This window comes from Bombyx mandarina, chromosome 17 (assembly GCF_030267445.1).
Source record: "Bombyx mandarina strain Sakado chromosome 17, ASM3026744v2".
NCBI classification, from domain to species: Eukaryota; Metazoa; Arthropoda; class Insecta; order Lepidoptera; family Bombycidae; genus Bombyx; species Bombyx mandarina.
Window position 1 is genome coordinate 1,922,706 of NC_143223.1, and position 121,531 is coordinate 2,044,236.

General features: G+C 40.4%; 2 protein-coding genes across 2 annotated transcripts; both read right to left on the reverse strand.

Moving 5' to 3' along the window:
- Positions 1-5,965: 5,965 nt before the first annotated feature.
- LOC114241295 (guanylate cyclase 32E) lies at positions 5,966-86,566 on the reverse strand. Its single transcript, XM_089734191.1, has 17 exons — positions 86,353-86,566; positions 75,440-75,530; positions 74,271-74,355; positions 60,873-61,025; positions 60,365-60,502; positions 59,848-60,114; positions 59,439-59,570; positions 43,712-44,009; positions 20,317-20,508; positions 17,172-17,349; positions 14,393-14,533; positions 13,578-13,701; positions 12,484-12,552; positions 10,799-10,958; positions 10,017-10,219; positions 8,491-8,563; positions 5,966-6,629 (listed from the first exon to the last, which is right to left on the reverse strand). Exons 1-17 carry the CDS (start codon positions 86,513-86,515, stop codon positions 6,421-6,423), a joined length of 2,676 nt encoding a protein of 891 aa, XP_089590317.1. The 5' UTR covers positions 86,516-86,566; the 3' UTR covers positions 5,966-6,420.
- Positions 86,567-96,282: 9,716 nt separating this feature from the next.
- On the reverse strand, positions 96,283-121,101 carry LOC149501074 (guanylate cyclase 32E). The gene is made up of 5 exons (XM_089734193.1): positions 120,567-121,101; positions 119,020-119,165; positions 109,945-110,056; positions 108,524-108,718; positions 96,283-98,156 (listed from the first exon to the last, which is right to left on the reverse strand). Exons 1-5 carry the CDS (start codon positions 121,065-121,067, stop codon positions 98,019-98,021), a joined length of 1,092 nt encoding a protein of 363 aa, XP_089590319.1. The 5' UTR covers positions 121,068-121,101; the 3' UTR covers positions 96,283-98,018.
- Between the last annotated feature and the right edge of the window lie 430 nt (positions 121,102-121,531).

The window sequence follows — 121,531 nt, forward strand, 5'->3', positions numbered from 1 at the left end:
GATCGTTTGCCTACGTTTGCCGTTAGGGGCGCTGTTCCAACTGCATACAAAATTGGGCTAACTTTTACGCTATCGACAACGTTAAAAAACTCGCATTAAGTATAATACCTTATGCAGAGTTCACAATACGAAATTAGTGTCATGCATGTTGAACTCAGTTGCACGAAAGTAGTTTCGATATATGCGAAAGTAATTTCGTTAAAAAATTAGTGTTGCGAAATCCACAGTATCGCAGTAACCATGGCGCCTTCAGCATCAAAGCTATATTTTGCTATATTCAATGTAGCTAAAGAAATGCTTATATATATGCTTCTTTTACATATTGCATCTCCATGGCTTCCATAATTATTTTGTAGGCCGCATCTCGGGCATCCCTATTTTTATATTGTAGGTGTCTCGGGTCCCAGAGACACTCTTGTCGCTGATATTCATTAATGAATTGTATTTTTTTTCTGTACTCCATCGTTGCTTTGACATTTTCAAGGTTTGAAGCGCGTCCGAACTAACAATACACACGTCCGCACAGCGCAGACCCTTTCGCGACATTAGTTTCACGTCGCAACTACACTATGAAATTAGTTGCATGACACTAATTTCACCAAAAAATCGCGCAGGGCACGAAACTAAATTGCATGCATGAAATTAATGCATGCATTACGAAAGTATTAAATTACACGTGAAACTGTTGGTAAAACTAATGTCACGAAATTAATTTCATGCCACTAATTTCGTAATGTAAATTCACCTTTAGGCCCTTCGTACACAAGGCTACGCAAATCTTAGATACTCGACGATTTTAGTCTCCAAGCGACTACCGCCATAGAAATCCATTGAGGTTCGTACACGAGTCGCGTCGCCGATATTCGTCCCGCGACTCGCGTCGTGCCAATCGCGCGACCTGCCTGTCGAGATCTTCGCTACATAAGTCTCGGCGATTTCCAAGATAGCGGAGCAATTTTTTAATATTACATTTATTTCTGAGGTGGAAAAATATCCTTGTTTATATAATTATAAATTAAAGGAATACTCAAAAAAGGAAATAACAGAAAAAGCTTTTCGTAGTCGTAGGAAAGGCCGTTAATATAACAGATTGGTATATTTTTATAGTTTTAAAAATAGTCAGTACATAGTTTCGTAATGAAAAAACACTTTTAGGCAGTATATTCTTTTTATTAAGCTTTTGTTTTAGGTATTTACACGAATTTTGTGTACATTTTATTATGATAGTCGATGTTGTAAGCCGGATTGCCGACTCTGTTGTTGTGATCTAGGATCATTATCTAGCGTACCAGATATCCGTACCCACTATACCATAAACAATACAACAAGTAATATCTGATGTTAAATTAATGGTACAGTGACTAAATAGGCAACTCGCGTCTTGCGATTCATTGTCGTGTGTACGGACCGTGCGCTACTCGATGCTCGCGACTTGATACCAATGTCATTTACAACATTAGTATCGAAGATGTGCGTAGCCTTGTGTACGAAGGGCCTTAGTGTTCTCAAACAAACAAGAAACAGTTTTATTTCTATTGCCTTTATAAGCAGACGTACATACGGCCCACTTGTATTAGAGCAAAGCTAGGCACTATAGCCAAAGTTTGTTGTACAAGAAACACTGTTGTTAAAACAGATGAGAGAATATAATAGATAAAATGAATCTAAATATGGTTTAGTGATTTCTTACTAGTGGCAGGACCTCTTGTGAGTCCGCACGGGTATGTACCACCCTTTCTTTTTTTTTTTTTTTAGGTACCACCCTGCCTATTTCTGTCATGAAGCAGTAATGCGTTTCGGCTTATACTTGAGACCTTAGAACTTATATCTCAAGGTGGGTGGCGCATTTACGTTTAAATGTATATGGGCTCCAATAACCACTTACCAGGTGGGCTGTGAGCTCGTCCACACATCTAAGCAATAAAAAAAATTAAAAAACGCTGGCATAGCCCTCTAAGGCTACCAGCATAAGTGCGTAAAAAAAGGGAGAACTTAGCCTGAAAATTGATCTATAGGCTCATTGGTTTGGCGTACTTACCTACTTTTATAACAGGCCACTCACCTCACATTAACCCCTCTTGGAAACATAATAGTGAGTAGGCCTATTATTGGCAATTAGGTCTGAATAAGTCGAAGGGCTAAGTATGCAAATATACCTATTAGGGAAGTTGTTACGGCATCACTTAAGTTTGAACTGATCGATACCGTGCATAATAGCTGACATATTAATTATATTTATGTAAGATATTCCCCACCCCGTTGATAATATTTTATTACCCAGTCGAACAAAACAGATTGTTTTTGTAACATTTATTTTCACAACAATCAACATCAAACATCAATAAAATATTAAACTTACAACGATTTGGACACCAGTTAATTCGTAATACTAACATTTCTATAATTAGTAATTAAAGTTTTTTTTTTGGTAATTTCACATTTTAAGTACAAAATATTTTCTTTAACTTTCTTAATAATATCAAAACTACGAAGTTGGATTTTTTTAAATTACTTACAAAATATTTGATAATTAGGTACGTAAAAAGCCATTTAAAAAATTTAATACACAAATAATGGATCAATAGTGATGTAGAAACATTGTAAAATTTGTATATTTTCCTGTAATTATCAATTATCACACTCTTTTTTTTTCGCTAAACAGGGCTGTAGTGGAGATTGTGTTGCTGACTCATTGTAAAAGTTATGGCTTTTTATCTAAGACATAATTATGTTTACATGCACTTTTATAAGCCCTGATATAATATTTTTTTCTACTTTCTTATTATAATTAAAATTTATTAAGAGCAATCGTAAAAATAATGCTGAATAATAAATAGAGAACCGATTTACACAATGTGTGTGTACTCATATGAAATATTCAAGTAGTATTTTGTTTTAAAACTATGATTCTCTATGTAGGTAGGTGCCATAGAAAAATATATGGTAAAGTGTTTAAAGTTGGTAAAGGTAGCATACGAAATTGCAATTACAATACTAATTAGGTAACTTGAAAGTTTATTTTAATGGTACAACAACAATAGTAGTTATTTTAAAATATTGTCTTTTGAAAATACTACTTAACAAACCATTGTCGCATACAGAAGATACGTACCTATACAGAGATGAGAAGGATTGCCTACATTAGAATTAAAAGCGAACACTGAAATAGATTAGACGCGGACAAAAGAATAGTCTTAAACGTTGTGTTCTCGCTCCTTATCACGTTAGATAACGATCATTAATTTACTTTATTATATATCTAATACACTTAATATGTATTTAACAATGTTATAAATTCGTGTGCTTTGATTGGGCGAATCCAACAAGACGGCAAGGGCGGATCCAGCTTTGGCGCCAGGAGGGGGTCACATAGTCAAATTTAGATGCGTTTGTTCCCAAACGTTTGCCATTATACAAAGTTATTATATTAAATTAATTAAATATTGAAGGTATGTAGTTACATAAAATCTGTATGGTAACAAAATATATAAATAAAATCATTATATTCAATTAGTGGTCCACCTAAGTCCTGGAACCAGCTCAGGGGATGGTCATGACCCCCATGACCCCCCCCCCCTGGATCCGCCATTGCAAGACGGGCAATTATAATTTAAAATTACCTACTTCCCGCTAAAAGTGAATTTAGCAAAGCGTTCACTCTTTTTGCGCATAGATAATAATACACCTTTTAAGATTAATTTAAGATTTTTGTGTACCAACATATGGATGGTTGTTTTATTGTTTTATTTCCTACTAACTTAGTTATTTGTATCGTGCTATGAATCATAACATACTACTACTACTGAGCTGGCGCTATGACCCCGAAGTGGGTCTTGGCCTCCGACAATAAACTTTGCCATTCATCCCGGCGCTGCGCAACACCTTGCCAGTCCGACACTTGGAGCTCCCGTAAATTTCCTTCCACAGCGTCAGACCAGCGGTACTTGGGCCTCCCTACGGGGCGGCGTCCCTCCGGTACACCCGTGTACACCCGTTTCACAGCCCGATCCTGCTCCATACGTACAACATGTCCGAGCCATCCGAGCCTCCGTGCCTTCATCTCCCCCAGAATATTTGGCTCACCAAAAAGCCTCTCCACATCCTTATTTTTCCGGACGTGCCAAGAACCGTCTTCTTTCCGAACTGGTCCTAGTATTTTTATCAATACCTTTCGCTCCGTCACGAGAAGTTTTACCTCTTCTTTCTGTGTAAGCGTCCATGCTTCGCATCCATACAATAGGATCGGCCTGACTACAGTCTTGTATATCCGAATCTTGGTGCGCCTGCTTAGTAGCTTCGAAGAGAGAACAGCGTGTAGGGCTGCACTGCATCGTAGGGTATTTTGTATACGAATTTCTATTTCATCTTCCCTGTCATTGGTGTCTGTTACAGTGCAGCCAAGGTACCGGAATTTAGATGAATTTACATGCAAAGGGTATTTTAATCTTAAATTCTAAAACGGAATTTATTTATGGTTACTCGCATTTACTCATTTATCTTGAATATGATAATTTTGTGAATTTTCCATGAGTCCCTCCACAATAACTACGTTTTATTTCAAGTACTAAAAACATTATAAGGAAGTAAATAAATAATAATAATACGTTTCTTTATTCTTTACCTCGCCTAAGCTTGCCTAAAGGTATTGCATTTAATTTGTCTTCATTCTTGAGCTAGGATTCTAAGCCCACGTGTTGGAATTTGAACAGGCCTAATAAACAATTTCTTACGTAGGTAAATTAATCTGTTACATTTACGGTTAACCTGGGAACCGGTTATTATTAGGAGTAGGTATGTTAACAGGGAAACCACCTCTGAATTCGAAACACCCTTTTTAGCTACACAAAGAATCTGAAAACAATAATATTCATTTCAAAGTAATGTAAATACTTATACGCAATGTGAAAATAAGGGAGAAGGCACCCAGGCAATACCGTCTTTACCATAAGGGCACACGAGGCCCGTGCCCAGGGCCCCCATTCTCAGGGGGCCCCGAAAAACCGACAATTTCTCTCACACGTTTATTCTCAAAACATTTTTGTCGGGCACATTACACTTTTTTCACAAATCAGTAATCAGAAGGTATTTACAAGGCATATACTATGCCTATAATAGAAGATTTTGCTCAACAAAAATCTCGAAAGAAACCGTTATCGAAATCGTAACCAAAAAACCAGCAGCATTCTAATATCATATTAATGATATAATAATCATATCTAATGACATATTATATTCTATTTGATTACCTATAATAAATGGTCGTACTCAGTAAAAAAATGTTATTATAATTCGCTTTTTTTACTTTCCAAACGGGCCTCAAATTCTTGTGTGCCCAAGGGCCCCATCCTAGTTTAAGACGTCCCTGCACCTAGGCCAATATAAGCCTGTCTTCATTGCGGTAACAGTAAACAATTTTTAAATCGCAATTTATGTACTATGTTTTATAGTGTTATCAAACTTATTTGGAATTTGAATTAGAATTTTGAAATTTATATTGGAACTTGGAAAGTAAAATAACACAGTGAGCTGACCGAACCTCGGTTCACAGATTAGCACTTAATATTTATGAGCTCCGTCGCTCACGTATGTAGATTTTAAATAATAATATTAACAGTATAAAAACAAGAACCATCACCACGCATTTACACTTAAGTAGCATTTTTTTCTGACTCACTTTACACTCTTTTTTTTGCTTAGATAGGTGGACGAGCCCACAGCACACCTGGTTGTTAAGTAGTTACCGAAGCCCATAGACATCTATAACGTAAATGCCGCCACTCACGTTGAAATATAAGCTCTAAGGTCTCAAATATAGTTACAACGGCTGCCCCACCCTTAAAACCGAAACGCATTACTGCTTCACGGCAGAAACAGGCATGGTGGTTGTACCTACCCGCGCGGACTCACAAGAGGTCCAGTACTAGTTATAAGACATTTTAAAAGACAGACACACACATCTACTGGTGGTAGGACCACTTGTGAGTCCGCGCGGGTAGGTACCACCGCCCTGCCCATTTCTGCCGTGAAGCAGTAATGCGTTTCGGTTTGAAGGGTGGGGCAGCCGTTGTAACTATACTTGAGACCTTAGAACTTATATCTCAAGGGGGGTGGCGCGTCTACGTTGTAGATGTCTATGGGCTCCAGTAACCACATAACACCAGGTGGGCTGTAAGCACGTCCACCCATCTAAGCAATAAAAAAAAAACATATAACCTTCATTGACACACATTAAAGCAAAGCACCTTCATATTCGGTACAGTTAAAACGTTTGAAAGCGGCCAGCGTCCTAGCTCTCATCGCTACGTCATCACAAACATTAATCACAGACTCACAATGTCTCTTGTAAAAATCGTTGCCATCCGAAACCTTGGTCTCGTTAGAATCTACGTTGACGCTAATATTGTCGTTGTTGTCTAAGCGTTATTCGCGGAACGAGACGGCGGGGGCCGAGTGGCGGTCACGGGGGGACACGAAGCACGCGCAGGCTGGGGGACCGGGGGACGACACGGAGGAGAGCGGGCCCGCCGAGCTGCCACACGACAGCCGGGCTCGATCCCGGATACTGATCACGGAACGTGTCGGTCCCAGCCATGGCTCCGGGTCATCAGTGTACGGCTCTAGACCTGGTTCTGTCAAGAACAATGTTGCTAGAAATCATCTCAATTATAAAACAATAGAATACTTAGATATATAATAAATAGTATTTTTGGATACTATTTTTACAAGCTATATATAGCTTTCATTTTATTCCTAATTGTCGTTGCTTGCTTAAATAAGTATTGTTACGCCGGTAAAAGTAACGCTATCTGTCATCAAATAGCAGAAACGAATATAAAAAGAACACTCGAGGAGTGTAACGCCATCTATTATCAAATAGCGAAAATACATATAAAAACGACTAGTACTACCGGGAACGTTCTCGATAATTGTAGACATGTGTCGACTATAAAAGCGTTGCAGAGATGACATGGAGGCAACTAGTAATCGGATCTATACGAAGCGAAACGGTGAACGGATCACCTGAAGCGAAGCGGAAGGGGTGAATTGCTAATTGTGAACTATGCCTTAAGTGTTGATTTTTTTTTAATTCTAAGTGTTGAATATAGTTTTAAATTTTTATTTATCCCGAGCCCTAGCGCGTAAAAGTATCCCATCCCATATGTTTACCTCTATTTCTCAATTTTTGACACAACTATGCTTATAGTACCCGGTTATAAATATTGCAAATCCATATGCATGCATAAATAATCGTCTAACTTTCGGCTTACAAATACACAAATATACAATTTCAGTTTCATTACTGGTGGTAGGACCTCTTGTGAGCACGGGTAGGTACCACCACCCTACCTATTTCTGCCGTGAAGCAGTAATGCGTTTCGGTTTGAAGGGTGGGGCAGCCGTTGTAACTATACTTGAGATTTCAGAACTTATATCTCAAGGTGGATGGCGCATTTACGTTGTAGAGGTCTATGGGTTCCAGTAACCACTTAACACCAGGTGGGCTGTGAGCTCGTCCACACATAAAAAAAAAATTAATTAAACTTTGTTATTTCTTCATCGTACCGGTAAAAAATATAAATTAGAATAAGAAAATTCAAATAGGTACACCTAAAAGTCAGGTTAAATTAGCTTCTATTTATCCTAATGTGTTTCTAGACTTATTCAAATGTATATTTTGATTTCATTGGCAAAATGTAATCGCTTTAACAGAGAACACTTTACAAATTGACTGATTTGATATTTACTGAGTTGAACATTTTTTTTTTTCGTTGAGCCAATAAAAAATATGTAATATTAAATGTTCCAAATATAAATAATAATTGGAATGGAAAAGCCTCTTTATAAAACCTTTTATCAAGACCTTTTGAAAACGTTAGCGTACATATTATTACATTTATTTGTTTCATCAAATAATTTGTAATACAATAAAAATATGATATGAAAAAGGTATAATATATTTTTGTGTTTTTTTGCTGCTTAGATGGGTGGACGAGCCACGGCCCAGCTAGTGTTAAGTGGTTACCGGTAGTTGAAGTAGTTGACAACTTAAATACCGTCACCCGTCTTCAGAGATGAGTTCTAAAGTCTCCGTTTTTATAGAACAACGACTGTCTTAGATTTCAAACCGAAACGCATTGCTGCTTCACGGCAGAAATAGGCAGGGCGGTGGTACCTGCCCGCGCAAGGTCACAAGATGCCCCACCACCAGCCATTACGCAAATGAAAATTTTCGCGCGCTTGTTTTTTATTACACAATGTTATTCCTTCACCGTGGAAGTCAGTCGTGACCATTTGTTAAGTATGTATTTCATTACAAAAATTGGTACCCCTCTGCGGGATTCGAACACCGGCACACACGCATCGCTCGATACGAATGTAGCGTGCGTCTTATCTCCCAGGCCACGACGACTTCGTGTGACGACGAATTATTTCTATGAATTACAATTTCTAAAATACAATTTCAAAAAGAGAACTTAAGATTTTACTTACGAAATCTCAAATAATTCCTCCTCCTGTCGTGATCCTCCCCAATCAGCCACCACGTCTTCATCTCTCCTTTGTCCTAAAAGTATATTTTTTAATGAACCACCGTAGCTGGCCACTATCAGACGCGTCTTATAATCATTGACCAGTTGAGATCCAAACGCTTTCAAAACAAACTTTTACTGGTGGTACCACCCTGCCTAATTTTGCTGTGAAGCAGTAACGCATTTCGGTTTGAAGGGCGGGGCAGCCTTTGTAACTATACTGAGACCTTAGAACTTATATCTCAAGGTAGGTGGTGCATTTGCGTTGTAGATTTCTATGGTCTAAGTAACCACTTAAAACCAGGTGGGCTGTGAGCTCGTCCACACATCTAAGCAATAAAAATAAAAATATGTTATTAACTTGAGTTTTTTCATATGATTCTCGTGTCATTGTTATAATTTTTTCCGGAGTGTCCTTTGGCTTTGTTCGATCGCAACGCATTCAATTTATTGAGAGTAATTCCGAGAATTAACAAAAATATAATATTAGAATCAAACCATTTTTTTATTTATTTTTTATTGCTTAGATGGGTAGACGAGCTCACAGCCCACCTGGTGTTAAGTGGTTACTGCAGCCCATAGACATCCACAACGTAAATGCGCCACCCACCTTGAAATGTAAGTTCTAAGGTCTCAGTATAGTTACAACGTTACAATTTCCATTTCCATGCCACCATGAGCTTTCCATGTTATCATTATTTCAAACAGTTACAATCATCTGTATGTTCAAATATAAAATACTATAATATAATTAAGACAGACCATTAATTTAAGGACAAAACGAAACGAGTTGCACCGCAAGCTTTCACGAGTTGTTTTTAAGTTTTGGAATACTAACCGTTTGGAATAAACCATGTTTTGGAAAGTTAAATGTACTAAAGTGTACATTTAGTGTACACTAACCGTGAATGTTCATACTTCACTGTGGTTGGAGACGCACGGACACTTTTTGTAATAAATTCCTTGTTCGCCCTGTTCATAACGCATGCATAAGAAGCGTGTTTATAAATCGCAAGGCGAACACATTCGTTTGAAGTCAACAGTCTTTTCTTCTGACATTCTCTTCTGACATTTCTGACAATGTATTTGATAAAAAACCCTCACCATCGGAAAATCTAAAGAAAACCCGCGAAAGTCATTTAATTTCGAAATCCCCATTTTATTCATTCGTGATTTTATAGGTCTAAAATATTTATTTCTTATTTCACCACCTGAGTAAAATCTTCAGAAATCTCTTCACAGTAGAAGGTTATAAAATACTTTCCTAACTATCTTTAATATACTACTATGTACATGTGTAATATTAGGATTTCAAATCAACAACAAAGGTCATCAACTGCCAATATTTCAAGCTTTTGTGTGTGTTTTAAACCCATTTATATTATTACAAATTGTAAAGACCCGTATAACCAGTCCATTTTAACAACAACATCAATTACTCGATTAGCTTATACCAGGACTTACAAATCTCTTTCAGATTCTATATACCTTGACATCTATAACGCCACGTTCTCTGAAGTGGTATCCGCCGGCCTGCTTCAAGAGCAGATATGTATCGTTGCTGATGTGTATCCTTTCAGGTTCTCCGGTGGATTCCATTAGAGACGCCGTGTTTACTGTATCCCCGAAGAGGCAGTATCGAGGCATCTTGATTCCTACCACTCCGGCAGCGCACGGACCACTGTGAATACCTAAGACCGGAAAGATCATCGGCGTGACCCATAATTCCATGATTAGCAAACAAACACGTTTAATCTTCTGCTGGGCTTACATCAGTAGATATGTGATCGCCAGTTCGACCAGCCTTACAAGCTTCAATACTTTCTCATCCTCCTTCCATGGTACGAGTATATAGAGGAGTTATAAGACTTACTAATAGAGTTGACGTTAGGCAGGTGGCCAGTAATGGATGTCCACTCGTTAGGTTATCAGTTTAGGTAGGAAAAAAAAAAAATTATACAAAAACCAGTTTATTTAATTGTTTGTTACGCTTTCGCATTTTAAGAACTCCATCATTATGATCTCCTTCGATCTCCACTCAGGGGTCCACTAATTGACCTATGATAAGTTTCTTTGAGAAAAATCTATTTTTCAGAGATTTTATTTCTACTATTGAAAGGTCTATCTATATAGGACTATCATTATTAGATTCAACCTCATGTCTCAAGCTTTGACGTCGTGTTGTCTATAGGATCCGGATTCCACTTAACCCCATGAAACAATTCGCTTTGTCTTTCATATTTGTCAGTCATAGCATTTTTCGAACTAACCGATCCTGATATGAAGCCTTTCAGTTGGAATTCTCCTCATTCTTATTTTCGGGACAGCTTCCAGCACGTGTAATGCGAGCGAAGCCACTTCGGCGGCATGTCTCGAATAGCGTTCTGGTAGACCTCCCACCACCATGTATGCATCTCCTATTGTTTCCACCTGGCATGGAAGACAGAATTACGTCAAACACGCATGGCAGAGCCCCTTAAGGTGCGATACTTTAAGACAAGAATTTTGTTTGTATGAAAACTAGCAACATCTTGTAGCGGATACCCCTAAACTTATATGTTGTTAAAGTTGAGACATTTAATTATTGTACAACTAAACAAAGAAAATTAAAAAAAAAAATCATACAAGTCTTTATTTATTATAGACAAATTGATTAAATTTTATCAATTTGTGGCTTCTGAAGATTTACAAAATCCTTCATTAAAAATAAAATATAGGATAAGTAATATGTTACTGCCATCTAGTGGCCGACGCCCGTAAACATTTTTGTTGAGTGCTTGAGCTGCTTATCTATAATTAATTTATGTGTATTATCTATGACGCATTGTACTGTGCTCAGGAAACATCTTGAGCCAGATTATAAGCAAATACTACGTGCACTGGACACCACTATCAGTGGTATCGGGATATAGGCATGAACTTTTAAGCTTCATGACGGATGGCGAAGTGGTGAAGTTGAAATGACGGAGTCAACATAAAAAGCTCCCTTTACTCCTTAAAACACTCTCCGTGACAAAGAGAAATAGTCAAAATCCCATTGTAAGCTGGGTGGCGCATTTACGCTGTAAATGTCTATGGGCTCCAGTAACCACTTAACACCAGGTGAGCTGTGAGCTCGTCCACCCATCTAAGCAATAAAAATAAAAAAGTAAACGATGTTTGAGATTATAACCCACAGCAAATAAAGCGAATCCACATGATTCATTAGTTACAATACGAAAGGCTTATTGCGAATTAGTTCCAAGTGGATATACACATGTCGGAAATGTTTTCATATTGTTGTTATAAACTTTTAAGTGTGTAAACACGTGGAAATTATTTGAATAGACCGAAATCGATCGGGCACAGGAAAATTTCAAAAAGTAATAATTTGGTAATTAATCTATATTAAGTCACTAAGAACCTACGCAAATATTATAAAAGTTTTTGCGGGTACTAGAGATTCCTCATATTTAATTGGCTTTTCGAATTGTTAGGCAAATACTTCGTAAGAGCATCAAAATTGATATTAAACTAGAAGTCCCGCAGTAGTCGAAATTCGACTATAATTAATTAGAATTGTAAGTTTGTACACTATTATGATTGTATTTTCAAAGACTATTGTACTTCTATAATTACAAATTTCGTCATGACTACACTATAGAAAAATATTAATAAAGACAAACAATATTTAATCTATTCTCAATTTGACCACAGACGTCAAGAACAAAAGTTTGACAATAAGTAAATAGTATGCATGCTTGTGTGCGTCAAATACATGGTAGTGTGTGTAACGTTTTCTTTATTGATTTAATGTATCTTTTATGTATTATTTTAAAAAAATATTAGCATTTTACACTTCTTCGCTACATTCTATAAGTGTGAAAAATTTCATACTCCTCCGTCCGCGCAGTTTTCGTAAAAAGGTATACAAAGTTTTTGCTTCACGTATTATTAAATAGATTTATTAGCCTACCTTAAAAACATTGTAGAAGGATATTATTTCGTCACAGCACGTGTAGAGGTCGTTTAAAATCTCGACAATCTGTCAATGAAGAGAATATATGTACATAGCCATATATATATATATATATATATATATGTATATCCGATATATTGGTTAAAGCGACATTTTTGCAACTTTACAGGCGAGCCATTTAAAGTTTAAACATCGTAGTGTTTATGATAATAATAAATAAAACGGACATTTAATTACAAGGATAAATGTCATGTATTAAGCCAAAATTTGTTAATTAATTTATTAAAAAAAGTTAAGTAATTAAGTGAAATATCGCTAAAACTAAATAGCCTTTCACCACTCGATATATTTTAATGACCTTTATAAATTCTGAAATAAGTTCTTGTGTCTTCTACCACTTACTTATGTAAAGAGTTCTGTTTGCCTTCGACGACATTAAAAGAAGATAATTTATGGTTTGACGAAATAAAAAAACAAAATGGCGACATGACATTCAATGAACCCATACTAGAATTTTCTCGCGTATGTACCGGAAGGTTGTTTTGGTCTTAGATCGCAATATGATCCATCTATATATGTCACACGCAGAGTATGCTGCTTCGGCATCCGGTTTACGACTGATAGATCGCGTGACCACAGAAGCTGATTAAAAAATCTGTTGTCTGTAAAGTCGGTTTACTGACGATAGTTGAACGTGACAACGTCATAAGAAAATACTGATGGAATGGTTTCATTTTTCAAAAGAAAATTTTAATTTTATTTGTTTGATAGATATGTATGGAGATTTGTATGGACAATTGACACCCCATTCACTTTTCACTGAACTTCATACTTGACGAAAACATGTAAATGTATTATCGTATAGCAGTTGTCTACGCGGATGCATCGCTCACTCAAGTAGGAGAGAGACAGATGTCGAACGCTGCCGAACGCGGAGGCCGATTGTGGCTCTTTGTCGCTCGTTGCGCGCTCTCGCTTGCACTTCAAGCCTTAAATGGAACGCCTCAATAGGTCATGTTTTTTCGTGCGTGCAGCCGGCTCCATCGAATTATAAGACGTTGTCACGTCAAAAATTAATTGACAGTGATTACCTTCATCGGCGTGTTAGTGGCCGCCATTTTGGTGAAGCCGACGATATCGCTGAAGTAAATGGTGACGCATTTGTAACTCTCTGCCTTTACTCTTTCGCCGCGCTTCACAGCGTCCGCGATGGTCCTGTACTCGAATATGTTAATTAAGAGCTAGTATAGCCACTAATGGATGACTTTCGATACCTTAGCCTAAGGGCAAATGATCACCAAAACAATAATAATTTTTTTAAGGAATTTTATGACCTGGTAAGTAAGACGTTTAGGTCATGTCTTATTTTAATTTGTATTCTTATTTTTATGAAAAATGATAATATGGAGTGAAATGGTGCAATCGTGTCAAGCGATGAACCGGTGTTCGAATCCTTTTTCTAATGAAATACGTACTTAACAAATGTTCACAATTGACTTCCACGGTGAAGGAATAACATCGTGTAATAAGAATTAAACCCGCAAAATTATAATTTGCGTAATTACTGGTGGTCGGACGTCTTGTGAGTCCGTACGGGTAGGTACCACCACTCTGCCTATTTCTGCCATGAAGCAGTAATGCGTTTCGGTTTGAAGGGTGGTGCAGCCGTTGTAACTATACTGAGACCTAAGAACTTATATCTCAAGGTGGGTGGCAGTATTTACGTCGTAGATGTCTATGGGCTCCGGTAACCATTTAACACCAGGCGGGCTGTTAGTTCGTCCACCTACCAATGCAGAAAAAAAAACCACGTCACTCAAAATATTGATCGCAAGAAGTAGGTTGCAGGGATACTCTTTGAAATTAGGGCGCTATTTGTGGTCCTTTGCCTAGGTCAAGAATATACCTGGGTAGCATTCTGTTCAGCAAGTCATCGGTCTTCTTCTTCTCTTGCACGAGTTGTTCCGTGCGGGCCGCGACCAGAGTCTCCAAGTTCGAAGCGTACCTCTCCATCATGGCGAGCATGTTGTCGAATATGTTCGTTTTCCTACATGATATATACAGGGTGTTACAAAACTACCCGTAAAGTCGAAAGAAGGTTAAATAGGGCCTTATAGCGAGTCCATTCACGTTATTTAAGAATCATAGTAACGCTGTATCACATACCCAAAAAAATAAAAATATATTATTATTTTTACTGATGCGCAAACTCTATTTTAGTAAAATTAAAGAGTAAGCTACGCAGAATGTACCTACATTTTTACCTAATTCGCGGAACGACAAAATTTTTGACAATTACGACAAATACTTGAGTATAATCACATCCTTGTACTGAGGCCTTTCTGTTAAATAATCTGGTTCCCTGACATAACAGCTTACTAGGGTTGACAAAGTTTTTGTTTTTGATAATTAATTATATTTTTTACGGGGTATTTTGTAACACGTTGTATATAGTAAACTAAATTTCTAAAATTAAATCATATTTTTTTATTATACATAATAAAATGTAATAGCTCAAATTGACACATTAAGAAGTGTTTACATTATTTGAGACGAAATTAATATTAGTAGGCATTCACTGTATTTATTTTTTACGCGAGTGACTAAAAAGCCTTTAATGAATCGTTAACAACCTAATCGGTAAGTACTCCGTTCAAATCTCGTGGGCGGCACTTTTTTAAAGGCTTCGTCAAACAGAACGCGTACTTAGTTAGCGCTGCGTTTTAACGTCGCGCTCTTTTCATGTCACACAAATTGACTAAATGAGTCCAACGCTCCTTGACGCAACGCATTCGCCAAATCATAGTGCCTTTCGATAGCAGTCTGAAAATTTAAAAGTATTAAGATGTCGAGTGATTCAGATGTGGCATTGTATAAGCATGAGTATTTTCTAACTAATTCTATCAATTTTTTGGGCATTATCCAGTATTTTAATACACATTCACTCGGACGCTAAATGAAATTTGTAAAAAATTACAACGCCTGACGTCAAAGCGTCCTAACGCAACGACAGAGCGTTGCGTACTTATAGCGCTGGCGCTGTGTTTGACGGTATATTACCATAGTAGTACAACACATCTCGGCATCATAGCGCGCCGTCAGTTTAGCGTTCTGACGCGCGCTAAGTCCGCGTTCTGTTTGACGAAGCCTTAATATTGTAGTCATGACACGGATATTCCGTTCTGTATCCAGCGCACATTTAATATCCGGCCGAAACGGATATTTAAAAAAAAAGTGAATTTGTCACAAAAAGGAAACTTCGCTATTCCACTTCACAACTTAAACCGACAATTGTTTTTATTTCAAATCAATACTAATTTAGTAATTGTTACTCCTCTAGCGGCGCTGTTACTGCTGTTACAACGGTAAGAGTAACGCCATCTATCGCCGAATAGTCGAACGAATATCGAAAGTCTAAGTATAAGGATCTAGTAGCATCTAGAACGCTCGCGAAGTACAACGCCATCAATTGTCAGATAGCGGAAACACACAATACTCAACTTTTGTGGAATATCCTCGACGATTCTAGGGATTTCGTCTCGACTATAAAAGGGTTACAGAGATGGCACGCAGTCAGTTAGTAATCGGAACTATTCGAAGCGAAACAGCGAACGGATCAGATGAAGCGAAGCGGAAGAAGCGAATTGAGAATTTTAAGGTGTGAGTGTTTTAAGTGTTGTAAGTATTGAATACAGATTTAGTTGTACTTTGGTGGAATATTTATATATCCCGAACCCCAGCGCGTGTCACTGCAAATTGTTGTTTATGTAACCAAATCATCTACCTACATAAAAAGGCATAGTTCATTTCCTTCATAGACACGGTCAGCCTCAGAAAAGTATTAGGTACATTGTTTTTTTGTTTTTTTATTGCTTAGATGGGTGGACAAGCTCACAGCCCACCTGGTGTTAAGTGGTTACTGGAGCCCATGGACATCTACAACGTAAATGCGCCACCCACCTTAAGATATAAGTTCTAAGATCTCAGTATAGTTACAACGGCTGCCCCACCCTTCAAACCGAAACGCATTACTGCTTCACGGCAGAAATAGGCAGGGCGGTGGTACCTACCCGCGCGGACTCACAAGAGGTCCTACCACCAGTAATAAAAGTTTGTAAGAAACGGGGATAATTGAAATTTCGGATTCATGTTTTAATGCAGTACTCCCGTTATTATATCAACTAAATAATGACCGAGCTTTGCTCGTAATTTTTTTTTTTTTGATACATTGTGTTTTTTAGAAATTATATTTAAATACGACATTACATATTGTTTATTATTGATTATTACATATTGATAAAATGATGAAAGATGAATAATATTTTTCGATCTTACCGACAGAATAATAAAAAATATGAACTGATTATATAATATAAAGAAAAAATCAAAATTATCGATAAAGTTGAGTATTGAAAACACGAATAAAACAACATTTTCTGAAAATATATTAGATCGTAGCTAGATCGATTTATCGCCCCCGAATCCCCCGTGTACTAAATTTTATGAAAATCGTTGGAGCCGTTTCCGAGATTTAGATTATATAATAATATATATTTATATACAAGAATTGCTCCTTTAAAGATATAAGATTAGCTCTGGTAGCCGCACGACAGATTAACAGTTAACATGTCTACCAGCTACGTTCATAAAAGACTGGTATGGTACACTCACTTAAGTATACTCACATTCCAGCTTGCATGTCCTTCAAACGTAGTCTCACTAGCCTGAGATCTGGTCTTAGGTCGGGTCTCTCGCACCAGCAGGCTTTGAGTACGGCAAGCACCGACGGTCGTGTAGCGACTCCATTGAGGGGAGGCCTGAACAATACTCCTCCGATAGGATGTCGTACGCGCCCAATAATTTCTGTTAGGTTAAAAAAAAACAGTTAAAATACAAGAGGAAATTGAACAAGAAAAAAAATGTTTGCTCATTCTTGATTCCAAGATATTCCAATAGAATATGTATAAATTAAGGTTCAGTCTTTGATCAAAGGCCCTTAAGGAAAATGTTAATGTGTTAATAGCATTTTGCTTATGAAATAAAGTAATAAATGGTAGTTGATATGTTTTTTATATACTCTAACGTTATATAATAAGAGTGTAATAGAAAAAAAAACCACTTGGTCCGAATTGAAAACCTCGAAGTGAGTTGAAGTAAAGGCATTGAGGCAGCGGCTTGGCTCTGCCCCTGGAATTGCTGACGTCCATGAGCGACGGTGACCACTTATCATCAGGTGGGCCGTATGCTCGTCTGCCTACAAAGGCAATAAAAACAAAATTCAAATGTAAAAAGGCTTCATAGACACAGCCCATTGAGTTTCTTGCCGGATCTTTTCAGTGGATCGCGATTCCGATCCGGTGGTAGATTCTGCGAAGCATTACTCTTGCTAGGCTTAGTGTTGGCAAATCCACTCAGGTTGAGCCCGTGAATTCACCTCCCCATCTGGGTGTAGCTGGAACAGCTCCTTAGGCTACCAGCGAATAGGTACAGAACAAAAAAATATGAAAAGAAAATGTTTGAAAGACCCTTAAAGAAAAGCTCTTTGGCTTCGGCTTGCAAATTTCTATAACATTCTAAGGTAATATTTCGTCAGACAATGGAAGAGGAAATAAGGCACCCTCGTCTTAAAGACAAAATGCCTGTTATATCCTTGTAGCTGTCATTGAACAGAAAATAAATATTTGACAGTAACCTGAATCTCGCTATTGAAATTTTCTAGATGACTCTGCATATATAGATTTTGGGACCTCATGCATGACATTTCGCGCACAAATAAAGTCTCTCCGCGACCGTGCTGCGTATTTTTTTTATTTTTTTATTGCTTAGATGGATGGACGAGCTCACAGCCCACCTGGTGTTAAGTGGTTACTGGAGCCCATAGACATCTACAACGTAAATGCGCCACCCACCTCGAGATATAAGTTCTAAGGTCTCAGTATAGTTACAACGGCTACCCCACCTTTCGAACCGAAACGCATTACTGCTTCACGGCGGAAATAGGCGGGGTGGTGGTACCTACCCGTGCGGACTCACAAGAGGTCCTACCACCAGTGATTACGCAAATTATAATTTTGCGGGTTTGGTTTTTATTACACGATGTTATTCCTTCACCATGGAAGTCAATCGTAAACATTTGTTGAGTACGTATTTCATTAGAAAAATTGGTACCCGCCTGCGGGATTCGAACACCGGTGCATCCCTTCAACACGAATGCACCGGACGTCTTATTCTTTAGGCCACGACGACTCTCAATAAACTTACCCTTTGATTTGTAAGCGAAGTAAAATGTCCCTTCAGAGCAAGGTAACACTTTACAAAGCTTGCGTACGACCCGTCATGACATACGCGATTGTCGTGTTCGCTATCGCGCACCCACATAGAAACCCTCTAATCTCTCCCGTTTTTACAGGTCAGCCATTGGAGCCCCGTGATTCATGAGGAACGTCGACCTGCACGATAACCTGGGCCCTTGAATCGATCAGAAAACACCTAAAGTCATGGGTCTACCGAGCAATTTCATCTGCTCGATTGGAAATCTTACCCCGGTGGTAGAAGAATGGAAGAGACGAGAGCAAGAACCATTATGAAAAATGCCGAGTGGCTTATCGTTCAGATGACATATGTTGGGTTCTCGTTATAAATAAATTATCATAAAAAGATTAATGCATAGTATGCATTCGTATGTGTGTTTCCATGCAATCAATAAATGTAATGGGATAAACATTTACAATACTCAAAGAAATATGGGTAGGTGAAAATTATAAATATACTAGCTGACCCGGCAAACTTCGTAGTGCCTCAATCGATAAATAAAAGACCTAAACTTTTGTATAAAATAAACTTAAAACAATCAAAAGGAATCCGTCCGACGCGACGGGGGACACATCAAAGGGAAAACAAAATTGTTATTTTTATTTAATTCCGAGGATTTTCATATTTATCTACCTTATAAACCTTCTCTGGACTTCCACAAGTAATTCAAGACCAAAATTAGTCAAATCGGTCCAGCCTTCTCGAGTTTTAGCGAGACTAACGAACAGCAATTCATTTTTATATATATAGATAGAATAGATATAGATTGTTTAAAAATAACGGTCACACATTAAAATAAGTGGGAACTCGCACTGTTATCGAGGGGTACGACTATACCGGTGTTCAAATGCCACATACGATTACCAATTATTGTAATGAAATATCTAGTTATAACATTTTCACAAGGAACTCCCTCAATAAACTAATATCATAGTGGAACAAAATTTGTGTACTCGTTAATTGTAGGATTTATTGTGAGCCGGAACAGGTAGGTACAACCATATCCCATAGACACAATCCACTGAGTTTCTTGCCGGATCCTCTCAGTAAGTCACGATTTCGATCCGGTGGTAGATTTTTTTTATTTATTGCTTAGATGGGTGGACGAGCTCACAGCCCACCTGGTGTTAAGTGGTTACTGGAGCCCATAGACATCTACGACGTAAATGCGCCACATAGACATCTACGACGTAAATGCGCCACCCCCCTTGAGATATAAGTTCTAAGGTCTCAAGTATAGTTACAACGGCTGCCCCACCCTTCAAACCGAAACGCATTACTGCTTCACGGCAGAAATAAGCAGGGTGGTGGTACCTACCCGTGCGAACTCACAAGAGGTCCTACCACCAGATCCTGCAAAGGGTTGCTCTTGCTAGAGCCAGTATTAGCTAGTTATCTCAGGTTAATCCCCGTGAGCTCACTCACCAGTCACAGCGTAGCTGGAATAGCCCCTCAGGCTAATAGCGAATTGAAGGAAAAGAAAAACTACCATACTAGCTCCAAGCTTAGGAAACTCACCAGCGTTGGTAAGATCCGTATCTCCCCAGGGCCCTTTCCGACCAAGTATTTCGTACAAGATGATGCCGAAAGAGTAGACGTCTCCTTTCTGCGAGCCTCGCGGTGGTGGTGCTGGGTCCCGGAGAAGTTCTGGAGCTCTCCACAGCATCCGGCGTTCCATGAGCAATGCGTCTTCTTGGTCTATACAACCACCTTTTGGGAATTAATAATTTGAATTAAATTTGTAACCTACTAACATTTAGGCCCGTAATATCGATCGTAGCTTAGACTAAAAGCGAAGTTTAATATCAACTGAAGATCAACTCGTAATTAAAATGATAGTTAAACTGTCCTTCGGGGTTAAAACTATCTCAAAGTTTAAGCGGTCACGAGGGATTAAAGAATGAGATAGTGTTTAACCTGCTCTTTTCAAAATGGCCGTTCGAAATCAACAGGTGTTGTTTTGTGACAAACTCATTAAATAGAGATTACTGGTGGTTGGACGTCGGGCTTACGTCATAGATGTCTATGGGCTCCAGCAACCACTTAACACCAGGTGGACTGTGAGCTCGTCTACCAACCAAATCAATAAAAAAAAAAAGAAATTATCTCACTAAACTTGCTAAGAATTTTTGATTTAGAAAAATTCAGAGTGCCATGTTCCTTCAATCTACGGCTTTTTTTTTTCTTCCAAAAAACAATTCACCTGTCAAGTACAGTAAAATACTTTCAGCTTGAGACTTGATAAAATATTAAAAAGAACGAATGGAATCTTTCTCATAAGTCTGGCCATAAATACTGTTACAATTAAAAATAAACAAAATTAATAAATATTACATAATAATAAATATTACATTTGAATTTGGAATCTGTCATTTTTATATGATTGCTCATTGAGTTTTCTCATTTTGACGCCAATACATTGTACAATATTTTGCGATATTAAAATGGAGTGGGGTGATAAAGAGAACCGAATCTCTGTGATTACATTACACAAACTAGGTATGGAACCAAATGCAATTTTTAAAACTCTCCATACGCTTAGTATTAGTAAAATGTTTGTGTACCGGGCTATTAATAGGTGCAATGAGACTTCCTCTGTTTGTGACAGAAAAAGATCTGGCCGTCCACGTAGTGTTCGTACGTGGTCAAAGCAGCAAGGAAAAGAATTCGAAGAAATCCTGTCCGAAAGCAAAATATTTTATCCCGGGAGATGAAGATAGCACCTAGAACCATGTCGCGTATTTTAAAAGATGACTTAGGACTTGCAGCCTATACGAGACGTACTGGTCATTTCTTAACTGATAATTTAAAAGAGAATAGGGTGGTAAAATCGAAACAACTACTGAAGCGGTACGCAAAGGGAGGTCATAGAAAACTTTTGTTTACGGATGAGATTTTTTTTACAACTGAGCAACATTTTAATAAACAAAATGACCGTATTTATGCTCAAAGCTCTAAGGAAGCTTCCCAATCAGTCGACAGAGTGCAAAGTGGGCACTATCCGACTTCAGTGATGGTTTGGTGGGGTATTAGCTATGAAGGAGTGACTGAGCCATACTTTTGTGAAAAAGGTATCAAAACATCGGCACAAGTGTATCAAGATACCATTCTTGAGAAGGTAGTGAAGACCCTTAACAACACCACGTTCAATAATCAAGAATGGTCCTTCCAGCAAGACTCGGTTCCAGGTCATAAAGCTCGGTCTACGCAGTCTTGGTTGGAAACGAACGTTTCGGACTTCATCAGAGCTGAAGACTGGCCGTCGTTTAGTCCCGATCTTAATCCGCTGGATTATGATTTATGATCAGTTTTAGAGAGTACGGCTTGCTCTAAACGCCATGATAATTTGGAGTCCCTAAAACAATCCGTACGATTGGCAGTGAATAATTTTCCCATGGAAAGAGTGCGTGCTTTTATTGATAACTGGCCTCAACGTTTAAAGGACTGTATTGCAGCCAATGGAGACCACTTCGTATAAGCTTTTTATACTTTAAATTGTTTTATATTTAAGTATTAAACTAACACACTGTAAAAGTAATAAATGTTATTTGCAATAGATTTTTTTTCCTTTTTCTCAGTATTTATGGCAAGACTCTGATATCTGAAAAATAAATAAAAATCCATTCAGCAAGATTGTATATCCGCGAACGAAAAAAAAAAACACGCAATATGCCTGCTAGGTTATGTTGTATGAAATCTTCTATAATGATCTTTCTATTTTTATTACTTTAAAAATTGATTCTACTACTTTATTTAGGTTGTCCCACAAGGGCATATCAATCTTTGTAGAAAACTGTAGATACTATGCTATTGAATAATAGGACGAAAAAAGTTGCTAAGTTTCGGAATCAAGAAATCTTTATTCTTTATTGTACACACAGTTAATATTACAGTAATTGCGATAAGATATAAAAATGGCGAGCTTAACTCAACAATTGAGTTTTCTACCAGCTAACCGTTCTTAACGAAGGAAAGCTTTAAATGAGTGGGTAGAAGAATACAATCTAATCAATTTACAATTTACAATCTAAACAATAACAATAATAAAAATAAAAATAAAACACTAATACACAATATATCAGACTAGATATATACATACACACATAAATAACGTAAACATATACATACACGTACATATATAATGAAATACATAAAATAAATACATATAAGTAATACTAAATTGATAGATAGTGCTCCTTTAATGCCTTCCTGAATACTTCAAGTGAGGGACTTGCACGGATTGAGTAAGGAACTGAGTTCCACAGACGCACAGAGTGCACAGTGAACGAACCGCCGTAGCGGCTAGAGGAGTGAGGGGGAAAATTAAGGAGAAGGGATCTACTTGTACGATTATCTATATTATATATACTGCCAACTCTTGAATTATGTTTCACGTACGATAACGTTATAAAGCTGGCTACACATCAAAAGATGCGAATATTTTTTTTGCATAGATGTTTAGTCTAGACGGCCCAACATGCGTTAAGTGGTTACCGGAACCCATAGACACTTACAACGTAAATGCCACCACCTTGAGACGTGAGTTCCAAGTCTCAGTTTTTCAGTACAACGGCTGCCCCGCCCTTCAAAACGAAACTCATTACTGATCACGGCAGAAATAAGCAGAGTTTGTATGTATGTATGTATGTACAGTGTATGTACAGTCAAACCTGGATAAGCGAGAGTTCAAGGGAGCACAATCTCATTCTCGCTTATAGAGCTTTCTCACTAACCCGAGTTTCTTGCTAATGCTACCTATGAATTTCATTTCTCAATTTTCCGGATTCAAACGCATTCACTATTTTAAGTTTATCACTTAATGACAGTACTTTAATCTTCCGTTTTGACATGATGCAGAATAGAACTTTCCTTCGCAATTGATTAACGATAGACTGAGTAAGTCCGACAAACAGGACGGTACACAGGCAGTCCATTAGAAAAGAATGCGTTACAATAACAACGTTATTTAGTTCCACGAAATAGAATAGGTTCAATATTGACGAGAAAACAATACAAAAACAATGGTAGGAAGTTCCACGAAAGTTAAGAATGAGTCATAAAATAGCAGATGTTAAATTTGTAATTTGTTTTGTCATTTGTTCCTCCTAAATAATATAAATTAATAAAGCTCGACTGTCGCTTATAGAGGTATAGATAAGTAGCAGTCTCACTTACGGTCCATGAGGGAAAACGACTCTCTCTTACAAAGATTTCTGTTTCTCGCAAATAGAGGTTTTGTGACGGGTCCTAGCTATTACTCTCACTTATAGAGTTTTCTCACTTATCCAGTTATCACTTACCCAGGTTTGACTGTATTTATTTTAGTACTAATTTCCAAACGCACCTCCGCTGTTTGGACTTTATTTCGCGTGGGCCAAAACCCGTACTCACTAGTGTGATGAATGGTAGCATATATTCTTTCCCAGGGTACCCAAGTTTCAAATTTACTTTCGGATTAGTAACATAATTTGTTATGTAAATGCCATATTTAATTTTAACGTACATCTATATCTGTTCGCGCGACAGCGCGACGTTCGTAAATGTTCGGCTCAACTCGGGTGCCGTCGCCCGTACGCACCCGCACCTCTCATAACAGTGCGATATATGACGGCACGCGGATATACGTTCGTTCGATATTGAGTAAATTGTGCGCACGCGCCTTTCGTTATATATTAAGTAAAAGGTTGAGTGTGAACCGGTGAAAAGGTGTATGTGCCACCCATCGCAGAGAAACACCACTACGACCGTGATAGTGCCAGCATCAGCCTCCAAGTAAGTCCCGTTTTCCTACCTACCCTTTCGTGTCCGCTCATTCTCCGCAGAGTTCATTTGCTCCCTTTCAGCTCATCAGCTCACGTTTAAGGTGACGCTCACCTGCGTCACCATTTTCTGGTCCTTCGAGCTTTGAACCCTAAATCCTTTGGATACAATCCATTGCCCTCCATAGACCCACCCAAATTTCGATATACAAACGGCTCAAAAAAAAAAAAATGGCCCTTTTGTAGGTTTCAATCGGTTCCCGAGGGACCTGGGCGGGCCCCCCGGCGCGCACTCTGCGTGGCCGGGGGCTCCGTCTGTGGGGGAGTTTTGCTGGACTTCCACCGGGCGCGTCCGTAGGTGGCGGATAACGGGATCCTCTGGGAACAGTCCCACTCCCAGGGGTATCGTCCGGTCTTTTTCGTTGCAAGGATTTCTAGGTGTTAGGTAGGTAGGCTAGGTGTAGGAGTAGGGTAGCCTAGTTAGGCTTTGCAACGAAAGAGATCGGATGACGCGGACCAAAACCAGCAGGGGGAGTTTCGGGCTCTCCACGCCCTTCACTCGCTGAAGGGTGTTCCTCCTGGAGACGCTCGGGCTCCCTCTCTTGTCCCCTTTCTTCCCCCTTTTTTTTTTTTTTTTTTTTTTTTTTGTTTTTCTTCGGGTCACGTCCGACCTGTTTCGGACGTAACCCATGGGTGGTGGTGGGCCACTTTTGGCCTGCCCTTCGATGGAGAAGTGAGCCGGCGTTGCTTACGCATCTTCCGGCCGCTGGTCGCCATGTCCCCGGCTTCGGCTACAGGGGCACGCCCTCCAGAGGGGGGTACCGGTATACCGGCGTGGCTTCGTCGTTGCTGCTCTTTTGAGCGTCGGGCGGTGGTCTGCCGTGTTGCTCGTTGCACTCGGCGGGCCGCCGGCCAACCCGTAATCCTCACCGCGTGGGGGACGGGGGCCGCTGCCGCGAGGCACGGGGCCGCGAGGACGTAAACCTCTTTAAAAAAATGCCCCAATCCTAAGCTCTGGTGCCCGGCGATGGGATGAATGGCTGGAGGGAGTCCAGTCCCAAGGGTACCAACCAGACCCCAGGGGACCGACCCCTGGTTAATAAAAAAGGAAAAAATGTATAATGGCATCTGTTGAAAAGTTATTACCCCAGGAGGGTACCTCCCGCTCCGCGGGGGGAGAATCCCTCCGTGCGGTCGAGCGATCGGCCGCACGCTGCCCCACCGTTTCTGGGGGGGGCAAACACTGCCACGAGGATGGGGGCGACAATACGGGTCGCGTAAGGGACAGAGTCCCAACCGTAGTAATTGAGCGCTGCGAGAGCTTAATCTCGCTGTACTCGGTGCGGAGCTCCGCAAGGGGCGACGCGTCTAGTGGGCGGGAGACGCCAGCGCTGTTTGCCGATTGCGATCGGCAGCGGACTCGGCGGAAGCGGAAGTCGGCTCGTCGGCCGGCGTCCTCCGCTCCGTCCGATTCATCGGAAGGAGAGCCTGCCAGCGCCAAGTACATGGCGTTGGCGGAAGGGCCGGCGGCTGCTGCGGCGCCGCCCGCCACCGATTTTGAGAAGCCGTCGTCTTGCGGACTGGACGCTGCCTCCTCGGCGCAGTTCAGGGCCGCCTGCCGTGAGGCGAAAAACAAAAATAGGAAAATAGAAGAGGTTGAGCGCCTACAGCGATCCCTGACGGAGGTGGGTCCCTCTGACCCCCTCCGAGCTTGTAAAATAGTCGGGAAGATAGTCGCGACTATTGCGGCTAAATCTACTGGAGGCCTCAAGGGCTCAGAAGTGTCGGCCATGAAATCGGCGGCCGCCACACTCGAGGAACGGCTGCAGGACGTTGTGGACCGCACCACAACCACAGAGACGGCAGGCCTGCGGCAGGAAATAGCCCTGCAGCACGCCCGCCTTGAGCAACTGGCGGAGGAAAATGGCCGACTTCGGGCGGAGAACGGACAGTTCCGCGTCGACATGGCCGAGCTGCGAACAATGGTTGCCGATCTCATCGAGCGGCAACGCAGCTCGGCCCCTGTCCTTCCTCCGCCCGAAGCAGAAGGCCTCACTGAGGTCGAGGAGCTGAGGCGGCAGCTCCTCATACAGGAAGCACGCAGCTCCAGGGTGGAGCGTGCGAGGCCGCCCCTCGCCCATGAGGCGAAAGGCAGTGCGCCCGTGCCAGCGCCCCGGAAAACAGTGGCCGTCAGAACTTATGGCGGCCCTACAAAGGGCGCGACACCTGCGGCACGCCCGGTCGCCTCGGCTGCTGTTCCGGCCAAGCCTGGACCAACGGACCCGCGGAACCAACAAAATACGGGGGCACCAAAACCCGCCCCCTCAGGAGCACCAGTCACCGGCCAGCGGAAGACTAAGAAGAATGCTCCTGCCCCGTCCCAGCCTGCGAAGGCGGGGCCCGGCAGGAGCCGAAATAAGAAGAAGGGGGGCGTCAACGCCGCCAAACCGGCCCCGACCCCCCAGCCCCGCCCACTGCCCCCTGCCCCGGCCAATATGGAAGAGGCCTGGACGACGGTAGTGCGGCGTGGGCCTAGGAAAGTGGCGGCGCCTGCTGCGCCGCGTCCCAAGCCCGCCCCTGCGGCCACCGCTCCCCGCCAAGAGGGTCGAGCGGAGCCGAGGGGCCAAAAAGGAAGGAGAGGAGCACGCAGAAAGCCGCGCGCCCCGCGGTCGGCTGCAGTGGTATTGGAGCTGCTGCCGGCCGCCAAAGAAAAGGGCATCACATACCACGACGTGATGACCCAGGCGCGCGGCGGCGTAAATGTGGACGCCCTCGGCGTGGAGGGTGGCGTTAAGGTCCGGCAGACGGCCAACGGGGCTCGTCTTTTGGAGTGCCCCGGCGAAAACACGAACGCCGCGGCCGAAAAACTGGCGGCCCGGCTTCGAGAAATTCTGCCGGACCCCGAGATGGTGCGCATCGCGCGGCCCGTGAAGATGGGAGAAGTTAAAATCACGGGCCTCGACGAGTGTGCCACGAAGGAGGAGGTCGCCTCGGCCATCGCGTCGCAGGGCAACTGCGCCCTCGCCGACGTCAAAGTCGGGGAGCTCCGGGTAACCTACTCTGGTACCCGGACGGCGTGGGCGCGTTGCCCGATTGCAACGGCGACCCTCCTGGCCACCCCTCCACAGGGGCGGCCTTCCGACAGCCCAGGAAGGCTGCGCGTGGGCTGGGTAGTGGCCCACGTGCAGCTGCAGGATGCCAGGCCGTGGCGCTGTCTTCGGTGCTTCGGCACCGGCCACGGCCTCGCCAAGTGCCCCTCGACCGTGGACCGCAGCGGCTTGTGTTTCCGCTGCGGCCAACCGGGGCACAAGGCAGCCTCCTGCACCACAGCCGCGCCGCACTGCGTCTTGTGCGACGCGGCCAAAAGGAAGGCCGACCACCGGGCCGGGGGCCCGGCGTGTAAGTCCGCCCCCTCCTCTACCAAAACGAGGAGGGGCGGCAAGAAAAATAAAAAGAAGGAGAGGCCGGCTGCAATAAGGGCAGCCGGCGAGTCAGTTCCCGCCGCGGCACCAGACGAGCCGCAGGGCAGGACAGACGAGGGAGCGATGGACGTAGCCCCGTAATGGGTTGCGTCCATCGCTTCCTCCAGTGCAATTTGAACCACTCCGCCAGGGCACAGGATCTCCTCGTCCACACCATGGCGGAGTGGTCAATCGACGTCGCTGTCGCCGCGGAGCCGTACTTCGTCCCCACCGACCAGGACTGCTGGATGGGGGACGTCGACGGCTCCGTGGCCATCGTACTAAGACAGTCCGCGGCGTTACCCCCCTTGGATATGGTGGCCAGGGGACCCGGGTACGTCGCGGCTAGGATCGACGGGACCGTCGTGATCGGGGCGTACTTTTCTCCGAACAGGAGCCTCGCCGAGTTCGAGCGGTTTCTGGGCGGGCTCGAGGTGCTCTTGCACCGCTTCGGGTCCCGCCCTGTCATCGTCGCGGGGGACCTCAATGCCAAGTGTACGGCTTGGGGCTCCCCCCGCACGGATTCGCGAGGCGAGGCTCTTTCGGAGTGGGCGATCGCGACCGGCCTCTGTCTTCTAAACAGAGGTACGGTCGCGACTTGCGTGCGGTGGAACGGGGAATCTCACGTGGACGTGACGTTCGCGTCCCCGTCCGCCGTGCGCCGCACCCGCGGCTGGCGCGTACTCGAGGGGGCGGAGACGCTCTCGGACCACCGTTACGTCCGATTTGAGCTCTCCGCCTCCTCCTTGTCGTCGTCGTCAGCCGCGGGCGCCCGCGGTGAGGAGGAGCTCCCGCAAGGTGCGCCCCGTTCGTTCCCCAGGTGGGCCTTGAAACGAATGAACAAGGAGTTGCTGATGGAGGCGGCCGCTGTTGCTGCGTGGGCGCCAAAACCCGCGCGGCTCGCGGACGTGGATGCGGAGGTCGACTGGTTCCGGGGCACCATGGCAAACATCTGTGATGCCGCCATGCCCCGGGTCGGCCCCCGAGCACCACGTGGGGGTGCGTTCTGGTGGTCGCCCGAGATCGCAAGACTCCGCGAGGAGTGCGTGAGGGCGCGCCGCCGGAGCGCACGCCACCGCCGCCGCCGTCGTCGCGACGCTACGTTCGCGGAGACGGCGGCCCGGCTGCACGCTGACTGTCGTCAAAAGCAGACGGCGCTGCAGCTGGCCATCGGCGAGGCCAAGAAGCAGAGCATGAAGACTCTCCTGGAGTCGCTCGACGAAGATCCCTGGGGGCGCCCATACAAGATGGTTCGCAGGAAACTGCAGCCGTGGGCGCTCCCGGTGACCGAGCGGCTCCAGCCTCGGCAGCTGCGGGATATAGTCTCCGCGCTTTTCCCGCCGGCGGCGGGGGGGGACTTTGAGCCCCCCCAGATGGACGCCACGTGGGGCACGCCTCCGCGTCGCCCCAGCGTTCCCGCTGCCGAGGAGCCCCCTCCCCCTATCACGGGGGCGGAGATCCATGCGGCCGTGTCCAGAATGAGAGCGAAGGACGCGGCCCCCGGCCCTGACGGCGTTCACGGCCGGGTCTGGAGCTTGGCCTTCGAGGCCCTAGGGGACCGGCTCGGGGGGCTTTTCGAAGCGTGCCTCGAGTCGGGACGGTTCCCGTCGAAATGGAAGACGGGCAGACTGGTCCTTCTGCGGAAGGACGGGCGCCCCGCGGACTCACCCGCGGGCTATCGCCCCATCGTGTTGCTGGACGAAGCGGGCAAGATGCTCGAGAGGATCGTCGCGGCCCGCATCGTCCGGCACCTGACCGAGACGGGTCCCGATCTTTCGGCGGAGCAGTACGGCTTCAGAGAGGGCCGCTCGACTATCGACGCAATTCTGCGCGTGCGGGCCCTCTCCGATGAAGCCGTATCCCGGGGCGGGGTGGCGATGGCGTTATCCTTAGATGTAAGGAACGCCTTCAACACCCTGCCCTGGTCGGTGATCGCGGGGGCGCTGGAGTATCACGGCGTCCCCGCATACCTCCGCCGACTGATCGGCTCCTACCTCGAGGGCAGGTCGATCCAGTGCATCGGACACGGTGGGGCGATGCTCCGCTTCCCCGTCGAGCGCGGTGTTCCACAGGGGTCTGTCCTGGGCCCCCTGCTGTGGAACATCGGCTACGACTGGGTCCTGCGGGGCGTCATTCGGGGTCCCCTCCCCGGGCTGAGCGTAATATGTTACGCCGACGACACGTTGGTCGTGGCTCCGGGGAGGGACTACCGGGAGTCTGCCCGTCTGGCGTGCGCAGGCGTGGCACACGTCGTCACTAGGATCCGACGGTTGGGGCTCGAGGTGGCGCTCGATAAAACCCAGGCCCTGCTTTTTCACGGGCCGGGACGAGCGCCGCCTCTGGGTGCCCACCTCGTGATCGGAGGCGTCCGCGTCGGGGTCGGGGTGACCGGTCTTCGGTACCTCGGCCTCGAACTGGACGGTCGGTGGAGCTTCCGCGCTCACTTTGAAAAATTGGGCCCTCGACTGATGGCGGCGGCAGGCTCTTTGAACCGGCTGCTTCCAAACGTCGGGGGTCCCGATCAGGTGGCGCGCCGCCTCTACATGGGGGTGGTGCGGTCGATGGCACTATACGGCGCGCCCGTATGGTGCCACGCCCTGACCCGCGAGAACGTCGCCGCGCTGCGACGTCCGCAGCGCGCGATCGCGGTCAGGGCGATCCGAGGATACCGCACCGTCTCCTTCGAGGCGGCGTGCTTGCTCGCCGGGGCGCCACCCTGGGACCTGGAGGCGGAGGCGCTCGCTGCCGATTACAGGTGGCGTAGCGACCTCCGATCTAGGGGGGAAGGGCGCCCCGGCGAAGGTGTAGTTCGAGCGCGGAGGCTCCAATCTCGGCGGTCCGTGCTGGAGGCGTGGTCTCGCCGCTTGGCGGACCCGTCGGCCGGCCTCCGTACCGTCGAGGCGGTCCGCCCGGTTCTCGCGGACTGGGTGGGCCGCGACCGCGGATGCCTCACCTTCCGGCTGACGCAAATGCTTACCGGCCACGGATGTTTCGGCCGGTACTTGCATAAGATAGCCGGAAGGGAACCGACGGCGCAGTGCCACCACTGCGCGGACCGCGACGAGGATGACACAGCGGAACACACGCTGGCGCGTTGCTCTGGATTCGACGAGCAACGCGCCGCCCTCGTCGCGGTCATTGGAGAGGACCTCTCGCTGCCGCGCGTCGTGGCTACGATGCTCGGCAGCGACGCGTCCTGGAAGGCGATGCTCGACTTCTGCGAGTCCACCATCTCGCAGAAGGAGGCGGCGGAGCGAGAGAGGGAGAGCTCTTCCCTTTCCGCACCGATCCGTCGCCGTCGAGCCGGGGGCCGGAGGCGGGAATACGCCCGCACGTCCCGGCCCCTGTAGGTGGCGGCCTCCCCCCGGTGAAGGTCAAGGGGCGACCTGAGGGGGTGAGGCCGCGCGGCGCGCTACCAGCACTCTAGCGCGCTGCCGTGGAGTGAATAGAGCGACCGGTCGACGGTGTATCGCGTCCCGACCCGGCAGGCTGGTTCTGGTCCAGCGGGGTATTCCGGGACACCAGCGGCACCGTCTGGGCGGCCCGACGGGCTGCCGTACCGAGACGGCCGACGTTTCAGAGCCTTCGATTCGCCTCGAAGGCTCCGTCGGCTGGGCGTCCTTGGGGTGAGCCGCGCCGTCTGGTTGTAGTGTTGACCGCGGTAGCCCCCCTACCTCATCCGGGTTCTGACCTCGGAGGGGATCGGACGTCGGGTGTAAGAGTGCAGAGGAGTCGTTTAGTGGGTGGGCTCTAAAATCCTTGGGCCCGCGGTCTGCTCACAACACCATGCAGATCGTTGAGTCTCACATACCCCGCGCGCCCCTTTTGCGCGGGGACCTCGTAGGAGGTTCGGCCCTCTACCCGAAAAAAAAAAAAAAAAAAAAAAAAAAGGTTTCAATCGGTTATAATCAGCCCATTATTTAACTCTAAAACTTATTTACTATAATAATATCTTCATTTCGTTGTTTATAATAATTACTAACACGGCAAAAGTATATAAATTGTCTGCCCATTATACAATCACTTCATTCCATTTTACCCACAACAATAAAAAGTTATTAAAAGTTAAAACGACGAACGTAAACAAGTAGGGACTTAACGTCTTGGCTCATCGAATGAATGTTATACCTATATAAATATATTCCTAATCATTAGACCTCATTAGTACATTAGTTTGATTTTTAAAAGTGTGGAACATTGATGATTTTTTTTTCATTTGTTGTCAAAGCGTATCGTGATTTGTGTCATTTCATTATACTTTAACTTTTATCGTAATTACATACTTGTAGGTACTTACAATTCCTACAATATTTAGGTGCTTGCGCGCCACAGTACAGTTTACAACAGTAAATCAACTGTAACTTTGATTTTTGCCATAGTTCGGTGTAGAACAGTAGGTCAAAAGGTTTTTGAAAAAAAAAAATTGTTTTCATTCACATTATCATTACACAGGGTAGGTTCAGTATACAGGGTGCCCATTTTGCTTTTTTTATTATAATTTTTTTTTTTTTTTTTGGAACACACTTTTTTTTTCTTGTCTTTTTTCTCTTCGCCTTTGTTTAGTTAAGTCCATATATTGTTATCAATGCCGTCGAAATCTCAGGCAGCTATTTTTCGAGAAGCATCAAAATTCATAACATTATTAAAGGAAATTGCCTTGTCCATACTGGCTGGGGACAGAACAAAATATGACATGGCCGATTTGTCTGCTCGCTTGCCTAGATTGGATACCAATAAATCTAAACTAGAAGATGTATATTATGAGATCCTCGATGACGAGGATCTCTCAGAGGAGCAGGAAAAAATGTACACAAAAAATTATGAGACCTCGATTGCTGACTACCATGACATCTTAGTAGCATGGGAAAAAATAAACTCGAAGTCTGCTTCCTCACCCAGCTCTCAACCCTCAACTTCTAGTACGCTGACGACTGTTCTGCCTAAAATTGCCCTCCCCAAGTTCAGCTCAAAGGTCGAAGATTGGCCTTTATTTATTACAATTTTTAAAAGTCTCACGGATGATATGCTCACTCTCTCAGATTCTGTCAAACTCCATTATTTGTTTTCATGCCTATCGGGCGAAGCGCTTGGTATGATGTCTCATCTCAAAATTACTAATGAGAATTTCTCCGTTGCCTTGGACATTTTAACCAGGCGCTACGAGAATCGCCGCGTGCTGATTGATAGGTTTGTGGACATCATAATGAGCCTCCCAAATATACATTCACGCTCTAATATCCGCACACTCTTTTTGACACCTTTGATTTCCGCGCAATCAGCCCTTAGTAATCTAGATCTGCCCATGAAAGACTGCGATTATATCTTTGTCTCGATAGTGGTGCGAAAACTCAAAGGTGAGCTCCGCACTCTCTTCGAACGTAGACATGGGTCGCGTCAGTCTTTACCCACTTTAAAAAAATTAATCTCTTTTTTAGAAGAACACGCGCGCTGTAATGAGACCGAATGGTCTAATACAACATACTCCCAATACAATCAACCTTCTCAAAAGTCTGGATTTTCTCGTAGGCAGTCTCCCACCTCTCAGCCCCTTCAAGTTTCACGACAAACACAATATCAACAGCGTCGGCCCTTTACCCCAAATAATTCCCGCCCAGAGTATCTACCCCGAACTACTGCCCCACCATGGCAAATTAACTCAGCTCATCCTACTCAGCTCTCCCAAAATAATAACTTATATTGTCCATATTGCAATACAAAAGGGCACAAACTAATTACGTGTACTCGCTACAATGATCAGTCAATACAGGGTAGATGGGACTTTATTAGAGCCCGCGAGCGTTGTCAACGCTGTCTAGGACCGCACTATGAAAACGAGTGCAAAACCACGGGTGTGTGTAAGGAATGTGGAAGTGCTAATCATCACACCTCACTTCACCGCCATGGCGCATCATCTCCAACACAGTCTTCTGCACATCTCCTTCCCCTGAATTTACGGGAGCAGCCTAGGCAGCGCCCTACTCATTGTCCTCAGGCACGCTCGTCACATGCGACCTCGCATATGCCGAGCTCATCGCACACATCACAAGTGGCTTCACCACACTTGCCCTGGTTGTATAAAGAGGCAGATAGGCCAGTCTCACCCCAAGAGTATCAAACTCATGGTTCTTCGCTACATCAATCGCGATCACCACGCCGGAACCAATGACTATCTACCATCACAGAACACGACCAGGAAGAGAAATACGCTCAGCTCATGCACACCCATACAACACACACTCGTCCCACGGTATCAACACAAACCATAACTTCAGCACAACATGAAAACCACAACCCTAATACACCCATTTTATTGCCTACTGTCACCTTAGAAATAGCAGATGTTCATGGTCAATTTCAAAGAACACGAGCCTTATTGGATTGTGGCAGTATGGTAACATTAATTACTCAGCGCATGGCTCGAACTTTACAACTACCACTAAAGAATACTTCATTACAAATTTCGGGAGTGGGAAATCAGCACACACAGTACTCCAAGGCATCAATAAAAATTGTATGTCGACCCACTCATAGCGAAACACCTACGATAACGGCTACAGCTCATATTTTAAAACATGTTACCGGTTATCTGCCTTTAGGGAAGGTACAGGATATATCACATATGGTAGACCAGTCAACGATCCCCTTAGCTGATCAAGGATACCATACACCAGCTCCAATTGATCTGTTGTTAGGCTCGGATATCCTCGGACAGGTTTTAGATGGGACTAAAGTCTCATTGGGGCCCGGCAGGCCAATAGCCTTCGGCACGATATTTTATTTTGCATTGTTAGGACCCATACATGATTTGTATACTGCTCCTGTAAGCAAAACTGAATCGGCTCACATTGTCAGCGCACAACCAGAACTCGAGGTATCTACCCATGACATTCGCAAGAGCCTTGAGAAGTTCTGGGATTCAGAAGAGCCCCAACTTCATGTTGAAACTACCCCTTTGCAAGATCAGTGTGAAGAAATATTCCGCACTACCACTAGTCGTAAACCCTCAGGTCAATATACGGTAACTTTACCCTTTTTACATAATATGCCCGAGCTAGGTAGTACCCATGCCATAGCATTGCGCAGGTTTCTTAATCTTGAAAAGAAGTTACAAGCTGACCCATATTTCCGTGTGAAATACATTGACTTCATGGCAGATTATCAGAAGCTGGGTCACATGTCCCCATGCCACCCGATTACTTTTGCTCATAAAACTCACTTTTATATCCCTCATCATGGTATCTTCAAGTCGGGATCAGACAAGCTACGCACTGTTTTTGATGGTAGCTGTAAAAGCTCAAATGGTGTCAGCTTAAATGACTGTTTACACACTGGTCCAGCCCTTCAACAGGACATTGTCGATATTATCTTGTCGTTTAGAACTCATCCCGTAGTTTTCAGCACTGACATTTGTATGATGTTCAGAAACATACTCATACATCCCGATCAGAGGCGTTACCAGCTCATTCTCTGGCGCTCTTCGCCAGATCAGCCCCTGCTTACATATGCCTTAAACACTGTTACATACGGGTTACGATCAAGCCCATATCATGCTATACGCACTTTAATCCAATTAGCGGATGATGAAGGTCATTGCTATCCTGCAGCTGCTCAAGTGCTGCGCAATATTCGTCGATGATATTCTCACTGGTCACGATTCTGTAGTAAAGGCTCAAGCTCTCCAAAACGACTTGATTAACTTACTAGCCTTAGGTGGTTTTCAGCTCAGTAAATGGACCTCAAACTGCCCTCAGCTTCTCGAAAGATTTCCCGATGATCAGTGTGACATGCCCAAGAACTTTGACATTAGCCCAGACTCCAACTCCATAAAAGTATTAGGTATACAGTGGATTCCTCAATCGGATGAGTTAACTTATCGTATTTCTCTCCCCTCAATAAAACAAATTACCAAACGCTCAATCCTCAGCACAGTCGCCTCTCTTTATGACCCTAACGGTTGGGTTACTCCTGTTATCTTCCGCGCAAAGCTTCTCCTACAGAAGCTGTGGCTTCTAAAGTTAGAATGGGACGAACACACCCCTGTTGAAGTGCAGACAGAATGGAACCGCATATCACAAGATCTGCCCCAATTGTCAAGCCTTCGTTTGCCTCGCCGTATTTGTACAAACAAACTTAAGTCTATTTACACGCTTCACGGGTTCGCAGACGCCTCAGAGGCAGGTTTTGCTGCCGTTATTTATCTCCATGAACTCGATGAGCACAGATGTGTCAACGTATACCTCGTAATTGCTAAATCACGAGTCGCACCCGTTAAAATTCGTCTTACCATCCCCAAGATGGAGTTATCTGCTGCAAGTCTCTTAACACAGCTTATGATACGTGTCTCGACTCAATTGTTGTCCCATATTACCATAAAGCAACACATATGCTGGTCAGACAGTACCATTGTCCTAGCATGGCTAAACACACCTCCTCATAGACTTCAGGTCTTTGAAGCTAACAGGGTTGCCAAGATAACATCCAATCCAATCACCTCCACATGGAAACATGTTCCTACAAACCTGAACCCTGCAGACTGTGCGAGCAGGGGAATGTCTGCCCAGTCACTATCAGCTCATGATCTTTGGTGGTCTCCTAGCTGGCTGAAGGAGCCTCCTGACACCTGGCCCAAAATGCCTCCTGCTCTAGGCCACCATGCATTACCAGGTCTGAAGCCCAAGAAAGTACCAGCTTTTGGAAGTCGTCGTGGCCTAACGGATAAGACGTCCGGTGCATTCGTGTTGAAGCGATGCACCGGTGTTCGAATCCCGCAGGCGGGTACCAATTTTTCTAATGAAATACGTACTCAACAAATGTTCACGATTGACTTCCACGGTGAAGGAATAACATCGTGTAATAAAAATGAAACCCGCAAGATTATAATTTGCGTAATTACTGGTGGTAGGACCTCTAGTGAGTCCGCACGGGTAGGTACCACCGTCCCGCCTATTTCTGCCGTGAAGCAGTAATGCGTTTCGGTTTGAAGGGTGGGGCAGCCGTTGTGACTATACTGAGACCTTAGAACTATATCTCAAGGTGTGTGGCGCATTTACGTTGTAAATATCTATGGGCTCCAGTAACCACTTAACATCAGGTGGGCTGTGAGCTCGTCCACAAAGTTAGGCAATAAAAAAAAAAAAAAAAAAATATAGCATTTCCTGACCTCGACCTTGACTTGCTTACTCGATTCAGTTCTCTCGACAAGCTCGTTGGAGTGACAGCTTGCATAAAACGCTTTATTTTCAATTGCAGACACAACTCAACTGATAGGCGCTCTGGTCCCTTGACAGTTGGAGAACGTAGAGATGCTCTGTTATTCTGGGTTCGCTCTGTTCAACACAATGAGTTTGCGGAAGATATTTACCGTCTTCAGGCAGGCAAGATTTGTACCGTTCGACTTCAGCGTCTTTCACCCTTGATGAAAGATGATCTCTTGAGAGTTGGTGGTCGCCTCACTCATGCGCCAATAAGATACGATGCTCAGCATCCTCTCGTTCTGCCCAGCTCTAACCCACTAGTTGATCTCATCATAGACCACTATCACAGAATAAACTGTCATCCTGGGGCTGACACATTACACGCTATCCTCCGTCAGCAGTTCTGGATACTCTCAGCACGTCGTGTCATCAGGCATCGCGTGTACAAATGCATTAGATGTTTCCGATATCGCGCTCAGGCCAGAGCTCCGTTGATGACTGATTTGCCCGCAGACAGGGTCACACCCCGGCCAGTATTTAGTCAGGTCTCTACAGATTTTGCTGGCCCGTTTCTCATTAAATCTAGTACTTTACGTAACGCCAAACTCATGAAGGCATACTTCTGTGTCTTTGTTTGCTTATCTACCAAGGCGGTTCATTTGGAACTCGTTTCCTCACTCAGCACTGCAGCGTTTCTTATCCGTTCTGACTGTGGCACAAATTATGTAGGAGCTAAGAATCATCTCATTGAGGTACAAGATTTTCTCGCGCAAAATAATGACACAATCACGCATAGGCTCGCTAATCAGCACATAACTTGGCTGCTCCAACCGCCCACGGGACCCTGGTTCGGGGGCCTTCACGAAATTGCGGTCAAGAGCACTAAGAAGCTACTTTATCATGTTATAGGTGAACAGCACCTCACGTTTGAAGAATTTTCCACACTTTTAACTCGAGTCGAGGCAGTACTTAATTCCAGACCTCTCTGCCCACTTTCGTCAGATCCCTCCGATTTTGAGCCACTAACAGCTGGCCACTTTCTTATTGGCCGTCCACTCACCGCTCTCCCTGAGCCATCTTTTGATGATAGGCCATTATCAGCTCTTAAGCGTTTTCAGCTCATCCAAGCTCTCTCTCAGCGTTTTTGGACTCTGTGGACCAAATCCTACCTCCATACCCTCCAAACCCGCTCCAAATGGCTTTCCACATCCTCCCCTCCTCAAGTTGGAGAGCTCGTCCTCATCAAAGAGGACAATCAGCCCCCGCTGCAGTGGAAACTTGGAAGGATTATCCGCACGTTACCCGGCAAGGATGGAGTGATCAGAGTCGTGGATCTGGACACGAAGCATGGAAGTCTGCGGAGACCTGTGTTCAAGTTAGCCAGGTTGCCGCTGGATTCAACACATGAAGAAGTTCAGCCCCGGCCGCCCCAGGATGTTCGCGCGACAGCGCGACGTTCGTAAATGTTCGGCTCAACTCGGGTGCCATCGCCCGTACGCACCCGCACCTCTCATAACAGTGCGATATATGACGGCACGCGGATATACGTTCGTTCGATATTGAGTAAATTGTGCGCGCGCGCCTTTCGTTATATATTAAGTAAAAGGTTGAGTGTGAACCGGTGAAAAGGTGTATGTGCCACCCATCGCAGAGAAACACCACTACGACCGTGATAGTGCCAGCATCAGCCTCCAAGTAAGTCCCGTTTTCCTACCTACCCTTTCGTGTCCGCTCATTCTCCGCAGAGTTCATTTGCTCCCTTTCAACTCATCAGCTCACGTTTAAGGTGACGCTCACCTGCGTCACCAATATCTATACTAATATATAAATCTACAGTGGTTTTTACGGATGTTCCGTTATAACTACTGAACCAAGCATCCGATTGACTTGAAACTTGGTATCCATGTAGAAATACATGTACTTAATGGATAGGCTAATATTTATATGAGTGTTGGACTCCCTAATAATAATAACAATAAATAATAATGTTAATTTTAAATGCTCAGCGAAGCGGGCGAGTACGGCTAGTATATTTATGTGTACATAAAACCGTAAATTCCCGAAATCTTCAAATATCAATAACATTTTCGCAAGATCCGTTTTGAAACAAAGCATAATAATATTGCTCTTAATTAATCTATCTCTAATAAATTCGTTAAGCTCCGGAAATGTTTGCAAACGGAAAACAGACAAATTCAACAATCTCTAAGTTATTATATGACTGTTTTTATTTTTGGAACGAAGTTCCTTACGGCAGGCTTGGAGGAGATAGGGATTTTGCTGCGCGACCGAACTGAAAAAATGTGATAGTAAAAACCGTAAGAAAAAGTCCGTGGAATAAGGCCTTGTTTTCCGCACAGCGATATTTCACCGCGCGATTTTTTTCTCGTAATTCTTTATTTTTTATTTTTTATATGGAACTTCGTTCCTATCCGGTGTCCCACGACACCACATATCTTTTTTTTATTACTTTTTCTTAAACTGAAAAAATGAAATCTCTACTTTATATACGTTTGTTTGTACATCAATAAACATCAAATGTATTTACGAAATCGGGAAAAAAGGTTTTTTGTTTCTTCTGAGAAAAAAGTTACAGTAAAATCTTTTTGGTCGTCCTGTTTGTAACTGGCTGGTCTTAATATTAAATATGTGACAGTTTCATATTATGAAGCAAAGACGATTTTTCTCACCATTTTTATATCTTCTGCTTACTATAAAGTGGCACATAACAAAGAAAGTGAATACATTTTCAAGTTTTATTACAAAAAAAGCGAAAAATGCGACACAAGATGCGAAAATAAAATGTGACGAAAGACTTCACTAAACTAACAGTAAAAGTAGCACAAAGGTTCAAGCGAATTTTCTTGTCAAATATGGAGCTCGCTCTGGTCGAAAAAGCAGATGTCAATTTTAAAAAAGTGCAGCCAGATTGGTATTTTACTAAGCTTTTATTAGCTTCAGACGTACTATGTATGTTTGTAACGGTATGTTTGTAATCTTTGAACATGATTTTGAACCCCTTTAGAACGTCGGGTTAACTCGAAATTTGGCATACTTAATATGGAGCGATGACAATTCAATATTTTAAAAAATATTGAAAAAATTTATTGAATAATTGAAAAATAAATAATAGTTTAAAAAAACTAACAAAAAACGCTTTTATAGAAAATGCAACTAAAAAATTGAAAATAAATTTTAATAAATTTGAATTAAAAATAGTGTAAGAAAAAATGATTGTATTGTAAAAAAGCGTGGTGTGCTTTTCAGGATATTATCAAAATAACCCTTCTACTCATATCTGTTCATAAAATATTTATAACTGCTGATACCATGCACCCCTATTAAAATTTATTTTCTATGTTTTAGTTGCATTTTCTCTAAAACGCGTATTTTGTTAGTTTTTTTAAACTATTTTTTATAGGTAGCTACGACATAGCTGAAGAGCTAGAAATTGATCACAAAACAGTTTTGACCGATTTGAAAGTCTGTATATACATTTGGCTCGATATTTGTGTGTTTTTTATTATTTTTATTGCATAGATGGGTGAACGAGCTCACAGCCCACCTGGTGTTAAGTGATTACCGTAACCAATAGACATCTACAACGTAAATGCCGCCACCCACTTTGAGATATGAGTTCTAAGCTCTCAATTTTTACAGTACAGTTTTGAAGTCGTCATGGCCTAAAGGATGAGACGCCGAGAGTAAGTGTTCGAATCTCGCAGTCGGGTACTCATTTTTCTAATGAAATAAGTCCTCGACAAAAGTTCACGATTCCACGGTGAAGGAATAACATCATGTAATAAAAATCACACCCGCAATATTTAACATTTACATAATTACTGGTGGTAGGATCTCTTGTGATTCCGGACGGGTAGGTAACACCGTCCTGCCTATTTCTGCCGTGAATCAGTAATGCATTTCGGTTTGAAGGGTGGTGCCACTGTTGTACTGTAAAAACGGTCACGCGAGCTCGCTGAAAGAAATTTATACTCGTTTGCTATTCTCTATTGAAATGTAACGAAACCAAACCATTGTCGGAATGGATATCAAAGGTGCTGAAAAGTGGACAAGGTATGTACCCACGATAAGAGCGCACGAAAAAGATCTTGATCGAAGTGCCGTCAACTTCACAGACTATAGCGCAATCCAGATCGTTTCGCAATAAGGTGTCGCTTTGTTTATGGTGGGACCGCAAGGTCGTTCATAATTAGCGCTTCATCATCATCATCTCAGCCTTCCATTATCCACTGCTGAACCTCTCCAATTGATCTCCAGTTAATTAATAAGCGTTTACCTGAGAGGAAATCCTCGTATCGGATCTAGCTCTACTGCTAACAACTTATGAAACACAAGCTAGAAATGAAAACAAAAATACAGCCGGAATTTATCAACAAAAAGGGTGTTTTTTTTATCACAATAACGCCAGACTATAGTTGTACACCTTTAACCACTCAGCAAATATATTTTTTTTTATTTTTTTATTGCTTAGCTGTGTGGACGAGCTCACAGCCCACCTGATGTTAAGTGGTTACTGGAGCCCATAGACATCTACAACGTAAATGCGCCACACACCTTGAGATATAGTTCTAAGGTCTCAGTATAGTCACAACGGCTGCCCCACCCTTCAAACCGAAACGCATTACTGCTTCACGGCAGAAATAGGCGGAGCGGTGGTACCTACCCGTGCGGACTCACAAGAGGTCCTACCACCAGTAATTACGCAAATTATAATTTTGCGGGTTTCATTTTTATTACACGATGTTATTCCTTCACCGTGGAAGTCAATCGTGAACATTTGTTGAGTACGTATTTCATTAGAAAAATTGGTACCCGCCTGCGGGATTCGAACACCGGTGCATCGCTTCAACACGAATGCACCGGACGTCTTATCCGTTAGGCCACGACGACCACTTGAGAGAGAGAGATAATAATATAACCCTGACTCCACCCTGTACGTACCGTGTAGACTTTCACTGTTTCGGTCATTTATGGATTTTGGGTAGCATTAATTGTTAGCTTAACATCAAGAGGGGACTGTCAAAACTACTTATCACTGTTTTCTTTTCATCAGAAGTCCCAATATAACAATAGAATTATATTATTCTCCATTAAAAAAAAAAAAACAACAAGTTATCCAACAAAATGGCACAAACATTTAAACATATTATTATGTATCATAATCAAATGTACATAGACTATAGTAAAGTACCACCAAATTTGTAACAAATACGAAAAATCCGTTTCCCTCGAAACATGTTCAATCTATATCTATACTAATATTATAAAGAGGAAAGATTTGTTTGTTTGTTTGTTTCGAATAGGCTCCGAAACTACTGGACCGATTTGAAAAATTCTTTTTCCATTAGAAGCCGACATTGTCCCTGATGATCATAGGCTACTTTTTTTTATTTTTTTTTTATTTTTTTTTTGTTTTCATGTGTGTTTTAATGTTTCCGAAGCGAAGCGAGGGCGGGTCGCTAGTATTTTCTTAATTACAAAATTAAAGTAACGAATGAACTATTCTTCTCTGGTATTTGCGGCAGACATAGCTCCTTTGCCACTTAAGCAGAGCGGCGGGATTCGGAACATATCTAACCACTGAAGCGATAAAGAAGGGATTTTTTTATTGCCCTTGTAGGCAGACGAGCATACGGCCCACCTGATGGTGAGTGGTTACCGTCGCCCATGGACTTCAGCAATGCCAGGGGCAGAGCCAAGCCGCTGCCTACTAGATCTAGATGAGAAGCATTATCCTTTATATGGGCTAGCTCGGTGGTGCTATAGTTAGCGCCCTTGACTGTTGCGCCGAGGGACATGGGTTTGATTCCCACATCGGACATATATTCGTGTGATAAACAGGTTTGTTTGTTCTTTGACTGGGTGTTTATTTTTTATAGGGTCGCGCGAACTTTGACAGCTTATAGCGACCATCTTGGTAAAGCTAACTGTAAAATTTGGCACGAAAATTTGGCATTTAGTTGTGACATTTCACCATGGAACGCTACACGCGCGTCGGCCTTTATTTCTGCAAAGATACGTAAGAAATCGCGCTCACTCTCAAGGGCAACAGATATCGGACGATGATAACCAACTTTTTGTGGCCCAGGATAGATGGTATGGATCTTACGAACATGTGGTCCAACAGGACGGCGCCACTTGCCATACAACACGGGAACCATTAAATTTATTGGATGAGAAATTCGAAGGCTTCGTTATCTCGCGTGGTGCCGACATCAACTGGCCACAGAGATCGTGTGGCTTAACGTAACCGGTCAACTACTTTCTGTGGGGCTACGTGAAATCTCTATCTATATAGTCTATGCAGGCAAACCGCTCTCTACCGCAGGGAACTCCGTTCAAACAAGATATGAACATATTCTGTATCCCACTGCTAATGTCTCTAAACGACAGTGACCTTTCACCGCCAGATGAGCTCTTCATTAGCGCTCAAAGTGAGCAAAAAAACAAGAGTGATAAACTAATAAAATGAACTTACTTTTTAATACATGGAGTCCATAATCAGCGATTTGCAGCACCCATCGGCTGTCCACCAAGCAATTGCTGGACGTCAGGTTCCCGTGTGATATCAGAGGCGAGTCGTGCAAGTACATGAGGCCTCGGAGTAAGTCCGCTACAAGACTGGCAACGAACATGTCGTCCAAGCGCAGATCTCGGTCGGCCAGGACCCTCGACAAAGACCCCCTTGAACAGTACGCTGAGACGATGCAGGAGGAACCAGCTTCGACGCAGACCCCGACGAAGGCAACCAAGTTTTCGTGACGGAGCTCGCGTATCTGTTCAAAAAAGTTATGTACCGACTATCTGTAGGCTTAGTGCGAGTTTCAAAAATCGAATCGAATGACTCGCATCGAGTGTACGCTCTTCACCGTGAAACGTGCGGAGCTCTGTAGGCTTAGTGCGAGTTTCAAAAATCGAATCGAATGACTCGCATCGAGTGTACGCTCTTCACCGTGAAACGTGCGGAGCTCTGTAGGCTTAGTGCGAGTTTCAAAAATCGAATCGAATGACTCGCATCGAGTGTACGCTCTTCACCGTGAAACTTGCGGAGCTCTGTGTGCTTAGTGCGAGTTTTGTAACGTTCTCACTAGCGAGCCAGTTTGCTCAAATTTGTATGCAATTGGAACAGCGCGGCGTCGTCCCGAGACGGGCGAGACTTGTGACGTCAGCGCTAGGCCGACCGGTCGCGCGTCATACGATTTCAAAATGGAAGGGAAAAGCTTCCGAACTCCGTCATTTATGAAGATAATTGAAAAAAAAAACACTAGGATTTATTGCAGTCTTAGTGTGATATTTAAAAAAGAAAACTGAAAAAATTGAAACTTCCTTATTGTAAAATATAACAGCAACAGAGAGCAATAGGAGTGCAGATAAGAGATTACAATATCGATTACATATTCGATATTTTAAAAATGTTAAATTAAAATCAAATATGTACCAAGCAATTTATTTACGTAGGTATTACATCTTATTATATATGATTATTTATTGGTTTTCAAGATATTATATAGTTTATATTTTATATTATATGGTTTATAAGATATTATAGACAATATTCTTCTTTCATTTAAATGAATTTTATTGGCTTTATTACCTACCAACATAATTTTAAAGATCATTAATAACTAATGACCTTTGAAAATAAATTTAGCATCTTGGCCTAATCAACTGGCCAGTATCACAAATAACGGCGTATTCTTTTGGCATTAAAATTATCTATTATTTTAGAAACATCGATTTAGTATCATCGCTATCATTCGGGGTCGCCGTTCCCAACTGTCGAGAGAAATCTAGTAGAACCAGCATAAACATAATTGAGTTAGTGACATTATGCATTTTTTTTTTTTTTCCTACCTAAGCTGATAGCCTTGAGAGGCTATGTCAGCGTAACCCTAACTTTAGTAGGTGAGCTCACGGGGCTCAAACCTGACGATGTTGCTAACACGAACCCTAGCAAGAGCCGTGCTTCGCAGAATCTACCACCGGATCGGAAACGCGACCCACTGAGAAGATCCGGCGAGAAACTCAGTGGGCTGTGTCTGAGAGTTAATTTACTCGTCGAGCCCTTCGTCGCAAGCGACGGGTTCGACGAGAACGGTGACCGGTGCTTGAAGTACCTAAAAGCACCGTTAGTGGATCGGGAGGATCCGAGATGACGTGTTTTGGGCGACGTCGACTGCTTTCCATTCTGTCCGCAGGATCGGGAATGATTATGCATTAGACTCTAGACTCTAGTGCATACCTAATGACACTGCCCAGTGTACACTGAATGTTAATAAACTATAGTTTAACCTATTATACCTGTTATTTAGGCTTTCCAGGCCCTATTAATTTAATTAGCCCGTAAATGTACCTATCTAGATTGGAAAGCCCTGATTTAGTTGTTTTCATTGTCAAATCATCTATATCAATATATAATTAAATTCAATAATCCAAAATATTGACAACGCTAACAACTTGCAAGCATCTTTTTAAACTATATTATTTAAGAAGCAGTTTCTTGAATAAATTAATATTGTTTTCTTTAGAATTATCCGTTTAAAAATGCAACAATATACGTATTGTTTATAGGTATGTATTTTAAAATAATAAAATTGGTAAAGATAGGTAGCAATTATTTATTTACCTTCAGTAATACATCTTATCTATAACTTACCATTTTCTTCAAAAAACACGACCGTCACGCTCACAACAGGCAATCAAACTAAGGCAAACTAACAGTACAAAAGAATTTTATGTGTGTTATCTAAGCACTTCAAATTATTAAACAAGATATTGTTATTTCAGATAATAATATGTACTTTAAAACTAAACTTATATAAATTTTGTTATCAAGTGTTTAATTTTTTGCAATTATTAAATTTAATAGAAAGTTCCTTTTCTAGTAATAGTATAAAGTGATAGAGTAAAGTACTTTTATAAACATAGAAAGTGAAAATATTTTTGAATAACAGAATGGGAGCTATTTATGATACCAAAATCACACTTTTTAACCGACTTCAAAAGAGGAGGTTATCAATTCGACTACTATTTTTTATCTATGTATGTTCACAGATTTCTCAAGAATGCCTGAACCGATTCAAATAATTCTTTTTTCTTTTTTTTGTTCTTAAGAGTAGATTTCTTAAATGGTCCTGTAATCATTAAGATATGATGATGGGATCCTGGAGAAATCCACAAAATCTATAATTTTCAAAGCCCATCTTGAAGTAATTTGGGTGTTTCTTGTTATTCTTCTTATTCTGTGCCGCTGCGCACCGGCCGGCCGGCGCACAGTGGGTCGATATTGTGATTTTAGTGACTTAGGGACCAACTTTGTTTTTTTATAATTTTTTTTATGTAGAGCTCGTTAATCTCAATAATAATTGTTTTGGGCAAAAATTACAAAAACTTTATAGTTTGGTCAGAAAAATGTGTTTTGTGATTTTTTTGTATGGAGCGGGTCACATTAAATTAAATTCCTGCTAAGTACCGCGAGGTCCCGCTTTGAAACTTTATTTTCCTTATACCTTGTCTAGTCTACTATCATTTGATGCTATGAACATGTGCATAAAGTTGCAACTCTGCCAAATAAATGGATCGAAAAAAATTAATAAATACATAGAATAAAAACCTTTATATTTTTTTTCGTAAGTGCTTTTAAGTTAAATTTGATATGGATTAGTAAGTAAAAGCACGTAATGATACCCATAATTACATAATACCTAACAACAATACATTTAGTAGGTCTCTAATTAAGCAATATCTCTAATTATTAAGATAGTTAACATTATTTAATGAGGATAATTAGTTAAGTAGCCATTACTGGGTAGTAGAAAATATAGTAAACATTTGTTTGTCTCTGGAAGTATAAAGTGACCATGTTTATTATATACTAACTAGTGTTCGCTTATTCGTACTACTACTAACATCTCGTGATTGTCGTTGTGATCTTGCTGTTTCCGTTATAATTGATAATTTTGTTAACAATTTAGGATTATTTATGATTTTAAGAGAGCAACTACAGTCGCTGTTTGATAATAAAAAACTCTTTCAATTCCTACAAAATCAAATAAACGTGACCGAAGAGAAAAATGTTGAGCTCCAAAAATTCAGTACGCAATTTTGTTCAAATATAAGTGCAATATGGAAACGAAGTAGTCGCATGTTAGCACAGTTTATAAGAAAAAAATGTGATTGGTTAGAATGTGCAATAAACTGGCCCGAAGGAATGATACCTGAAGCTATCAACACTGCACATGAAAGGCTCGAGATTTCTAATACTGAAGATGTTGAAAATGTACCACCCTCAAATGTACTACAGAAGCCTCGACATCTATTTTTGCACCTCGAAAACCTTTTGAAGAATTGGGATCCAGGCAAAAACGAAGACGCATTGAACAAATTTACCAATCGCTTTCGTTATCCCCGGATGAAATGAAAGCTACTACAATTACTAGTTTGAGAAACACTAGAAATTAAGATGTAGGAGAAATAATGAACCACTTGTCAAATCACCCCGAAGATCTAGAAAAAGTTAATGAGTATTTAATTACAAGTAAAGTGAAAAGTAGTACATATTCTCCCGATAAGGCAATATTAGTTTCACTTAAATTAAGTGGCAGTATATAAACCTAAGAGAAGCAGCAAGTGAAAATGGGTCTGATTTATACCCTTCTTAATATAAAATTAAGCAAGAAAAGACCAAATGTTATCCAGGGAAAGACGAGGTAATTATTACTGAAGAAGGAGCTGCTATTAAAATGCAAGCATTACTAAACTTGGCACTATATAGGCTTTTAGATGTGATTACTTCGGATTTGGACTCTGCAAGAGAGCTACTGCTTATAAGCAAATAGGCTTTGATAGAGCCCCAGGTCAAAGTAATTATAAACAAAAAACTGAAACAGAGTTTGATGATTCATCTATTTTCATGGTCAGTCTAGTTCCTATAAGGCTTCAGAAATTTGATGGAACAATTGTTTGGGAAAACGACCTCATCAACTTTTTATTGCCGTCCAATAATGTTTAAATTTACAAAAGAAACGCATCAACAGTGACAATTATAAAAGCTAGCATAACAGAAGAAATAGAAAGATTTCAGCCATCAAAAATCAAACAAGTTGAAGTTAAGCATCAATTGCACATGATGATGATGGACGGCAAAATAACCTCATATTTTTCAGAAACATTTTCTGCTGTCTGTGATATTTGCAAAGCAAAATCGTCTGAGTTTTTTGGAGTGACTTGCTTATCAAAGAGAAAATAATGAAGAAATATTCCAGTATGGAATGCCATCTTTACATGCTTGGATAAGATGCATGGAGTGCTTACTTCATATCGGTAAATATAATTTTATTACTTCACAATTTTTTCATCGTATGTAGTTTCCTGTGAGATTATTTTTTATATGACACTTTTTTGTTTGCGTCTTATCGTTTGGACTTCAAGAAATGGGGTTGCAAGGGGGGATGACAAAGAAAAAATATCAATCAGAAAGAGCGCTATACAGCAAGCGTTTAAAAAGGAATGCGGTTTACTTAACTAACTTTACTGGTAGAGTTAACATTTTCTTTTACATTTTGACATTCAACAAGTGTGTTTTTGATGACATCCAAGTTGAAATAAATGATTTTGAATTTGAATTTGAATTTGACTTATAGATGTTGTCAAGCAAGGAGTAGGAACAACCAATGATGGCAATACTGCCAGAAGATTTTTCAGGGATGCAGAAGAAACAGTCCGTATAACAGGAATACGTAAAGATTTAATAGAGAGGCTTCACGTGATTCTTCACTCTGTTGCATCTGGAGAGCGCGTTTCCAATATTTCGGATTTTTTTAGATATACTGCAGAATTGTATGTTAATGTATATCCCTGGTATTATATATGCCTTCCAGTATCCATAAATTGTTGGCACATGGCAGTGATATATAATAATGAAGAACTTTGGTGCCATTCGTATAGGTAAACTCTCGGAAGAGGCAGCGGAAGCTCGCAATAAAGATTTTCGGAAATATACAGAGAGATGTTATTCAAGAATGAGAAGTAGAACGTCGACTAATGAGGATATTTTACACAATCTTCTTTCGTCTTCTGACCCAAAGATCGAAAGGTGAAACAAAATATATAATATTTAGAGAGATTGCATAATTAGAGACCTACTAAATGTATTGTTGTTAGGTATTATGTAATTATGGGTATCATTACGTGCTTTTACTTACTAATCCATATCAAATTTAACTTAAAAGCACTTACGAAAAAAAATATAAAGGTTTTTATTCTATGTATTTATTAATTTTTTTCGATCCATTTATTTGGCAGAGTTGCAACTTTATGCACATGTTCATAGCATCAAATGATAGTAGACTAGACAAGGTATAAGGAAAATAAAGTTTCAAAGCGGGACCTTGCGGTACTTAGCAGGAATTTAATTTAATGTGACCCGCTCCATACAAAAAAATCACAAAACACATTTTTCTGACCAAACTATAAAGTTTTTGTAATTTTTGCCCAAAACAATTATTATTGAGATTAACGAGCTCTATCTATCTACATAAAAAAAATTATAAAAAAACAAAGTTGGTCCCTAAGTCATTAAAATCATAGAATCGACCCACTGTGCAGCGCCCCTAGCGGCAAACGTACTCGGTGTTATTTTGTGAGTGCGAGTTCATATTAACGTTGTGATCTCGTAACCGAGTAATTTTACCGAAATGAGTACTACGAATGACATTTGTGCGAGTGCGTGTTACAAATTAGTGGATTTTAACGTTTCGATCGAGTATTTCTTTAGTAGTTTTATTTTTCCAACTAGAGAGGCAAAAATATCATGCCATAGAGCCTAATCTTTTTTTATGAAAAATGATAATATGGAGTGAAATGGATTTGATTAATTTGAAGCATTAATCAATTGGCATGGAATGAAATGAAATGAGATCAGATAATATGGGATAAAATATAATCTCTGCAAAATGCTGATTATATACTGAGATTTTTTTCAGTGGACCTTTTCGAAGACTTCGAGAAGCTACGTCCAGCGGTTTTGTTTAATTTTTTTAAATTTTCGCACTTTCACAGATACTAAGCAGTTAATAAACCCACGTTACTTTGTTATTGCACAGATGGGTGGACGAGCTCCCGGCCCACCTAATCTTAAGTGGTTACCGGAGCCCATAGACATCTACAACGCAAATGCCGCCTCCCACCTTGAGATATTAGTTCTAAGGTCTCAGTATAGTTACAACGGTTGTCCCACCCTTCAAACCGAAACGCATTACTGCTTCACGGCAAAAATAGGCAGGGTGGTGATACCTACCCGTGCGGACTCACAAGACGTCCTACCACCAGTAATTACAAAAATTAATTTTGCGGGTTTGATTTTTATTACATGATGCTATTCCTTTACAGTGAAAGTCAATCGTAAACATTTGATAAGTACGTATTTCATTAGAAAAATTGATACCCGCCGGCGGGATTAGAACACCGGTGCATTGCAAGATACGAATACACCGGACGCCTTAACCTTTAGGCCAGGACGGTCTCAAAATTACACTTATACACGAAGAAATATTAAATACGCATTAACTAAGAAACATTAAATAGACAAAATAAAACAATTCACACAATTTAGCTCCTCGCGGTCCCTCCAAAATATCTTTTCATCTTTTTTTCCTAGTTGTTCAATTGTAAATGAATAAATCAAAATAAAATCGAGTTTACGTTCTATACGGTGAAAAATGAAGAATTGTGAGTGTGAGTTGAGATATGCTACTCGCTTCGCAGGGCGTTTATTCACCGAGAGCAGCAATAATATTATTTCTCGTATATTGGTAGCACGTGATGTTTTGGCATTAGACCGTCTAAATGAAATACAACGCATTTTAACAGCATTTTAATGGGAACCAACTACTTTCAAAATTATTCGGGTAATGTCACGTGTTCAATACTATTTTGTACCTTTAGAATTAAAGTGGCTCAACCCAAAATTCTTAGTTTCTGGTAAACTTCAATATTTTAATACAATAATTGTATTTTTTTAGTTTTTCGGTTTAAACACTTTAAGGCATGCCATTTTATTTGAAAAAGACAGAAAGAGTACTTTGTCCTTTTCTAGACTAAAAGAGACTGTTTAATTTTATAAGCTGATAGAATAATATAGAAAAGAATAATAGGATACCCTCTAATCGTCACATTGGAAAAAGGTATGGCTTTATCATTTTATCATTTAAATTATTTTTTATTGCACTTATAAAACTAATTTAATTTACAATATGTAACTACATATATCTATAACTAATCCGTACTTGTCAAAATCCTCATAAATTGTCAATATTCTTAATAAAATTCCTATTAATAATATACAAGTGCAAATGTTGAGCTGCTTGCCAGAAATGATATAATAGTGTTTTGTTTTTTTGTTGTTTCCTTGTAGGCTGCCTGTAATAATCTAAATCTGTGTGAAAGGCAATAAATTATTTTATTATTATCTACTAATGGTAGTCCAGTGGTCGAAATTTGACCATAATTTATTTAAATTTTAAGTTTGAACATTATTATAGTTCTATTGTCACCTTTCTATTATCATCATTTCTATAATAATCATTGCTCTATGTCGCCAAGGTTACATTATAGAAAAATAATATTAAAGACAAAAAATATTAATCTATTCTCAATTTGACCACAGATTGATAAATCAATAAACAAAAAAAAGTATAAATGCATGTGTGTGTGTGTGTGTCAAATACATGGTAATGTGTGTAAGGTTTTTTTATTCATTTAGTTTATGTTTTTATTGTTTATGCACAATTAAAAAAAAAAAATTAGCAATCTGCACTACTTCTCTATATTCTCTATGAGTGTGGGAAATTTCATACTTCTCCGTCCGCGCAATTTTCGTAAAAAGGAGTCCAACATTTTTGCTGCACGTATTACCTACTTAAAATGTAGGTTCTTAATAATAATACATAAGTGTTTTGAAATATAAAACTAATCTTAAATTTTTTAGTTATACCACTTCCATTCTAAGGGTGCAATTTCGTAAACAAACTTTGCCGTAATGGCGTAACCTTTAAAATACACGAAAACTGCCCAGCATAAACATATTTTTTTAGTAACTTTAATAGAAGTATTAGAATTAGAAGTTTATTATAGAATTTATTTAATTGTAATTACATATTTAGACATACTTAACATAATTAATCTTGGAATAGGTAATTATTGCAGCTTTTTTTAATTAAAGAAATTATGTTTTACATAGGTTTAATCTTTTACCCGTTGAACGTTTATAAAATGATTGTATTTACGGTAATAGTGTTGATGATCTTCATTAGGTGGCCCAAATATACTAAAATTATTACGAGCATCCATCCTTATTTATAAATGTGTACAGAAGCAAAATTATTATTACATTGTTCAAATGTCTATATAATTTATAAATATAAATCTGTACGTATGTACCTGTAAATATGTATATTGCGCGCGTGTGTGTGTGTGTGTGCGCGTGTGTATGTGCGTGTGTGTATATATTTCTATAATAGATAGATACACAGTGTGCAATTCATTTCGAAATTATTCTTGCCCATCTAATGGTTGTCTGGAAGAGATCACTCTTAGCGATAAGACCAAGAAAAAATGTTTCACAATATTTATTCATTTTGTGTACAATAAAGAATACTCTTTCACTGGTGGTAGGACCTCTTGGGAGTCCACACGGGTAGGTACCACCACCCCGCCTATTTCCGCCGTGAAGCAATAGTGCGTTTCGGTTCGAAGGGTGGGGTAGCCGTTGTAACTATACTGAGACCTTAGAACTTATATCTCGAGGTGGGTGGCGCATTTACGTTGTAGATGTCTATGGGCTCCAGTAACCACTTAACATCAGGTGGGCTGTGAGCTCGTCCATCCATCTAAGCAATAAAAAAAAAACAACTCTATCTCGCTCTCTCTCTCTCATCAAACAACTCTTTAAAAAAAAGCAATGATTTAATAAGAATTAAATGAAAAAGCAAAGAATTAATATGTATTTACAACTAGCTAGACGTCTATAAAATTTTCTAACCGAAAAAATATATGTGTATAAACCATTAGAATAGATAAAACCTTAAAAAACAACATTATTATTAAAAACGAAAGAAAAAATCTTGATATTGTATTGATTTCACGGCAAAATTTTTAGTGACTACTTAACTTGCTTGAAAGTGAAGAAATACTCTCAAAATCCATTAATTTGCAACTCGCACTCGCACATACAATAATCGAGAGCCTCACTTCGGTAAAGCTATTCGATACATGAGACAGGAACATAAACAAACCTTCTCTCTCCCACAAAATGAGATTCATAAGCTTACCACTAGGTGGCACTGATACAAACTCACACAAATTAAACATAACATTAACATCGACTGAGTAATTAAAAAAACTCGTACTAAGCACAGGTACATTACCCATTACCCGACTAATTATAAATATCGTTAGAAAGCTTGGCATTTCAATTAAACGCCTTAAAAAAAACCTTGCGTGCTACCAATATAAAAGAAAAAAATATCGCTTCTCAAGATGAATAAACGTCCTGCAAATCGAGTAACTCGCACTCAGAGCTCCGCACGTTTCACGGTGAAGAGCGTACACTCGATGCGAGTCATTCGATTCGCATCGAGCACTAAGCCTACTGTAGGCTTAGTGCGAGTTTCAAAAATCGTGCGGAGCTCTGAGTGCGAGTTACTCGATTTGCAGGACGTTTATTCATCTTGAGAAGCGATATTTTTTTCTTTTATATTGGTAGCACGCAAGGTTTTTTTTAAGGCGTTTAATTGAAATGCCAAGCTTTCTAACGATATAATATATAATTAGTCGGGTAATGGGTAATGTACCTGTGCTTAGTGCGAGTTTTTTTAATTACTCAGTCGATGTTAATGTTATGTTTAATTTGTGTGAGGTTGTATCAGTGCCACCTAGTGGTAAGCTTATGAATCTCATTTTGTGGGAGAGAGAAGGTTTGTTTATGTTGCTGTCTCATGTATCGAATAGCTTTACCGAAGTGAGCCTCTCGATTATTGTATGTGCGAGTGCGAGTTGCAAATTAATGGATTTTGAGAGTATTTCTTCACTTTCAAGCAAGTTAAGTAGTCACTAAAAAATTTGCCGTGAAACCAATACAATATCAAGATTTTTTTCTTTCCTTTTTAATAATAATGTTGTTTTTTAAGGTTTTATCTATTCTAATGGTTTATACACATATATTTTTTCGGTTAGTAAATTTTATAGACGTCTAGCTAGTTGTAAATACATATTAATTCTTTGCTTTTTCATTTAATTCTTATTAAATCATTGCTTTTTTTAGAGAGTTGTTTGATGAGAGAGAGAGAGAGTGAGATAGAGTATTCTTTATTGTAGGTACACAAAATGAATAAATATTGCAAAAAATAAAAAAGAGTACAATTCTTGGTCTTATCGCTAAGAGTGATCTCTTCCAGACAACCATTAGATGGGCAAGAATAATTTCGAAATGAATTGCACACTGTGTACCTATCTATTGAAATATATATGAAATATACACACACAAACACACGCGCACATACACACACACGCACGCACACACACACACACACACACATATTTACACTACATACGTACAGATATGTATTTATAAATTATATAGAAATTTGAACAATGTAATAATAATTTTGCTTCTTTACACATTTATAAATAAGGATGGATGCTCGTAATAATTTAAGTATATTTGGGCCACCTAATGAAGATCATCAACACTATTACCGTAAATACAATCATTTTATAAACGTTCAACGGGTAAATGATTAATTAAACCTATAATATAAAACATAATTTCTTTAATTAAAAAAAAGCTGAAATAATTACCTATTCCAAGATTAATTATGTTAAGTACCTATGTCTAAATATGTAATTACAATTAAATAAATTCTATAATAAACTTCTAATTCTAATATTTCTATTAAAGTTACTAAAAAATTATGTTTATGCTGGGCAGTTGTCGTGTATTTTAAAGGTTACGCCATTACGGCAAAGTTTGTTTACGAAATAGCACCCTTAGAATGGAAGTGGTATAACTAAAAAATTTAAGATTAGTTTTATATTTCAAAACACTTATGTATTATTATTAAGAACCTACATTTTAAATAATACGTGAAGCAAAAATGTTGTACCCCTTTTTACGAAAATTGCGCGGACGGAGAAGTATGAAATTTCCCACACTTATAGAAAATATAGAGAAGTAGCGCAGATTGCTAATATCTTTTTTTTAATTGTGCATAAACAATAAAATAATAAACTAAATCAATAAAAAAACTTTACACACAATACCATATATTTGACACACACACACACACATGCATTTATACTTTTTTTGTTTATTGATTTATCAATCTGTGGTCAAATTGAGAATAGATTAATATTTTTTGTCTTTAATATTATTTTTCTATAATGTAGCCTTAGTGACATAGAGCAATGATTATTATAGAAATGATGATAATAGAAATGTGACAATAGAACTATAATAATGTTCAAACTTAAAATTTAAATAAATTATGGTCTAATTTCGACCACTGGACTACCATTAGTAGATAATAATAAAATCATTTATTGCCTTTCACACAGATTTAGATTATTACAGGCAGCCTACAAGGAAACAACAAAAAAACAAAGCACTATTGTATAATTTCTGGCAAGCAGCTCAACCTTTTCACTTGTATATTATTAATAGGAATTTTATTAAGAATATTGACAATTTATGAGGATTTTGACAAGTACGGATTAGTATAGATATAGTTACATATTATTATTGTAAATTAAATTAGTTTTATAAGTGCAATAAAAAATAATTTAAATGATAAAATGATAAAGCCATACCTTTTTCCAATGTGACGATTAGATGGTATCCTATTATTCTATTCTATATTATTCTATCAGCTTATAAAATTAAACAGTCTCTTTTAGTCTAGAAAAGGACAAAGTACTCTTTCTGCCTTTTTCAAATAAAATGGCATGTCTTAAAGTGTTTAAACCGAAAAACTAAAAAAATACAATTATTGTATTACAATATTGAAGTTTACCAGAAAATAAGAATTTTGGGTTGAGCCACTTTAATTCTAAAGGTACAAAATAGTATTGAACACGTGACATTACCCGAATAATTTTGAAAGTAGTTGGTTCCCATTAAAATACTGTTAAAATGCATTGTATTTCATTTAGACGGTCTAATGCCAAAACACCACGTGCTACCAATATACGAGAAATAATATTATTGCTGCTCTCGGTGAATAAACGCCCTGCGAATCGAGTAGCATATCTCAACTCACACTCACAATTCTTCATTTTTCACCGTATAGAACGTAAACTCGATTTGATTTTGATTTATTTATTTACAATTGAACAACTAGGAAAAAAAGATGAAAAGACATTTTGGAGGGACCGCGAGGAGCTAAATTGTGTGAATTGTTTTATTTTGTCTATTTAATGTTTCTTAGTTAATGCGTATTTAATATTTCTTTGTGTATAAGTGTAATTTTGAGATCGTCCTGGCCTAAAGGTTAAGGCGTCCGGTGTATTCGTAACTTGCGATGCACCGGTGTTCTAATCCCGCCGGCGGGTATCAATTTTTCTAATGAAATACGTACTTATCAAATTTTTACGATTGACTTTCACTGTAAAGGAATAGCATCATGTAATAAAAATCAAAACCGCAAAATTAATTTGCGTAATTACTGGTGGTAGGACGTCTTGTGAGTCCGCATGGGTAGGTATCACCACCCTGCCTATTTTTGCCGTGAAGCAGTAATGCGTTTCGGTTTGAAGGGTGGGACAACCGTTGTAACTATACTGAGACCTTAGACTTTTTTTTTAATTTTTTTTTTTACTTACATAACACCGGCCGACAAATGAAAATTTTTTGAAAGTTGTTTGTATTTGAGCCACAAATATCACCAATTTATACTATTTTAAACACAAAAACACCTACATATTTGCCCTATCACATCAGATTTTTTTATAAGAAGGAAAAAGCATTTTTTTTCAAAATTTAACGAAAAAATCAATAATCATATTACAAAAACATATATTTGAACATTTACAAAGAAAACAATGAGTCTAAACAATGCTGCAGGACTATTTAGAGTGACATCTTTTACGTTTCGTGACAAAATTACGTCTGGGTGTAGTTTTTTTGTGAGTTTTTTTGTGAGTATCTTCAGTAATATCACGTGTCAGTGACCAGCAGTAATCAGCCATCATATTCACATTCCATCGACCTTGGTACCTTGTCTCCATAGTTTTTATGTCCTGATGAAACTTTTCTCCCTGCTCTTTACTGTAATCAACCAAGATTATCAGGAAAAAAGTCCACATGTGAATCTAGAAAGTGGAGTTTTATGCTCATATTACACCCCAATTTTTGATACTTATCCAATAAGTTTGCAACCTTATTTTTATAGTCGGGATGTTTATTATTTCCTAGAAAATTGTTGACAACATCTCTGAACGCCAGCCAAGCATCTGATTCAGTGTTATTCATTGTGGCATAAAATTTTTCATCAGCCATCAAAGATCTGATTTGCGGTCCATCGAACACTCCTTTAATTTTTGCATCAGATAATCTTGGAATTTTTTACACAGGTATTCAAAACTAGCATTGTTTTTATCCAATGCTTTAACAAACTGTTTCATCATACCGAGTTTGATATGAAGCGGAGGTAGTAAAATTTTTTCAGGACTAATAATTTTTTTTTGTATAACGTTTTTTGTTTCTACTTTGAGATTTTTACGAGGATTCCATTATTTTTTAACGTAGTGCTTGTCTCGTGCTATACTGTCCCACACGCACAAGAAGCATGGAAATTTTGTATATAAGTAAAAAAATATTAAAAAAAATATATAAGTACGTAACGTAAGTTTTTTTAAAAAATAAACACACTAATTTCAGTAAAAAGTTTATGAACAAAGTAACTGTAGAGGTTTATTTGCATGTAACCTGTTTCGAATGGGTGTGTCGTTGTTGCAACTAATATATTTCCTCACGAGAGGTCGCACGATTCGAGAAAAGAGCGCCAAAATCTAAAATTTAATTTGTTTTAATCAAAAAATTTAAAATAGCCAATGTCTTAATTTTTTTTAAAACCTGATGTGATACGATAAAATGAGGTATAATTTCGTGATCAGCACTACCAAATTAGTGGAAAAAAGTAATCAGAACTTGAACAAGGAAAATGATGTCGGCCGGTGTAATATATGGATGCTATGCAATAAAAAAATAACATTGGTTTATTAACTGTTTAGTATCTGTGAAAGTTCAAAAATGTAAAAAAATTAAACAAAACCGCTGGACGTAGCTTCGCGAAGTCTTCGAAAAAGTCCACTGAAAAAATCTCAGTAAATAATCAGCATTTTACTGTGATTATATTTTATCCCATATTATCTGATCTCATTTCATTTCATTCCATGCTAATTGATTAATGTTTCAAATTAATCAAATCCATTTCAATCCGTATTATCATTTTTCATAAAAAAAGATTAGGCTCTATGGCATGATACTTTTGCCTCTCTAGTTGGAAAAATAGAATTACTAGAGAAATACTCGATCGAAACGTTAAAATCCACTAATTTGTAACACGCACTCGCACAAATGTCATTCGTGGTACTCATTTCGGTAAAATTAATCGGTTACGAGATCACAACGTTAATATGAACTCGCACTCACAAAATAACACCGGGTACGTTTGCCGCTAGGGGCGCTGTTCCAATTGCATACAAATTTGAGCAAACTGGCTCGCAAAAAAACTCGCACTATGCACACTGTTCAGTGTGCTTAGTGCGAGTTTTGTTGAAGTTGGAACATTTGCCTATTTCATAGAAAGGTAAATATTTAGGATTGTATGTAGTTTTTAATGCTGTATCATAAAAAAACAAAAACATTTTTTTTTATGAAAAAAAAATTCTGCCTGCCTATTTCTGCCGTGAAGCAGTAATGCGCTTCGGTTTGAAGGGTGGGGTAGCCGTTGTAACTATACTGAGAACTTAGAACTTATATCTCAAGGTCGGTGGCGCATGTGCGTTGTAGATGTCTATGGACTCCAGTAAGCACTTAAAAACAGGTGGGCTGTGAGCTCGTCCGACCATCTAATCAATAAAAAAAAACAAGCACTTCACTCTTGGTATCGAGTTTAGAAACTTCCTCTATCATAACTTGTTTGTGTTACCTGTTGCAACTCCTTCTTGATGGCTCTTGTGACGTCTATACTCTTTCTCTGCAGTCGTTTGACGGCAACGATGTTGGCGCGATACACAGCTATCGTTGTGTGAGACCGTCCTGCTTCCACTCCTTGATGAGACTAGAGGAAACCGGACAATGATAGCTTGCCTAATACTTCCCCATATAACATTATATGATAATAGCATGGCCAGTACATACAAGTTAGCCGACTTACTTTGCTGCGACATTTGCATGGATTTTGGTTACCACCTAACACCAAATAGGCCGACAGTGAAACTGCCCAATTTTTTTGGGCAGAGGGCCAAACCTTGTACGAGGTGTCCACGCCTACGGGACACGCGGGGTATGTGGTACTTGACGATCTGCAGTTTTTAAGTCAACTAAGCAATACAAACCTTGGCAATGTGTCCATTCTGTGTTGAAATAAACGTTAAATCTTTGGCCTCAATCCTCCACAGCACCGATGCGAGCTTCTGCTCGTATCTGTAATGTCGTATAAGCAGAGCCGCTGCGAGGAGTGCTGCACAAGCTGCAGCGCTGGCAGCTGTGATGAATACCGGGTCGTGGGGTAGAGAGCACTTCTTGCCGTCGAAGCCACAGGGGGGCTCGGCGAGTGGGGGGCTGCCTCCTATCCAGACTATGTTCGACGCTCCAACTAGTTCCTAAAAAATAAAATCACGATGCGAATGCCACCGTCGTCAGATATGAGATCCAAGTGAAGTTTCGCAGTAGAAATAGGCAAGACGGCGGTACCGAGCCGTGCGAGCCTACAGATTTGCGGGTTTTCGTGAAATTGTGTTAAGGACGTATTTCATATTGGTACCTGCTCGAAAAATTTGAGAAGAATCGCATCGCTCGACACGAATGCACCAGGTGTCTTGTCGTTTAGGCCACGACGACAATTGTACTTACGGGTAATACGTCAGTACTGTTCACATATCTGAACGTGGCAACGGGCTGCGCGCTCCAGCCCGCGAGAGCAGTGGAATCCTCCACAAGACCGATGACGGTATAATTCCCTTCTGCATCGCCGGCGGAGTCCATGCTAACCTTTAAGATAACCAATTTTCTTGCTGTCAATATTCTCACGGTCCTAAAGCATTGGGTGGCGACAGAAGCTAATTGATTTTACAAGGTCAATATCATTATTTACCGGTCTAAAAGTCTGTCACAATCTCAATTACATCATATAATGGCTGTGCCGTTATCCAAACTCTTCACATAAAAACCGGCAGAATGTTGGTACTGAGTCATGTGAACTCGCAATACTTCCTACCGTAAATGGCAAATGCTGTATGTTAAAAGCACTTGGAGAATGTTGCTGCCCACTATCCGGTAAATTTTTCTGTTGCCCCGTTCGTCACCCATGGGAACAGATAGCGATGATATTCTACAAGCTATTACTTTTCCATGTACTCACATCAAACCCCTGCACTGAACGATAAGTGGTAGGTCGCAGTAACTTCATGATGGTAGCTCCGTCAGTGTGGGATAGGCCTGCCCTCATAGCTGCTGTGGTGGCGCGTGCCCATAGCGTGACCGCATCGTATAGATGGGCCGCCTCTATAGGAACCTGTTAAAATAAATAATTTAAGTTACGAGACGAGAGTTTTTTTTTTCTTATTGCTTAGATGGGTGGACGATCTCACAGCCCACCTGGTGTTAAGTGGTCACTGGAGCCCATCCACAACGTAAATGCGCCACCCATCTTGAGATATAAGTTCTAAGGTCTCAAGTATAGTTACAACGGCAGCCCCACCCTTCAAGCCGAAACGCATTATTGCTTCACGGCAGAAATAGGCAGGGTGGTGGTACCCACCCGCGCGGACTCACAAGAGGTCCTACCACCAGTAATCAGATCTCCACTTTTCCCTACTTTCTGATAATGTACAACTCTTGAGCTCTGAGATCTGCAAATCTTTGTTCTTTTAAAGGATGGATAAGCTGGTAAAGAATCGAATTGCGATTCAGCTTTGGCATCAAGTGTATATAATTCACGCTGTGAAGAAAATCTTCTCCGATGTAAGCTGTGTAAGTAAGCAATTATAGCCTACTCGTGAGTTAGCTAGGTAATAAAAATAACATGACTGAGTTTACGTGGTTGTTTAATGTCAAAACGTTTAAGTTTCACCTCCAACGATAAATTATTTAAATACACTAGTAATTTTTTTTTTATTGCTTAGATGGGTGGACGAGCTCACAGCCCACCTGGTGTTAAGTGGTTACTGGAGCCCATAGACATCCACAACGTAAATGCGCCACCCACCTCGAGATATCAGTTCTAAGATCTCAGTATAGTTACAACGGCTGCCCTACCCTTCAGACCGAAACGCATTACTGCTTCACGGCAGAAATAGGCAGGGCGGTGGTGCCTACCCGCGCGGACTCACAAGAGGTCCTACCACCACCATTACCACGATTTCCAGTTGATATGAGTTCGGAAATACCTATATTTTCTCAGTTGATAACCTGCAGCCGTCGCCCCATTATCAAGCGAATAGAATCCTGCTTTTAGTTTAGTAAAAAACAATACGCTCTCAAAGTGTCCGGAAAAAAACTGTTGGTACGTAAGGGTCCGTTCACACAGACCGCTCGGAGAGCGTGGGCCCTCTCTTTAATACGCTTTTATTAGCTTCAGACGTATGTATGTTAGTATGTAACGGAAACTTTGACTATGATTTTAACCCCCTACAAAACGTCGGATTAACTCGAAATTTTGTATACTTATTAAGGACCGATGACAATTAAATATTGAAAAAAATATTGAAAAACTTAAAATTCAACTAAAAAATGAAAAATAAATTATAGTTAAAAAAAAATAACAAATTAATAAAACTTATTTTCTATTTTTTAGTTGGATTTTGTATAAAAGCGCATTCTGTTAGTTTTTTTAAACTATATTTATTTCTTCTCACATAGGCCGGCCGGAAGAGATCTGAAAGTCGATCGGCTACGCGAGCGAGAAAGAGCGCGCAATCGGTGCCGCTTGGCTCCTCATAATATTTCACACGCAGCGCGTTCAAGCATTATTAATGACAAAAAAAGTGCACACGCATAAACAAACTTTACTTTTTATTATTTATTGCTTAGATGGATGGACGAGCTCACAGCCCACCTGGTGTTAAGTGGTTACTGGAGCCCATAGACATCTACAACGTAGATGCGCCACCCACTTTAAGATATATAAAATCTCAGTATAGTTACAACGGCTGCCCCACCCTTCACACCGAAACGCATTACTGCTTCACGGCAGAAACAGGCAGGGCGGTGGTACCCACCCGCGCGGACTCACAAGAGGTCCTACCACCAGTTATGATATTACTACACTGACTCAAAACTCTGTTTCCAACGTGATAAAAATCTGCTCTTCTCTCCGAGCCGGTCGGTGTGAACGGACCCTAAGTGTATACTGTCGGGGTGGGTCATCAATTTCTAGTGGTATAGTACCCATAAAACCCATTAGACAGAGGGTAGATAGATTTATCTGCTACAAGCATCCTGCTTAAAGTTTTCAGTCGACCCGTTCACGACGCTTGCAACAGCGAGACCTTTTTTAAATTTGAAAATCGAAATGAGATCCATTTAAATACCTGCCGCGGAGTTAAAATTTTTTTTATACACAATTAAATCTAATTTTACAGTTTAATCTCGCTTATTTCATTGTAAGAATTTTATTTCTAGCGTTTCGTATACTTATCAGTATTTGGGTGTGTGCGGAGTCGCTCGTAAAATTATTTTTAAAGAATTCTATTATACGAATCCCGAAAGATCGACTGAAATACTAATTGCATACATTATTTTCCATTAGTAATACTTCAACAAGAAAGTTGAAACCAAATAAAAATTTAGATTGATACCTAGAACCTTTCTTCTTTTCTTATAGATAAATAAACGTAAAACAAGGTGAGAAATGGATTGAAGAGCCACAAAGTTTACTCCGGTGTTTACGCAATGTTTTCTTTTTTATAAATTCGGTTGGAAGCTAAGGAATGCGATGAAGAAAATGAATTTTGAATGTATTCTCTGATAAAATTCTTCAAATTTATTTTGATATTAGTGAAACCCGGTCACCTTCTACTCACAATAGACATTGTTAAATACACATAGCACCGGTCGTTAATTGTATGAAAACATCGTATGTTTTGTATTTATTTATTAAAAGCGCCAACTCTGCCTTTGAAGTTACTATGACAAAGCCCGCCTTATAGTGGAAATTGGTTCTCGGAGGCCATACAAAACACAACGTCATTGTCGCCATCTTGAGAACCAAGGCTTTGAATAACATGTAATAAAACACATTATGTACATGTATTGATCATATTATTTTTAATGCGATAGTTTGATTAAATGTTAACTTTACTAATTGTGTTAATTGCTTGCGTACCAAATTAAAGTTAGTTGCTGTTCCATCGAAATATAATTTCGCCAATCTATTTACAAATTCAATAAATGTATATGTCGCACCGTTAGTGGAAGAAAGACGCAAGTGCAATTAGTTGCTTCAAAAAATATTTTATTTCACTATTTGTTAAAGGGGATTATGAGACATACTCAACAAAACTGAAAAATATATTCCAAAAAAATGATGGAGATATCGCAAATTTAGCGAAATTCTATGTTTTTTTTAATGATTCGCGCTTATTAATTTACGTGATTATTAATTACGTAAATTAATTACGTTAATTTACGTGTTGTGACGGTAGCCATCATACTATACAAGATATTTGACAAATGACTGAATCTCGCTCATGACATTTTCAAGATAAGCTTGCATATATACAAGTTCCGAACAACAACATTCGGACCTTCCACACGGATTTCCTCCCGTATTAGGAGGAGGAATCTCACACCCCCGATTACTCTCTTTAGTCAATCCATACCCTGGGCCAGGAAGGTCAAGTACCTGGGCGTTACCCTGGATGCATCGATTTATTTATTTATTTATTTATTTATTTATTTAATTAGTCTACTTACAAATTAACAGTATAAACCAAAACATTTGTAAGGTATTAATAATTAGCTTAAGTAATTCCTGACAACAAAAATAAATCGCTGCAAACCATCATGGAATATATCCATTTCCGGAGCATAAGCTAGCAAGCCATTGAGTAGCGAGACAGCACGATGCGTCGGGGAGTTAGCGGTGTGCTGCGTACGCGCGTGCGTAGTACTAAGAAGCTGCCGCTGGCGACGCACCCCTCCACACATACATCCGCGCATGTAGCCATCAGGCACATATAACGACACTGATTCCAGTGCAGTGGAGTTATCAATTTTGTTATGCAATAGCTGATAATAATGCACCACAAGAGTCATCTTCCGTCTGAGCTCAAGAGTATCTAATCCGACCATACCAGTCACATAAAGTGATGGATACAAGAACGGATAGTATCCATACATTTTCTTGAATAGGAACCTGCAAAATTTTTTATGTAGTTTTTCCAGCATTAGCTTTTGAACTGCTTCGCGAGGATCCCACACGAGTGCGTTATATTCAAGACTACTTCGCAAATAGGCATCGTACAGCATAACAATCACACGATGGCCTACAAAGTCGTGCGTCTGACGAATTATGAACCCGAGCAGACCACTACCCCTTTTACATATATTTTGTATGTGATCTTTAAACGTTAGCTTGGAATCGAAAATAACTCCCAGGTCACGTATAACTGCCACATGATTCAAAATGACTCCAGATAAATGGTATGGAAACAACACGGGCGACCGTGACCGGCTGTAAGCAACGACCTTGCATTTATTAGTATTAAAATGCAAGCGGTTACGCTCTCCCCATTCTGCAACCCGAGTAATGTCGCGTTGCAAAGCATGGCGCTCAGCATCACACCCGACCCCAACGTACAGCTTAAGATCGTCAGCAAACATAAGACACTTGGTCCTCTCACTGAGAATAGAAGATAGATCATTTATCATGATTAAAAACTGAGTGGGACCAAGGTTACTACCCTGACTGACCCCTGATCTTGTAAAATAAGTTTTAGATTTGAAACCCGCTAACTCAACACGCTGAGACCTATCAGAGAGATAAGAAGAAAATAATTTGAGGAGTTTTGGGGTAAATCCGAATGAAGCAAATTTCATCAACAATACGTCATTATCGACACGGTCGAAGGCTTTTTCAAAATCTAAGTATACAGCGTCGACTTGTTTCCCTGCATCCATTTCAGCAGCAACATAGTTGACGAAATTAATATGGTTAGTTGTCGTAGATCTACCAGCTCGAAAACCATGTTGACTGTCAGTCAATTGGTTCCGGATCTGCGCACTAACATGTTTATTAATAATGGACTCAAATATCTTTGCAAATACTGATAATACTGCGATGGGTCGATAGTTTTTCACATCTGTGCGGTCACCACCCTTGAAGACCGGAGTTACTCTAGTGTGCTTCCACGTAGATGGATATGTGGACATTTGGAGTGAGAGATTATAAATATGTAGTAGTGGTACACTAAGCACACTTATACAATCCTTAGCCAAAAAGGAAGGGATACGATCTGGACCTGATGGGAGAACGGCTTAATGCGCTTCACAGCACAGCGCAGGTCGCAATTATCTACAGTCAATAAAGCTACTCGAGCACTGGAACAAAACTGTGATGTTATTGCTGCACTATGCTGGGCCTCATTTGGATCTAATTTGGGTTCATCGGCTAAGAAAACTGAACTGAAGTAAGTTGCAAATGCATCTGCCGCGTATTGTCCTTCCACAGGTTTTCCCAAGTAATCATAATATTTATTACAATTATGCCTACTTTGTCGCTTATCTTTAATAAACTTCCAAAATATTTTTGGATTATCACCGATGTCTCTCTCTATACTCAACAAATATTTTTTATACGCTGTCTCCATCAGATATTTTATTCTACTCCTATAATATTTAAACAATTCTAAATTTACTTCTTTTCCCTCAGCTTTGTACCTTTTGTGGTTAAAATGTTTGAATCTTAAGTTTTGTATTATTTCGGAAGTAAACCAAGTTGGGTATTTATTGGTTTGATTTGTTACTATACAACGTTTGGTCGGCACACAGTAGTCGATTATAGAGTATAATTTGTTATAAAATGTATTAAGAGCGATGTTGACATCCGTCTCAGAAACAATGTCACTCCAATCAATCTCAGCAAAAGATGCATATAGTACATTAATATCAGCTTTACGAAAATTCCATTGGAAGCCGCGATCCAGTACGTAGGCTGGATCGGATGATAGAGGGAGGGAGGGCATGCCGGCGCCGACACAGCTCCGCCTGCTAGGCCATCGCACGGATACTTCAAGCGTCGGATGATAGCAGTCCTCCGGCACGAGAGCACCGATTCCCCTCACAACACAGACACGCTCTCTGTGTAGTCCACTCAAAACGAAATCCAAGATACCTCCATGATGATTTGGAATAGTATTAAATTGCGTTAATTTACAAAAATTTAAGAAATATTCGAATTGCTCGCGTACATAGGTAGACACAGAATTTAAATTGAAATCACCAATAACAACTACTTCCACCGGTGCAAGTTTACAAATAGCATTTTCGATGGTTTGTAACACATGTATATACTCCATATTATTATAATTAGGCGGTAAGTATACTACACAACAGAGAAACTTAATATTTTTATAAGTTATTAATACAAATAAAACCTCCTGCGCCGCCGTGAGACCATCAATATTAGTAATACGGCGTGAGGAGAAAGTGTCGCGAACAGCGAGCAAGACGCCACCCGCGCCTGCATCGTTAGCACGATCCTGTCGATAGACAGTATATCCCCTAGGGAACAGCTCTCCATCATATACCGAACTAACAAGAAATGTCTCGATGACATTCCGCCCACATATAAAATCAGTCCGTGACCGTGCCGCGTTTATTCTCGGTAGACTCTACCCCATGATCTGTAAGCGGAGTAAAATGTCCCTTCGGAACAAGGTGACACTTTACAAAACTTGCATAAGGCCCGTCATGACTTACGCGAGTGTGGTGTTCGCTCACGCGGCCCGCACACACATAGACACCCTTCAATCTCTACAATCCCGCTTTTGCAGGTTAGCCGTCGGAGCTCCGTGGTTCGTGAGGAACGTTGACCTACACGACGACCTGGGCCTCGAATCTATACAGAAATACATGAAGTCAGCGTCGGAACGGTACTTCGATAAGGCTATGCGTCATGATAATCGCCTTATCGTAGCCGCCGCTGACTACTCCCCGAATCCTGATCATGCAGGAGCCAGTCACCGTCGACGCCCTAGACACGTCCTTACGGATCCCTCAGATCCAATAACCTTTGCACTAGACGCCTTCAGCTCTAGGAGCAGGCTTAGGGACCTCGGTAACCGTACTCGTCGAACTCGACAAAGAGTTCGCCGTGCAACCTAACCCATGAATCAGCTCGCTGAGTTTCTCGCCGGATCTTCTCAGCGGGTCGCGATTCCGATCCGGTAGTAGATTCATTCGCGAAGCAGCTACTCTTGAGTTGTTAGGTCTCCTTCGGAGGCGCTCGGGTAGCTGTTAGCAAATCCCACCCCTCCTGGCTGAGCCTTTGCTCGCCCACCTGTCCTGGTGAAACTGGAAAGGCCTCCGGGCCACCAGTAATCCTCCAATAACAAAAAAAAAAAAAAACATTCGTACCGTCGGTCTACCGAGCAATATCACCCGCTCGGTGGAGGATCTTCCCTTTGTCGTATATCTATCTACATTTGTTAAATTTGATCATTTCTGAAATGTTCCCTATCAATAAAAGCTTATTATTATAATATTACTTATACGCCATTTAATTAAATATACGTGCAGAAACTTCGATCAATAATAGCAGCGTTTTGACGTCTTAGTGTTGGCTATGATTGGACCATACTAATTTGAAATAAGACCACAAATTTATTTGTGGTCTTATTTTTCGGGCCGTTTTTGAAGCGCTAATCGCGAATCTAGTAGTATTATTGATCGAAGTGCAGAAATGAACTTTCACACTTTTGTCACGATATTTGATAAAGATGTAAGTGCGCAAGTTCAGTTACGTGTCTTTTGAATGTACGCGATGTTTTGCGAATCATTCATAGGTAATATTAATTTTGTTGCTTATATGGTTGGACATGCTCACAGCCCACCTGGTGTTAAGTGGTTACTGGAAACCATAGACATCTACAACGTAAATGCCTCACCCACCTTGAGATATAATTTCTAAGGTCTCAGTATAGTTACAACAGCTGCTTCGCCCTTCAAACCGAAACGCATTATTGCTTCACGGCAGAATTAGGCAGTGTGGCGGTACCTACCTGACGGACTCACAAGAGGTCCAACCACTAGTAAAAAAAGCTGGCTTATAAGCTGGTTTCTTATACGTAAATTTTATATGAAAATACCTTATTTTATACTCTATATTTTAAAAATATTTCGTAACGTAATTATAATTAAAAACAAAAATATTAGCATACAAGTTGTAAAAAACCACACTACTTACTTATTGCAAAATTTGATTTAAACAACGATTTGTATAACAAATTCTATTGCTTGTTTTTAAATATATCGCGCGCGAGAGGGGTACATGAGCAGAGCTGAACAGTTCTCATTAGCATGCCGCTACCCTGTTAACTATCATTTTCCTGAACGCGACGTCTTGCCATGCACGTTATTTTGTTTGTGTACCATTTTTAAATATTCTTTGGCGAAGTTGAATACGATACTGCTGTAGACTGTACTGCAGAAGTAAAATTATGGATATTAATGAAAGAAAACGTAAGCCACTTGTTATCGATTCAGAGCTGCTGAAAAATAAGAGAGTCAGGAGCATGCTTGACATGTCAGTGAGTTTTAATAAAGACTAGAGGTCCTGCATTAGTCGAAATTCGACTATAATCAATTGGAATTGTAATTTTGTACACTATTATATTTGTATTATATATATATATTAAATAGGCAGGGTGGTGGTACCTACCCGTGCGGACTCACAAGAGGTCCTACCACCAGTAATTACGCAAATTATAATTTTGCGTGTTTCATTTTTATTACACGATGTTACTCCTTCACCGTGGAAATCAATCGTGAACATTTGTTGAGTACGTATTTCATTAGAAAAATTGGTACCCGCCTGTGGGATTCGAACACCGGTGCATCGCTCAACACGAATGCACCGGACGTCTTATTAGTTAGGTCACGACGACTTCAAAAATTCATCGCATCGCAGTTTACAGATATGTTACAGATGTATGTTAGGTAAATAAAATTGTGTTGGCAAGAAATACGTAAGTAAAATTACGAATCCGAACACCGTAGCAACAAAGTGGTTACTTTACTTATAATATTATAATAATATATATTTATTTGATTGTTATACTATATGATATATTATCATAACGAGGATTAAAGACGTAACTAATTTCAAATTATTATCCATGATGCCTCTTAAGAACATTTTCATGTATGATTTAACATTTCTTAACAAAACTGTTTTTTACGCTCCTGTAAAGTTCGAGTTATCCCCTTGCGTCCTTCTACGAATAGTGCTATATATGTACACCATTATTTTATAACTAGTACAAAAATTTTAAGGACATATTAGGGAAGACATTATTATCATATATGTGACGGAAAAATCTCATAATACCTTTAAATAGCAAAGTTATTATCATTTGTTTATTGTAAAATACTCACTGAAATCATGGACATATTACTTTACAATCCATTCATTAGTTCATTGAACTTCATTGATGGTATTCCATCCTACTCATTCGCATTCGTACTGTCGCACTTGTGACGTAGATGGCCTTAGACAATAAAATGAAACAAAAGAACATGTGATGTAGTTACCTACTTTATTTAATTTTTTAAATTCTAACCTCTCCTCCATATTCATCCGGGCTTAGGACCGGCAAAATTACCTTTTTACAATTAATTAAATACGTATGTGATTAGAAAACAATAAACAAATATTACAATAAAATAAGGTATGCTGCACTAAAAGAAAAGAGAAATTTTGGCATATTTATGAAGTTAGAACCAGGTGCTATTTACAATAATTATTTACATAAATATTATTTACTAAACTTACAAGTATTTCAATTGTCCTTCGAAATGTCCGCCACTATAATTATTGTTAATACACAGACGGGCTCGTTTCATTAAATTGTTTTTAACGAGAAAAGTACGCTTCTCTGTCTTTTCACTTCGTGAATAGCGTCCAGTATGCGCTGTTTTAATCATTCGAGCCTAATTCGCTCGCTTCTGTGCACACGTCTCTTAATTTCACTCCACAAAAAGAAGTCCATGGGCGTTAATTCTTGAGATTTCCTGTAGTGATATGGATGTAATCCAGCCTTATTAATAATCTTCCAGGCACAGGACTGGCTGATGTTAAACCGTCGATCAGAGTCATTTGTACTCCGCCGGGGATCCTCTTCAAATTTTTTTTTCAGATTTTGTGACAACGCCGGTCTTCCTCGTTCTTGACGTACGTAGGTGACCGTGCGTGGAATGAACCGTGATCTAGTAAACGCTGGTAAGCATTTACCACGGTTCGCACATTTGGCTGTCGAGCGTTTGGGTGTCTTCCATGTACATACGTACAGCTGCACTCACGTTTTCTCCACTCAAAAAGTACGCACGAAGCATAGCTACATACTCCCGTGATGTGAACTGATAAGCCATCGCGTCAGGGAAAACTTAAACAAACGACTGTTGCAACGAAAAAAAGCATGCGCACACTTCCGATAACAATTTAGCACTGTTTTTTGTCGTTGTTGCGTCGGGGCGCGCCGCGGGCGCAGAGGGACAAGGTGTGGTTGGTGGGCTTCGAGCTGAGTTTCCCGGAATTTATCAATGGAGCAGCGCCCCGTAGGTACCCAAACCCCGCCACACGTACCTACTATCGGTCATTGATCGGTGGGGTGGCTTAGGGGTCTCCCTCGATATCACCAATGCGTTTAACACCCTGCCCTGGTCCGTGATAAGGGGGGGCGCTGGAACGACACGGAGTGCCCCCATATCTTCGCCGGCTGGTGGGTTCCTACTTGGAGGACAGATCGGTCATGTGTACCGGACACGGTGGGATCCTGCACCGGTTCCCGGTCGTGCGCGGTGTTCCACAGGGGTCGGTGCAGTCTGCAGTCCCTGGCCGTGGGGGTGGCGAAGCTGCTGCAACGGCCGCAACGTACCATCGCGGTCAGTGTCATCCGTGGTTATCGCACCATCTCCTTTGAGGCAGCGTGTGTACGCCGCCTTGGGTTCTGGAAGCGGAGGCGTTCGCCGCTGACTATCAGTGGCGGACTGACCTTCGTGCCCGGGGCGTGGCGCGTCCCAGCTCCAGTGTGGTCAGAGCGCGGAGACCCAATCTCGGCGGTCCGTGCTGGAGTCATGGTCCAGACGGCTGGCTGATCCTTCAGCTGGTCGTAGGATCGTCGAGGCGATTCGCCCGATTCTTGTGGATTGGGTGAATCGTGACAGAGGACGCCTCACTTTCCGGCTCACGCATGTGCTCACTGGCCATAGTTGTTTCGGTGAGTTCCTGCACCGGATCACAGCTGACCCGACGGCAGAGTGCTACCATTGTGGTTGCGACTTGGGCATGGCAGAGCATATGCTCGTCGCCTGCTCCGTATGGGTGGGGGTACCGTTGAGGTGTGGCGCCGTGTCCTCGTCGCAAAAATAGGAAACGACTTGTCGTTGCCGAGTGTTGTGGCATCGATGCTCGGCGACGACGAGTCGTGGAAGGCGATGCTCGACTTCTGCGAGTGCACCATCTCGCAGAAGGATGCGGCGGGGCGCGTGAGAGATGTACAATCCCGCCGCCGTCAAGCGGGGGCCAGGGAGGCGGATCTCACCCAAGCCCTGACCTTCTAAGGGTTTCAGGTCCCCCTCACATGTCGGTCTGGGGACCGGCGAGGGGGGCCTAAGAAGAAGACGTGCAAGATGCTCTGCACGCGTTTTACGCAAGAGCATTCGGGTGATGGAAGGCCGGCTATCCTGAACCCACGCTGGTTCTGGCCCAGCAGGTTATTCCGTAGGATAGCTCACTTAACCGGCGCCAGCTAGGCGGGCTTCGGATAGTCTGCCAACCGAGAGGGCTGGTGGTCGTGGCGCCGACGACCGCCCGTCCGGCGTCCCGAGGGGGAGGGGGAGAGATGTGCTGTGCACTAAACGCTTCACTTTCCCCCCTTTGCCTTTTCATGAGTTCTGTCTCATGCGAGGTTTGGACGTTGGTTGTTGAGCGACAGGAGGTTTTAGTCAGTTCGACTCCGACATGCGCCGCCCTCCATCCCCAGCAGAGGGCGGAAGTCCGGCGATTTCCTCCTGACCAAAAAAAAAAAAGGGATGAGGTATCGACTATAAAAGCGTTGTAGAGATGGCACGCCGTCAGTCAGTAATCGGAACTACTCAAAGTGAAACAGCGAACGAATCACCTGAAGCGAAGCGGAACAAGCGAATTGAGAGTATTTTTGTTGAGTGTTTGTGAAGTGTCTAAGTGTTTTAAGTGTTGAATACAGTTTTAAGTTGTACTTTGGTGAAATTTTATTTATCCCGAACCTCAGCGCATAACATTATTTTTTTGTTAATTATACCAATTTCAGTTCAATATTCATAGACAGGACATAAAAAAGGATAACTTCTGTCAAGCTAGCTAGTATACAATAAAATTTACAGCGAGTTGATTTCAATACGTCACTGAAAATAATATCTCACATCACAAGCATTGTCAAGATAAACGAATCAAATAAATGACAAATAGCTACCTAAACGATAAGAATATTTATGTTTTTTTTTAAATTATACGTTTGTATCTACATATATATATATATATATAAAAGTCGACGTGTGTATGTTCCGTATAGACTCAAAAAGGGCCGGACGACTTTCGATGAAATTGACAGGAAATCTTTATATTGACCTAGCGTGTGATCTTGTAAAGCTTGGTAGCGATTGGGCCAAAGGGAAATAAAAGATTGGCCAACAAAGAATACCGGATTCGCCAGTAGTAAATGTAATTTGGTTCATCCGATTTCGTAACACATTCTAGCTGTAGAAAGCGGTGCCTGATGTTTGCCTCCTCCTCTCTGAGTCGCGTTCCTCATGTCCGAGGGTCGTGATCATCTCCTCCCGTCATCCTTCTCTGGATGATGTCTCGCCATATTCCTCTGTTCTCGGCAGTGTGTATGACATCGTAGACTGCGTATCCTTGATGTTTGCCTACAACGCTACAAAAATCCTACACACTTTATTCTGCAATTACCGGTGCAGAACCATAGGCGTTCTTTCCAATAACGAGGGACAATGGCGACAATTTAGCTCAGGAGCCATTTTCTGGGCACGCGGCATTAAATAGAGACATTATCTGTGAGGCAAACAGTTATGCTTAAGCAATAGTCTCTTAGTAAGAACTAAAATGGTTTTACCTTCACTCTTAACAAAATATGTCTCTATCATATGCTGTAATTACTAAATTTCTTATTAAAAATTATCCCTATGGATTAGTATCTTAAGCACTTCGCTGCCATAATACGCCCTATCACATAATTACGTGGCATTACGGATCCGATTATTAGATATTACATAACAATTTTTCCTTTTCAAATTGTCGGAATCGATTCGTGATGTATTAAGGAAGTACTTTCCTATAAAAACAGGTAGCTCCCTGCGGGATTCGAATGGCGGCAAAGTCACTTCGTTCTACCCGAGTGAGCCGGGAATTTTATCCTTTAGGTCACGAAAACTCTAAACTTTGTTACAAATAGGCGGGTGCTATCATCGTTCCCACCCTGAAGCGATAGTTACATCTCAGTTAACCATTTAATAGACATAAAAATGTTAATTTGTAACTTACCGAGGCATCTTCGAAGATCTTGTGGTAGTTCGGAACGCAGAATGGTGGCGCGGCCGAGAGCTCCCTGATCATTTGACAAAGGATCCTAGGAATAGGGAATTAAAAATGAAAATTAACGAACTCATAGCTCACCCTGCTTTTTTCCTACCTATTCACCGGTAGCCTAAGTGGCTATTTCAGCTACGCTGGATGGGTAGGTTAGCTCTTTTTTTTTTTGCTTAGGTGGGTGGACGAGCTCACAGCCCATCTGGTGTTAAGTGGTTACTGGAGTCCATAGACATCTACAACGTAAATGCGCCACTCACCTTGAGATATAAGTTCTAAGGTCTCAGTATAGTTACAACGGCTACCCCACCCTTCGAACCGAAACGCATTACTGCTTCACGGCAGAAATAGGCAGGGCGGTGGTACCTACCCGCGCGGACTCACAAGAGGTTCTACCACCAGTGAAAAACAGCAGCAACAGGTGGGGCAGCTGTTATAATACAATTGATACTTGGACTTCACGTCTCAAGACTTCGGTAATAACGTTGTGATGTCTATACGCTCCGGTAAACACTTAATTACCAGACAGACCGTAAGATCATCCACCATTCCAAGGAATAGAAGAAAACACGTTTCATCCTGATCGTTAGCGTTTTGTTCCAAACTGAATATTGTTTTCTTTCGGATGAGCAATGTCCCGTTAAATCGTAATTAATTAATTCGAGTATTTCCATATTTTACGTTCAGATTCAATATTTTAAGTACCTAATTAATTTGGACATTGTCTTTATATATATAAAGACAATTTCTCAATTCTCATTTTCGAGCTAACGAAAATAAGCTTATTGTTATTCAAAGCTACGTTGCGTCTGAATATAGAATTAATTCTAGCCTAAAAAACGGTCGGAGACCTGTTATTTAATACAAATGAGAATTTCGCATACGCTCTGAAGACGTTGGCTTGGCGACGTACGCTCAAGAAATAAGAAACTCACTGATTCGTGTTAATCAACCTCATTTCTATTCACGGTTGGTCTTTGTCTTTAGGAGGCTCATAGAAACGCCTACACACTTTTCGACGTTTGTAGACAAATTAATTATAATGCTTGCTCGGTCTAGACGAGACAGTACATTGTACAATATCCCCGTACTCAGTCAATGTAATTTACAATATAGGTACTTACTCGTAATGAGGATTCGTTGGGAACGAAGGCGTGAGTCTCAGGACAGACCTGAACGCAGTTATGTCGTTGGTGCGGTTTTTTCCGAGATGATCTGTCAATATTAAAAAAAAGGGTGCGTGTATTTATGTACGCGCGTAAGAAGTTAAACTTTATTTTTATTAAATTTATTTCTTTTTTTTTATTTAAATTTTAATCAATTTGAAAAAATCGATTAAACAACATCCTCAAACACGCATATTGGACATCCCTTTTCTTGACATCGTATAAATTCGGTAATTCTCGGTACGGTTCGGAGAGTTCACCTGCGGCTATATTCAGACTCGCCAAGTTACGTTGGTCGTATTGTAATGAGCGATTTAGTGGGCAACTTCATTCTGTTAATTTTGCGTCACGGTGCGCGCGCATCATAAAATTTCACTCTCATCAATTTTTCATAACGCGCCTAAAGAAGCATAACTTCAAAAAAATCCAAGCGGCCCTTTATAATAATAATAATAATATTAAGCCCCCGAAGTTCCAACCATACGTCCGAATCGACCATCAGATTCACGTGGGGGGCGGACACGTGACATGAAACTACTGGCACGGCTAACATGGCTCTGGCAACCCATTAAATATGGAGACGCGCTTAAAAAGTAAACGTGTAGGGCCGCTACCCGGGGGTGATCGCCGGGGCGCACCTGGAGCTGACGCTGGGTGTGGCAGTATACGAACCGTCAGCGGAGAGGAGCTGAATAGGCGGGCTCCCTCCGGGTCACTCGAAAATGCTACAGCCAACCTGAATTCCGACCAACAAACTTAACCTATAGCCACACCTGCCTTAGATGTTGCGCAGGGGGTGAATACCCTTTTACCTGCGTCCACTAAGGCTGGTAAACCACGTGTACGTATGAGATGGACAGAAGATGTAAACATATTCATCATGCGTACCTACTATCGCGTCACCAAATTAGAAACAGATATGACCACATATAGGAAATTACTACATGAACATTCTTTAAGACAGTACCCCCACGTTATGGTTTCAGAACAACGAGTTTCAGACCAAAGGCGAGTTATTATTAGAAATAGAATGCTTACCAATGAAAAATTAGAACAAATAAAAGAAGAAGTTAGGCTAGAACTAGAACAAGTAGATATCTCCCTACAAACACAGCCATCACTTGCCGAGCTGCAAATAATTAACAGTACAGACCAAACTCCGCGACAAACAGTGGTAACAAGTACACAATCACCCTACAACTACCTAAATGCAACCGAAATACAAACACCATTTTGTACTCACGTATCAACGCAAACTGAAACTACTATACTATTAATGGAGACTGAAATAGAAACTTTACAGACTTCAGTCCTCCCAGATTCATCCACGGAAAAATTCAAAGAAAATTTACAAACAGCTATAATAGAATTTGCGGGTTTAGACCCTACACTCAGACCTCGACTCCCTAAGCTAAAATATAGTTTGCGTCTTGCCAAATTAACTCAGTTTTTTAATAATACCTTACTGCCTGAGTTTTTCACTGATGAATCACAATTAACCGATATTCATACACTTATATTATTATATTGTAGTGCCCTAGTAATAACACGAGAGCTTGGATATAACACCGAACCACAACCCAAACCCCAACGCATTAATAAAAAGCCAGCTTGGCAAGATAGACTGGAAAGAGATATAACGCAACTTAGATCCAATATCGGTAGACTAACACAATATTTAAATAATAATAGATAAAAAAGATAGTAGATACGGTGAACAAAACTATAACTAACAATAGGATACACACCGGTCATGACAATAACAATAAAAGACCCGAAGACGCTCTGGACACACTAAAACAAAAGTTAGCACTAAAATCGCACAGACTAGCTAGATATAAAAAAGCACTTCAACGAAAAAACGACAATAAACTGTACCATACCAACGAAAAAATATTTTATAGAAACCTGAATACAAATAAAGAAAACCTGACAAATAGTAACATAGAAACTCCAGCAATACATGATTTGGAAGAATTCTGGGCAGGTATTTGGGAGACAGAAGTACACCACAACGAGGAAGCACCATAGATAACCGAGGAAGAAAGAAAATGGGAAGGCATAGATGAAATGCAATTCAAAGACATAACGGAATCTGATATAAGATTCGTCACAAGCAGGTTACATAACTGGAAATCACCAGGAATAGATAGGATTCACAATTACTGGTACAAAAAGTTTTACCAGCATTATTCACGGATAACAAAGCACACCCTCATTCATAGCTAAAGGTATAACATACATGCTACCTAAAGGCAAATACACATCACAACCATCACAATATAGACCCATAACTTGCTTACCTACAATATACAAAATTCTCACATCAGCTATAGCCCAAAAACTTACCACTCACATAGAACAGCACGGTATTCTCGCTGAGGAACAAAAGGGGTGTAGAAGAGACAATATGTGATGTAAGGAGCAACTTATTATCGACTCTGTAATTCATAGACACGCAGCTACCAATAAAAGAAATTTACACTGTACATATATAGATTACAAAAAAGCTTTTGATAGTATTCCACATTCCTGGTTACTATACATTCTAAAAATATACAAAATTAACCCTGTTATAATAGACTTTCTCAAAAACATAATGCCTCTCTGGAAAACGACACTTCACCTAAACACAATCACTAGTAGAGAAATAGTAATAAAAAAGGGTATATATCAAGGTGACTCCCTGAGTCCTCTGTGGTTTTGTCTCGCCCTAAACCCTATATCACAGATATTGCAGAATTGCAAGGCCGGATATAGATTAAAGCATGATAGCACTGAAACTTGTATATCACATTTAATTTACATGGATGACATAAAGCTATATTCAAAAACAGCAAAAGAAATGAAATCACTAATAGACGCTACGGCTAATTTTAGCAGAAACATCGGTATGCAATTTGGTTTAGATAAATGCAAAACTATTCATATAGCAAAAGGAAAGATCCAGCCAGGCAATTACACAGTAAGTCGAGATGAAATAATTACAGCTATGGAACCGAATGAGTTGTATAAATACTTAGGATACCAGCAATCAAAAAGAATAGACCATAATAAATTGAAAAGCTCTTTAAGGGATGAGTATAAGCATAGGGTACATATTTTAAGTAAAAGTAACTTAGCTGCCAAAAACTTAATAAAAGCAATAAATACATATGCGATACCTATATTAACCTACTCCTTTGGGATCATAAAATGGACTAAAACAGATATCAATAATATACAAATAGCAACAAGAACTATACTTACTAAACATAATTGCCTACATCCAAAATCTGCCATAGAAAGAGTGACAATCAAAAGACAGGATGGAGGAAGGGGCCTTATCGACATATTTACCCTATGGACCACACAAATATCTAAATTAAGATCATTTTTCAAGAAAGATATTTATATGGCCTTGATGGAATATCGCAACACACCTATAGATTCAGAAATTAACATGTCTCCTAATGAGTTACTCTTAGGAAGACAAACAGTAACTTTGTTACCTACGAGATCTTCTTTGCCAAGTAAAAATAAATTATAGAAAGTTAGGAATAGTTTGCAGAAAAAACAAATTAAATACAAATATTATCATGATAGGAGAAATAATCAAAAAGGAATTGAGTTTACAGAGGGTCAAAATGTGTTTATAAGGGATAGTAAAAATAAAAATATTAGAGGGAAAATAATACAAAAAAAAAACATAGAGCATACAATATTCTAACAGAGCAAGGACAAGTGATTAAAAGAAATAGATACAATATTTACAAAGGCTCTTCTAATAGACAAAGAGACTATAACAGTGGTGATATAGAAGATTCAATTGATAGTAGTGGCATTCGCAGTGACAATGACAATATTGAAAGTGACAATGACAATATACAGTCTAATGACACTACTAGCAATAGGAAGTCAGTAACTTTGGAAAATGTAAATACTGACTTAAGGCAAACAAGACTTAAGTAAAACAACCAAGTTGGCTAAAGGGTTACGTCTTATTGTCTATACTTATGCGTTTCATTACAGTTGTCTTATTAACCTTTTATTAAATAATTAAATACAATTATTACATTGGTCTTACTCTTTTTTAATCAACGTGATATACATTATGCTTAAATTAAGTATTTTTTATCAATAGTATTCTTTTATTACTAAATAGACTATAACGTTGACTCTATTTGGATGTGATTACTTATTTTTTGGTAAATTACTAACCCAAAAATTTAAATACTAATCATTATATAGCATTTAATTACAAAGAAAAGAAAAAAACATTTATTAAAATGAAAAAAATCTTAAAAATCACAACTTCAGAGATCAAAATAATAACAATAAAATAACTAAAATTATAAAAAAAACCCTACTGCACAATTATTCATTACCAGCATCAGTAACATTACGTCCATGAGTTAAACTTCTGAAAAATTTATGATGTTTCGTGGGTATTATTGAGGAATTGCAAAAACTAATAAGATTGTTATATTTATCATTACTGATTGGAATTAGACCTACATAAGTTTTCTCTAAGGCTGGAGTTCAGACAATTCTTTGTTTAAATTAAACATCCGACTGATACTGAGGTCACCCCCCAAGTCAGATAAATACAGCCATTTGGACGCTGCTCTATAATGCGACTCTATTGGTATAAATGATTTAACGTGGGTGCAAGCCCACATTACCATTTCATCGTCAAGAATCCGATTATGATTTTTATGTTTCCCCCTCATGTCTTCTTCAATCAAAGTGCTTCCGTCATACTTATCCCAAGCTGTCCGAACTAACATTTCACTAATCGAATATGTACTTCAAAACATGATTTTACAATCCTCTATTATTGATGACTCTTTTGGCAAAAATACTTGTTAGTGAATTGACGGTTATACTTTAAAGCTCTTTGAATACCCCTTTTGCTGTTTAGTAGTATAATTCACAACATGCAACCATTGTTTCTCACAATCACCTAATTCTCACAACTTATCAAAAATGCACCCTGTCTTTCTTCAAGGGTCAACATAGTGTAACATTTATTTTTACACGCGCAAGGCCTACCCATAGTTTTTGAAGGAACAAAAAAGCCCTTTTTTGAAGGAGTATTATTTCCCAGAATTTTTAGCGCTTTCTAGTAACTTCTTTCCAATCATCGTAATTTCGGACACGTTTTACCTCTACATCGAATACGAGGCACTGGAGGACACGACTGGCATGAGGACACAACTGTGTTGATTGAAGGACAGTTGCTATAGTCCGCATCATCATGAGTGGAACAAAAAAATCGTTACAGACTTCACCATAGCTTTTTACTGGTAATGGCAATCGGTTAATCGGTTGTGGGAAAGGTGATAGATCTGATATCAAGGTAGAGATATTTAAAGGGCTTAAAGCTGCGCTTATATTTAGGGATACGGCATGTTGATTTTGTGACGAGAGTAAATCGAGAGTTTTTTTGATAAAGTGATTTTCTCTAAGAAAACAAGTAGAGGATGGTATGTTTGGGTTCCTATTTTCATCTGTAATACTTTCGTTTGGTGTACATCGTCTGCAAAGACATTCTCATAAACGTCGTTCATTTTTGCTATTGCGTGGCGTGCTCCCGGAGGTAATGGTGAATGGCATTCTGAAAACATATACGTATGTAAAATATAAATTCTTAATATCACAAGTCAACGTTTACGCCTAAGGTGATTGGTTTTACATCCATAGGTTGATTCAGAACAAAAAGATTCGGAAGTACAGAAATAAAACAATTTACTTCTTTTTATATGAGTCGTCTATTATCAAAGGTGGCAATCTGTGCATTTGGACAAAAAAATGTTATTGATATGGCAATACAGATTGATTTGAATATCAATCGTCTCCTTCAAAGAATACGGTTCAAAACCTGCATTAAATAAAGGTTAATAGTTAACCTGTTATTTATCTAAGATGTCGTTCCGAAGAGTTTTGTGACTGCCAATGGAATACAAAGTCAATAATTCGTTTTTCGGATTTACCAATCATTGTCCAAAAGTCAGATTGCCGGCTTTGATAATAGTCGACTCATATATACAGGTAAAATATTACTCACATAGGATTATTTTTTTATAGAAAAATATATTAAGTATATACAAATAATCATTTTTTTAAGTAGAAGAAAGCTGGATCTGAATTTAGTGCAAAGAACAAAGTGGGATGGTCAGATACGACTATTAGATAAAAAAAACATGTTCATTGAATAACGTCGGTTGTGATCACCCGTCACTATTATGTCCATAGAAAAATGTAGTATAGTTACATATAATTTTAAAATTCAATTTTTTTTTAAATATAATGCAAACTTAACAGAATAATGTATAATCCGATAGCCAACATTATTTTTATGTAAATAATTTTTTTAAATGATTTATAGTTTTCCGTAGAAAACCGACAGACAGTTAGAACCGATACTATAATCATTTACTTTAGAAAATATGGTTTTAATACAAAAATTAAATAATACCAAATGTTAATACATAATTGATTAACCTACCTGGAGTCCCTGGTATACAGTCCCCTCATCAGTGCACTCTTCATGAGTAAAATTCGTAATTTGTGCATTTTTGCTTCTTTCTTCCACCAGTTTTAACAAAGCTTTGATCGTCCTGGTTTCATTGTGACACACCTTTTAAGACGGTACGTAAGAAAGCTAGGTACGTAGTAATTAATAAACAGGTATATGAGGTAATCTAGTGTAAATGCTTAAGAAAAATTGAATCTGAAGACAACGCGTGGGCAGCTTCGAGGAACAAAAGCGGTAGGCAGCTGCTTGGCTCTGCCCCTGGCATTGCTGAAGTCCATGGGCGACGGTAACCACTCACCATCAGGTGGGCCGTATGCTCGTCTGCCTACAAGGGCAATAAAAAAAATATACAAAAAATGTCGGTTACGTGGATACGTCGGGAGTAGGAGGACCGGGCGCGCGTCGTACAGAGACGATTAAGCACAAGCGTCATTTTACTATGAGCGTCTATCAAATCCGTCATTTTACCGACTGCTTAATTTGAAATCTAAAATACATGTAATTTTTTTTTAATGTAGCAATAATATTTAGACAATGTAGTATCCAAATATGGTTAAAAGTGGATTTTGGATTTTTTTCAAATCCGACATTATTCTACGATCATGACGAAACAATAGCAGAAAAAATACACAAATATGCAGACCTTAGGGATGAAGTTTTAAGAATCTGGAAAGAACAAAAGGTATACATTGTCCCTCTAGTATTGTCCACAACTGGTTTTATTCCAAAACATATACATCATGGTTTGAAGCTCCTTGACCTAAAACCTAACACCTACATACTTCTTCAAAAAGCTGCTATATTAAACACGTGCAGAATCGTACGAAAGTTTCTGCAAATGGAATATGATCAACCACATAATGTAATAGTTAGCCAACCCCAAGAAACCGTGACATTTACTTGACCGAGTTCGTAAATGTCACTAAAGTATTACCAGCATAAACTGAGAAAATAAAAATTTAAAATAATAATAATAATAATAATAGCCTTTTTATTCCTAAACATAGGGTTACAAGAGGTCCCTAAGTTCGGTGTGCCTTTTGGCATAGGCCTAATCCCATTCCTTCCAATGAGTCCTGTCTCTTGCTACTCTCAGCCAGAATGGTCCCGCTGTCTATTTCGTCATCTTCCCATCTCCTGACTTGACGACCCCTACTTCGTTTGCCATCTCTTGGTTGTCAGAGGGTGACTTGCTTGCTCCATTTGGTAATGGGGTGGCGTACTATATGTCCAGCCTATCTCCATTTTTGGACGTCTTTTACAGTAGTCTTTTAAAGCGGTCTTTTACAGTAGACTTATTGGTGTAAGATTAACAGCCTCTGTAACTATTGAGACTAAGGCCTCGTGTTTTGGGTGGACGACAACATCGACGTACTGTGTAATATTTTTAATCCGGCAACGATTTAAAGCCTATACGTCTAGCACGAAAATCTATCGAATTCGTAATGTAAATGTATTGAGTCCTTAATAAAAAACCGTATCATTACATTAGACGGTAGTACTCGATAGCCAGTCTTCGAGATTTACCTTACTGTTAAAACAATTTTCGTGCTCTCAATTATACTTAGTCTGGCCATAAATACTGTTACAATTTATAAAACAAAATATTACATTTGAATTTGGAATCTGTCATTTTTATATGATTGCTCATTGAGTTTTTTTCATTTTGGCGCCAATACATTGTACAATATTTTGCGATATTAAAATGGAGTGGCGTGATAAAGAGAACCGAATCACTGTGATTGCATTACACAAAGTAAGTATGGAGCCAAATGCAATTTTTAAAACTCTCCATACGCTTAGTATTAGTAAAATGTTTGTGTACCAGGTGCAATGAGACCTCCTCTGTTTGTGACAGAAAAAGATCTGGTCGTCCACGTAGTGTTCGTACGAAAAAGGTGGTCAAAGCAGTAAGGGAAAGAATTCGAAGAAAAATACTGTCCGAAAGCAAAAGATTTTATCTCGGGAGATGAAGATAGCACCTAGAACCATGTCGCGTATTTTATTTCTTAACTGATAATTTAAAAGAGAATAGGGTGGTAAAATCGAAACAGCTACTGAAGCGGTACGCAAAGGGAGGTCATAGAAAAGTTTTGTTCACAGATGAGAATTTTTTTACAATTGAGCAACATTTTAACAAACAAAATGACCGTATTTATGCTCAAAGCTCTAAGGAAGCTTCCCAATTAGTCGACAGAGAGCAACGTGGGCACTATTCGACTTCAGTGATGGTTTAGTGGGGTATTAGCTATGAAGTTGTGACTGAGCCATGCTTTTGTGAAAAAGGTATCAAAACAGCGGCACAAGTGTATCAAGATGCCATTCTTGAGAAGGTAGTTAACCCCTTAACATCAACATGTTCAATAATCAAGAATGGTCCTTCCAGCAAGGCTCGGTGCCAGGTCATAAAGCTCGGTCTACGCAGTCTTGGTTGGAAACGAACGTTTCGGACTTCATCAGAGCTGAAGACTAGCCGTCGTCTAGTCTCGATCTTAATCCGCTGGATTATGATTTATGGTCAGTTTTAGAAAGTACAGCTTTCTCTAAACGCCATGACAATTTGGAGTTCCCAAAACAATCCGTACGATTGGCAGTGGAAAATTTTCCCATGGAAAGAGTGCGTGCTTCTATTGATAGCTGGCCTCAACGTTTAAAGGACTGTATTGCAGCCAATGGAGACCACTTCGAATAGGCTTTTTATACTTTAAATTGTTTTATATTTATGTATTAAACTAACACACTGTGAAAGTAATAAATGTTACTTGCAATAGAATTTTTTTTCCTTTGTCTCAGTATTTATGGCCAGACTAGTTTTGAGAACGTGACGATTTGATTGCGAAACGAAAGTTAGTAAATTCATTCGTTCTGCTAAAAATTATTTTTGCAGACTAGGCAGGGGCGTTGTTTACATCCAATACATTTTTTTGTCGCCATTCGTGCTCGCCCCTCAGGTGGGCCGCGAATTTTCTCACCCCTCTATACAATAAACTTCATTACTGGTGGTAGGACCTCTTGAGAGTCCGCGCGGGTAGGTACCTACTAACACCCTGCCTGCTTATTTCTGCCGTGAAGCAGTAATGCGTTTCGGTTTGAAGGACGGGGCAGCCGTTGTAACTATACCTGAGACCTTAGAACTTATGTCTCAAGGTGGGTGGCGCATTTACGTTGTAGATGTTTATGGGCTCCAGTAACCACTTAATACCAGGTGGGCTGTGAGCTCGTCCACCCATAAATAATAATAATAATTTAATGATAATAGCAGTGAGTGGGTACAATCCACGAAGGCACCATCACAATCTTGTTTATTTTTGCTGCATACAATAACGTGTTCAAATCGAACCTAATGTTTTATTATGGCCCGGAGGCTTTTCCAGTTTCATCAGGACAGGTGGGCAAGTAAAGTCTCAGGCAGGAGGAGGCTAACCTAATGTCTCAGTGGACGCCGACAATAACAGTGAACGCTACGTAACGAATATGTACTTAATCGTAGCAACTTTAAGATTCAATATCGCGCACATTTTCACACTTCTGTCGTTTCGTTCGTGACCACTGCAGTTGGGTTATATTATATTCAAAATATCGGATATTGTAGAATGCATATCGTAAAAGCGGGCTTTAGGCGGGTAAGAACAAAATTAATATTATTATATACGTGACTTTGGAAAATTTTAATTAGACTCTCAATATATCTAAATGAAGATTGATTGTGTGAATAATGACATGGCATTATCCTACCAACGCGACCTCAACTTATTATACTGTCATTATCTATCAGAAAAGATGGAATATGGATGATAAAATGAAAGGATTCAATAAACCTTACATGCATCTAAAGTATGGCTAAGGGTGCGTTGGATTGCGAAAGATGAAGAGAACTCATTTCGTGGACAATTAATCAGCCGGGTAACTACTTAAATATCTTCGGAGTATGATATCATGTATATCATATGTAATCTATGAAAACCATCTGAGAGTATTCCGAAAAAGGAACATTTACAAGCATGTATAACTGTTAAGGGCAGTACCAAACTGAAGCTTGCCGCTGAGGGCTCTTGTTGATAAAATAGCAAATTTAAAAAACATGCATATTGTGGCGTACCTTAGTTTCGCCATGTGTTTCCGCTATTTGATAACAGATGGCGTTCTACTTCTCGAGCATTCTCGATTTTACTAGTCTTTTTGTTATTCATTTCTGCTATTCGACGATAGATGGCGTTGCTCTGACCGGCGTAACGATACAATAAAGACTTCAACCTCGTGTTATGGTAAGACAGTATTCGGGATCTATTATTGGCTTCAAGGAGGCCTATGTTAAGCAGTGGACGTCCATGAACTGAATATTTATATATACCAGCATAAGTCACGGCTGCGGTGTTAGGGTCATAGATCTCATCGTCGACAGCGACAACTGCATAGTTTCCTGTAGCGAGCAATCCCCGTTTCTCCAGCACGTTTACGAAGTCGACAAGCGCTATGTGTTCGCCCAGGAACACGTATACTGTAACAAAAAACATTATAGTACTTTTCGATTCGATTCGTTAAAAGATCAAAACTAGTATTGCGTTCAACCATCCGTGACTACGTAAACTGCAAATCCGATATAGCAGTAAAATATTCGGGTATGTGGGTCTTGATGGTCTGCTGATGTTGGGCACGGACCGCGAGCCCATGGATGTTTTAGGGCCCACCAAATCCACCAAACGGTTTACCCGACGTCCGATCTTCGCCCCAGGTTAAAACTCGGGTAGAGGGGGTTCCCGCGGTCAAAACTAACCAAACTCGTGGTGCCATAAGAGGACGCCCGGCTGACGGTTCGTCGAGGCGATCATCGACGACCAACGACGCCGGCCTCCGCAGCACGGCAGTCCACCGGGTTGCTCTTCCACAGTACACCGACCGCAGCCGCCGCCGAGGCATTTCATCATCTTGGTGTCAGCGCGCTAAGTGACGGTAGCGTGCGGTGCAGCCTAGATCTCCTCAGATCGCTCCGTGACCATCACTGGGAGGAGACTACCTTCTCACAGGGGTCGAAGCTAGATGAACGTCCTCCTCCGACCTCCTGCTCGGCAGTGACGGCAAGGAGCCGAGAGAAAACAAGAGCTCTCTCTGTTCCGTTTCCCCATCTCCTTCGGAGAGATGATGGACTCGCGGAAGTCGAGAATCGTCCGCCATGGCTCGTCGCTGCTGAGCATCGTAGCCACGACGGTCGGCAGCGATAGGTCGGGTCCTACCTCCGCGACAAGGACGTGGTACTGTTTCGCAAAAGTGGGGCAATATGCGAGCGCACGCTCCGCCGTATCCTCGACGCGAGAACTGCTGTGGTGGCACTCTGGCGTCGGCTCCCTCCGGGGGACGTATCCCGTGAACAGCTATATTGCCCGGAAGGTGAGACTTCCTCGGTCGAACATAAAATTATCTACCACAAGTACCTAAGACCATACATCACAAAGTGGCTGACGGTATTGATGCTACGATGTCTATTGGTCCATTCACCTATGGGGTGGGTGAACCTATGGGGGTACATTGAACACCGAATGGTTGATCGATAGCAGCGAAGAAGTTTTGGACATCTTCATATACGAACTGTCCATTCTGCAGAATTCTGACTGCTACTCCATAAATAACCTTTCATTTGCGATCAAAGACATAATATTGTAACTTTAAAGATACTGGTTTCTAGTGATTTGAATACAACACATAAATTCTAGAAATCTGTATTCAAATTACAATACGTGGTCTGGGCACCATTCCCAGATGGCACATGCTCTGTGCCACCACGCGCGTCGCAGGTTGCGGATAGCGAAACGGCTTCCAGATATGGATGCTAGCTGCCATGTGCAGTCGCGGACAATTGAGCGGTCCATTTCGAGGGGCACCGGGATTTCTCGTGGCGGGGAAGTCTCTATAAAGCGGTGCAAAACCCAATGACATTTGGACGTCAGTGGCGAGTAGGAGCCGCCACTCTAATCAAAGCTCGGACCCGGGGAGACCATCCTCGAAAGCCTTGGTTGGCTGTTGGTCTAGGAGACGGTACTCCGAATAACAAACCAAGTGCTGCCTTGTACATAGGTGTTGGCTCACCAAAGGCTAGGTCGTCTGCCCGATTGTAGGCATAAATAAAATTAAATATGGAAGCAAGATTTAAGAACAAACTACCCCAAGAGGGTTCCAGCTCTTGTATCAAGGCTGGGGAATCCCTCTCTGAGCAGAGCCCAGTGCGAAACTCAGGCTGCCCCACGGATTCTGGGGGGGGCAAAATTTTGCAATCCCATGAAGATAGGAACAATACGAAAATTTTATCACAACAAATATTCCATAAAGGAATGTTTAATAATAAACCACAACCTACGTCAACTAATAAACAGACAGAAGACTGGAACGACGAACTTAGAAGCAAAAGACTACGGTCTAGTCCGGACAATCATGGAGTTTTAAAGCAAAAAAAACTTGATACATATTGGCTCTCAAATCCATTTTCTACATCAAACAGATTTGCTAATCTTGAGGTTGATAGCCCCGGCGAACCCACGGATAAAACCGATACTGTGGTGAAGTTACCTAAACCACCCCCAATATTTGTAGACAGAGTGAGCAATATAAAGCCTCTCATAACACTTTTAAACAATGTTGGAGATGATAGTTATGAACTTAAAGTGTTACCAAACGAACGTGTTAAAATTCAACCAAAAGCTCCTGATACTTACATAAAAATAGTCAAAGAACTTGAGAACAAAAAAACTGAATTTTATACATACAAACCAAAGGAAGACAGAAACTTCAAAGTGATGCTAAAAAATATGCATCCATCTACTGATCCAGAGGACATAAAAGAAGCTCTGTCGCACCTTGAGCATGAATGTACAAATATCTGGAATGTTAAACGCAGGATCACCAAGGAACCTTTACCTATGTTTACGGTGGAACTCAAACAGAAAGAAAATAACAAATCTATCTACGACATAAAATCCCTCCTTCACTGCAGAGTAATATTTGAGCCTCCAAGACCTAAACGAGAAATACCACAGTGTGGAAATTGCCAACAATATGGTCACACTAAAACCTATTGTAGAAGGAGTCCAAAATGCATAAAATGTGCAGGAGACCACCTATCAGCCAAATGTAGTCGGAAAACTAGATCTTTTTTTTTTTTTTTTTTATTGCCTTTGTAGGCAGACTGGCATACGGCCCACCTGATGGTGAGTGGTTACCGTCGCCCATGAACTTCAGCAATGCCAGGGGCAGAGCCAAGCCGCTGCCTACCGCTTAATACTCTCCACAAGCCTCGTTTGAAGAAGGACATGTCATAGCGCTCGGGAAACACCGTGGAGGGGAGCTCATTCCATAGCCGGATGGTACGTGGCAAAAAAGATCTCTGGAAACGCACTGTGGATGATCGCAGTGGCTCCAGGTAGTATGGATGAACTCTACTCCGGTGGCGGGCGGTGCGATGGTAAAAACGAGATGCTGGTATCATCTCGAACAATTCCTCAGAGCACTCCCCATGGAACATACGGTACAAAATACAGAGGGAACCGAAGTCCCTCCGCAGGCCCAGAGGCTCCAAACGATCCGAGAGAATGGGATTATCGACAATCCGAGCGGCCCTCCTCTGTATGGAGTCAAATGGAAGAAGCTGGTATCTGATGATGTTAAATGCGTTCTTTGTGGTGGAAATCATCCTGCAAATTACAAGGGATGTAGCATCTATAGGGAGTTAGAGAAAATCAGGTTTCCATCACAATATGAAAAGAAAAAGACACAGATTGCATACAAAATGTCTAAACAACAATCTAATCCCCAACTCAGCCAGCGAAACCCTACATATAGTGAAGTGTTAGCTGGCTACCCAATAACAGCTCACTTATCAGAAAATATGCCTACATCTAATAATAATAATAATTATAATCATAATACAATCAATCATAATACAAATGGAAATAATAAATATAATGAAACCTACAATAATAGTAATGACATACGGGAGTTAATGGATATGATGAAACAGATAATGACACAGCTAACAACAATGACTAATCTAATTATATCTCTAACAACAAAACTTATACCAAGTTCGATTCTATCAAAATAGTTTTATGGAACGCCAATGGCCTGTCACAACACACCTTAGAGGTTAAAAAATACATTGAAGTAAACAAAATAGATATATTTCTGATCTCAGAAACACACTTCACCAAGATGAGTTACTTCAATATATCAAATTATAATGTGTATCACACAATGCACCCAGATGGCTCCGCCCACGGAGGAAGTGCAATTATAATCAGAAGTAACATCAAGCACTATGAAGGATTTCATTACTGTACTGATATAATCCAAGCAACAAACATCGTTTTTCAAGACTGGGTGGGACCCATCACCATATCGGCACTTTACAGCCCTCCAAAACATGATATTAAGAATGAAGATTATGAAAAGTTTTTTAATTCCTTAGGACATAGATTTATGGCTGGTGGAGATTATAATGCTAAGCATACAAGCTGGGGGTCTCGAACTGTGACAACGAAGGGAAGACAGTTACTTTCTTGCATTGAACGACTAAGATTAAATGTTTGTTCAACTGGCGAGCCAACATATTGGCCGAGTGACAAAAGGAAGGTACCAGACTTGTTAGATTTTTATATCACAAAAGGCATCAATAATGCATGTATAGAGTGTACATCCAGTTTTGATCTCTCATCTGATCACTCCCCAGTCATAATAACGCTCAGTCGAAATATAGCCAGGAAAATGAAAACATGTAGACTGCATTCTTGCAGGACCGATTGGGATTACTTTCGTGTATTGGTATCTGGCTCTTTGGACATCAATCTACCTCTAAAAACAGAGGATGACATTGCGGATAGTGTTGAACATTTTAACTTTGTTGTACAACATTCTGCTTGGCAGGCGACACCCGCCCCACCAATTGTAAAACCATCGCAATGTTCTCTTTCAACCAAAACGTTGTTATCAGAAAAAAGGCGATTAAGAAAACGATGGCAAACTACGAGGCATCCTGATGACAAAAAAAAATTTAATTACAGTATTACAAAATTGAAAATACATTTGGCTCGTGAGAGAAACGAAAAAACAAATACATATATGCAAGAGCTGGATGCCACATCGAAAACAGACTATTCGCTATGGAAGGCTACCAAATACCTTAAACGTCCTATAAACCACCAACCTCCTCTACGGAAATCTGATGGAATTTGGGCCACTAGCGATCTAGACAAAGCTAAGGCCTTTGCTGAACACCTGGATAATGTATTTACACCAAATGCGATGGATAATTCGGCTATGCCTCACAATGAATCGGAATTGAATGAGCATGTTATTGAGGTTCCTTTCAAAAAAATTAGTAAATCCGAAACAAGATCTGTCATAAAGAATCTTGACCCTAATAAATCACCAGGATATCATCTAATAACAGCAACTATTTTAAAAGAGTTACCTCAAGAGGGAATTACTTTCTTGACCCAATTATACAATGCTATTTTCAGACTTAAGTTTGTGCCTCACTTATGGAAGGTAGCTCAAATTAAGATGATACCTAAACCTGGAAAAAGTGGCGAGGACGTGAAATCTTATCGTCCTATCAGTTTGCTCCCTGTACCGTCCAAGGTCATGGAGATTCTGTTTCTCGCAAGATTGAATCCTATTATTGAAACGAAAAAACTAATCCCAGATCATCAGTTTGGCTTTAGACGGAAACATAGTACAATCGAACAAATTCACAGACTTGTTGAATATATTAATAGAGCTTTTGAGGGAAAAAAATACTGCACGGCTGCCTTCCTAGATATATCCCAGGCCTTCGATCGAGTTTGGCATGAAAGACTTTTACTCAAAATTAAAAAGAAGATCCCTTCCAACTTCTATTTTTTCATTGAATCTTATTTGAGTAGCCGATATTATTTTGTTAAACACGGCGATGAAATATCGCCTCTCCATTCAATTAATGACGGTGTTCCCCAAGGCAGTGTCATTGGCCCCACTTTATATCTATTGTATACAGCTGATTTGCCCGAAACTGATGGTACGATAATGGGAACTTTTGCTGATGACACGGCAATAATGACCATGGACGAGGATCCAAACGAAGCTTCTTATAAACTACAGAACAGCCTTAATAATATCAACACTTGGCTAAAAAAATGGCGCATCAAAGTGAATGAATCTAAGTCTGTACAGGTTACTTTCACCACTCGAAGACAAACTTGTCCTGCAGTCACCTTGAATAATATAGAGATCCCGCAATCTGAAAATGCAAAGTACTTAGGGATATACCTGGATAGGAGACTGACTTGGAGAAAACATATATTCACCAAGCGTGTTGCGGTGGGTCAGCAAATACGTAAATTGTATTGGCTTCTTAATAGAAAGTCTCAACTGTCAGTTGAAAACAAGCTATTACTATACAAATCTGTTATTAAACCCATCTGGTCATATGGCATCCAATTGTGGGGTACTACGTCAAACTCAAATATTGAAATCCTTCAAAGATTTCAATCAAAAACGCTCAGGATGATAGTGAACGCACCATGGTATGTTACAAATGAAAGAATCCATTATGATCTTGCCATGAGAAAAGTCAAACATGAAGTAATCCATCGAGCTAAAGCATATTGTGTAAGATTGGAAGCCCATCCGAATAACCTTGCTAAGCATTTAATGGACAACCTAATGACTACAAGAAGACTCAGAAGAAGAGTGCCTCAAGATCTACTAGATCTACTGTAGATTAAGTAGATTAATTGATATGGACATGTCAATGGACATTGTGCATGCACCGCCGAAATTATTTTTATCAAAACTACGGTTGAATGTCTTACGACTGCTTACTGTATAGATTAAACTAAAAAAAAAAAAGTTAAAAAAAAAAAAAAAAAAAAAATTTACAATAAATCGAATGATTTATCCACTTCGTCTATAAACTATTTACGCACGACCTAGTGAGTTAACGACATGAAAAGACGTTAATTTACATTCAAAATACTACGTACATAAAATGTGTAATGTAAACATAATGTATAATCTAATATCATAATAATGTGTGCAAATTTACAAAAGACACTTTATCACTTAACTATGGATACTGACAATCATAATATTTCTTTATCAGTATCAATCATCTAGTGTAGTTTGAAGCTTGTTTGTTTTGAACAAAGGTTTTTTGTAAACAAATAAAGCCGCGCCTGCTACGTCCGCGTGGAATATCTAAAGCTTTTTTCATTTAAAAGCAACGTTTTAAAGCTTTTACGATTCGTACTTTTTATGTCGGTTTTTGGGAAGCAACGATCAAGAATTAATACGAACGCGAATATTAGCTTTAAGTCTATCGGCGTTCCGTGAATTTCAAGCGATGAATATAGGTGACACAATAAGGTGACACTCTCGAACACTTGCACACATCCAGTCATGACTTTTCAAGGATATCTTCACTCACGCGGCCTACACACACACACACACACAAAGACCCTTCAGATCATACAATCACGTTTTTTCTGGATAGTCGTCAGAGCACCGCGGTATATGAAGAATGTAGATCTGTACGACGAGCTACAAATAGAATTGATTAGTAAACATCTGAAGACAGCGTCAGAAGGCTCCTTCCAAAAAACATTACAGTACAATAACCCTATTATTCATTACTGGCGGTAGGACCTCTTGTGAGTCCGCACGGGTAGGTACCACCCTGCCTATTCCTGCCGCGAAGCGGTAATGCGTTTCGGTTTGAAAGACGGGGCAGCCGTTGTAACTATACTGGGACCTTAGAACTTATGTCTCAAGGTTGGTGGCGGCATATACGTTCTAGATATCTATGCCGGTATTGCTATTGCTCCGGTAACCGCTTAATACCAAGTGGATCGAGACAACCGAACAGCCAACAGTCGCGGTCACCCTAAGCACGTCATTTCAGACCCCCGATCCACTCCCGGTGCTCTCGCAGGATCTTCTCAGTGAGTCGCAATTTCGATCCGGTGCTAGATCCAGCGAAGCACTGCTCTTGCTGGGGCAGATATTTGCAAAGTCTCTCAGACTGAGCCCCGTAAGCTCGTCCACACGCTCGCTGAAGCTACCATAACCCATCGAAGTAACCGGCAGTGGGTAGGTACAAAAGAAAAGTATCGGTAATCGATTTTGAGTCAGAAATGAGCGCTACAGCTTGCGATGTTAGTGACATTTCAATTGGCTTCACGGCGAGAGGCGACAGCGGCATTTGCACATTCCAATATAAAGGAATTGCTTTGAAATTTAACTGTAAGTGAGGCATCGAAACATTCCTCTAGAACAGCGACAAAGTTCGCCCGACGTTTCATACAATCGCATAGTTACGATGAGTTCCTTTCGTAAAGTTCAGGGAATTTTTTAAGTAAATTTGCATTTGTATGTGACTAAAAAGGATTATTAAGCAAGTAGTTGCTACGAATACCGTGGACTGCCATGAGAACTAACGAGTTCATTATAAGGGAGCTAAAATCCGAAAAAGGTTCTCTACCATCTGCTGGGAACGTGTTATGAGCTTCTTCGGACACATCATGCGGTCTCCCAGACATGAATTAGAGAAACTCATAATTGCGGTTCGCATAGAGGGCAAGCGCGCCGTGGGCAGAACACCGAACAGATGGTCAGATCTAGTAAGAGAAGCACTTGGTGGTAGTCTGTACCATGCGGCTTATGCCACCCATGATCGAACGCAGTGGAGGAACGTCACATGTGGTCGCGATCCTCAGCAGTGAGGGAACGATATAGTAGAGATAGAAGCAAGTAGTAGTAATAAAACACCAGATGCCCTGTAATATAAAAAGCAATCCGTATACCCTGGGCCGCTAAGAGAACAAACATAATATATATGTCGGATGCTTAATATAATTTCACTGATGACAACAACGCAAGAAACAAGATTTGAAAGCGATGTCCAATAAAGAGAGTTATTAAATAAAGAGTTAAGGATAAGGCCTAGGACGCACTACGGTTATTTTCCCTAGAGCGGTTAACCGTTATAACCGCAAAACCGCTCAAAACGCACACTAATTCGTGTTCGTTAGTCTCACTATTACGCTATATTGGGTCTTTCAATTTAAAAGCAAAAACAACAATAAAAATAAAATCTAAACCTAAATCTATCTTCTATATATATAAAAATGAATTTCTGTTCGTTAGTCTCTCTAAAACTCGAGAGCGGCTGGACCGATTTGGCTAATTTTGCCCTTGAATTATTTGTGGAAGTCCAGAGAAGGTTTAAAAGGTAGATAAATCCATGAAAATGTTCGGAATTAAATAAAAATAACACTTTTGTTTTTCCTTTGATGTGTCTCCCGTCGGACGGATTCCTTTGGTTTGTTTTAAGTTTATTTTATACAAAAGTCTTTTATTTATCGATTGAGGCACTACGAAGTCTGCCGGGTCAGCTAGTAATTATATATATATATATATTGTTATTTTTTTATTGCGTAGATGGGTAGACGATCTCACAGCCCACCTTGTGCTAAGTGGTTCCTGGAGCCAATAGACATCTATAGAACGGCTGCCCCACCCTTCAAACCGAAACGCATTACTGCTTCACGACAGAAATAGGCAGGGTGGTGGTGCAGACTCACAAGAGGTCCTATCACCAGTAATAAACCGCAAAACCGCACGCAATTTTCACAGTTCGAAGATGGACTATAAAATGTCTTTTATTGCAGTATGTATTGTTTTCTGGTACTATGCAATAGAATATTTCGCAAATGTTGGGCCCATCCACTTACTAACCGTAGTTTTGAGAAAGGTTTCTTTCATAATAAATATCAAATTTTAAGAAAACAGCCAGAGAATTTTTTTCATTTACTATCGGATGTCAGGCACCAACTTCGATAAAATTTTGCTCGATGTGCGTCCATAAGTACATCATCTTTATGGATACGAAATTACGCAACTGTATTTCACATTTCAAAAAAAGCGCCCGCTGCTACGCATAGTGCGCGTACACTCATCTGGTTCTATGGATTAAAAATGTTACTGCAGTCTTTTTCGCGATAATTTTGTAACATTTCGCGGTTTTAAAATTAAGCGCGGGAAAAAACCGCAAGTGCGGCCGCTTATACTCGTTTTCCTATTTCATAAACTCACACGGTTTTAAACTACTGCGTTTTAACCGTAGTGCGGCCTAAGCCTAAGATTAGAAATTATTTGAAAGATGAAAAAAGGCTTCTCTGTTCTAATTTAGTGCCTCGATCTTACATATAAAAGGTTTTTATTAAGAGCGCTCGAGCTTAAGAATAAAATAAAAAATCTGTTTAAGTGATAGTGACACAATTTTTATTTTATTTTATAGAGTATAAAAGGGAATAATATTTCAGCCACATAGCTGCCGCAACTCCGCTGTAGGTGGTGTATTCTGGTGGAACATTTTGTATGACATCTTCGCATAAATGTGGCTCAATTTCACGAAAAGTACGAGTTATGTTGACCTTCAGAGCGGCAATAGACTGTAGTTTGTCTCTATAGACAAGAGATTTCACGTAGCTTGAGAGAAAGTAGTCCGGTGTTAAGTCTCACGATCTCGGTGGCCAGTTGATGTCGCCACCGCGCGAGATGACTAAGCTTTCCTATTTCTCATCCAATAAATTGAATTTTCCCATGCCGTATGGCAAGTGGCGCCGTCCTGTTGGAACCACATGTTTGTGTGATCCATACCATCTATTCTAGGCCACAAGAAGTTTGTTATCATCGTCCGATATCGGTCGCCATCGACAGTGAGCGCGGTTCCTTGCGCATCTTCGAAGAAATAAGGACTGATGATACCACCGGACCAAAATCCACACCAAGCAGTGAGTTTTTCAAAATGGATTTTCGTCGCTCTAATTTCGGCAATTTTGTTTGTTAACAAATCCACGGAACCAGAAATAAGCCTCATCACCGAAGATGATTTTTTTCTAAACCAAGCTCAGCGCCAAATGCTCTAAATCCCGCTTTCGCGGAGCAGCGCCGCGTCCTCGTTGTAAAAATAATACCGGACTTGTCGCTACGGTGCTTGGCAGCGACGAGTCCTGGCAGGCGATGCTCGACTTCTGTGGGTCCACCATCTCGCAGAAGGAGATGGCCGAAGGGGAGAGGGAGAGCTCTTCTTCCCTTTCCGCGCCGTGTCGCAGCCGCAGAGTCGGGGGTCGGAGGACGGCGTTCGTCCAGCTCCGGCCCCTGGGAGGTAGTAGTCTCCTCCCGGTGATGGTCACGGGGCGACCTGAGGGGTTCAAGGCTGCGCCGCACGCTAACATCGCTCTAGCGTGCTGACACTAGGAGGATAGGACGAGGTGTCGTCGGCAGCGGTACGCGATGCGATTCGCATTGCCGTCTTTGCTGTCGTCGCCGAACATACTGTGGAAGAGCAAAACCCGGTCGGCGGCGTACCGCGTTCCGACCCGGCAAGCTAGTTCTGACCCGGACCGCGCCTATCCGTCGCCGCCGAGCCGGAGGCCAGAGAAGGGCTTTTGCCCGACTCCAGCCCTTGTAGGAGGTGACCTTACCCCGGTGAAGGCCATGAGGTGATCTGAGGGGGTGAGATCGCGCGGCGTGCTCTGCGTTCTATCGCGCTGCATGGCAGCACTTCCACGGAACTGTTGCGTAAGTGCGACTGGCTGGCGGTGTATAGCGTTCCGACCTGGCAGGCTGGTTCTGGTTCAGCGGGGTATTCCGGAACACCAGCGGCACCGCCTGTCAAGCTGCCGTACCAAGACGACCGATGTAAAGTCGTTGACTATCGCCTCGATAACCCGTCGGTCGGGCGTCCTAGAGGTGGCGCCGCGAATCTGGTTGTAGTGTTGACCGCGGGAACCTCCTTACTCTGACCGAGTTCTGACGCCGGGCGGAGATCGAAAGTCAGATGCACGAGAGTCGTTTAGTGCGGTAGGGCCTTAAAAAAATAATTGGGCCACATACCCCGCGCGCCCCTATGCGCGGGGACCACGTAGGAGGGTCGGGCCCGGCGCGAAAAAGAAAAGGATCTCTGGGCTAGCGTTGGGCAGACTGATATCCTTAAACAAAACACCATATACCTCTTGTTTGTGAGAAGGTTTCGTCAACGATCTTCTCCATTTTAGAGATATGCCGTGGTATGTAGTCGGCAATGCGACGTTCTTCCGTCACCGTGAGACTGTTAGCTCGAGCCAGTTCCTGCAACAAAAACTTCCTTAGTTTTAAAATTCGTGAAAATTGTAACATTATACCTACGGGTGACACATTTTTGACTGTTCGTACTTCAGACTGGACTTTTTTCTACTCGCTACCTCTTCTTTCCTTTAATTATTAGAGTTAAATAATTACGATATTTTTGTAACAATCTGTGGTGGCCTAAGGCATAAAACGTCTGGTGCACTCGTGTCGATCGATGCCACTATCACAGTGGTTCAATCCGTTATTAAATACATCTGTTTAAAAAAGTTAACGACGCAAGATACTCATTGCGATTTGGAGGCAACATTAGCAGAGTCCGCTCCGCCGTATTCCGCTGTCTCAATTTCGAGTAGGGAGAACGAACACGGATGATGAACATAGTTGCTGCCATCCATAGACGTCAGTCACCCAAGAAAATGTTGCAAAACTCCAGAAAATTGTATTGAGCGATCGAAGAGTTACCATCCGATACTGAATACAAGAAACGGGCATTTCATATGGAAGTATTCAATCCACTTGAAACAATCTTCGAATAGGAGAAAAGTCTCCGCAAGATGGGTGTGCCGAGAATGTTAACGACAGTCAGAAACAAAATCGACTTGACATTTCGAAGATATTGTTGGACAAGTTTCAAGAAGATTCTGAAAACTTTTTGTCTCGTTTCGTAATAATGGACGAAACATGGGTCCATCATTTTGATCCCGAGACAAAACAGAAATTTTTCACAATGGAAACGGCCATCATCACCGACCCCGAAGAAGTTTCGTGTCGTGGCATCGGCTGGCAAGGTTGTGGTCTCAATATTTTGGGACTTAGAAGGGATTTTGTTGATTGATTACCTGGAGCGTGGAACCATTATTACAGGCCAATATTACGCAGCTTTAATTTCCAAGTTGAGGAATGCCATCAAAAAGAAAAGGAGAGGGAAACTTCGAAAGGGCGTGCTGTTTCATCACGACAATGCACCCGCCCACAGTTCGGCAATTGCAATGGCTGCCATTCAGCAAGCAAGCTGGCTTCGAATTGGTTGACCACCCCCCTTATTCACCAGATCTGGCGCCTAGCGATTTTTATCTATTCCACAAATTGAAAGAATACTTAAGGGGAAACAGGTACGAAGACGAGAACGAGGTGATGGATGCCGTGGAGAGCTTTTTGCAGGACCAAGACAAAACTTTTTTATTGAAAGGAATTGAAGCCTTGGAAAAGCGCTGGACTCGGTGTGTAGAGAGACTCGGAGACTATGTAGAAAAATAAATTATTAAGTTATCAATAGTCATTCTATCTCATTCTCACTACTTTTTGATCCTCCTAATAACGCCATCTATTTATAATATCACAAAAAGTTTACACATCTATAAATCCTCTTTTGATGAGGCTGCACAATAATATAGTATAATCTGTGACAAGACTAAAATTAGCGCCAAAAAAAAATGACTTTTTGGCGGGAACGCGAGGAGTGAAGTTGTGTGATTTGTTTTATTTTGTCTATTTAGTGTTTCTTCAGGTTTAAATGTGTAATAATGGTGGTTTATTAACTGTTTAATATCTGTGAAAGTGCACAAATGTGGGAAAATGAAACAAAGCTGCTGGACGTAACATCTCGGGTTCCTCGAAAAAGTCCACTGAAAAAATCTCAGTAAATGACCACCATTTTACTGCGATTATATTTCATCTCATATCATTTCATTTCATTAAATTTCATCCCAGTTGATTAATGTCTCAAATTAATCATCTTCATTTCATTTCACTCCATATTATCATTTTTCATAAAATTAAGAATATAAAGTAAAATAAGACATGACTTAAAGGTCTTAGTTACCAGGTCATAAAATCTCTTAAAAAAAAAAAAGCGCCAAAAATTTTAGAAGTGAACAAATTTAAGTAGGTACGGTACTTACAAAACCCGTTGTAGAAAATTAATTAATTTACAAATAATTAATCTAGAATGTTCGAAAGCGAACTACAAAATCGTCTTCCGCATTGTGCTTCGCCTCGGTCTCACGGAATTGTTAAGCGATTGAAAAGGACGACCGTCGCCAGTAACGGAAGCCTGCGACCTACGAGAAAAGACTGGACAAGTTAGTAATGCATATAACAATATCTTTTTATCGATCATCATACAATTCTCCTAATTTATAAATACCGCATACAGTCCACTCAAAACTGAACGACGAGATTACAGGTTCGTGTAAGCAAATATGAAGCTAATAAATATTATTGAGATTTTTTTTAATGTCTTTTTTTTATTGCTTAGATGGGTGGACGAGCTCGCAGCCCACCTGGTGTTAAGTGGTTACTGGAGCCCATAAACATCTACGACGTAAATGCGCCACCCACCTTGAGATATAAGTTCTAAGTTCTCAGTATAGTTACAACGGCTGCCCCACCCTTCAAACTGGAACGCCTTACTGCTTCACAGCAGAAATAGGCGGGGCGGTGGTACCTACCCGCGCGGACTCACAAGAGGTCCTACCACCAGTAAAAAGCAGCAGATTTCGACTTCATGTTGCTAGTGGGCCGTGAGCTATTTACACGTCATTTCCGTGATTCGGGATCCTCCCAATCCATTAACGGTGCTTTTAGGTACTAACCACAAGCACCGGTCACCGTCCTCGTCCAACCCGTCGCTTGCGAAGAAGGGCTCGACGAGTAAATCTGAGATCTTAGAACTGAGATCTTAGAACTTATATCTCAAGGTGGGTGACGCTTTACGTTGTAGATGTCTATGGGCTCCAGTAACCACTTAACACCAGGTGGGCTGTGAACTCGTTCGCCCATCTAAGCAATAAAAAAAACCCATAGACACAGCCCACTCACTGAGTTTCTCACCGGATCTTCTCAGTGAGTCGCGTTTCCGATCCCGTGGTCTGCGAAGCACTGCTCTTGCTAGGGTCAGTGTTAGCAGCACTCCGGTTTGAGCCCCGTGAGCTCACCTACACGGCAAGGAGAAGCTGAAATAGCCTCTCAAGGCTATCAGCATAGGTAGGAAAGAAGAGCCATTTTTAATCGCGAAAGTGTAAATAAATATAAAATTAAGTCAAACAAACAAAAATTGTACCTAGCTGCTCGATCGCACTGTCAAAGCTTTTTGAATCATTCGAATTTGATGCGACCGGCTAAAATACTTATTTATTATTACATCTGTCCGTGACCGCGGTAACCTAAGTTATCAGGAAGATATGTTCGCTGAACCGGAAACGGGATTTCCTGTAAAAGCCATTAAATTTGTTTTTTCTTATAAGTATTAAGTAAATAATATTATATTTAGGTAATTTATCAACACGATTTTTTTAAATCTATTTACAATTGATTTTCACCTTTGGTTATTATAATAATAATCGTAAAAAAAAAACATTCATTGACAATAATTATAATTCACTAGCTGACCGGGCATACTTCGTAGTGCTTCAATCGATAAATAAAAGACCTAAACTTTTGTGTAAAATAAACTTAAAACAAAGAAAACGAATCCGTCCGACGGGGTACACATCAAAGGAAAAACAAAATTGTTATTTTTATTTAATTCCGACCATTTTCATATTTATCTACCTTTTAAACCTTCTCTGGACTTCCACAAATAATTCCAGACCAAAATTAGCCAAATCGGTCCAGCCGCTCTCGAGTTTTAGAGAGACTAACGAACAGAAATTCATTTTTATATATATAGAAGATAGATTTAGGTTTAGATTTTATTTTTATTGTTGTTTTTGCTTTTAAATTGAAAGACCCAATATAGCGTAATAGTGTATAGCCGAACCAGTTTCAGTACAAAATCGCTTGATTACATAGCCTAATTAGTACTACAGCGCCACGAGTGCTCAAACAACATCAAAAGCCTCTGTTTACCGAGTGTAATAATAACATTTACTCTGTTATATGTTTACCGCCTTTCGAATGCATTGAATATCATCATCAATCATAAGTTATTGAGAGCTGGTCTAAACGCTCTTGTTTGTGTAAACAAAAGTTTCATTATGCGCTTTTTATTAAACGATAGATCATGCTTAGAACCGGCACTTTAATAGATACCACAAGTTGAATGCTTGTTTTGAAACAAGGTCGAAATCACAATAGCACTGTTGTTGTTTTTACACTACAGTAAAAGCACTTTATTGTGGCACGAAATTGGTTACCGAAGTCCAAAAGCATTACAACGTCAATGTCGTCATTTATTTAACAGACATGAGACAGAACAACGGCTGGCCAACCCTTCAAATCGAAACGCATTATTACTGCTTCAAGGCAGAAATAGACAGGGCGGTGGTACTTTATCCATGCGGACTCACAAGACGTCCTACCACCAGTAATTATGCAAATTATAAATAAGCGATTTGATTTTTGTTACACGGTTTTATTCCTTCACCGTAGAAGAACCGTAGAACATTTGTTAAGTACGTATTTCATTGGAAAAATCAGTACCTGCCCGTGGGATTCGAACACCGATGCATCGCCATACATACGAATAGACCGGACGTCTTATCCTTTAGACCACGACGACTATAATTTATGATCATAAAACAATCTACTGGTATTCAACGCTTCATCGTCCCCAAAACGCTCTTCTGTGTGATATATTTTGATATTGATATTTTAGAAGTCGTCGTGGCCTAAACGATAAGACGTCCTGTGCATTCGTATCTAGCGATGCAATGGTGTTCGAATCCCGCAGGCGGGAATAAATATTTCTAATGAAATACGTACTTAACAAACTATGCTCAATATTAATTTCTACGGTGAAGGCATAAAATCGTGTAATAACAATCAAACCGCAAATTTCTAATTTGCATAATTACTAGTGGTAGGACGTCTTATGAGTCCGCACGGGTAGGTACCACCATCCTCCATCGTGAACATTTTTAAGTGCAACAAATGTTCACGATTGACTTCCACGGTGAAGGAATAACACCGCTTAATAAAAATCAAACCCGCAAAAATTATAATTTGCGTAATTTGCGTAATTACTGGTGGTAGCAACTACACGGGTAGGTACCACCGCCCTACTTATTTCCGCCGTGAAGCAGTAATGCGTTTCGGTTCGAAGGGTGGGGTAGCCGTTGTAACTACATATACTGAGACCGTAGAACTTATATCTCGAGGTGGGTGGCGCATTTACGTTGTAGATGTCTATGGGCTCCAGTAACCACTTAACACCAGGTGGGCTGTGAGCTCGTCCATCCATCTAAGCAATAAAAAAAAAAGACCATTTATTATTTAACTTACTTTAATCACAGATTTCTCTAAGATTACATTATAGACAAACAATATTACCACTCAATTTGACCACTGGCTTTAAATAATAACAAAATTTAGACAATAAACGAAGAGTATACCTAGTCAAGTCATAAATTCTGTCACATGTTTAATGTAAAATAATTGAAACAAGTTTATTCATTATGTAACCATTCATATACCAAAATGAACTTAACAAAACATAGATTCTTATGACACTAAAGATTATTCAAAATTACCTCCGTGATTTTGAATACAGGCCTTCAATCTGCGCGGCCAGTCGTCTATCGCAGCACGAACGAGGTCCATGTCAATATCGGCGGCTGCCTTAATCAAGGATGTCTTGAGTGACTCCAAATTGGGATGAGGCTTTAAGCACGCCTTTTCCTCCAAGTGTTGCCATATCTTGTAATCTAACGGATTCAAATCTGGACTGGAGGAAGGCCAGTCTTCGTGCCGGATGAAGTCGATTTCACGCGCCGCCAGCCAGTCTTGTGTGCTCTTCGCTCTATGCGCTGGCGCCGAATCTTGTTGGAATACCCAGTACCTGTTATTGAACATGGTATGAGAAACAGGTTCCACAAGGTTTGTCAGGGTTGTATTTTGATACACAACTGCATTCATTTTTACACCTTTCTCACAAAAATGTACCTCTGTTAAGCCCCAATAAGAAACTCCCAACCATACCATGAGCGAGGATGGAAAATGACCTCGTTGGACACGCGGAATACGGTTGCTCGCTTCTTCACTACTGTGTGCGTACACCTTATCATTTTGTTTGTTGTAGCTCTCTTCTACGGTAAAAATTTTTTCATCCGAAAAAAGAATTTCCCGGTATTTTTTTCCCGCGTACCGCTTCAACAAAGCGCGGCATCTCTTCAGTCTCAGGTCCATTAGACGAGCATTCAAACGATGTCCTGTTTTTCTTCGATATGCCCGAAGCCCTAAATCTTCATTTAACACCCTTTTCACCGTGGTTCTGCTTAACCCCATCTGAAGGGCCAACAGTTTCTGCTTACGTTTGGGATTTCTTTGAATTCGCGCCTTCACAGCTTTTATCACTGCTGGAGTCCTAACAGACCGAGGGCGACCACTTCTTGACCTGTCATCTACACTAGAGTCTTCATTGTATCGTTTGATGGTACGATAAACGAATCTTTTGGTTATATTCAAATTTTTCAGTATGTTAAAAATTTGAATTGGCGCGTAACTGCAACGATGCAACGCAATAACTGCAACACGGTCTTCTTTAAGCGTCCACTCCATATTTAAAAATGAGTAAAATTCTAAAAGTATACATTTTTATTTTCATGAACAATTCGAAATTCGAATTCAATAAACTTTTTTGTGGCCAGCATTCTAAAAGAAAAGTTTTTACTGTGTGACAATACTTATGACCTGACTAGGTATATTGTGCGTACACACGCACAATATACACACACGTGTGTCAAATATATGGTAGTGTTTTTCATGTTTCTTTTATTGATTTAATGTATTATTGAGCCATAATCTACAAAATTTTTAGCATTCTACACTCCCTCTCTATATTCTCTATAGGTGTGAGAAATTTCATACTCATCCATCCGCGCAATTTCCGTAAAAAGGGGTAAAAAGTTTTTGCTTCACGTATTAATATATAGTTTACTTCGATAAGGCTATGCGTCATGATAATCGCCTTATCGTTGCCGCCGCTGACTACTCCCCGAATCCTGATCACGCAGGAGCCAGTCACCGTCGACGCCCTAGACACGTCCTTACGGATCCATCAGATCCAATAACCTTTGCATTAGACGCCTTCAGCTCTAATACTAGAAGCAAGCTTAGGGACCCCGGTAACCGTACTCGTCGAACTCGACAAAGAGGTCGACGTGCAACCTAACCTATGCATCAGCCCGCTGAGTTTCTCGCCGGATCTTCTCAGCGGGTCGCGTTTCCGATCCGGTAGTAGATTCATTCGCGAAGCAATTGCTCTTGAGTTGTTAGGTCTCCTTCGGAGGCGCTCGGGCAGTTGTTAGCAAATCCCACCCCTCCTGGCTGAGCCTTTGCTCGCCCACCTGTCCTGGTGAAACTGGAAAGGCCTTCGGGCCACCATTATTCTTTTAATCATAAAAAAAAAAAAAAATGATTTTTAACAAATCGGCTACAGCGTAGCTCATTCGTATTCGCAGTTCACGCGGTCAAGACGCAAGAGGGTTTTTACAAAATACACTCACTCACTTCCTGGCTAACATCAGAGAATTAATAGACTTTTTGAAAATGTACTTAACTTATCTAATTATTTTTATTTGTAATGATTCTGAAAAAAGTAAAACAACATTTAATTGTTTACCAATAAATTAAAATACACCTCAAAGATTTTTCGACGAAGATATTATTATATTGGAGCGGCCCTAGAGGAAAGTATGCCGTGGACATATTATGTCATGGCGTCCAGTGTGAAACAAGAAAGCATGATTGTTTTCAGTCGAGAGTGATAGGTCCTGCTAACCTATATAGGCTGACAAAGCTACACCAGAAAATCAACGTTCTTCAACAGAAATGAGTCTTCGAATTCATTAAGTACGGGGCATTCACTTTGTGAGGTCTATTGACTCCGCTGACCACCTAGCATCAGCTAAGTCGTGAGTTTGTCCACCTAAGCAATAAAACAAAAATCAGGTGGCACTATCGATTTCAACATGTTTTTACTAAGTTCCCCTGTGTGTATTTAATTGTAAATTGCTTTGAAAGAACGCATGTGTATTGATTAATATTAAACTAGACTAGGTAATACAATATTTAAGGAAAGAATAATTCACAAATATATAATTTACAAACCCACTGAGGTTAATCCGTTCATTGTTTAATGGTATTTCTTTAAGTAGGTAAATGAAGTTTATTTTGAAATTAAATAAGTTTTTAATCAATAAAAATCTTCTAAAAGGATTGATTGACGTTGAATTGACAACAACATTGTACAATAACTCCGAGACATGAAATTACTTACACGAACTTATAAAATTACTTACTTAACTTATAATTAAATTTATTTTGAACATTTTGAATACTTCTTTGGGATGGTACCTTATATCTAATTTATAATTGTGCCAAAGTTTCCTTTACAATTTTCCTTTCCATTATTTTAAGTAATCAAATTGTGTACGGTTTTGATTATTTTTTTTAAATCGATATTTTAAATAAACGAAAAATATAAACATTTTAAATATCCTTATCTAGAGAGAATATTTTACTCGCATTTATTATGAGAAATAAATACACGTAAAAAACTCGTATATATGTGAAGGAACATCACGACGCAACTGGCTAAATAGATGATCAGATACTATACATTACCATTAGAATAATATTTTACTTTAAAAGCGGGCAAAAGCTTCAACCTTTGGCCCTAGGATTTATAATCGGTAATACGTCAACAATAGCCATTCTTAAAGTAAATCGTAATCCAAAAAGTAATCCGTGTCGTAGGCCATTGAATTTCTTTAAAACAAAGAAGCTTTAACATTGATACTAAGAACCGTTAACTAAATCATAATGAATGATGAATAAAACCATAGTGCGATCTAAATGGACGCCAACGTCATATAGTGAGGAAACCGGAACGAAAATCATAATACATAATTCTGCCGAATTAAAATTGAACTTATATTATTAATAGGAGTAAAAGTATGAAATTGCCGATTTGTACGAAAAAAAAAGATGTGTGGTGTCATGGGACATCGGATAGGAACGAAGTTGCTTATTATAAAAATATTTATTTTAAGGTCTATTCGAGGTATAAAGAAAATAAAACTGGAGGTTTTGCAACAAACCATAGTCATTCGGTAACGTGCGAACTTATTGTGGTAAACTTCATTCACGGTTGTTTGCATAAGAGCTATTGTATTGCGCAAACGAATGCTCTGACATCGTGGTCAATCAATTATAACATTTTTTGTACGTTATTACAAAGTTAAGTCGTACACTGTGTGCATTACTAATTTTTACATTATTACAAAGTTAAATGGTACACTGTGTGCATTACTAATAAAAATCTTACGTTACGGACGTTTTTTCCCGGTTAGGGTACCCCTCCGCATCGTCCCATAAGAAACTTCGTTTTTTTTTCATTTAACATATTTATTTAATTAAAATGTCTACCTACCATTATTATCTATACATTGCTGCCATCTAATAGGAAGGTCATTTATGCCTTTGCAATAGAACTCTGGTGATCCAGATTCTACAAACTGTGTGAAAGCATTTTGTACTGCCTCCTAGGTAGAAAACTTTTTTCACGTAGAAAATTGTCCTAATCACGAAAAAAATGGTAGTCCGTTGGAGCAGGGTCTGGCGAATACGGAGGGTGACGAATCGTTTCTAATTGCAGTTCCTGTAGAGTTAAAACGGTTTCTCGTGCTGTATGAGGTCTCGCGTTATCATGGAGCAATAATAGTGAAGATCGATTCATGAGTCGGGGCTGTTTCACTGCAAGCTTTGCTATCATTGTTCGGAGTTCGGCACAGTAGATATCTGCCGTTATTGCTTGACCAGATCGAAGAAAGCTATAGTGAATAAACACCATGCTGACCACCAAACAATTACCATTACCTTTTTTATTGGTAAGCTTAGCTTTAGGAGATTGTTGCGGAGTTTGACCTGGGGTCTTTTATTCTAATATTATTCTAATTATATTATTTTAATATTCCTTCATTTCTGTATTGATTCAACAAGGCAACGCAAGTTTCAACACGCATTTCTTTCTGCAGATCAGTCAAATCATGAGGCACCCATTTTTCATATTTTTTATTATTATTATTATTTTTTGTAATTTTTTTTACAATAAAATAATTTTTTCTTACACAATTTTTAATTCAAATTTATTAAAATTTATTTTCTATTTTTTTGTTGGATTTTCTATGAAAGCGTAATTTTTTAGTTTTTTTAAACTATTATTTATTTTTCATTTTTTAGTTGAATTTCAAATTTTTCATTTTTTTTTTAAATATTGAATTGTCATCAGTCCCTATTTGTCATAAGTAAGCTAAATTTCGAGTTAATCCGACGTTTTGAAGGGGGTCAAAATCATGTTCAAAGGTTCCATTACATACTAACATACATACGTCTGAAGCTAATAAAAGCGTATTAAAAATCGGTACCTTGAGAGCATCCAACTGTTGAGCAGCAGGTGTATTGTCATCTCCGGCAACCACAGTAAATTTGGTCCAGCCAAAGGCTTTCAGTAGAGAGACCAGCGATTTGCTGACCTTGTACGCAGGAGGCAGGGTCCTAGCGAACGTGGCACCAAGAGCTGATCCATTCTCATCGATCGGACCATGGGCTCCTGTACATTTCTGTATAACAAAATTTCATTACTCGTCGAAACAGAATATAATTTCTGGTCTTTTTAATCGGCTTAAAAAAAAGGAAGATGTTTTCTTATTGTATAAAAATTTTATATTGATGATATGATATCGATTTTTTGTTTTGTTGAATTTTCAGCCGTCAGAGAATTCAGACAGGCATACTATTTGATGGTGAGTGGTCACCGTTGCTCAATACCAGAGGAACAACGATGTCATCCTTTTTTTCTGGGCCGAAGAACGAACCTCCTACTAGTGATTCCAAGGACGAAACTTTGAGAGGACCAATTTTTTTTTTGTTAACGTCTACATCTGTAAATAAATTCCAATAATATATTACTTTTTCACTGCCGTACGGTCGCAATTTAAATAATTTGTTTCATGTATATAAAATGAAAATAAACAAGTATCTTTATGTTTTTAGGAATGTACATTGTCTTTGTGCTAAATTTCAATACATTCTTTTTCTACATAAGTAAATTTTAATCAAGAAGATCACTGGCAAAATTCCAAAAAATATGTCGATTAATAATGTTCATTCAATAGAATGCAGAAATATAATACTAATAATTATAATGATGGGAATATTCAGTGGCTCGACTCACGGTATCACGGTGGAAACTTTTAACGCACCAACAAAATATTTACATCATATTATTATTGTTTGTTTAAACTTCAGGCCTCGAACAGAATAATTTTAATTTATTTGGTAAACAATGAAATGCTATTTTACTTTTTTCAGAATCATTACAAATAAAAATTATTAGATTACAAAAATAAGTTAAGTACATTTTCAAAAAGTCTATTAATTCTCTGATGCTAGCCAGGAAGTGAGTGTATTTTGTAAAAACCCTCTTGCGTCTTGACCGCGTGAACTTCGACTACGAATGAGCTACGCCGTAGCCGATTTGTGAAAAATCATTAAATCTATATTGAGATTTTAGAACTTATATCTTAAGGTGTGTGGCGCATTTACGTTGTAGATGTCTATGGGTTCCAGTAACCACTTAAAACCAGGTGGGCTGTGAGCTCGTCCACACATCTAGGCAATAAAAAAAATCAAAAAAAAACCATTTTGTCGTAATGGCGTCTTAATTCAATTAACTACTACGTAATTGCTTAATTTCAAATTCCGTAGAGAATTGTCGAAACCTAAGCGTTTCAATGTTTCACATAATGGATGGCAAATTATAATAAAGCTTTTTAAAAAAACTTACATGAGAAATAAGAGGCAAATTCCAAGCAGCAGCTAGCTTGGCTTCAGTGTGGCATGTTCCGTCAGGTCCGAAAAATGCGGAAACACCGAGATCTCGCATTTGTGTCATTACCCTGTTCAACATAAACTTTATTTATTAATTCGACGAGTCAAAATATATAATCTCTATATATAAAAATGAATTGCTGTTCGTTAGTCTCGCTAAAACTCGAGAACGGCGGGACCGATTTGGCTAATTTTGGTCTTGAATTATTCGTGGAAGTCCAGGGAAGGTTTAAAAGGTGAAAAAATATTAAAAATCTCGGAATTATATAAAAATAAACAATTTTGTTTTTCCTCCGATGTGTCCTCTTGATGTGTCTTTTATTTATCGATTGAGGCACTACTAAGTCTGCCGGATCTGAATAAAAAAGTAATGAATAAAAACTGGGATCAGAGAGCGCGTTCTTTATATTCTCTTGTGATATAATAAACTTCAGGCACCATTCCACGTGAACATCAACTATGAAAGGTTGCTAATAGCTCAAATTGAAGCAGCTTGCAGACTTCATATTTTTAAGCGATCTCAAACTTTTTTAGCTATACTAGGGTGTATTTAGGTGTTGATTAGATGAAAATTGTTTCGTCACGTATTTTTTTCCTTAAATATGTGCTCCTAAGCCGTATATACGCTTTTGTTATAATATTTAATACAGTTGTGGCTGCTACTCTAGGGTGAATTTTTTGCTGTAATACCATCGAAAAACGTTAGACGGCGTGCTTTACAGTTTAACGAAATCTATATTTTTAAACACGATATGATCATCGGAGCAAACCATCTGTCACATGTTTAATGTAAAATAATTGAAACAAGTTTATTCATTATGTAACCATTCATATACCAAAATGAACTTAACAAAACATAGATTCTTATGACACTAAAGTTTATTCAAAATGACCTCCGTGATTTTGAACACAGGCCTTCAATCTGCGCGGCCAGTCGTCTATTGCAGCACGAACGAGGTCCATGTCAATATCGGCGGCTGCCTTAATCAAGGATGTCTTGAGTGACTCCAAATTGGGATGAGGCTTTGAGCACGCCTTTTCCTCCAAGTATTGCCATATCATGTAATCTAACGGATTCAAATCTGAACTGGAGGAGTGCCAGTATTCGTGCCGGATGAAGTCGATTTCACGCGCCGCCAGCCAGTCTTGTGTGCTCTTCACTCTATGAGCTGGCGCCGAATCTTGTTGAAATACCCAGTGCCTGTTATTGAACATGGTATGAGAAACAGGTTCCACAAGGTTCGTCAGGACTGTATTTTGATACACCTGCATTCGTTTTTACACCTTTCTCACAAAAATTTACCTCTGTTAAGCCCCAATAAGAAACTCCCAACCATACCATGAGCGAGGATGGAAAATGACCTCGTTGGACACGCGGAATACGGTTGCTCGCTTCTTCACTACTGTGTGCGTACACCTTATCATTTTGTTTGTTGTAGCTCTCTTCTACGGTAAAAAATTTTTCATCCGAAAAAAGAATTTCCCGATATTTTTTTCTCGCGTACCGCTTCAACAAAGCGCGGCATCTCTTCAGTCTCAGGTCCATTAGACGAGCATTTAAACGATGTCCTGTTTTTCTTCGATATGCCCGAAGCCCTAAGTCTTCATTTAACACCCTTTTCACCGTGGTTCTGCTTAACCCCATCTGAAGGGCCAACAGTTTCTGCTTACGTTTGGGATTTCTTTGAATTCGCGCCTTCACAGCTTTTATCACTGCTGGAGTCCTAACAGACCGAGGGCGACCACTTCTTGACCTGTCATCTACACTAGAGTCTTCATTGTATCGTTTGATGGTACGATAAACGAATCTTTTGGTTATATTCAAATTTTTCAGTATGTTAAAAATTTGAATTGGCGCGTAACCGCAACGATGCAACGCAATAACTGCAATACGGTCTTCTTTAAGCGTCCACTCCATATTTAAAAATGAGTGAAAATTCTAAAAGTATACATTTTTATTTTCATGAACAATTCGAAATTCGAATTCAATAAACTTTTTTGTGCCCAGCATTCTAAAAGAAAAGTTTTTACTGTGTGACAATACTTATGACCTGACTAGTTATATATATATATATATATAATTTTTTTTTTTTTTTTTCTACTAGTATGTACTCTTTAAAATTATTTCAGTACTTTTGGGCGCATGACCGCCATTGTATAATATTGTTTTTAAGGATTCATTTTAGAATTACTGCTGCAAATAGCTCCAGACCCACATTTGATAAATTGTCATCAAAATGTGCACTATAGAGTCGTATTTTGCAATTATCTCTTACAAAGTGATGAAACCTTACTGCTTCAGATCTAATAGAACATTCTTCAGCATAAATAGAATTAAAATTGGATAGTGGGTCCGGTATCAAAGGATGTCCACCTGACAATAAGTGGATATTGGAGGATATTGAATCACTCATGGGCTAAGAAACACATTGATATTTTCAATTGACACAACAAGTCATTACTCAGAATTTGACTAGCACACGGCTATCGATTTCAGCAAATAAATGTCGACTTAAGTGCGTTATAACGTTTAAAACTGTACAAAATAAATAATCTATACTAATATTATAAAGAGGAAAGATTTGTTTGTTTGTTTGTTTCGAATAGGCTCCGAAACTACTGGACCGATTTGAAAAATTCTTTTTCCATTAGAAACCGACATTGTCCCTGATGAACATAGACTACTTTTTTTTATTTATTTTTTTGGTTTCATGTGTGTTTTAATGTTTCCGAAGCGAAGCGAGGGCGGGTCGCTAGTTGTATAATAAGTGCCTATGTGAACTTCTTTGGAATTACATCTAGTAGCCAAGAGCTCAGTAAAGAGGCTAAATATTACATTGACCACGAAGGCGAGGGTGGCAGTTTCACACGCCGGATGAGATGTCCTACTTTTTTCCGCGGTGCACATACTATTTTTTGAGAAAATTTTAATTGCTCCTCTATTTAAAATTCAAGCAAACTAAATCTCCCAACTAATAATCCACTGCATATCAGATAAATGACTACGTAACAAATTAACTACTTGATTACCTAAACATATTTTATTAAAACAGGTATAAAATTAACCAAAATCAGATGACCTTTTTTCTCTAATTTACAACGAAAATCTAGCTGAAACCACTAATATACAGATTTTAAGACAAAATTACTCACCGTATAACAAAAATACTGATTTGCACACTAAATCAACCATCTTACAACGGAATTTCTAAAATAATTTTCTAATATTGACCCCTGATCTCAAAGATGATGAAGATATCGAACGAGAGCGGAGAGCGTTGTCGGTTAGAACAAACATGATAGCTCGCAGGTTTGCACGGTGTTCACTTAAAGTCAAGGTCACCCTCTTTAGGGCCTACTGTACAAACTTTTACACGTGCAGCTTGTGGGCGGGATATACTCAAAGATCGTACAACGCTCTCCGTGTTCAATATAATAACGCGTTTAGGGTGCTGGTGGTGCTGCCCCGCTTTTGTAGCGCATCAGGGATGTTTGCAGACGCGCACATAGATTGTTTTTACGCTACCATGCGTAAGAGGTGTGCATCTCTGGTAAGCAGAGTGAGGGCCAGCTCCAACAGTATCCTGAACATGATCGCAAGCAGGCTGGACTGTGTATACATGGGTCGCTGTGGTGCCATCTCACATGGGATGTTACGATCGTAATTCATTGTGATGTAAATATAACTACTAACATAGGTGTAAGTCTTACTAACAATTTGTATGAGTCATGGTCACTTGCAATAAAAACATTTATTATTATTATTATTATTATTATAACAGATAATGTATGTTTACATTATCAAATTAGATTCCACGAATTTACTACTTGTATAGCTACACTCCCCATCACCCAACTTTATTTCTTATTGTTCTTGTGAACTTCTTTCGTTCTTTTGAAATTCTGAACGAATACAAGATTTCTAAATGTTGTTTGAAGCTCTTCGCATCAGCGCTTTCTCCCAAACTCTTTACAATCAAAAGCATTAATTTGAGCATAAAAAATGCATTTAAAAAAGTATTTGGTGAAGAATCTACAGTAAAAATGTGCTGGGCCAATGCAAAAAAAAGAATTATGACCAATGTAGAAAAATTTGTAAGCAAAAAAAAGAATACTTTATTACAGGATATTGATGTGTTACATCTCCAGATCAGTTGGAATCATTTTTAAATTCTCCTTCGATCGAGCTCAAAGACTGGACCGCGAGTTAAATATGTCACACCACATGTAGAAGCTAAAAACATACTCTCGGTCGGCAGGCCATCCGAAGCCCACCTAGATGGCGCCGGTTAGAATAGGTTATCCTACGGAATGCTCCGATGGGTCAGAACCAGCATGGGTGAAGGGTAGCCGACCTTCCATTACCCGGATGCTCTTGCGTAAAACGCGTGCAGAGCAGCTTGCACGTCGTCTCCTTAGGCCCCCTTCGCCGGTCCCAGACCGACATGTGAGGGGGACTCGAAACACTTACAGGGCCAGGACTTGGGCAAAATCCGCCTCCCTGGCCCCTGCTCGACGGCGGTGGGCTTGTGCGTCTCTCACGCGCCCCAGCGCTTCCTTTTGCGAGATGGTGCACTCGCAGAAATCGAGCATCGCCTTACACGACTCGTCGCCGCCGAGCATCGATGCCACAACACTCCGCAACGACAAGTCGTTTCCTATTTTTGCAACGAGGTCACGGCGCCACCCCGCCCGTGCGGGGCAGACGACTAGCGTGTGCTCCACGGTCTCCAAGTCGCAACCACAATGGTGGGACTCTGAATTCGGCTCGGCTCCGATCCGGTGCAGGAACTCACCGAAGCAACCATGCCCAGTGAGCACCTGCGTGAGCCGGATAATGAGGCATCCTCTGTCACGATTCACCCGGTCCGCAAGGGCTGGGCGAATCGCCTCGACGGTCCTACGACCAGCCGAAGGATCAACCAGCCGCCTGAACCATGACTCCAGCACGGACCGCCGAGATTGGGCCCTCTGCGCTCTGACCACACTGGGGCTGGGACGTGCAACGCCCCGGACACGAAGATTAACCCGCCACTGATAGTCAGCGGCGAGTACCTCCGCCTCCAGGACCCAAGGGGCGTTCCAGCCAGTAAGCACGCCGCCTCGAAAGAGATGGTTCGATAACCACGAATGACCCTGACCGCGATGATGCGTTGCAGCTGTTGCAGCAAATTCCCTACCCCCACGACCAGAAACTGGCATCACACGGGCGCCCCGTATTTGGCCATTGATCGCGCCATCCATGTATAGAGACCGCGCGTCACCTGGTCTAATTTTTGCGGGTTTGATTTTTATTACACGATGCTATTTCTTCACCGTGGAAGTCAATCGTAAACATTTGTTAAGTACGTATTTCATTAGAAAAATTGGTACCCGCCTGAGATTCGAACACACCGGTGCATCGCTCGATACGAATGCACCGGACGTCTTATCCTTTAGGCCACGATAACTTCAACTGCACCCCGACTCCAATACGGACGCCTTCAACCATGATATAAGCATCGACAGGTGGTACTCTTCGGGGCTTGTGGAACCACATGGCCTCGGATTTACTGTGCGCCACGTCGAAGCCCGATCTCCTGATATTGCCGACGACATGCGCCACCCCAGCGGTAGCAAGACGGGCAGACTCAGCAAACTCCCTGTAACGCATTGGCGATATCGAGCGACACCGCCAAGGCCACACCGCACCCGGAGATGGCCTCCTACGAGAGGAGCCACACGCGAAGGATCGCGTCTACCGTTGAGTGGAGTGAAAACCTGTCGTAATCATACGATAAGACTATTTTTTTATGTTGTAATAACAATTATTAAGGTATTACTACGGCTGTGAGCTCGTCCACCGATCTAAGCAATAAAAAAAAAAAAAAAAAATATGTTGCTACTAAAAATGAACATCATAGCTCCTTATTACTTTATTTATTTTGTTTATTTGTCTGTTACAATGATATGTTTTTACTCAACTGATGATCACGGAATTCTGATTAAATGCTGTAGAGGTTCAGAATAGGACACAGTAGGGGAGCGAGGGGCTTGTTGTAACAGTTTTCATGAAAACTAATATATCTTGAGATTCATTGATTAAATTGCTACTAAATAAAGATGGATGGATGTTGTAACTCTTCCTCTACCAAATCAAGTAAAAATAATAACATAACTATTGGTCATTACTTTACAATTAATTATTTTCTAGAAGAAGTGCGGTGTTACAACTTACCTCGTGCTTGGGGCAAGTTGTAACGTCTACCGGGGCAAGTAGTAACGACAATTCTTTGTTTATTTTTAACAAAATTGACATCTTTCTAAAGTAGGTATTATGTAATTGTTATCAAAAATCAACTTAAATACACTTTTAAATAATCTACACCAAAAAATTAAGTAATTAACAGTTTTATTTAGTTAAACACTACTTATAAACATCATGGCACTTTTAAGTCACAGTAAGTATATAATTCAATTATTTATATCTAAGCTATACTTCGTAATTATCTCTTTTTAATATTTATCTAACAAAGTGTTGCACTTATATGAACATTTGGTGGGTTTCATTATAATTGAAGTCAGTCTTCATCTGAGCTACAATTAATACAAATAAAAGATACAGTATCTCCTGTAACACATCCTCAAGTACCCTACCACGTAGGGTACTTAAGGATACCCACATCTTACAAATTATATTCTTTAGTTGAATCTGTGTAAGCTTCACCACATACCAGACCACTCTTCTGATTCAGATTCAGAATCTGAACATAAAATCTTTTTTTTAGCTCTGTCCACTCCGGTTTTATTTTTGTTGATTTACCTTTGCCTTTCCCCTTCCCTTTTCCTTTGCCTGATTCTTTAATTTTGTCATCTATTTTCTGTTACTCTTTATCTTTTCCTCATATTCCTTTTGTAAAGCTTGTTTTTCGGGAGTGTCCGTCAATACTGGTCGTTAATTCACGTCAATTCTTGGTGGCGCCTTTCGTAGAGGACTAATCTTCGATGGCGAAAAAGTTTTTTGTAGACTGCTGTAACATGTTACAACAAGCCCCGGGATTTTGTTACAACTAACCCCATGGTATGATTCTTAAAATTTATAAAGATAACTATTTAAACAATTTTGCGATCTTAAAAACTGTTACAAATTATCAGAAATAGATAAATTTGAATGTAAATAAGATATATAAATTTTGAAATTGGTCGATAATAATAACGTAAACCAAAATTTTACGACAGTACAATTTTATATTACCTGGCAAAAATGAGGCGCATGCACATTTTCGCTCATTGCGCTGGCCGGTGGGACATTGGCTATGGTAACATGATGCGGTGCGGTTTCTAGGTCAAATCGAGTCAAAGAAATACGCTAATATTGTTTAAGATCCTAGTGAAAAGAGCCTGTTACTATTTACCCCTGTTACAACAAGCCCCTCGCTCCCCTACTTTGTAGTCGTCGTGGCCTAAAGGATAAGAAGTCCGGTGCATTCATATGTAGCGATGCACCGGTGTTCGAATCCCGCAGGCGGGTACCAATTTTTCTGATGAAATACGTACTTAACAAATGTTCACGATTGACTTCCACGGTGAAGGAATAACATCGTGTAATAAAAATCAAACCCGCAAAATTATAAATTGCGTAATTACTGGTGGTAGGACCTGTTGTGAGTCCGCACGGGTAGGTACCACCTCCCTGCCTATTTCAGCCGTGAAGCAGTAATGCGTTTCGGTTTGAAGTGTGGGGCAGCCGTTGTAACTATACTGAGATCTTAGAACTTATATCTCAAGGTGCTTGGCGCATTTACGTTGTGGATGTCTATGGGCTCCAGTTACCACTTAACACCAGGTGGGCTGTGAGCTCGTCCACTCATCTAAGCAATAAAAAAAAAAAAAATATGTTGCTACTAAAAATGAACATCATAGCTCCTTATTACTTTATTTATTTTGTTTATTTGTCTGTTACAATGATATGTTTTTACTCAACTGATGATCACGGAATTCTGATTAAATGCTGTAGAGGTTCAGAATAGGACACAGTACTTTACATTTCGATAAAATGAATGCGAGTAAAAGCTAGTTGGTAAATAATGACGGGATATGGCATTAATTGTACCAGCCACAACAATGACTGTGTTTCAAAAATATTCAGGGATAACCTCAAATTGGTGAAGTATTTGAGCTTCTTTCTATTAAAATATTCGACATAGGCACTTATTTGACCTTATTTGATAGACTGACATCTACAAAGTAAATGCCGCCACCCACCTTGAGACATGAGTTGTAAGGTCTCACTTTTAACAGTACAACGGCTGCTCCGCCCTTGAACCGAAACGCATTGCTGCTTCACGGCAGAAATAGGTGTGGTGGTGCTCTTGCTTTTTGAGCTGTGGCTCCGACTTAAAGGGCGGGACAGCCGTTTTACTATAGTACTGAGCCCTCAATGATCTCGACCTCTAGTCTGATGATAAGTAGCAGCACTCACGCTTTGCATGGATGGTAACCACATCATGCAAGATACGGCGTGGTCTGCTTTGTAACCTAAAACTTAGTACTGTAGCAGTAATGCCTTAGAAACGAAGTTTCCTGAGCCATTACTCTTCAAACGAGGTTTGAGACCTTAACGACTCTTTGCGGATTGGCTCAGACCATGGTCTGCGCAGGCACTGAACTGCCTCTCTCTGACATATTCTCATACAAACAGACAGCAGTATAAACAATCTTATCTATCTATTTATCTATTCTATATATATATATAAATGAATTGCTATTCGTTAGTCTCGCTAAAACTCGAGAACGGCTGGACCGATTTGGCAAATTTTGGTCTTGAATTATTTGTGGAAGTCCAGAGAAGGTTTAAAAGTTAGTTAGATAAACACGAAAATGCACGGAATAAAATAAAAATAACAATTTTCTTTTTCCCTCGTCGGACGGATTCCTTTTGTTTGTTTTAATTTTATTTTATAAAAAAGTTTAGGTCTTTTATTAATAGATTGAGGCACTAAGAAGTCTACCGGGTCAGCTAGTTATCCAATAAAAAATTAAGAACTCTTACCTCAACGAAAAGCTGTCTTTATCCATGAACAGGGGAGGCCGAGGTCGTCCTATGTCTGCCGCTACAAATCTTAATCGTAGTCCTGGCAGTAGCGCAGGCTCTTTGTTCACAGCCGCCACAGCTAAAGGCAAGGCACCCAGCACCGTCTGTCCATCATACCAATTATAAAATGTGCTATTAAAAGTAACTGTAAACTTTACTCACTGCAACTGTAACTATACTTGAGACCTTAGAACTTTTATCTCAAGGTGGGTGGCGCATTTACGTTGTAGATGTCTATGGGCTCCAATAACCACTTAACACCAGGTGGACTGTGAGCTCGTCCACCCATCTAAGCAATAATTTTTTTTAAAAAAAAATTCAATTTTTTTAACTCCACTTAAGGACTGATTAACTGTTCCAAGTTAAGATTTTCTTCTGTGTCATGAACGTAAAAAACATAATTATATTTAGATACTAGCTGCTAGCCGCCGCTTCGCCTGGGTGGTTAAGGAAAAGTTTCTGTAGTTTAGCTTTAGTTTAGAAGGACCCCTTTGTCATGGCGCCGCAATTCTAAGGAGTATCCCTGAAACCTTCCGAGAGTACCGGGCTACTTGGGGTCGACGCTTAGAGCGGTGTCTAATTTCTGAGTCTTTTGTTGGGCAAAACCAAGCTAGCGGCCAAAATGCTAGGAGTCTTCAACAGAGCGAAGTAGTATTTCACGCCTGCTCAAAGACTTTTGCTTTGTAAAGCACAAGTCCGGCCTTGCGTGGAGTACTGCTTCGCTCCGAGTGGGGCTCCCAAATACCAGCTACTTTCATTTGACTCCATACAGAAGGGGGCCGTTCGGATTATCGATAATTCCATTCTCACGGATCGCTTGGAGCCTCTAGGTTTGCGGAAGGACTTCACTTCTCTCTGTATTTTGTACCGTATACTCCATGGAGAGTGCTCTGAAGAATTGCTTGAGATGATGGATTATCTCGTTTTAAGTTCGCTTAACGAAAGACTATCATCACGAGATCATTAGTATTCACAGTTTATCACCGAGAATGAAAACAGGAAATGTATTTGAACGTAAGCATAGAAGTGTGTAAAATAACGTTAAACACATTTATTACTGTTTCTTTTGAACCTTTTACAGTATACCTTTTAATTAGAGATGGGGAGCCTTAAAGTATGGTTCAGCGAACCCTCATCAAACAAATAATTATTTATCAAGGCACATTACATAATTTTTTGTAAAGAATTATGTACGCCTGTTAACTTCAATGATAAAATGGCTGAAATAATTGATGTAGGTTTTTTTATTAACTCGAGCTCGCAATAGCGTGGACTAGTGATCAGGAGGGATCGACTCTCGGTGCTTTTAAATTCTGCAAAATACTGCTCTTGCTATGGCAGATGCAAGCGAGGACCCACAGCCCCGTGAGCTTACCTACACATCCGGTAAAGCCATAATAGCCCATCAAGGCTACTCGCAGTAGATAGGCAAAAAAAAGCGAATCATCATTTGTCCGAAACTTTCACACCAGATCCAAACACCTACACTGCTGAAGTAAATTTACCTGGCTTCGTCGGTAAGTTCCCAGGAATCCGATAGTAATTGTTCCCTCAGTGGTCCAGTTCCGACTGTAGCTAGGACAGGCTTCATAACCACCGCATTCAACGTTAACTAGATGAAATAGACTGACCCCGTCAACCTCAATACTATCACTGGAAACTCTTTCTTCTATGAGATTAGTTGTCACACTGGTATATATATTATTAACGTAAATAGAATCTAGAATATTCGCCGGGGTTGTTGCGTCCTCATCTGCATGCGAGGCATTGGTAGCATCACAAGTTTTTTTGAATTCCGACAACCTCGCTTTGCTTACAGCCGGCTTAGGAATATCCGTTTCCGTAACACTATCATAATTATTCTCAATTGTCAATCTGTTGTTAGAGTTGCTAATTTCGTTAGTAAAGCTCGTTTCAGGGTTAAGGTAATAGCATTTTATAGCCGCCGTGGTGAACAAAATTAATAGAAATAGATGTTTCATGATCTCCATCTTGCAAAGCTTCATATTCGTTGCTTCATCTTACTGTACTGTGTCACACCTGAAAAAAATAAACAAATATAATTTGAAAACGTGCTCAAAACAGCAAAAGGCAAAAATAAATGGTGCAGGTGCAGGTGGTGCAGTAGTTAGTGGTTCTGACTGTTGGGCCGAGGGTCGTGGGTTCGATTCCCGCATCGAGCGAACATTCGTGTGATGAATAGGTTTGTTTGCTCTTTGTCTGTGTGTTTATTATCTATAATTTATATACATGTGTATATATTTAAACGTAAGCATGTATGCCAGTCTCTGGTACCCATAACACAGGGAATCCTAATTTAGGGCCAGATGACCGTGCGGCTCTGATAATTCTTAATTTTGCCCCCATTTTTTAGAAAACGCGAGGATTTCTTCGTCTGTACAGGCTTATAATATGAAGCTCTCATTAATCCTATCCCCCACCGCTCCGTATTTCACATACGTTCGCCATC

Bases quoted from the DNA above. Each gene is read 5' to 3' on its own strand.
- LOC114241295 (XM_089734191.1), bottom strand. From the start codon at position 86,515: ATGTTTTTTGTTACAGTATACGTGTTCCTGGGCGAACACATAGCGCTT. The intron at 60,503-60,872 runs GTGAGTACATGG...GTTATCTTAAAG, and splicing joins GTTCAGTGCAGGGGTTTGAT to GTTAGCATGGACTCCGCCGG. The intron at 14,534-17,171 runs GTGAGTATACTT...TATATCATGTAG, and splicing joins AAGGACATGCAAGCTGGAAT to GAAAACGAACATATTCGACA.
- LOC149501074 (XM_089734193.1), bottom strand. From the start codon at position 121,067: ATGAAGCTTTGCAAGATGGAGATCATGAAACATCTATTTCTATTAATT. The intron at 110,057-119,019 runs GTAAGAGTTCTT...TATGTTGAACAG, and splicing joins AAAGACAGCTTTTCGTTGAG to GGTAATGACACAAATGCGAG. The intron at 108,719-109,944 runs GTAAGTTTTTTT...TTTGTTATACAG, and splicing joins ATTTGCCTCTTATTTCTCAT to AAATGTACAGGAGCCCATGG.